The sequence below is a fragment of the Corvus moneduloides genome, chromosome 6, assembly GCF_009650955.1.
Source record: "Corvus moneduloides isolate bCorMon1 chromosome 6, bCorMon1.pri, whole genome shotgun sequence".
NCBI classification, from domain to species: domain Eukaryota; kingdom Metazoa; phylum Chordata; class Aves; order Passeriformes; family Corvidae; genus Corvus; species Corvus moneduloides.
In genome coordinates this window covers 29,705,924-29,850,102 of record NC_045481.1, presented here as the reverse complement: position 1 = coordinate 29,850,102, position 144,179 = coordinate 29,705,924, and the positions used below count along the sequence as shown (strand labels likewise).

The 144,179-nt window shown below is 37.8% G+C and overlaps 2 protein-coding genes and 2 long non-coding RNA genes across 11 annotated transcripts; 2 read left to right on the top strand and 2 right to left on the bottom strand.

Moving 5' to 3' along the window:
• Positions 1-25,943: 25,943 nt before the first annotated feature.
• On the bottom strand, positions 25,944-120,833 carry STXBP6 (syntaxin binding protein 6). Of its 4 annotated transcripts, XM_032112412.1 has the most exons (8): positions 120,696-120,833; positions 119,551-119,690; positions 118,056-118,154; positions 85,046-85,231; positions 42,602-42,732; positions 40,667-40,832; positions 30,229-30,386; positions 25,944-29,052 (listed from the first exon to the last, which is right to left on the bottom strand). In XM_032112412.1, the coding sequence occupies exons 4-8, from the start codon at positions 85,197-85,199 to the stop codon at positions 29,029-29,031; spliced, it is 633 nt and encodes a 210-aa protein (XP_031968303.1). In that variant the 5' UTR covers positions 85,200-85,231; positions 118,056-118,154; positions 119,551-119,690; positions 120,696-120,833; the 3' UTR covers positions 25,944-29,028. The 4 variants fall into 4 exon arrangements, with proteins under 4 accessions (XP_031968303.1, XP_031968302.1, XP_031968301.1 ...); XM_032112411.1 differs by lacking the exon at positions 118,056-118,154; XM_032112410.1 differs by lacking the exons at positions 118,056-118,154; positions 119,551-119,690.
• Positions 120,834-128,623: 7,790 nt separating this feature from the next.
• LOC116445871 lies at positions 128,624-135,186 on the top strand. The gene is made up of 2 exons (XR_004240918.1): positions 128,624-129,085; positions 132,224-135,186. It is a non-coding gene; the product is annotated as an uncharacterized LOC116445871 (long non-coding RNA).
• On the top strand, positions 130,015-136,093 carry LOC116445870. 4 transcript variants are annotated; one of them, XM_032112968.1, is made up of 2 exons: positions 130,015-132,271; positions 135,602-136,093. In XM_032112968.1, the coding sequence occupies exon 1, from the start codon at positions 130,755-130,757 to the stop codon at positions 131,835-131,837; it is 1,083 nt and encodes a 360-aa protein (XP_031968859.1). In that variant the 5' UTR covers positions 130,015-130,754; the 3' UTR covers positions 131,838-132,271; positions 135,602-136,093. The 4 variants fall into 4 exon arrangements, with proteins under 4 accessions (XP_031968859.1, XP_031968858.1, XP_031968856.1 ...); XM_032112967.1 differs by having other exon boundaries at positions 135,106-136,093; XM_032112965.1 differs by having other exon boundaries at positions 130,015-132,777; positions 135,106-136,093.
• On the bottom strand, positions 133,547-140,000 carry LOC116445872. Of its 2 annotated transcripts, XR_004240919.1 has the most exons (4): positions 139,928-140,000; positions 138,432-138,528; positions 137,137-137,164; positions 133,548-133,629 (listed from the first exon to the last, which is right to left on the bottom strand). It is a non-coding gene; the product is annotated as an uncharacterized LOC116445872 (long non-coding RNA). The 2 variants fall into 2 exon arrangements; XR_004240920.1 differs by lacking the exon at positions 137,137-137,164 and having other exon boundaries at positions 133,547-133,629.
• Between the last annotated feature and the right edge of the window lie 4,179 nt (positions 140,001-144,179).

The window sequence follows — 144,179 nt, the reverse complement described above, 5'->3', positions numbered from 1 at the left end:
GCAAAAGGAACAAATCACCAGTGCTCTACATTAGCAAACCTTCAAAGGAACCAATATTAAGGAAGTGTAGAACATTGACATGCTGGGGGGGAAAAGACAAACAATTAAATTATGTACTGTCACTGATTTGCTTTTAAAGTATCTTTCCCAGGATTCACTGAATGTGGAATCCTGACAAAACATAATCATGCTCTTACTGTTGTGCAAGCCATTCATTATTTTGTACCCTTCAGTTCAAATATTCCCTTAGCAAAAGAATATTGTGCCCAGACTTTTGGCAGAGAGAAGGGCAATGAGGAGGGGGAAGGAAAAGCAAAGTTTCAATTTCTTCTGCTGTGTCTTAGGTGTTTGGGTCTCTAATCTCTTTTTCAAAAACAGAGTGTAGGCAGTTCAGCCACAAGACATCTTCAGCAACTTTTGTGCACTAGTGGAACATTAATTTGAAAATATGTTTGCAAACATATTTGGAGATATGTTCTTCAGCAAGAAAATCATTGAAATTGCAATCTTCTTTTCCATACAATCCTTTCCAGAGGATAAATTCTTCACACTGATAAATATGGCAGATGCACTCACTCAAGTGAATATTGTTCATTTGATATCATAGTATCCTGCAAAATAGAAAGAATAAACCATCCAGCAAATAGATATGCTTAAAATGAGAATCATCTTGCATTCTTAGGTATCATGAAGCTGAAAAACTATTCTCTTAAATTTCCTACTCTATTCCCTGAGCCTGGGAAATTTCTAAACTGGGCTGAAAAACCATTTAAGTTACCTGAAAGGAATCAGTCTCTGAATGCTTACAAATATAAATCAGCCAACAGTTGAAACATAAGCTAAGGTATTTTAAATGAAACTTTATATTTTCATTTCTATGTGCTTCTAATTAATTGCATGCTGTTCATTTGAAAACATTTTCAAACTTGATACAGTGAATTTTTTTTAATGGATATTCCTTTGCTCAATAGGTAATTAGAACCCTTACTCTAATCACATTATCTACTATACAGTACAAAACTGTCGTGTTCACATCACACTTCCAGTATAGAAACCTCTTGGTAGTCTCCAAGTACTGTGAGTAATTTGAATTTTTCAGTGCTTCATTTCTTTGTCTTCAAAGAAACCACTTTGAATTCAGTCTTAGGTTTATTTCTGGTGTCTGAGACTGTAAATGTTTCTGACAAATCTGAAAACATGAACACTGCTAAGTTTTCAAGATCTGTCCTCAAGCTGAGAGAAAACCCAATCAAGACCCACATCTAAGCTTTTCTTCCATTTCAGTAATTTGTGTTAAACCTGGATGCAAATTTAGCGCTCTTTATCTTAGCTTCACCTACCCCAATTTCTAATAGAGACAAAACCATAATATCCTATCCTTTGCTTACTGTGCAAAAATATTCCATACAAAATGTAACCTTTCAGGTATTTGTAGTAAAACCTTGACACAGCTGTAAATATAACTAAATGTCAGTCAGATAGATGGCATGGAAATAAAAGCTTGAACATATATTTCTAAAGTATTGATTCTTATTCTTGCCAGTGGAATTTTCTTCTTTTTGCACACATACATTATAAATACCTATTATTACATAACTAAAACATCTCACTTTTAATCTTTTAAAAATACATTGAAATATCTATAATTTTGATTGGGTAAGTATTATTTGAAACTGGTTTAAATTCAACTTTTTTAATTGCAGGACTAAAAATCTTTTGACATTAAATATTTCAGAAATACTTTCATACTCCTACTGTCCATCTCCTAGGTTCCACTTACAGTCCTCCTCCTCACAGCTATCTGTATTGATAGCCCCAAGGCATGAGGCCAGTGGAACTCTGAAAATGTTGAAGAGTGTGTGAGTGGCGGGCCCTCAGAGAGGATGACCCTGGGAGTGGTTCAGGTGGTTGAAGCACAGTGCTAATAACACCAAGGTTCTGGGTTCAATGGCTGTATTGGGCCATTCACTAAAGAGCTGGACTTGATGATCCCTTCCAAATCAGAATATTCTGTGATCTGAGTCTTGGTGCCCAGGCATGTGCTGGGCTCATCCCAGCAGCCCAGCTGGGAGGTCAGCATAGCCCTGCAGACCTGCTCTATCTCATGAGGGTTCCTGATGCAGTTGCCCTGAAACTCCCCATGGGGTGTCTGTGCTTTTTGGATAAGGAGATGGCTGCTGAGTCAGTTGTAGCTCAGCCAGTGCATTTGTACTGGCTGAAACAGATTGTCTCTCTGGGTAGCCAAAGCAGCTCTTCAGTCTTGGATCTGACTTCACAGTCGTGATTCTTTGTTGCCTCACCTGGTTCCTAGAAGAAAACTGTCCACAGACTCAGCCTTCATTTCTTTGGGGTTTGTCAGTCATGTCTCAATGACTGCTCTCATCTGAGATTTCTGGTAAATCACCCTTTGATTTTATTTGGGCTTAGTGCAAAGACTTCATAGAGCATCTAATAATCATATATATATATATATATATGTATTATTATATATTACATATTATGTATAATATATACTACAATGTACATATATATTTCATGGATATACACACAAAAATCTTATTTCCTGTTGCAAAATATCATCTTTTTACATGTAAATTGATTTTTTCCTGCTTAAGATTATTACTTTGAGACAATTTTCTTTAGTTTATGACTTTACTCAATTTATCCCATGTTCCAAACATTTTCAACTTAATCGGTTCTGCACATACATCCTCATTAGATTCTTTTTCTAAAGTAGACAATATTCTATTTCCTGCAAGAAGCTATTCAGGAAAACAGCAAAAATATTCCAATTTTGTTTTTACAACCTGTCTTCTACAAAAAGCAAAATGACCCTGGTTAATACTGGTACATCCAAAATTGGTATTTCACTTCCTCTGCACGGATTGCCTTGCCCTGTGAAAAATGGGAAAACAACAGCAAAAGAGATGCAGAATATTCCCTATTTCTTTCCCCCAACTGAGAAGTTCCTGGCAAACATGACTAGAGTTAGGGATGGGGCAGTGCTGATAGGAAAGTTCTGGAAAGTTCACTTACAGTCAGCCTTCATCCAATTGCAAGGAAATACAATATTGCTGGCTGTTTGCATTGTAAGGCTGCCAGTGTCTGTATGTGCAGAACTGGCAAACAGAGGACGCCTCACTCACAGGCAGTTTGCAAACACAGGCTTTAACAAAAAACCTTCCTCAGTCTGTGCAACCACCTCAGCAATCATGTCCTGGATGACCAGCAGTCCATGAAAACGGCAAGACGCACGGATTTCTCAGTAAGGTTGCCACACAGCAATGGAAGTCTCTCTGCTCTGGACATCTTTCTATAAGAGACTATGTGGGGGGTTTTTTTGCAACTTCTTCTCATACAATCTCATTGATGCAAAATCTGCACTTTTAGAAGAGCGACCTTCACTTTGCAACTGGTGGAGCTGGTAGGGATGGCTCTTTTGACGTTATTTTTTGGTTTTTTTAAAATTATTTCTATTTTTAAGGTGCTTAGTGTTATTTTCTCACGTTTCCCCATCAATGATATTTTGAAATCCTGCCCCATTGTTCATTTTCTTTTTATTTGGTATTTCGTGGCTGTATTTATTTAATGCTGGGTTACAGAGAACTGAGCAACTCCAATAGTTTCTCCCACAATCTCTTGTATTTATTCAGTTCACAGCTCTCTAGGTGAAACTGAAAAACAAGTTTCTATGAGACTAAAGACAGCCAATTGTGACAATGAAAAATAAAAATCAGATGTTTTATTGAAGCTCATCTTGTTATAACCAATATATAAAAGATTAGTGCAGTTTATAAGCATTATTACTCATTTCCACAAATATGTATTACTGTGTTTTACAAAGACAATTGAGTTACCAAGAAAGATTTTGCAGTGTGTCAATTTCCAAAGAATTCCATCCAGCTCATAGAATATATTCTGTTATCCACATTGCCCTGCACAGGGGAGAGGAATAATTGCTTTTCTGACTTTGTTTCTTAACCATGTGAATAGCATAGGATGCATTTAGGTTAAAAAGCACTTTGGTGATGTCCATGAAATGTCCATGTAAAACTGAGTCCTACAGTTAAAAAGGTCCAGTAAATTACCTGGTGATTATTGCTGTCTGCACACCCTTCTCCTGAGACCAGGAAAACTTTTCAGTGTGGAAACCAGGTGGGATTTATCAGGTGAGATTCCCAGACACTGGAATGGGCCTGAACAAAAAGACACACATTTATTTGTCATCATATATTCATAATCAGGTACAATTCCTGTGCTAATGTATGAGCATAGACAAATACTTTGTCACTGGAACACGTATGACAGAGCACAATAATTTGTTCTTAAAAAAAACCCAAAAAAAACCAAAAAAAAATCAGGTGAATGAGAGATGATGAAATGGATGGAAATTGCATATATCCCATGATTTCATCTGGAAATGCATTGAATGAAGAAAAAATTGTGGCTAAGGAAGAAGACCATAATTCATATATGTTTGGTTTGCCTTTTTATTATATACATATTTTATTTTTATTGTTAGTTTTATATTTTAAAAGATGCAGTCGTGCTTTCAGAAAAAAAATTAAATCTTCTGAATGTTCTATTGTAGAAAACAAAAGGGAAAACTGGGCAGAGGATGGCTCATGAATTTCAAAAATAGCTTATGAATTTGCAAATGTGCCTGCTTAGCGCAGATAGCAGGAACACCTCCTCAGACATCATGCTCTATAATGCACTTCGACATGGTTACTTGAGAGGTAGTAAATGAACTGCAGTCCTTGTCCCCTATGTTTAATCAAAAGGGAACAGTCACAACCGTGCCAGGCTTCATTCACAAAAAAAAAAGCATGGAGGAAACTAATGCAGGGGTATCAAGTCTCTAAAAGGATGCCATGAACCTTTCTAGGACAGCAGCATAGCAAATCATCCAAAGGCTGGAAAGCAATTTAAGAAAATAGAAAGCATCTATCGTTTGCACCAGCTGGGCTGTGGTGTGGTGACACAAGAAAATTTTCAATCTGAACAGCTATTAGCAGGATGTCAAAACAGACTTTATTTCAGAATCTTCAGGGCTTATGACTGTATTTTATAATAAAAAGTACAGCTAGAAGTTGACTCATTCTCCATACAGAGATTAATAGCCTTATTCAGCCAGCCTTTTGCTTTACTTGTTCTATTTGGATTAAGTATTAAAATACAGAGCTTCTGAACTATAGCTCCAAAACAGAATAGAAAAATCTCAGATGTGTCTCCACCAGCTTCAGTGGGAGGCAATATCTGCCTTTCCTTTTAAAATACTGGAATGTTAAGGTCACCACCATTTTTTTTTTTTTCTTTCTTTCTTTTTTTTTTTCCCCCTGAGCTCTAGTTTCTTTTAAAAACCATATTTCTTTCTTTTTAAAATAGGTTGACCAGACTGCAAACCAAGAAATTCAATGTTTTCAGAATAGCAAAACCAAAACATATGAAAGTAAATTTAAAAAGAATTAGATTTTTTTCTGAATATTCTTTCATGTAACTGGCCACTGTGAGAACATCTAAAAGCAAAATTAATTCTAAAACCAAAATGCAAATGATAAATAACATTTTTAATACTTATTGTCACAGACCTTATTGTCACAGACTGAGTCTTAGCTGGTCTCCTAACAGATAACACAATAACAGTATAGAATAGTATAGATGTTAGTCTGTATACAAGAATGCTTTGTTAGGTGCTGCATACCGATCCATGTGAATGTCATGAGAGTTGTACATGTATGCAAGTGTTTTTCAGAGTTCAGCTGTGCTGTCCAGGTCCAACACCACCAATTTCCTTTACAGAATCTAATAAAAGTCTATTTTTTTGGAAAAAGAATTGTCACCAATTATTGAAATAATGTTACTGGTTTCAAAATATTTGATACATCTCTTGAAGTTCCAGTTGCTGGAGACCTGTGATTATGAAAGGCTTTTGTCCTTCCTTGAGAAACATGCCTTTCATAACATCCATGGTTGAAGAAAAGCTTGTATACGTGACTTGATTGTATAGTGGCAGCTCAACACTAGACTGAAAAAAATAATCACAGAATGGTTTGAGTTGGAAGGGCCCTTAAAGATCATCTGGTTCCAACCCCTGTGTCTTGGGTAGCAACACCTTGCATTAGACAGGTTACTCAGAGTGCCATCCAGCCAGCCTGGTCTTGAGCATTTCCAGGGATGGGGAATCAACAATCTCTCTGGGCAATGTTTGCCAGAACTTCACTACCCTTAGAAAAAATAATTTCTTCCTGATCCCTAAAACCTACCCTGCTTCAGCTTAAGGCCAACTCCCCTTGTCCTGTCACTACATGCCCTTGTGAAAAGTCCCTCTCCAGCCTTCTTGTAGCCCCCTTTAGGTACTGGAAGGCTGCTATAAGGTCTCCCTAGATCCTTCTCTTCTGCAGGTTGTACAGCCCCAGCTCTCTCAGCTTGTCATCATAGGAAGAGGTGATCCAGCCTTGTGATCAACTTGGTGGCCCCTCTCTGGACTTGTTCCAAGAGGTCAATGTATTTCTTGTGTTAGAGGCTCCAGAGCTGGATGCAGCACTCCAGGTGGGATATCACAAGAGTGGAGTCGAGGGGCAGAATCCCCTCCCTCACTCTGCAGGCCACGCTGCTTTGGATGCAGCTCAGGATGCAGTTGGCTCTGTGGGCTGGGAGCACACGTTGCCAAATCTTGAGATTTTCATCCAAAACCACCCCCAAAGGAAAAAGAATCAACTAAATTATTTTTTTCGCTACTGAACTTTGCCAGAAACCACATATTACTGCAAGAAGCATTTCCTTGCAGACCTGTGGTATTTTATGCTTTTAATAATGCACATTTTCTATTTGGCATTTAGTTGCATGTAAGGAAGCAACAAAGCAGCAATTTTTGATTTTGTTTTTAGCGTGATGTTTAGGCTGTCAGTCCCTGCTTTGTATGTGATCGATCATCCAAACACTTCTGAACAGTGAATGATGAGTTTGGCTACAATATCTCTGTGGTGTTTAACCCTGAATATAGTCCAAGTCCTTCACATATAATATTGATTTTCAGAGTACTTACTAGGGTACATTATTTCTCACTTTATTGGTAGACTAAAAAACCCCTACATTTTTACTTTTAGGTTCATGAATTGGAAAACTTATGGGAGCCCAGTTTTTGAGCAGCATAACATTTTCTAACACCCACTGTGGCTGAAGCACATCTGTACCAGTGTATACTTTGAAAAGTGCACCTTGAGGCATTAGAAAGAAATGCATTGGAAGAAATAGGGACACAATTGCACTCACATCAGATGAAATAATAGGGACAGAAAGCCAGTCCCCAAAGAAATCATTACCTGCCTGAGCCCTGCAGTCATCTTCTCTCATTCTTCAGCCACTATATCTAAAAGGGCAAAAAGATGGATGAAAATTCCACAGAGTTATGTCTGCAGTGCTATTGTGCCTGGAACTAAGCCAGAGATCTGTGGAGAAAAGTTGGTGACATGACTGCAAATAGTGAATCATAAACCTAAGAAAGTTAGTTACAAGTTGCTAGTACAAAAACAGACTGGTTTTTTGAACTATATCTTAAAGGGATGTATCTCTTTCATTTCTGTCAGAATTTGCTTCTTGGTCTATACTATATAAATTGCAATTTTATATAAGGAACTGTAGACTTCTCTTCTGCTTCTGCAAAGTCAGCTAGGAGGACAAAGTTGTTAATTAAGATATCTTAAGCCAAATTCTCCCCTCATGTACATTAGTGCAAACACATCACTCACCAAAGATAACACAGAAGTGGTTTTAATAATGAAAAAAGTTAATTAAAATGTGTGGGCTTAGTCCTATAAATCCAAAGGTGATTTATGCCTTCAGATTTGAATTACCACCTTCACCCAAAAAAGCAGGATCTGCTTTATGAATGCAGCAGGTTACCACTGACAAGTAAAGATCCAGAATCCCTGAACTCAATATTATGTGATAAAATCACCCACCATCAGCCACAGAACTGTATCAGATAGAAGTGCAACCCCTTAAGCATATTTCTGAAAATAGCTTTAAAGTGTTATCCTGTTAAATTCAAACACCACTGGTAGAAAGCACAATTTTTTTACTCTTGCTTCTTTGATACATTCTAACAGAAAGAGGAAAAGTAGATTTCAGCAGAAGTACTCACTGTTCCAATCACTTGCACAACAGTAGGAGTCATTTTAATGGACGTGATTTAAAGCAGACCTTTACCAAGCACAACCTTCTATTTAAAACTGAAAAATACAATGAAGTAATTCTTATGTTAAAATATAGCTAAGAAAAATGCATAAAACAAGAGAACAGAGTTCTAATGTTTAAACTTAAGAATAATTCTTTAATGCACTATCTTGTCAGGCAATTAATCTTGTTTCACTCAGAAAGTGAAAAGAAACCAATCACAGCCACTAATTTGCTCATTTCTGAACACTTGTTTTTGTAAAATAAACCTGGTAGCAATTGAATTTAATCTTTCAGCATTCACTAACTCCCCTTACTCTCATTCACAGGAGTTAAAGATATGGTGCATTGGATTACAGGTCAAAACCGTGTTTCATTGCAGGGTTAACCTGTTTTAAACAGATATATAGCTAGAGGTATATATTTCATCATCAACTAGTTCTAAAACTTGATATTAAACAATGTAGGAAATAAATGCACAAGATGTAGATTGATGGCTGTAGGACTTAGTTAAAATAATCAACAAACAATTACTCATTAAAAATTATATTTGTGATTTAAGCCATCTGAGGCATATTAAAAAAACCAAAGAAATAATGCTAGTATTGTTTGGAATTTTGTCTATTTTCTTTAATTTTGAATTAACAAAATTTAAATTTTTGTCTATTTACTTTAAAAAGGGACTAAGGCTCATCATACACTATCAGATGTTCAGAAAGAACTTAGTTTCTTTGGCTAAAGAGCAGATACATAAGAAGCAACAGCAGTGGAAGTTTTTCCTACCTGTCATGTACCTTAGCTCCTGAAGGCCTGTCGATGTTATCAGGATCTTCACCTTATCTGTTAGCTGAGATAATATCCCATATTTACAGGATAAAACATGGCTGGGAGTGGGATGTCCTGAGATGTTCCTTACCATCACTGGCGTCTGAAAAAATTAACATCAGAAAACCTTATAGATCATAATCTCTAGCTCACTCCTTTCGACCCACTAGGCAACATCAGACACAGACATGCACAAATTGCATGTGGAACATCTAATTCAAACATGAGTTCTAAAACCATGTCATGTATTCATCTGCATATAGGGTAAGGTAGAGTTATTTAAGATAAATGTATAAGCTTCACTCATATCTTTCTCAATCCGAAATACTAATTTATTAAAATGTTCTACATGTAGCGAACAAAAAAGCAGTTTAGCAATTCCTTTCTGAGAATTTTTACATTTTTTTACATTCAGAAATAGCTTTACAGAAATTTTTACATTCATGGTCACTATTATGTGTGAACAAGATAAGGAAAGTAGAGAAAAAGAACATACTGATGCTGCTAGGCATGGAGTCACACCCAAGTTTTGTACTGTTAACAACTTAGCTGTTCAGTTACACTCACAAAGATCTTAACAAGTCAGTTTTGATTAAAGGCAACTGTGACTTCAGACTCTGCTTACAATGTTCAGTGACACAGTCCAAGACTATTCAGAAGTGTGACAAACCAATCAATTTTACTTTTTTTCCCTCATCCTTGGTCTTCATGCTTTTCATTCCTCCTAATTTCCAAGAAGCCTTAGAGAGAGAGATGTATTTCAGAGTAACTTCAATAGATTTTTCTACTGTGCCATGTACTGAGCTGACACTTTATAGCAGTCCTCAAGGAAAGGTCACTTACAATCTAATTTAATTCATGATGTAATGAGTACATTTGGGGAGCCAGTACAAGGATAATGATGATCTGAAATCCTGTTTGATTGAGTCTATTTAAGTGAACAGTTAATAGAAAAGAGATCAGAAGTCATGGAACCATTAATGATATAGGTGAAAAGGATTTTGAGGTTATCTGCCCCGAGAGAAAATAAATCATAGCTCCATCATTTCTGGTTTTCAGAACTCTTAGTAATGCCCATTCAACTGTATTTGCACCATTAAGAAATATTTTCTACCGTCTAACTTAATTCTGCTTTCCTGCAATTGCAATACCATTGCTTCTAAAGTTATTGTAAAACACTTTATTCCTTTGTTCTTCATATTATCTTTGTATATATTTGAAAGTCATCATGTATTCTCTGATTTTCTTTGCTACACTAAATGACTTGAATGCATTCAGACTTTCCTCATTGCTTACATTTTACAGATCATTTTTTTTTGCCCTGCAGTTCGAGGCTGCACTTTGCTCATGCCAGACCTCTCTTTGTGGAAGAGAGAACAAGTGCACAAGCAATATTGAAAATTTTTACTTTTACATAACATAAGTAGCAAAAGGTTTTGTGACTTTGCAAACAATAAGTTGTTTGGGGTATTTTTGCCTGGAAAACTAAAGAATTGAAAGAAAACCCAAACCATAAGAAATTTACAGTTTGTTTTGTAGTGAAAGAGAAATGATGAAGAGGTAAGTGCTGAGGATTGAAGGAGGTCAAAATTGTATTAAGCAAAAGAGATGGAAATAAGGATAATGGCAGCATACTCTAGCACTTATAGTTTGAATGTTGCATACACTTGGGTGAAAGGAACTGTTCCAGAAAAACGAAATTATTGCCAGAAAAAGGAAACTGCTCGGGTAAGATATCAGAAAAAATAACAAGCAAAACAGGTAAAAAAATTGCCAACTGAACTACTTTGAGAGAAAATTGCATCTATTTGAACAAATTTGTTACTTTGTGCAGAAAAAACCCAAAATTGTTAAAATATAAGTAATACCCCAGATGGTTTTTATTTCATATTTCTTGTCATGGTGAGGCTTTAGCTATGGTGCTTGCTAGCCATATAGTCTTCTGCTGGTCAAATACGTAGCAGCTTTTTAAAACACAAATCTCACCTTTGCTTTGTTAAAAAACGTTTATGGCAAGCTCCTTAAAAAATGTTTGATGAAGACAACATGGCTGTTTGCATGAGTGTTAGAAAGGCATTATTTTGAAGAATTTATGTGCTTACCAGATCTTGAGCAAAATTCCCTATTCAGTGTCCCAGGTCCTTCCATATGATTGCAATAAAACTGCAAAAGCTGGACAGCTTCACCAGCTTTTTGTTTTTTGGGCTAACCAGACAACCTGAGTGCACATGAAGGCTTCTTTGGATAAAGACAACAGTTATTGCAGCAATATTCCTGCCTCCTCTTGTACATTTACCAAGCTGCTGTGCTTACAATTTGCTGATGGAGGAATAATCTTTCCCAGCTGTACAGCACCAGCCAGTAATTGGCATCTAATAATAGACCAAACCACAGAGGTTTCTTGCTGCTCAGCCTTGCTTTATCAGGCAACAGCAGAAAGGTAGCCACTTGATAAATCATAGAATAGTTTAGGCTGGAAAAGACCTGTAAGATCATCAAATCCAACCCAGCACCATCATGTTCATCACTAAACCATGTCCCCAAGTGCCACATCCACATACCTTTCAAACACTTCCTGGAAATGTGATTCCACTGCTTCTCTGGGCAGCCTTTTCCAATTTCTGATCGCTCTTGTCAGTGAAATATTTTTTCTAATATCCTGTTTGAACCGTCCCAAGTGTAATTTGAGTCCATTTCCTCTTGTCCTGTCACTTGTTACCTGGAAGAAGAGACCAACCCCCACCAGGCTACACCCTCCTAGGCAGTTGTAGAGAGCGATAAGGTCCCCCCAAGCCTCTTTTTCTCCAGATTAAACAACCCCAGCTCTCTCAGCCACTCCTCATCAGACTTGTACTCCCAACCCTTCAGCAGCTCGGTTTTCTGCCCTTTGTTGTTCCCTTTTCTGGACACGCTCCAGCACCAAAATGTCCTTCTTGTAAATATGTGTTCAAAGTGCTGCAAAAGGAGTAAGAATTTTTAAAAAAATTATGCAGGCCATAAGGGTATGGTTGTCTAGACTTTAACATAGTGTTGGAGTTTTTTCAGTCACAGTATGATGGTGATGATGATGTCAGGGAATAAAATCTCTGCAACTTCTTTAAGCAGCATTTTTCAGTTTGCAACTTGGTTACTTTACTCAGATGTGGTTTCGACAGCATGTAAGAACTTAGGTTCATTTCTAAAAAAGTCAATTAAACAATGCAAAGGTTTATATGCAAAGATTTTCAATTCCAGTATAACACACATTTCTTGGTATTCAGAAGGCTGAAATTCAAAGATCTCGAAACATCAGGCATGTATCAGCTAATGCAGCATATACTTCAAGACATCAAAGAAGTAAGGAGAAAACTTCTAATTTCCCACATCATTACCTTACATTGTTCCAGTCATCTCTTCCCACCTGTAATAACATCCTCCAAGCCCATCATTTGAGTCTACTTGATGTAGATACCTATCTGAGGATTTCTACATCGCACTTGTAGAGACCAGTGCCAAAGCTACCCAGTATTTACTAATCATATGCAGTAAAAGGACTGTTAGGGTCAAGTGCAGTTTTTTCCTGCATCACCAAGAGCTCTCTAATGACTTCTTCTAGCTTTGAAATAAAGCCATACATTATCAAAGAGGAGAAGAACCAGAGTAAAGAAAACTTTCTTATATGCCGTAGATCTTTCTTTCTCCCGTGACTAGTGTAGTGATCTAGTGCAGAAAAATTATCTGAATTTATCTGTCTCTATATGGACAACACAGAACTGGAAAACACCCAGATAAACTCTTCCTTCCCTTAAAGCAAGCAGGAGAGCTATAGCTGAGGATGAGAGCTAAGCCAGTTTTGGCCCAGAAACAGAATGTTTTGCTGAATAACAGACACTGCTCTCTTGGAAAGGACAGGGGAAAAATTACAGTGAGTGTTACTCTTGTCATCATAACACCATTTATCTTGTAACACTGAAGGCAACAACAAATAGTACTGATATGAAAACAACAGCATCTTATATTGCCACTTAAATGGATTCATGTGAACAGCATGCTAAGGTTTATGTATAACAAGAGGAGCCAGCATAACCTAGGATACACTAAACCAATATCCAGGGGTTTTTTTCCAATGTCCTATCTTTTGCTCTCAATGAGGACTCAACAATCAGAGAATCAGAGTCTGAACTTTTTTTTTCTATTGTTTGCTATGCTAGCACTTGCAGGAAGTCAAACATCATTACCATGCTTCTCTCTTTGTCAAAATGATAAAACAATCTCTGAACTTCCAAAGTCAAATTAGAAATTCTGATCACACCAGTCTTAACATTTTGAAGTCTTGAGATGTCCAGGGTACAATCACACCATATTATAAGCAGGAAAATAGCTCAAAGACTCTGGTAAATTCTTTTTTTCATCCTTCTCCATGAATCCTGAATTACTGCAATAGTAGCAAGTCTAGCAAAACATACAATAAATGGATAGAAATTGTACTAAATTTGTTCTGGTCTGGTTTTGACAGGAGCAGAGTTTTTTGCCTTTTTTTTCCCCTTTCTTCCTTCTCCTATCTTATATCTCTACTCTTTATGGAATGCCATATTCATGGGTTATATCCCAACTTACAGAGTCAGAAGAGAACATATCACCATGTCCAGGAAAGTCCTCCTTTTGGTTCTTCCATAGAGCGTCAGCTGTCCAACCACTATCAGTCTGCACTACCTTATGACGTCCATAGCACAACACTGATACCGTGATGCATTTGAAGGACAGCACAGACAGTCCTCTTCAAGGCTTTCCTGCAAAGTCCAACATACAGACTGAAGACACTTCCAAAATATTTTAAGGAGGCAGGTAACTAAACCACCTACAATCACCCCCTATTGCTCTTTATCAATGACAACATTTTAATGGCACCTAAGGGTTGGAAGAAAATTGGCAAATTAAACCACTCTATGTACCTGTCCATTTTCTTTTGTGAAATATTCAGATGTCATTGAATACTCAAGAAATGCTACACTTGCCTAGTGTGCTTTTTAGTTGCATTTTTCATGTTCTGCCCGTTATATGTAAAATTTAATCTCTCTTTTTTGTTCCAATTTTTTAACCTTTTTCACTCCCACATACAATCTTATCATCAATAGTTTTCAGCACAAGGTTAAGATTTGTTATTTTGCACACTCTTCCAAGAGTCAATACCAACTCTATTCTCCCTTTTACCAATTTATTTAAGTCAACTGCCTTGTTTATCAGACAATTTGTAATACTGTCAAATCAAGTTCATTGTAACTTTCCTGGTCCTTTGCACTTGTCCTGGGACAGAGCTTATTTTCCTCTTAGCAGCTGGTACAATGCTGTGTTTTGGATTTAGTATGCGAATAATGTTGATAACGCACTGATGTTTTAGTTGTTGTTAAGGAATGCTTACCCTGCCCAAGTCAAGGAATTTTCAGTTTCCCATGCTCAGCCAGTGAGGAGCTGCACAAGAAGGTGTGAGGGAACATGGCCAGCACAGCTGACCCAAACTGGCCAACGGGATATTCCATACCATAAAACGCTATGCCCAGCATATAAACTGGGCAAGTTACCTGAAAGGGGGCTGATTGCAGCTTGGCAAAAGGTTTGGCATCAGCCAGTGGTGAGGAACTGTACTGAGCATCACTTGCCTTAGGTTTTGCCTCCTCCTCTCCCTCCCTATTGTTGTTGTTGCTATCATCATCCTATTATTATTAATATAATAATAATTCTTCTTAAACTGTTCTTATCTCAACCCAAGAGTTTTATTTTCTTTTCCCTCTTGATTCTCCTCCCCATCCCACCAACTGTGGCAGGAAAGGGGAAATGAGCAAGTAGCTGCGTGTATTTAGCTGCCAGCTGGGTTTAAACCGTAATTGCATTGTATTTCTATATAATTTCTAGGAACAGAATGACTAAAAGAGAATGAAAAATTCAAAGTTTCACAATTAAGGTTAGTTTTTTTGGGGTTTTTTTTTTTGGGCGGGAAGTGAGGTTGTTTGGGTTGGGGTTTTTTTGTTTGTTTTTGTTGTTCAGGGTTTTTTTGGTTTTTCTTTTTGTCCAGGCATAACTAACACCCTTTTGTGTACCTTTGTTTAGTGTGTATCTATAGAAACATTCATAAATGCCATATATATATATATTTCTAAAGCTAGAGAAAATACCACTACAAAGACTTGGGTAATTAAAGAACACACTTCACACAGCAGCTTGGATTGGCTTCTTGGTTGAAGGTCAGAGCTATCATCTCCTTAAACTTCATTCTGCACATCCTGATCAATCTGTCCTAACTCCTGTATGTGCCCTTCAGCGCTGAACAGAAGCTGAATTTAACAGAGAGCAGGTAATCAATAGCAGTTATGTACTATAACAAGGTGAGAAGACACATTATTTGTGAAGGATGTTTAGGGAATAAGAGTGAATTATCTCCAACACAGCCTGACCAGCTATCTCAGTTTAAAGAGCAATTAATAAAACATCGTCTTTCAGAAACACATCCGAAATAGGAAATTAAATTCTGATGAAGAAATTCCCCTGGTTTTTTTTTTACTTTATTTTTTTATTGGTAATGCATTAACTGTATACTAACATTTCCTATATTGTATGTAAAGAGTAAGACAATTTATCCAAAAGCATTTAAGGATTTTAAAGCTTTTTTCAATTAAAATTAATATCACTATAAAAGGCAAAAAAAAATTATTTAAACGATGAGTACATTAATAACATAGCCGACTGTTAAAGACTTAATATCATATAGACAAATGCCTACTGTTTCAGAAATAATTTTCTTAGACAATCTTCAAATTTTTGAGAGTTTCCTCATCAGGTGACCATATCACTGATCTTACGGAGATACAAATGAAAACCTGGGATACAGGATACACAACTCTGCAGGAAAATAGAGGATTTTTATGTGAAAAATGAGTCACATTGTAGTCATATTACAAATTAGACAAATTACAGATATAATGTATTGGAGTATGGTTTTGATGTTGCATGTGCATATGTAATAGAAATTCTACACACTCATTCTGTGCATTTGTGAATTGTTTTCCTTTCCATACAAAGCCATGAAGAAGCACTAGCTGGGTGCAAATGAGACTTGTACAAGTTTGCAGTCAATTCCAAACTCCAGGGACAGTCCTTGAGAGATAAACGTTTACATAAAAAACTGAAGTAGTTTTCATTGAAAAAAGTGAATAGACAACCAGGGAGATAAGGATAAAAACCTATTCTAAAACAAAAAAAACTCTAAACCTCCAAAGAGAGGCTCTCCTTCATGCCAGTGTTGTAGCATTGTTTTGTTTGCAGATCAATAAAGATGTAATTTATTGGACACTGAAATTAACTGCTGTGCCTGCAGAGACTAATGATCATGACACGCTGATCCAGTACATGTATTGCCATGTCCAACTCTATTGAGACCCAAAGCTATGTTGACCAAGACATTTAATTTTTAATTTCTCTGATTTTACTTTGACATTTGAATTCTAACTTTACCAACAATTACTGTTAAGAAAGTAGATTTCTTCATGTCTCCTCCTCAGATGCTCCAGAAAGCCCGCCAAGCCCAGCAAACCTCTTTTTATCTCTTACACCAATTACACTTTGGTAACCCCTCACTTTTCAAATCTTAATCCTAGACCAGAAAGACATACCTTTTTTTATTATTATTGTTCTTTCTTGTGTTCCTTGCCTATGCTTCACAAGCCATTCTATGGGTATCTCAGAAGTAATCTATTTCTTGGGTCCTACTTCCTGTAATTCACACTCTGAGACATAAACAATATTAACTTTTCAACCTCTTCAAAGAAGTTCTAAATAACACAATTTATCCCATTGGGCAGGGGAACCTCAATTTCTCTGCCAACACTGAAGAAAAATGTGCTGTGCCACTTACCCCATTTGCTCTTTTCCTTGGGCATCTGAAAAGGGCTTCAAAATACTTGGCTCAGTGCCATCCTGTGTGTCCAGGTTCTGTTCTTTCAAAGGGGAAACAAAGAGAAAGAAAAAGAGGAGAAGGAATGCTTGTTACCTAACTCAAGGATTATATCCAAACTAATGTTCCACTCCAAAATCTGTAATCTCAAATCCAGAGGTGTCCAAGGGCATCCTTGATCACAAGTCAATTTTAACTATCAGGCTAAGAACACCTACAGCAATAATAAATTTTACTATGGAATCTCTACTGTATTTGAAATTTACAATATTTAAGAGGCCAAATTAATAAATTGAAAGTTATTTTCTATATCACTGAATGAACTTGCAACATTACATAAAAGACCATCACAAAGTTCCATGTTAGCAAAATAGTCCTTCAAGGCAGACCTAGTGTTAAATGCACCACTTATTTATGTCTTAATTACTAAGACATGCTCAGAAGATTGACAAAATATGCTTATACACAGAGAAGAGCAGCAGCAAAACCAACCAAGTAAGCACACACTGCAGTAAGTGAAAACATTTCTGAGAATTTCTCTCAAGATGAGTGTGACTGCTGAACACGAGTGCCTACAGGCACAAGCAGCAAGGAGATTAAGATGCTCTTTTTCAAAGGGAGTTTGAAAAAAATCTGAAAATGTGTAAGGTTTGTTGCAAAGAAACTTGCATTAATTCGACACACATACGCCTCATGGTATATATTGTTACATAATGAAAAATACTGGGATGATAATACCATAAAAAGGAGAGGATTTTAACTTAATGCAAGTCAAAATGTAGTAAAGAACAGATACAACTTCTTGCAAAGTTTTTCCCTTTCCTTGACACTTCATCAGGAAACCATTTTCTTCAGCAACTCCTCTCACATGAAAGAATTGTATTCTATCATGCAGTTGGCTCAAATAACTCTCAACCTCTAATAAATTGTAAACTTCTAGAACATCCCTCCCACACCCTCAGAAGTTTGAGTATTGTTGCCCATCCTTTCAATACCAGCAATAAAAAATTATTTTTTTTTTCTACAGAACAGTTCATGTTCATTAAAAGTCACTATGGCAGTATGCACTATGTTTTCAGGTCAATGTCATTCCTCAAAACATTTCTGAGAGGGTCTTGAAAAACCCACAGAAATACTGGGATTACAAATAGAGTTAACTGCAGCAAAAGTGGCTAAATGCTTATTTGCATTAAACTTCTGGCACTAATGCCTTGAATATACATAACTCAGGAAATTTATCTGCACTTACAGAGAACAGATACACTGTATTAAGGGGAAATTCAGAAAATGGAGAAAAAGAATGACAATGCAAGCTACTTTAATTGCAACAACTAAAATGACAAGCGTTAAATTAGGACTACGTGACTCCTGCCATTCTGTGTCGAGCAAGCTCAGCTTACTAGTCACACTATAAAACCCAATCATGTTGATTCTCTTAGACCTGTATTTGTGAAATAAACCATGCTTGCTTAAAGCATGCTTAAAGCACAAAGGCTTGATGTATGGAGTATGTACATTAAAGTATTTTAAGCAAGTTTGCATTAATGGTTAAGCCTGAACCCAGTTAATTGTCAAATTGCAACTGATGAACTCATTACATCCTGGTATCTGAATTGCTTCTGATAATGCGCCTATAAAATTTTTCTAGTGATCATCTAGAGCTGATAGGATAAAAACTATTGGACTTGCATATTCTTACTAGAAGATATTCTTTTTCATTTGAATATAATAACATTTCTATAATGAGTAGTTATTCCTGGGTATGTCTGGCAAATAAGTATTTTCATATACCAATGTGATTTTGTTAACTTGATCCATTGAATGTGTTGTTAATACTGGACTCTATGCATGTTCTAGTCTTCATAAAAAGACATTGTGTATTTGTACGTTTTCTTTGTTTTAGACATATCATATGAAATCTTTGAAAATTTTCCTGGGCAGCATGCTGTTTTCTGTACATCCCATTCAGAAGTGCCTTAATTTATTTTGCTGCAACTCATAAAAATCTGAGAGCTGAAGCTGGGGCACAGAAACTGCCTAGAGAGTCTATGTTTATACAAACAACCCTTACCTATCATTGCCTCCTAGAAAGGCCCTGCCCTGTGCTCTCTAGGGATTCCAGCCAACCCTTCTCTTCAATTAAAAAAAATAAAAGACCTTATTACTACCATTCCCAAAGCATTTCCATCATTGTTTTACATTGATTTAGCAAGAAAAATCCTGAAGCTATTTTATTTGGAGAGATTTCTAGATTCCCCTGACACAAGTAGCTGTATTTGCAGTCTAACTTGGGGAATCACTGACTGGCAAAATTCTATTCTGTTGATTTATAATCCTTGGAATGTCAAGGATATGACAGATTTTAATACAACTTCCAGTAAGAGAGGAATTAATATTTACCAATATAAAGAATTTTATTAGAATTTGATAACATTATATCGGTTTGACAAGTCATTGCAGTTCATAGCACGAGCTGTCAGCCACTAAATCCACTATGATGTATTTCAGAGAGAAACCGTGCTGTGTAATAACAAAACTGGGAAACAGACTTTGTGTTATTTTAGTAGTAATATTTTAAAAAAATCTCAGAACTGAAAAATTCCAGATGTGAAGACAGCAGATACTAGAAGATTTCATTTAACCCCACTACAGGACCAGGAATCTTTGTAGAGTTGGTGAAATATTAATCTGTCAACACTGCAAAGATCTTTCATGTGGAAAGCATGACCAAGTAACAACTTCTTGTATTTTCTGACCAGTTAGAAGGAAAATTAGGATATCTGTTTGCTTTTCATTTGGGTTAAACTAAGCTCTATTACATTAGCATTTGATTAGGAATGGAAAAGTTGCTTACAGTTTACAGCATTACACTTGAAAATGGTTGAGTTAAAGCCATTATGAGCATATCTAAAAATGAAATTACTTATGATGGTAATTAGAGACAGCTAAACTGGTGTTAAAAAACAAAGTCTCTCTATTTCTTTGTTCACAACTTCTCTTAAATTCTATAAGATCATGCATTCTACATGAATGCCTTGATTATTCCTTTCATGACAGACACAAATCACACACTTTTCACATCCTGAAATGCTGAGTTCTGTTGCCCATTTAGGTTCAAGGTGGCCCAGTCTATCCGCATTTCTTTAGCATGACTGGTGTTTCTGTGCGTCCAGTGTTCACCACATGACTCTCCTATGGTCACATCCATGGGTAGTGGTAAGTCTTGCTTTTATGAGTATTCTCATCCTATTTATACCATGTTGTTCTTTTTTAATATACCCTTCAACTGAGAATCACAATGCTCCATTATTAATTTCCAAATGAAGGGACAGAAAATACTGTGAAGAGTATTTTAATTTCATTCTGCTGAGGTGAGAAAACTGCTCAAGTTTTTGCAGTATGAATTCCTATGGAAAATACCATTGTAGAATATGAGTATTTCTGATGCTTTATTAGAATTTATCTTCTTTTCCTTGAATTACTTTTTCCATGCTTTTAGGAGAGAGGGGGTTTGTGTGTTTCAAAAGGGGAGCTTTTTTTTTTTTTAATGGAAGCTGTCACTGACTAAGCACTGTGTGTCTATGACACAGAGATCCTTTTGTCCTTAGACTAAATCAGAGAATGTCAGAGAACTGTTTGAGCACAAGGCAATAGACATGTTTTCCTCACAGTTGCTGAAGCCTATGACAAAAGGCATACATACACAGCATTCCCCGAAATCCCTTAAACTGGGTTCTTTCATTGATACAAAGGCATTCAGCCTGAAAGCTGACTGTTTGCTCTTGCAGTGCAAAATCCAAATAGACCAGCAATAAGATTTTATTGCTGCTTTTGCCCAGCTTTCCTTTGGTGCCTCTCTTTCTCCAGAGATGTTTTGCAACAACAGATTGATCTTTGCAGACAGCATATACTGCATGTCATGAAAGATACTATATTGCTAGAGCACAAAGGAAAAAGTGTCTGTGAGCATGCGGGTTTTGGCTGGGGGAGAGCTGATTTCCTTGACAATTGTTAGTATAGGGCTGTGTTTTGGATTTGTGCTGAACTCAGGGTTGATAATATAGAGATGATTTTGTTATTGCTGAGCAGAGCTTACACAGAGCCAAGGCCTTTTCTGCTTCTCGTACTGCCAGGCTGGTGAGGAGGCTGAGGGTGCATGGGAGGTTGGGAGGAGGCACAGCAGAGCCAGGTGACCCCAGCTGACCAAGCGTGTCACACTCAGCATATAAAGCCAGGAGAAGGAGCAGGAGGCAGGGACATTCGGACTGAGAGTGTATTAATTCCTTGCCTGCGGTCGTGGCTTTTGCTTCATCTATTTAACTGTCTCCATCTCAACCCACTGTTTTCTAACTTTTATCCTTCAGATTCTCTCCCAGTCTTGCTGGAGGAGGATTGAGTGGCTGCATGGTGCTTGGTTACGAAGAGGGGTTAAACCAAGACCGAGAGAAGTGTACTTTTGTATCTGATTCTTTTAACAAATCAAGAAACTAGAAGTATTTTCATTATAATCCTGAAATTTTCCATTAGGAATGAAGAAATTGGGGTTTATATTCTCCAATCTCAATGGTATCCTGGTTCATTAATTTACTGTAAATTACTTCCTTCCACGGCTTATTTTATACCTATAAGAAAGAAATTTGATATTTCTCCTTGAATTTTTGTAGAGTGAAACCCCCTACACGTTAGATGAATAACTTGTATTATTTATTACAGTTCATCACAGACTTTGGAGAAAAGCCTTTAGCAAAAATAAGGAAGAAACACCTCAGCTGGTGATCCAGCACTATGAATTTCTGACTGAAATCTTATCCTAAATCTTTTCAGACATGCTGAAACACCTTCACTACAAATTTGCCCTTGTGATGTGAAGTATCCTCATTTCATGCGCAGTACATGCTACATCTTCATCTACAAACAGCAACAATTTACAGTTAATAAATAATGCAAGGAGATCAAATCCCAAAGAGCAAACACTAAAGATTGTACTTCATGTTGGCCTTAAAAATCCTGGTAGTTCAGCTACCCCTTACAATGAGATACTTTCAAGCGAGCAATATGACAAAAACATGACACTGAATATTGAAGACCATATAAAAGTGGGAACTAGGAAGGACAGTTGGGGTATTAAAGGATGCCATAAATAACCTTGCACGTGTACTGCGCCAGACAGAGACAAGAGGAACAGAATCTATGAAGCCTACCCAGTCAATGAATATAAACACATAACCTCTTCCTTCCCACTTCTTTTTCCTCTTTCAGTGCCATTGCAGAGATTGTCATATAGAACAGATATTCTTTCTTAAAAAGGAAAAAAAAAAAAAGGATTTTAATCTCACACCTTCTAAGCTGAGGTGATTAGCAAATAGCTAACCATTAATGATGCTTTTGACAAGAATGGATGCCAAAAGTTATGAAACCTTGCCTGGCAGATAAATGGTACCTTTCTCAGCCATCTGTCTTACAAATGATCCTATATATACAGCTATTATTTCAGTCAGACACTGGCAGCTCTGCAATTGTTCATGGCCTCAGTGAAGAATAATACCTGTCATGCAGTTTCATTGCTCTGACTTTTAACAGAACTGTTTTCAGCTTGTCTCAAATGCTGCACAACTGCACATGGGGAAGCACCAGAAAAGAACAGGTAAGATAAAGACCAAGGGCACTGTCATTACTCTCTATGTAGGTTTAAAACCCCTCAGGACTGTCCTGAAGAAATTTTGCTGGAAGGTGCCCCTAAAATTGCAAATGGTTCTCTACCCATTTGTGAGAAAACACTGCTGGTTTTGGCTGGGATCATTTTCTTTGTAGTAGCAAGTAAGGGTCTGTGTTTTGAATCTGTGCTGGAAACAGTGCTGATAATTGAGGGATGTTTTAGTTATTGCTGGGCAGGCCTTGCACACTGTCAAGGCTTTTTCTGCTTCTTGTACCACCCTCAAAGGGGTTGAGGTTAAACAAAAACTGGGAGGGGACACAAGCAGGACACCTGATCCCAGCTGACCAGAGGGATAATCCTACACTGTACAGAACTGTGCTCAGCATATAAAGCTGGGGGAAGAAGGAAGTGGAGAAGACACACCCTGGGAGTAATGGCAGTGTCTTCCCAAGTAATGGGTGTGTGTCCCCTCTTCCCTGGGACTCTCTCAGAAGTTACCTCATCACCTCCTCTGACTTGCTTACCTGGTGATGCAGAAGTCTCCAATCTGTCCCTCATCTTGCACACCCTCTCCTCAGGTTTAGGCACTGTTGATTGGCAGCATGAACAGTGCTTACACTTCCTTATTCCTAAAAAGCAATAGCGAGATGCCTTTGACTAGTTTCTTACAAACCTCAAATGAATGCAGCAATCTATTGTTAAATCTAACAGCTTGCTCTTTTATGTTTCCTTATTCTGTGTTTCCTCACAGAAACAAATAAATGTTTCCAAATGCTATTTTTCATAAAACCAGAAAAGTTTTGAAAGGATTCTCATTAAAATCTTAATACTTCTGACAAGTAAAGGCATTTTCTGCAGAAGTCCTAGTTCTAGGAGCATGCCAAAGCAAAGAAAGCTTTCCTGTGTCTATTGTCTATTCTTTCTGAAATAGGAAAAACTCCAACTGGTTTGGCTGCAAACCAGCACGATGATTACTGTCAGTTGCACATGTTGAAGATTTTCTTTTCAGTATAGTATGAAACACTATCAATGTTTTCTCATTTATTTTTACATTTGCTGTTTTGTCCAGAAAATAACACTTAACACAGATAAAAACTGTTTCCCCCTCTTTAGCAGCAACAGAATTTCAACACAATAAAGGCTTCAAGTCCTCTGCATAAGTTATCACCCTTTTAGCTACCAGAAACCTCTGAAACTGCTTAAAATATCAATTAGTATTTTATTAGATATCTATTCTCTACACTTCTAAAGCCACCTGACTTGCCTCGTTAACAAGGTTACTTTTATACCCTGGATACTTGGCCAGAACACTGAAGATCTAACATAACACTACGTCTCCACGAAACAGATCTTTACACTGTTTATTTTTCTTCAGTCACTGTAAAAGTAAATAGTGAAGTACTTTTTGAGCCTGTAATCCCATGTCAACCCCTGTCAAAGCTAGCCACCATCACTAAAAAATGTTGCCACAATTCAGACTGCATGAGGGGACAGCAGACAAAAAGACAGTAACAGCTCAAATAGAAAAAGTATTAATGAAACAGACATCAAATACCATGCAGTGCTTCCAGATGATGCAAAGAACAGGCTGTAATGACGTGCTTATGAAGTGGAAGTTGGTGCTTTGGAGTTATTAGGGAAGTTACTGTTTATGTAAATTCATGTCATTACCCCAGTGGTAGCTGACCACTTCCATGGGGAACTAATTTTGAAATAAGTGAAAGCCATTTTTAATCTGAGACATTGCAATCCTGTGAGTACTGGATAGCACTCCTGCTCACTACCTGTGATGCCATGAAGATTTTTTGCCTCTTCTTTTATACCCATTACACCTTTTTTACAACTTCTGTATTCTTAGTGCTTTTTGCCTACATTCTTGGACTTGTTTGTTCAGCTAGGTGACTAAACATTTTAGAAGCTTCGTAGTTAGGGATCAGTGTGCCCCTGACCCCAGGGTCCTCTCCAGAACACATTCTGTAAACTAAGATAGAACCATCCAGGGGAAGGTTCCTTGGGGAGGGGGTCTCACTCGAGCCTCTCATTGGGGAATCTTTGATAGGTATGCTAATTAGCAAAACCTATAACGTTAGACCAGATCTTTTTGGGGTGTGCATTTTTGTGGGGTGCATTTTGATGCATATGACCTGGACGCGTGCACCTAAGGATCCTAAATAAATACCAAGGTAAAATCCCTTTTCCCCTTCTAACCGCGTATGACTCTTGTTAAGACCAGGAAAAGGCATCACCTGAAGTAGTGTGTATCTGTATGTTCATAGATGCCACGACTTGCAGCTGCAGTTTGATTTTCTCAGTCAAATATTATCCCTTCAGGAACATAATAATGTATCTTTTACTTTAAAAACCTAACATACGGAATCAGCAAACATTCATGCTTGAGCTTCTTCCATGACTGAGAGATGACAAACAAAACCCTATCATCTTTTCTTTAATTTATACACAGCAACAAATTGATGTTTTATGAAAATCATAGTATCAATTTAAAAAATGACATGGTGAAATTGATCTAAAAGAATGTTCAAAAATTAACTAAACATTCTGTCTTTCTACCTTATAGGACAAACGTACAACAACAATAGAAAAGAACTGACAAATAGTTATATTCAATCTACAACAAAACGCTGTCCAGATCAAAGTAGCTTCTGATCCACCAGAGATCTATTTCTCTTAAGAGGTTCATCAAGGTTGGGCATTGGGGACGTATGGTATTCAACATCTATGGATAACATGCATTCTAGCAAACTTACCTAGTAACTACAGTAATCAAACAGTTGGCAGTATTTGCCAACAAGACATTTTTGAGATTACAATCGTAGGGATCATATTTAAGCCTAAAAAGAGAGATGGCAGCAAAGTCAATTCGTATTGGATATGGTTCTTGTGCAAGTAGACCTCCTTTGAATCTAAGGGATTGCTTCTCTGTGTGTAGAAGAACTCTATAGTGTTATTCTTACAGGGTAATTAAAATTGCTTGTGCTTTGATAAAAAAAAAAAAATCAATAAAATTAGATATCCAAAAGAAAACATTAACAACTTGAGAATAAGCATTTCGTAGCAACTGTAAGTGAATTATCAGAATTCTTTTTAACCTACACAGCCTTTAGGTAGGGTGCTAACTTTAAGATACGATAATTATACTCTGTAATCTGCTTGGACAGGCAATGCTTTAACCTAGTTTCCACTATTTTTAATTACTAGAAAAAAAATTTATCACTATAGCAGAAAATAATTTTTATTCAATTTTGCTAGAATTCTATATAATTTTGCTTAGAGTGAAATATAAAAACCTAACTCAAAAATAATTGATGTTTTGAATAGAGAACTCAAATAATCCAAAGACAGTTTCCATCACAGTTAAAGTATTTAATGACAAAAATCAGGGTTTCCAGTAGTTAGTCAAGAGAGCAGGTCCCACCTTTTTTTTTTTTCTCCCCAGAATGGCACAAAATAATTTCTACATCTTTGAGAACTTCCAAGGAATTGGTTACAATAGATATTAGCAAGTATTACACTTCCGGCAAATCATAGCAAAACCTACCCACCTTTAAGATCAATTTTAAGAGCACACATTTTTGTTAATATTTCACATAATGCACAACTTTTGCTAGACACAAAAGTAGCCTTTTAAGACAAGAGTTTGCAGTACAGCAGTCAAGTCTAACAATACATTATTTTTATTCTGTTCAGAACTTTAAAAAGATAAAGAAACTATTAATATTGTTACAATTTACAAATACATTCTTTCATATGGAACATTAACCTGAATCATAGTATATGTTATGTACATGACTATCTAATAATACTAGGTTTGTATACACACTACAAGCTAAGTTCCAGAAGGAAACCGCAATGCTCTAAGATTTACCTTTGGATAAACATTTATACACCTTGATTTTTTATCTAAAAACTACCAAACCTTGTAGTTTAATGAACAGCAAGAACAAAGTAAACAGACAAACCACTTTTCCTTCATTCAGAAGACTAGGTTAATTAAAGTTCCCATAGTAAATGGCTTTTGATGGCTGAATTAAGTCCAGAGTTATGATAAAAAACAATACACTTAACTGGAAGATATAAAACAACCCAAAATGCTGAAAAACTCAAGTGAGACTAAAGCAATGTTTTAGTACAGTTCAACTCACAAGAGGTCTGGAACTTAGCAGTGCAATTGTGATCTTGTCCTATCCAGCTGATATTTATGAAAACACTTGAAAATCTATGCCTTTTAATCTGAATTTAGACAACTAATTCTTTTCAGGTTTATCTGACCTGGGTTTTAGACATTTCTTCCAATTATTTGCAAGCTTAGAGGCCTGGCTAGATGGCAGCAGTTCAGAATCTACTTCTTTCTCTTGAGAGAAAGACTTGTGAGGTTAGCAGCAGAAAATATGACAAGAAGATAGCTATGTGGTCAAAAATGTACTCCCTGACTGATTTATAATCCATCTTTTAAAAAAAAAAAATATATATATATATATATATATAGCCTAACATTTTGTATCTAGCAGAAGTTTAATTTCTAGTCAGGCACTGTTTTCCCGGTTAATTGCAGAAATACCCATAGTCACACTACAATAGCATTCAGACAATTCCAGGGCAAGCATTACTTACACATAGCTCAACGGAGTGTTCAGAACTTGTGTTGTTAATGAACCTGTTCTGATTTATAACAGAAGTGGCCAAATTCCATTTCAGTAGGTGCTTGATTTGGTAACTGTTGGAGCTGGTGCTAAATAGATCTAAATGATCACATGGTACTACACAAATGACCCATTCTCTCAACTCCCAATGTGAAATTAAATAAAAAGCTTCATACAAAACTATTTAAATTACAGGAAAAAAAAACCCAAAACAAAACAGATGTAAAGTTTGAATACAATCAGCTAATGAGACACTGTCCTTAGTTCAAATGAGAATACTTTCCTAAAGGCAAGCATCTTTTTACAAAATGGCTATTTCCATGAGGTTTTCCATTATTTCAGCTTGCAGTAAGTGAAATATTCTCAATTACTACAGTAGCTTTTATCGCTCTTACAAGCACTGCTCTGAGAATTTTAGACTGTTGTGTCATTAATAATGCAAAAATCATATTCTACAATGAATACAGTACATTCACATAATGCCAGCTTTTCTCTGGTAAGATGAGGGCAAAAATGAAGAGCAGGCATTTTCAGAAGATGAAGGCTGTACCTTCTGCAAGGATTGCTTTTCAAGCTTCCTGGTTTGAAAAAAAGAAAAAAGCAACATCTTTTTCTCCTTTTTTTATTCCTTTTCATTCTCAAAGCATGTTAGACCATCTTAAAAATGTTAAGAAAACAGCTGTGAAGGAAAAAGGTAACCTACTCATTTTGTAAGAGAAATACAGTGTGTATATTGCATATAGTGAGTATAGATGAAGTAGTCACCCTTCCAGTGATAACATATTGAAAGCTGAGACTCAAACTAGAAGTTGATTCTAGTGTACCAAGGCATGCTTTTTGAAAGCCTCTATATTAAAAATTAGACATAACTTGCTAACACAAAAGTCATTAAAATCAGAAAAATTTCTGAAGTATTTCAAAAATCTCTTACTGTAGAATTTATGAAAAACAGATGTCTTGAAAATAGTGCACTCTCATCTTCCCAGACCTTAGCATTCTCATTTTCATGGGCCTTTAGCCACACAAAAAAATCACAGGTAAAAATAAACGTTATTTTATAAGTTGTAGATTGTGTTTGAGGCACAGCTACGTGCGTATAGATGTAAAAATTACTTTTTTCCTCAATTTTGAAACCTCAAGCATACATTCTTTGTGTTTCAGTATACTATTCAAATAATCAGTCTGAAAGTGAAAATAGGAACGTGTAAAATGCTGATATGAATGAAATTCAGATATGCACTTCTGAATGCTGGTGCACATGCAACCCTTCCTACATTAGTTAGAAGAAACAATTTTTTCTGTTTCCTAGGACAAAGCAGTTTGTCCTCCACTATAGCTACAACCTCAAATGTTTAATTCTAACATCCATTCACATTCTGCTGATGCTACATTAAATGATGAAAATTGTACCCCTTCTTTGGATTTTATTTCCACACACATGTCCACAATCAGTTCAACAATTTTTTTTTGTACAACCATGGAGGAATATTACTATTTTAATCCTGATCAGCTTGTCATTTGGTCCTTTTTCAGTGTTTGCTTTCACTCCTGTAACAACTGAAATACAGGTAGAAAGTACTGCAGGACTGTGCAGCAATATCAAAAAAGAGGAACAAAAGTAAGTCAGAAAGGTAGAAACGCAACACTTTTTCCTGCACAGAAACTGAAAGAATGCATCTCCACTGAACAGGAAGGAAAAAGCACACAGAAGACTGGATCTCCTGTAAAAGTTGCTGATTGTAGTCTTTTCAGCTTCTCTTGAGAAGATTGCAACTTTGGGCAGTATCTCAGCATTTGTGCTTCATGGCAAGCTGAAAAAGAGAGAAAAAAATTAATTAAAGAGATGTCACCTATAACAACAGCTGTATCAACCTGATGTGGCTAGTCCAGATAAGAAGAGTTTAAGATTAATTCTCTGAAAGATGCCTGAAATCCATTAACTTCTTTGCATACAGATACACAGCCATTCCCTTTCCTGGGACATACAGACAAAGCCTCCCTTTGCCATGCCGAGGAGGCAGGATTTATCTGCTTTCACAGCTCTGTTTCCCAATGTTCCATTATTTTGCTATCCGTGAGGAACACTAGAGCAAGACACCAGAAACAAAAACATGCTTAAAAGAATAGTAATTTTGACCCAATGATTTTGATTGTTAACTACAATCAGAAATTCTAGACAAGTAATTTAAAACACCTATTCAGGAGCTCTGCCACTAAATAATGATGAAAAATAAAGGACTGATTGCATTTCAACCTCTGTGATTACTGATTATTTCCAATTCAAATAATTCAAAAATGGACTTAACTGGGAATGAGAGGGAGAAGAAAGAGATGAAGTGAGTTAAAACCTGTATAAAATGTGTAGACAAACTGACATTGCAAACCACGCAGAGAGCTTAGGGTTAGGTTCCATATAATCAAAAATTGCTTTCTGAAGATAATAGCATGCTAACAAAGATGAGATGAGTGAACCCTCTGGGAAATTACCTTGAAAACAGAACTGGTAGGGGCAGTTAAAATTCACTCATTTGCTACTGGTGAAATGATAACCAATAAATGACTCAAAAACTAAACTGACATAAACCTTTGATACTCAAGGACTTGGTTACAAATATGCTTTTTTAAAAAATTAATATTTGTATGGATATAATAGAAATGCATTTCAGCATGAAAGAACTTAAACCAACACCTTTCTTTCCTCAAACAGCAATTTTTTTTTTAAAATCTATCTTTGGTAGGCAACTCTGAGAAGTTTTTACTATTCAGAATTTATCATTTGAAGATCCTGTGCAGTCACCGACAAATGGAAGGGATTTTTTAGAGGCAAAGAAGGTGAAGAAGGTGTCACAAGCAGGATTTGATACATACCCTGAGCTAAGTTCAAGACTTTATACAGCTAAGTATAGACACATGCTTTCATTCAACAAACTCTGAACAGCCAAATATGTGACCATAACCTACTGAGTCTTACCCTGCTGAAATCTTACCTTATGTGCAGTTTCTGCAAACTGCTGAGCACTGTTTTTCAGCTCCTCTGTCTTCTCTTCTGCACGACCTAGCCTTTCACCACGCTCATTCAAGGCCTGACTTGCCTTCTGTACTGCGCTTGTCACACTGTCTGCTGCTGAATGGAGTATGCTGTTTCCTGCAACACCAAAAGAAGCCATTAGAGCACTCAAGTATATATATGTTTTGTATTAAATATAATTAATTTAATTTATAATGCTCTAGAGCTGATGTGCTATCTGGACTGGCTTCACTTCACTACAGCCTCGCTTCAGGTGGTTGTAGAGAAATATGAGATCGTCCTGAGCCTCCTCGAGACTAAACAAACCCAGCTCCCTCAGCTGTTCCTTGTAAGACAAGTTCTCTAGACCTCTCATGAGCCTTGTTGTCCTTCACTGGACACTCTCCAGTACTTCAGTAGCCTTTTTAAAGTGAGGGGCCCAAAACTGAACACAGTACTCAAGGTGTGGCCTCACCAATGCTGAGTCCAGAGGGATGGTCACTTCCCTAGTCCTGCTGGCCACACTACTTCTGATACAGGCCAAGATGCCATTGGCCTTCTTGGCCACCTGGGCCCACTGCTGGCTCACAACTAAGCCCACTGTTGACCAGCACCCCCAAGCCCCTTTCTGCTGGACAGCCACTCTTGCCCCAGCTAGTAGCGCTGCCTGGGATTGCTGAGACCCAAGTGCAGCACCTGGCACTTTGCCTTGCTGAACCTCGTGCTGTTGTCCTGATGGAGTCTGTCCAGATCCCTCTGCAGAGCCTTCCTTCCCTCGAGACATCAACACCCCCACCCATCTCAGTATCATCTGCAAATCTACTGAGGGTGGCCCCAGTCCCTATATCTAGAGAATCAGTTTAACAGTATCAACCCCAAAACTGAGCCCTGGGGAACACTGCTAGCGATGGGTCACCAACTGGATTTTAGTTCCATTCACCACAACTCTCTGGGCCTGGACATCCAGCCAGATTTTTATCCATCAAAGAGTCCATCCAAGCTGCAAGCAGGCAGCTGATCTAGGAGGATGGTGTGGGAGATGGTGTCAAGCACTTTACTGAAGTCTAGATAAACAACATCCACAGCCTTCCCCTCATATACTGAGCAAGTAATTTTGTCATAGAAGGACATCAGGGGAGTCAAGCAGTACCTTCCTTTCGTAAATCCATGTTGGTTGGACTTGATCCCTGGGTTATCCTGGCTGTCCTTTTTTCCACAGCATTAAAACCAAATACATAATACTTTAAAATGAATTATTCTCGTAAAGGTATGAAACAAATTCAACACAGCTGAAGTAAGCACTACAGCAAATCTGCTGTTAAAGTCTGCTGTTCTTAGAGACATACAAAGACAAGTGAAAACAGACACAAAGACACTGCTTTCATCATTAATCTGAGAAGTGTACTTCAGAAATATTCTCAGGGTAAAAAATCAAACCCAAACAACTTGAAGGGCTATTTTGCTACTAGTTTTTTGTAGTTTAGCCCCTGCCAGCAACCAAGCATCACACAGCTGCTTGCTCACTCTTCCACCAGTAGGACTTGGGAGAGAATTGGAAAGGTAAAAATTAGAAAATTGATGGGATAAGATACAGATAGTTTAGCAGGGAAAGCAAAAGCTATGCACTAAAGTAAAGTAAAACAAGGAATTAATTCACTGCTTCCCATGGGCAGGCAGGGGTTCAGCCATCCCCAGGAGAGCAGGCACCCATCACACAGTAACAGCTCAGCATGAAGATGCATGTTATTACTCCAAACTTCCTCCCCTTCCTCCTTCTTCCTCCCACTTTATGTATTAAGCATGACGCCATTCGGCCTGGAATACCCCTGTGGTCAGTTGTCCAAGCTGTGTCTCCTCCTCCCAGCCTCCCATGCACCCCCAGCTCCCTCGCCAGCATGGTCGTACGAAAAGTAGAAAAGGCTTGGTTCTGTGCAAGCCCAGCTCAGCAATAACGAAAACATCTCCATATTATCAACCCTGTGTTCAGCACAAGTCTAAAACATTGCCCCATACCAGCCACTGTGAAAAAAATTAACACAGCTGAAACTAGCACACAGTTTCATTAGAAAAAAGAACAAATGATCCTTTCAGACCCAGTTTTTAAATAATAATCCTTTCCTTAGAAAGGCCAAACAAACAATGAATAGTGAAACTAAAGGTTACTCTGAGTAGCCTGTGGAGCACAATACAAGCTGCATATGCAGGAATTCCTGAGATAAAGAAAACTGCCTTACAATTTTATTAAACTAAAACACAACTAGTGTTAAACTATGAAGGTGAGGAGAGACTTAAGAACCTACACACAGTGACTCACAGATGATGAGTCAAGATGAGAAATAACAATAAAAGAGCACCCTGGCCTCCTGTATATCAATATTGTTATATTTTTCACATCAGGAGTTAATAAAAAAAGGATGTATAGGATGTGGGACTGTTACAGGTTTGGGGATTTTTTCTATTGTTGCATTTAGAAAAGGAATATAGCAGCTGGCATTACTGTTGAAGAGATTAATACCTAACAATACCGTGAGCTGGAATTTTGCAGAGACAGAAATTATCTCTTCAAGTGGTCTCCCTTCAGATGCTGAGGTGTTTGATTGTAAAGCCAAACAACTTTATATACTGCACACATTCTTACTTTAAAATTTTTCAGTCAACTGCTATTTTGTTCATAATTTTTTTAAGGAGATTATTATTTTGGCTTCTGTTCAGGCAGCTTTTCCAATAAACACACGTACTGAGCAACACTACACTGGAAATAGTTTTCCTTTTTTGGTGGTGTGACTTAATGGCTTTAGCCTCTTGTACAGTGTTTGTTTTCTAGGATTGAGTTTTAAAAGCTCCCGAAACTGAATTAAATCTGTTGTTTACAAGATCACAAAGCCTCTGCTGAATTCAAGGGAAGCAGGCTACATGGACAACCTTATAAAACTAAGCACCTTCTGGAGTCTTAAAATGTGCTGGGGAGCAGAATTTAACATTGCTGACCTTCTGCCACATCAACCAACATGCCCTGAAGATGAACCACAGGATTTTTCTAAATAAAGGTATTTCTTGCAGATGACGTGTCAATACTATTGATTGAGCTTCTGCTTAAGTAGTGTTAATTATTATTGAGAAACATAATGCATTAACCTGCTACAATGGAGGCGTGGAACACAGTGTATCTGTCAACAGATTCCTATTTCTTCATCAGGTAAGTGACTTTTGAAAGTTCTGTGTTTGCTATTTAAGCAGCATATTAAAAATCATCAACTTCTGTTGCCACATAAACTAAAAATAAAGTTATGGCTCACAAGTAAGAATGAAGACTGAGTAAGAACTGGTCAAGGTCAGGATGAAATCAGTCAAGAGCAATGGTTGGAAAACATCAAAGGGAAAATGCAGCAGCTGACCTGAGAGTGACTGGCTGTGCCAGCCCTGTCCTCAGGGTAATCCAGGAGCTATACATTTTAGCACCATCCAAAACACCTAAGACTGGTATGACTATGTTTATGCCTGAACAGTTTTCTCTATTAATTATGCACATTACTCTCAGCTGTTTCAATCAACTACTGTCAATAAAAATCAACTTAAATGTCGTTCTTATAGACAGAATTTTACAAAAACCCCATCTCTTCTTCCACCATCCAGACTGTACTGAATCACTGAGAACAACGCTTTAGAATGAAGAAAGCGACCACAGGAAGCCCAAGAGGAAATTACAAGTTTTGCTAATCTGAAAGTTTCTCCCAGTCTGTCAAGGTTCGGGTGACTCCCACATATTAACTATACTGACCAATCAAAATCATGTATTTTGCTGGAAGAAAGAATTATGCCACAAAAAAAATAAGAGCTGTTCATTACTGCAACACAGCACTGAAGACATGAATGCAAATCTCTTCCACTGCTAAAATTGTCATGAAGCTGCTCACAATAAGGAACAACTTAGTCTGGAATGATTCCCAAGAAACACCACAATAATTATGAAAGATTAAGTGAAATCTAGGCATTTAACTCAGGAAGCTAAGGTATTTCAAAATCAATGTATTTAGACTGATGAAGTTTCAACCCATGGTGGCACTTCCCACATCGATAAGTTGCCTCTCCCTGCTGAGCACATTTGTTTTGTTAAAATCATCATTACCAGAGAGTTACATTTCCTAGACTAACACTATAGCTGATTATAAAGGTCCACAGGACAAACACATTCCTCCCCTCCTTCTTCATCCCTGTCACCTCCCAGCCAACTGTTAAACATTCTTTCAGGTATACTGGTGCTGTGCTGACAACCTTGGTTAAGAGCTCTTTTGAATAAAAGAGTAAAGAGCTACTAAAAAGACCCAAACAGAAAAAAAAATTTCTGACCTCTCTTAAACAGCCATGTGAAAAGCCTTATTAAACAGCTCGAGATAATAAGTAGAAGAATACAGAAGCAGTACTTCGGTGATTGTAATCCTATAAGATAATACACTCTTACAGCTTAATGGATTCCTGTATCACATGAGTGGAATGTTCTCTAGATAATTTCAATATTTAAATTATCATCCAGAAAGGATGTCTAAGCAATCTGAAAGACAGAACATTCATAAAAAGTAGAATCTTCACTGGATTTACAGTTCTGAAAACTTGGATCTGAACTTAAATCTGAACATCAACTTCTCAATTTATCAACCTTCATCTTACTTACCAACAACTTTCTATAGGAAAGCACAGCAAGTACCAGCTACCAGCAGCAAGCATTTGAAACATGTTGCAAACTTTTTATCAATATCATCATTAGTTTATGAGTCGAGGCAGTTGTATTTCATCTTAACTGTAGAGCTGGAGGATGTGATCTCTAGTGTTCATTCCCTGTAAAGCAACTGGGAGCCAGGCTAGCTTTCCTTGGCGTAGGTAGGATTTTCATAGATAAGGGCTTTTTTATTTTCTTGATCTGGTCTTAGTGCTAATAAATGTTCCAATTAAAAAAAAAAAAAAAAGGGGGTGTTATTTTTAGTTTTCCTAGCCAACCACATTCACACACTTTGGATTCTGCTAGGGTTCAGCATCACCACAGAGTTTGATGTCTCCACCTTCCTACATCAATACAGTATTAAAGTTTGAAGTTTAGTCAAAGTACTGAAATTAGAAATTAACTTTCCCTTTTACAGATTTCGTTTGTCCGTCACCCAGGACTGCTTTTTTTCCTTCTTTAAAAGAAACAGAAAAGCAATTCTGTTTTACATCTCCAGTAGTTCTGAAGAATATACAGAACAAGCATTAAGAGCTGAATGGACAGGTCACAAATGTTGTTCAGATAAACTTATATTCTCCCATTAATGTTCTTATATGCTGGCATTGATGCCAGGACAGGATGTTACTGTATAATGTGTATTGGTTATAAATTAAGGAAATACCTAACTAGGATCAATTTCATATTAACACAACCTTTACCTGCTTTCCAAACTGAACAATGTATTTAAACTTGAAAACTTTAAATTCTAATATGCGTATAAGCTTAATGCTAAGTTAGTATTAATATTTTAAATAATAATTCGTATTTATAATTAATGACAGCCAAACCAACCAGAAACTTTCAGTATCAGTAACTATAACAAAGCACAGAACTCCAATCTGGCTGGGTAAACATTAAAACCTAACAACTTGATACAGAAAAAAAAAAACAAACCCAAATCCCATTTCTATGGCAAAGAGCAATATTCTGCATCTTGAAGATAACACCTCATTTAGACCTTCAATCTTCAGAAAGGCAAATATATTGGTTGATGCTTTCTACATTACCTTGCCTCAGAGTTATACAGAGCAAAAAAAGGAATCAACCTTTATAATGATAAATGTCCCGTCTCAATTTATGTATCCTTACAGATTTTGCAAGAACATAATGTACTTTTTTTTTTTTTTTTTACAAGATTCCCCTTTTAGAAAGTTAATTTAGAGCTCTGATTATATGCCAAATTTCTACGGAAAAAGATCTCAACTATTCTTATCCATTCTAATCTCAACACATGGCTTTTATGCTTAAGATCACTAAAATACATCCAGTTAAATAAAATTGCAAAGCAGAACTAATCTTGACATGAATATGCAGGGCATAAAAGAAAGTACCTGAAATGGTCTTTGGCAGCAGAAAATTAGTTTCTAATATTTTAACCTCTAGAATGACCATAACGGAGTATTTGGTATACGTTGGCAAGAAATACCTAAATAAACTAAATAAACTAAAAATTTGTTGTTTCTGTATGGGAAGATGGCTAAATCCGATTGGTCATTTCAAACCAGCAAAACACCACCAAAATAACATCTATTGCAGATTAAAGAAATAAAAAATTAAGTTTTTGTGGATTTTTTAAGGGGGTTTTTTTGGGTCAAATTCATTTTCATCAGAATTAATTTACGAGTGAACGTCTGCAAGAATAGTATGTTCAAATACACACTTTTTTCAATGTCTATCAGGTAAAAACTGAAACAAACAACTGCCAGGTGTTTGACAGGAGGGAGGGCAACGATTGTCTTTTTTCCCATGCTAACTCACAGAATCATAAAATGGCCTGGGTTGAAAGGGACGTTAAAGATGATCTGGTTTCAAACCCCACCATGGACAGGGATGCTACCCACTAGATCAGGATGCTCAGGGTACTTCCTAACACAAGTTTTATTTCATCTCCTTTAGTCAGTAATTAATCTTGCTCAGTATGGTAAACACCACTATGTGCTTAGCAGGTCTCCAGTGTGCTAAGCCAAGATGAGTAATATTGTATGGAAAAATTACTCATTACCATTCTCGCACTGGCATTTTATTCTTGGAGGAAAAAAGAATGACTCATTAATAACTGCTGCGAGGTGTCCTACAGAAAAGGTTACAAGGGTAAAGAAGTCATCATTTTGGGTTTCCAAGAATATTTTGATTAATTCAGCAGAACAACTGTTAAATACCAATGCATATAGATAGGACAAAGCTTAAAACCAAATGCATTTCTAATATGCATCTAAAGGTGGCAGCAAATGTTTGTTCTTTATTGTAAGCCCAGAATTAATCTTTGAAGAGCTTCATATGCTGTATCTCAAGGTTCTATCCAGAAATGAGAGTCAACTGCATCCTCAATGTCAGTTTAATGTTATATCAAGAATCAAGCTGTTCTAATGAATACAACCTCTAAGGGACAAAATTTCTGCACACCAGCCATCTCCAACTTTGCTTTTCATATTACTGATGTAAAAGCAAAACATGGCCACCAAATAACAACGTAACACAAAGATACTCCAAATCAAGACACATCCCAATATCAGAATCTGTATGTTATAAAGGTACATAAGGGGAAAATATTTCCTACCTCAGTCAATAAAAGCCCTCTAGCCCTTTCTTCTCCACCATAACATCCAGAATGCACGTAAACTATGGAGAGGGCTCACCTAAATTCTAAACAAAAGACAATCTTGAAATACTTAATATAAGACACTAGTAGGAGGAATCTTGTTACAGCGTGCCTAAACTTGAATTTGTTCTTTTGTTCCCAGAATTAGCACCCACACCTTCAGTCAGTTCTCATTATTGCTGTAAGTACTGATGCCATTAATCAAGTCAGAGAAAACAGTCTAGCCTATTCAACTCTGCAGACTATACTAACATGACACTCAAATGAAAATAAGGCAAAAAATGATTCTGCAGAAGAAGAGTCAGTGGCAGGGCTCTGGTCTAAAGGGGCAAGTGTGTGTGTGTGTCTGTGTGTGTGTGTGAGAGAGAAAGGAGGTACAAGGAGGAAGGCCATGAAGAGGGTCTGGAGTTCCACAAGAACACCTTTATTTACTTAAAGCTAAGCTCCTAAGCACTTCCTGCAGAAACAGGAGCAGCATGACTTTCACTCTCTTCACTCTTATCCTTTAGGAAGGAATAAGGTTCAATAACGTAGGTAGGCTTGTAAACAAGCCCTTCGAGTTCCTTCATCTTCAGTTCCACTTGGGAAAAAGTGTTCTTTGGTGGCAATTTATTTTTGAAAATATGTATTAGCTACAAGATATACATTACACATATATTATAATTATCTGTATAATGACTTTAAAAAGCATGTGTGTGTATGCATATACATATTCTAATAATTTCTTTTTTAAAAAATTTTGTAGAGTATTAGAAGTTAAACTGGCTAACCATCCAAAAGAAAAAGTATTACTTTTCACAGAAAGTTCACAAGAATATCACTCAAAATGTTATCCCCTTGGTTGAGGGGATGAAATGACAAGCCTCATCTGAAATCTGACCACACCAAGATTTAAGTATTATTTGAATATACTGCTTTGACTAGTGAGCAAAATACACCAACAAAACAGTAACAACAAAAAAATCCAAGTTGTAAATGCTCAACTGGATACAATAAATTTCAAGCTATATTTTCAGGTGTATGTCCTTTGGTTTGCTTAGCTACATTTGGACCTTAGTTTCTCTAGTCAGGATGAATTTGAGATTAACAACACATTTCACTCTGTCTTCCAGAAAATACCTCTTGGTACTTCAGGTTTTGGACATAATGGGTTTTGATACACACAGCTGGCTCAGTGAGGCTGACACACAGCAAGTCACTGAAATTCAAGCTATTACTTGGTTTACAGTTCTTACAGTTTCTGTCAAATTCAAACCTACCAACAGGGAGTGTATCACCCAGTGTGAGGAAGAAGTTGATAGTTGAAGAACAGCAGAAGCACTGTATCCATGAGGAGGTTTATTAGTCCCTATATGGTGTCTATATGTGGCACCGTGTGTGTACACACACAGACCAGATTTGTGCCCAGTCAGAATGACATGCAAGGAATATGGAAATGGTCACCATCTGCTATCAGAGATTACTGAATACTCCCACTTTATCCAGGAAGTTGTCAAAGGGAGAATGTGGGTATGCTTCATGGGACATGGTAGGGTCTAGTGTGTGTTGAAAAAGTACAAGTTAAGCATATGTTTATGAACCTCAGCGTCAATTTTTTTTCCACTGTGATGACACTTGTTTAGGATAAAGTTAATAACTGGGTCAGTTGAATCAGGAACTCAATTTTGGACAGGTCAAGCATAGGAGAATAATTCAAGTTCAAAGGCGGTATGTGTGGCAGTTTATAAATAACAACTTATTTGCAGGAAGGATGGAAACGAGAAACATTAGCAGGCTGATAACCAACATGAGACTTTGCATATGAAATAGAAAAATTGTAGAGTATATCTTCACCCATTAGTGCAGCTCCCTCCCCACCACCACACCAAAAAGAAAACAAAGGAAATCCTATTAATGTGGAAAAGGAGAAATGAGAGAAGACACTTACAAGAAATTTTGCACATTTTTTCTTAGTTTGAGAAGACACTAAAAGAAAACTAGTAATTGACAAAGTTATCTGTGTCTGTTAGTTTCAGTAGCTAAAATGAAAGCACCAAACTGGAGATGGCTTCTCCCTTCACGTTTATTTTTGGTGTTTTAGAGGAAAGGAACAAAATAACAGTGAGAAAAAAAGAACACGTAAAGGTCTCTGCACAAAATAATACGTCTGATAATAACATACAGGAATATACTCTAGATGTACGAGAGATGAATTTCCACAAGAAAAAAAGAGTAAGGCTCCCTATACTTATAAGCTATTCCTACTGGGAAAAAAAGAAAACCCAACTAAATGGAATCTCAAGTCAGCTTGCACTTCTCTTTTATTGTTTGTGAGCTCATTGAGAAAAACAAATTTTTATTCCCACTGAACACGAGAGATGTAAAAGTTTTAAGTGTTCTGGTTTAGAGCACACAAAGAAAGAGCCTATTTTGAGAAATTTCAAACTAAAGGAGTAACTAGGAATAACTAAACAATTTTATTTCCCTAAAGAATACTTTGTGAAATATGTGAAAATCCTCCCAAAATAGGTTTTGTTACTCAGGAAGTAGATGGTCAACACTGATTATTTCACATATTGACCACACTTTTTTTACCTAACCATATATTTTTAAATCTAATCCTGGAAATTCACCTTAAGATACATGACTTATGAAAGTGTCATGGTTTAAGTTCAGCTGAAAATCAGGCACCATGCAGCCACTTGCTTCCACTTGTGAGGAAACAGGGATGCAGAAGAGGCTTTTAGCTGATGTTTCAGGCCACCCAGAAACACTTTAGGATGAACAAAAGCAGAGGGGCAAATCAAAATCAGGGTTGCTTAAAAAGAGGGAGGAGAACAACTTCTCACAAGGTGGAAAGGGCATGTAACCTTTGGAACTGAAAACCAGCAATGAAAAGGTAACAGAAGAGTGTGAAGTGGTGCTTGATGGAGAAATGCTGAAGCATAGTTTACAGCAAAGTTAGCAAGTTCAGACCCATGATTTCAAGATGCCATTAGGCTGCAAGCTTATCTGAACACAGAATAAATCACATGCAAATCATTTCATGCCCAACTACAAAGTATTAAGCTTTGATTTGCTTACCTCCCATAATTTTAGCTTGGCAGTTGATAAATTCTGGCTTCTTGTCTGTAAGGTATCGCTGACAAGTGTGATGTAGAACCTGAAAGAATGTGCATTTTTCTGAAGCTGTGTTTGCTACCCATTGGTCAAACGCGTTTTCAAATAGTAAATCAAATTCTGGGGAATCCTAGAAGAAAAAAAACCACACTTCTATTATTCCAGTTTTAGAAATTATTTGGAGAGATATTTTTTAAAATGCACTGTGCTGCAAAATACAGAAAGGTCATGCAACTCATAACCATCCTGGAATTACTGCATATTTTTGGATGAAAAAGTCCAAACAGGCAGGAAGTTTTTTTCTTACTGTTATTTTTAATGAGGAATAGTCAGCTATGACAAAAACATCTGAAAACAAAATTCAGATCAAAACATTAAAGGTCAAATTCTCAAACCCTTGCTATCTACAGATATATAGTTACTTGTGTATTCTATATTATGCAAGCATTTACGCCTCTCAACACAAAACCTATGGTCACACTATATTATAGAAGATGTGGCTCTGCTATCCATGCTCAACCAAATAAATAAGCTAAGCAAATAACAAGTCCTAGTTATTGTAATTAATGCATTTTCATAAAGTGTTGCAAAGGACTCAGGAGAGCATGAACAAATGACCACTCCCACAATGAACTGAAGTGCAGGTATACCAGCATCAGCTGCCAAAATAAAAGGATTTTATGCAAGAAGTAGTGCTATATATTTAGTAATATTTGCTAAACATTGTTTTGCAATCTAATCTAGTAAATGTTCTTTTCCAACTGATGACACTTGGAATTCACAGGGAGATGAGTTTGAAAGAAACATTTCTAAGCTTAAGAGCTTGGTAGGACTTTCAATCTGTTACGTACATAGCTGCATGGCAGATGCTATAAAAGGGCCTAAAACTCATATCCCTTATCTGTTTGTCATTTCCCTTGTTTTTATAGTTCCTTCCAGAGAAAATATAACTCCACTCCTTGCATTTCATAGGGCAGTGGTCAAGGGCTTCTTTTTTGTACCATGACTTTAGGTAGTAACTGGCCTTGATGCTAGGTACTTAGGTACTAACCAAGACTTGAGTAGTAACACAATTTGATGCACCATAGTTAAGATGCTTAGGTGGCTGATCAGAGCACAACTTTGAAGAAACCAAGGGAGTTAGTCACAAAAGTATTTTGCTATAAAAAGAACACTAAATCACTTTGTAAGCACATAATATGAGCCACATTTTAAACTTCTAATTATGTTGTTTTACTACCGGAGAATTGTATTCATAAGCCTATTACATATTAGTACAACTTTGTCTTGAGATAGCTCAAGGTGGGCTGTATAGTCCAAATTAAAGGAATAATTCCACAACTGTTTAATATAGGGTTGATTTGTTTTATTTTATTTTTGGTAGTTTTTAGTTTAAATCGCTGTTCACTTGCCATTTGCAGCTAAAGGACACTACCACACTTTGTAGCATAAGGTAAGAAATGCCGAAATATCTGAGGAGAGGACTGTCCTAGAAAAAATGCAGGATTCCCAAGATTTCAAAAACTTGAACCTCAGTAACCCCTTCTATTCGTACTTCTACCTATTGCTCTATCTCACACCACAGGTGCATGCCAAAGTAGACCACAAGAGGCCTACAGCTGAAGCAAACAAGGCTCTTACTTTGCTCTCCACAAAGAAAAGAGAAAGAAAAGTATGGAAAGACAAGAAGAAAAAACCCCATATGACTGAGTTTTAGCCTGCTCCCCTGTTTCCCATCAAAATTTACTTCGCATATTCCACTGAGTTATTTATTTTTTGAGAATCTGCACTTAAACTTGTATCTTATATTTCCAGATGGCTTTTGAATAAAGAATGCCTGGTTCACCAATCAGTTAAGTAAGAGCTCAGTTTTCACTTTCTAGAACTGTTCAAACTCACCCGATTAGGGTCTATACCATTGACCTGGCGAAGCTGCTCGAGCATCCACTGCGTTCTCCTGACAAATGACGTAGAGCCTTCAAACTGCTTCACCTTCGTTATAGATGCTTGAGCTGGTTTCTTGTTCGTCACTGAACATATAAAAAAATATAACTGAAATGGGCTTTGTGATTCAGAAACATGCTGTTTACTTCACTTATCAGTAGCTGTTTTGCTGGTGTATTTTCTACAATGTCCCACGAAGCAAATACATGTCACTAATTCTGACAGTAGAATGCATTCTCTTCCCAGTATAACACACTGAAAAGCATATTCCTTATTGTCAGAATGGTGGTATGATGCCAAACAAGCTGTCTACTATTTAAAATTGGATATATTTTAGCCATCATCAACTTAAGTTACCAACATCCTGTAAAAAAAAAACCCAAAATAACAACAAAGGTCTTTCCACTTCATTCTTACAATCACAGAATCACAGAATGGTCTGCATTGGAAGGGACCTTAAAGAACATGCAGTTCCAATCTCCCTGCCATGGTCAGGGACACCTGTCACTAGACCAGGCTGCTCAGAGCTCCATCCAGTCTGTCCTAAACACCTCCAGTGACAGGGCATCCACCACCTCTCTGGGCAACTTGTTCCAGCGCCTACCACCCTCCCAATAAAGACTTTTTTTTACAAATATCTAACTTAAACCCAGTCTCTTTCAGTGTGAAGCCATTTCCCCTTGTCCTGTCACTACATACTCTTGTAAAAAGTCCCTCTCCAGATTTCTTGTAGGCTTCTCAGATATTGGAAGGCTGCAATTAGGTCATCCCAAAGTGTTCTCTTCTTCAGGCTGAACAAACCCAATTCTCTCAGACTTTCCTCATAGGAGAGGTGCACCATCAATTACCTTACTGTTCTCTTTCCCCCATGCTAATTTGCTTAAGTTCCTCATATTCAGCACTGAGTATTAGTAATTTCTTTCTCATCCTCTCAATTTAGGAAACAGAGAAGGAAAACAACCCCAACAACACAAACATGTAAGTATATGTACCTTATTAAAAAATCCTGTTACTTTCGACTGAATTTCATGTTACTGACTGAAAAAAACAAGACATTTTTTCCGGTCTCTTCATAACATGGCACATGTAGATCATGCTTGTATAACACTACCAACATTTGTGACATTTGATTCCCAGTCAAGAGACACAGGTATATGCACTTACTACACTGTAAATCCATCAAGTCAGACAAACAGACTGTGAAAAACAGAGGTATAAGAATTAAGGAACTAAAGTTTGCTTAACACGTCCCTTTCCAAATATTAGGTACCACAAATAACAACCATTAATAAGAATGATATTACTTATTACAAACAAAATGTATGTTTAAAAACACAAATAAAGAAGACTGCTCTTATTTTGGAAAATAATAAAAAAGGCAATATAAATGCTCAAATTAGTGTATCATTAAGTCAGAGTCAGGTTTTCAAAGAGTACTTAATAAGGCTAACTTTTCAACAGCAGGAAAATTGACTTGCTGCATTAGATGTTTTCCCTAAAAAAAATTTCTTCTAATCAGTATAACTCCATGAAAGTTCTACAAGCAGCTTTAGGCACTTTCTGTAGTCAAACATGCATTTTGTTTACATGTTACTTATCTGTTGCTGTATGTTAATTCACTCCCAAACACATTTCCACTTTCTGTGAAGAAATAATTTGTATAATCATTGTATTGCATAATCTACTAAAGCTGGTGTGTCATCTATTTTTTTTCTACTTAAACGCTTTCCAAAAATAATGTCATCCATACGGTCCGCCAAATAAGAGTATTATTGGAAAAGTCGCTTTTCTCTGCTTTTAGATGCTGGCAGTTAAAGAAAGCTTCTAAAATAATCAAGACTTAAACAGCAAGACTGCTTATTTTTGTGCATCCCATTCGCCCAAACAACCAGGAAAAGTAAGAGACTTCCCACTCTGAAAATGTACATGCTGCATGCACTTCTATAACAAGGGACACAGTTAAACAGTAAGTAAATACTGATGTAATACCTTATCATTCCATGAAGTTAAAAAGTTAATATTGATTCTTAGGATCAAAATTTTAAAATGCACAGATCAGCATCTTGATGTTAAATGTACTTAGGAACAGATTAGCAAAGGCAGATTAACATGAAAAGCTCTTTTCAACATCTCAGATTTAAACGTTTTCAGTTCTGTGTGTGTTTGTGAAAGTCCAAACACCTTTATCAGAACTGAACTTGATGAACAGAAAATTCATTTCCAAGGAAATTTTAGTAGGTTAAAAAAAAAAAAAAAAAAACAAACCAACCAAACCAAACAAAAAGCCCCCTAGCATTCCACAAGGCAGATAATTGATTTTAAGAAGTTACCTTGAAATAGAAAGCATAGCTGGACTCAGTATATTGATCAGACTATTGACAAGAATGTAGTAAACAGATTGCCAGAAATCTCCTCACTGACAGTGGAAGCACTGAGAGCCAAACTGATGCATGGTGCAGTACATGACTTAGAATCTTACATCAAATAGTACATAGCACAGAAGACCAATGCTGTATCAGAAAGGTAGCAGCAAAATTAGACCAGAATGACTACTGAAATGCAAAGACTGATATTACTAAGAAGGGAGATTAGTATTAAAGATTCATTGCTTGCTCAATGGCCCATGCATCCAAACGTAACAATCCTAAAAAAGCAAGGGTGTTAGGAAACTTATCCATACCTGCAGCGTATATGCAGGTTCTGTTTCTACAGCAAGTCTACACAGCACTGACTGGGAAACAAACTCAAAAGCTGTACAGACATATGTGCCTATCTTCTCTAAATTTACTTTGCATGTATTCATGTCTTTTTTGTCAACTCCAATGATCACTTTGAAATACTTTACAGCATTCTACTAGACCAACTTTCATATATATTCTACAAAGCAGTACTAATTGAAGGCTATTTAACAGTGGCACAACTTTTATGGCCTGCAGATTATTCTCTTTCCACGCAAAATGGGCAATGATCTACTGCTAAATCAGCCATGTATTAAAAAGAAAAAACTGTGCATACTATATGTAGGTCACATATATAATTAACACTAGCAGCACTACAAAACAAAGGGTTCGACACTAGGAAGCACCAGACAGAATGATTGTGTGATCAAACACTTGTTTTCCCCCTCAGAATCTCATGGATAACCAGTTACGAAATTTATAGCCTTAAACTTTAATACAGCAAACTTCTCATTGTTCTGAAGGCATCTACATGACATGCATTCTAGTGCTCTTGAAAACAGGGGTCATTGCATCTTTCAAGGTGAGAATACCAAATTTTACAGATGATAGTTAACACTAAATATCTAATCTCAGCATCTCCAGAAATTGGTTCATTTGACATATCCAAAATCTGCTTCTCCAAACTTCTCTACACAGCACTTTTAACAATCTGTGAACAGCAGCTTTATCTTCAGTTGAAGCCATTAGTGCTCTGCACTGCAGTGAAAGTGTCACATTACATTTCCAAACTTCAACACCTCCCAAAAATGCCTGTTAGTGATGAACTACAAAAGCACCTTGATTAGGTGATTGTTTCTGTATCATCCACCACACAGTAACTCTGGGAGAGGCCAAGAGGGCTACTCTTCTATGGAGGAACTTAAAAGGATCTTGGGTATGTCAGTCACCTTAGGCAGAAATTCAGCCTTAAGCTAAATGATGCAATCCTCTTGGGAAAATGGCAGTTCCTCCTTTACATCTCACACTCATGATTATTGTGCAAACAGATCTAGTTGCATTTCACCTTTTGTGTCTTAGTATTTTAGGAAACAGCTTGCATTTCTATAGCATTCAAAAACCCAGCTACCCTTGAACCCACCAAACATGCTTTAAAACCATCACTTAGTCCATGACAGCTTGACAGTAATATGGCAGTCACTGTAACTCTGAGAAACCCTTTGGCAGTCAGGAAAACCATCCTCACTAGCTGCTCATTATGCTGCTTGAAAAACTAGAGCACTTCACCAGCCACTGAGTGGGGGTTACCTTGCCAACATGTAAAAAGTATTTTCTAAAAAATGAAAAAATGTGGAAGCAACCTAGACACATTCCCTCTCTGACAAATCATTTAGGTATTTTTGCTAAGATCTTACACAATCATTATCTACCTTAATAGAAGGCAATTATTTAAGTTATGCTTCAACTTTAAGTGGTTTTTTTGTTTGCTTTGCCTTTTTTTTAAATTGTAACACTATGCCTTCCAAACAAGAAGCTGTAGCAGCGTGGACAAAATACATTTATTTGGAACCCATCAATAAATGGTTGGTTCATATGGCATTTCTGTGTGTCACAGATGGAAATAAGATTTCTTCTTTTTAAGCAACATACAGTTATCAGTGAAGTAAGAAAATGTGTGAGAAATCAGCTACAGCAATTTATGATGGAAGACATTGAGAGGTTTGGTTTTGTCACTTTTTTGGACTTGTCCGTTTCTTTCTATGTGGTTTTAGTTTGTTTTTAACACTAGATTAACATACAACCAAAAGTTGATGAGTCAGAAACAGCACTAGTTCTTCTGGCATGGAAGACATTTTAACCATTTTGCAAAATAAATAAAAATAGGTTGCAGTATTAAGTTTCACAGATGTATTTAACGCCGGAGAAGCATGCATTTAAGTGAAATACTCACTTCAAAATCAGATCAAAGAATACAAGGCAGAAATAGATCAGAACTAGCTTTAGAGAATATGTGACGGAGTCAGAAAAGTCATTGTTCTCATCAGTTGGAACACATGGAAACAGAAGTATTTGAATTCCAGACCTCATTTAGAATCCAGCCCCACAAGCATGTCCAGCAGCTTAAGCAGCAAATCAATACAGCTCCTCGTACACAGAAAGCTGTATTTAAAGTTATAAACTGTCATGGAGTTACAGATCATCTCATCTGCTGCCTAGAATGTATTTTCTTTATTTTTTTTTCTCCTCTAAAGTAACTTTACTTGAATGAAAAACCTAAGCTGAAAACCAATCCCTTAAATACCTACCACACAATACTTTGCCTTGAGAAACAGTCTGAAAGCTCTAAACCAATCCACTATGAACTTTTATTTATTTTTCTTTAAGTTTGGATCTATAAATTTAATAACTCAAACTCTAGGTAAATAGGCATCTCATGACAAATGGCTTAAATACATTACAAAATTTCTAGTCATTTTGTCATGTATTTCTAGTGCACTGAAGGGAGAAATTTAAAAGCATAAAATTTTGAAGCAGGCAGTGGCTGCTGCAACTCTTCACAATGTAACAAGGATTTGCTTTATCTGGGCACTGTACAGATTGATAAATTAAACAGCCTTAACTTATATTGCTGTTGTGTCACCAGCTCTTGAAAAACCAAACGAACAAAAAAAATTGAGATAATCAAAAACTCACTTTCGTGAAACTGTTTCATTTGTGAAAGTGAGGCTGAGACTTGCTCCTGAGTAGGCCTGTGAAGTCCTCTGAAGGCATTGGCTATCTGTGAAGTTCAATCCAAAAATATTTATCAATTAAATGTTATACCATGATCTAGCTGTATATCAAATGCTGTACAGTGGATACTCATCCACCAGTTCACAAGGAAACAATTATGCACAGTTCTTCAAACTGGCTCTTAATAACTAGGGGTGGAAAAATCCTTAGAATGCACTCAAGACAGCCTTTCAAAAAAACATCTCTGATGAAGAAAACGTTGAACTCAATACCATGCAGTGTGATGTGATTTCATGGTCACTGAATCTAGAATTTAATCATTCCTATCTTTTAGAATCATTCCTATCTTCATGGTAGCAGAACTCCTAAAGTTCTCATAAAGCAGAACTCTTCAGACTGAGACCAAGTCTTAAAAGTTGCCAGGAGTTCCCTAAACAGCTTTTGATTCAGACAGAATAAAGAGAGCAAAATGAAAAGCAGGAGTACATTTTAAGTAAAAATATTATTTAATAGCTAATACAGATTTTACTAGGAAATAGATAAAATTATGTATTAGAATTTGTGTCAGAAATGTTTCTTCTTCCCAAGCCAGTTCTTAAGGAAAAGGAGTAGGTTATGAACAGATTGTGGCAGAGATACTCCTCTATACATTCCAGTTCTTGAGAGCTACATATTGAAACGCTGTCTTTTCCCTCTAAAATTCTGTTTGTTCAATTACACCTAATTCTTATTCTGCAAGTCCCTTCATTCCTAGCTGCCAAGGAAACAACTATTTCTTAAACTTGCAAATAGCTCATTGACTAAATTTCTGACAGTCACATACACAATCCTGGTATGATATGGCTACCAGTTAGGCTGATCTTAGAGTACAATCATAGAATGGTTTGGGTTGGAAGGGACCTCAAAAATCATCTAGTTCCATGATGATTGGCATGGGCACGGACACCTAAGGATCTGCAGTTTCTGATCATGGAAAAAATAGTGACTTTTTTTATCTTTGTCCAGTTGCTACTAAATTCTGCAATTGGACTTTTTGATTCAGAGGACAAAGCACAAGTAATTTGTGGAAATGCCCCAGAAGTTTGAGAAATAAATATTTCTTGGATTTTCTTTCAAATGTCAAAGTACAAAGGCCCAAAGAAAAGACAACATTAAGATATCTATGAGGACTGACCCCCATTTGCTATTCTCACCTATGTAACTCCAAAACAAAAGGCAAGAAAAGATGATCTCTATTCCTCCAACATGAGCAGCTCTTCTTTCTGTCACTATAACAACCTTACAATTGTTTTCCCCCCATTTCAAAATCTTACCCACCCTGTTTTCTTCCCAAAGCAAGGAAACGAGGACTAGGCAGGGGAAAGGACACTAAATCATATCCCCTTAATGCTTATGATAGTAGAAGTTTGTATTACTCTGTTCTGCAAGGCTCCAAGGTAGTTCAAACTACTACTGTTCAGGGGACATGCTCCCACAAGCTAACTTCCAGAACTTTCTGACAATCAGACAAATGAAGCTGAGAATTAATATGGAGCAAACAGGTGCATTCTGACTTACTTAGGTATTGAGCAATAAGGACAAGATACATGAAACTGTCTTAGTATACCATGTGAATTTTAGGAAAACTATTTGCAGTCGGCTTCAGGTGACGGTTGTGAGCTTTGCTACCTGTCAATTCCAGCTTTGAGTTTGAGCACCAAAACTTGTAGTGTTTAATGTTTTCTCAGAACAGTTTCAATGAATACTGATTTAATGTGCAGTCTGAATTAATTCTAGAACTTTGAGCCTTCCCACTGTGATTGCCCAACTATTACCTTCTGCACATCTGCCACAGTTCTTAGACCCCAACTATCTATAATACAAAGAGGTGCTCTGAGAAGACTGTGGTAAAAAGAACTCAGACTTACGTTGCCACTTCCAGGATTAATTTTTTTTTAGGTACAGAGCAAAGAAAGGATATGTTTGCAGCAAAAGACAGGTAGCCTCACTGAAAATAAACAAAAGCAGCTAAAACTGGGGCAAGTTTAAATTCCCGCTTGCTGGTCAAGGCTTGCCAGGTGTCAAAATGTTCAGAAGTTGAGGCTTGACTTCACAGAATGGCATCTCCTATTTTTGCCCATATTTCCTCTTCCTTCATTTGACAGTGCTGCTTTCTCACCATCTGGGATCTAAGGAATTGAAAGCAGGGACAAGCAGCACAGTCCCACCTTCTCCACTTGCCAAATAGGACATGAGGATGTAAGTGGCCCTAAATACATAGCAGTATAACCAAACATTGATTCCTTCTGTTTCTTTATGCACAGCATAATGTTTTGACATAAAATTGGAAAAAAGAGAAGCTTTCAGATACAAGAGGCAAACTACTCCTAAGTTTAAACACATACCAGTTTTCCCACAGCCCTTCCCAATAGTTCAGAAAACAATATGTATCATCTGTCCACTTAAATCAGCTCTACTGCATCACTGCCTGTAGCAAGTTGCCAGACTCATGCTTCAGGATAAAAATGTATGAAATACATCTACCCAATTAACACATATTCATACATTCTTCGAAATGTAGCTTTATGTAAGTAACAAATTTTCTTTCTACATGCAAGTTACCTTTATCTGTTGAATAGTAAAAGAAAAATCAAGCATTAAAAAAATCAGTTAACCTGGTATTTCAGGTTAAGATATGTGCTGTATCTTCCCAAGAAAAGGGACTAGACAAAAGAGTTTTCAGGTGCCTTTACATTTAAAAAACCAAAAAAATTGCTTTGAGTTGCAACGAAAAAAACTTTTTTTTTCATGTGTATGACACCATAAATTGTTGTGAGAATTGAAGACAGCCTGTATGAATTGTTGAGAGCTTGTATGCTTTCTAAACGTACTACTGACTGCATTAATAACAAACTGCTGCTTACAGGCAGAGTGCCTTGCCTTTTGTTTTTTCACCTAGTGATACTCACTTTTCACAGAACCAAGTAAATACTTGGCCTTAAAAGCAGATTTTATGACTATTCAAACACCTGGACCCCCCCATCATCCATACACATTACAGAAGACTCATCTTTCATTTCCATCAACATTTTAAAGCTAGAAATATAGAAAATTTTCAGTTTTAAATTAATAGCTTGCTTAAATTATTCTTCAAATACTACAGCAATATAGTTTAAGTTACTGATGTCAAGGCAACTGCTTTTCATAGTAGCAGTTATAAAGACAGATGTAGGTAACAGTGGCAAGAATGGCAGACTTCATTTTGTTGCCAGAGAGAAAGCTTCTGCTTAACTGCAAATATCTGGAATCTTATTAAACACATTTTCACTTCCAGAATGATGACTGAACTTCCAGGTTTTGTTTGAATTGCCTTTTACTACTTTATATTGCAAAGCAGCCAACTTTCAAACTTTTCCCACCTCCTTTTTCCTGCACACAGCCAGCTGCATTTGAGGACTCCAGATATTTCTAGTCAAAACCAGCAGATTTACTGTGTGTATGTTTTTAGTTAAAACCTAGCTGAGAGGACAGGATGCTGCTCAGGCAGATCTACCAAAGCAGGGTTACTGTAGGGAAAGATAATAGGTATTCCAGCCAGGTCCCAGGGAAGAAGGATGAATTTCCCACAACCCAGACACCAGAATCTTCATCAGGGCCCTCTTAATTAGTGTAGAGCTCCTGCTGATCCTGACCTGGAGCGTTTTACATTAGCCTTTCACCCTGTCCTGGCATGATAGAGCCTCGTCTCTTAACTGGAGAGTATTTGGCGATTGAGAACTTCAGTTCACTCTATTTGTCTGGATCTATACCTTCAATCTTCTTTGCTCTATTTTCCTTCAAAGGAAGGCAGCATCCTACACAGACTTTGCTGAACGGGATACTTTAAAATCACCTTGTAAGCATTTATGCACACTGCAGAAAATCTCACTTCAATTTAGCTGAGAAATCAAGGCTCAAGATACAGACCACAGTGAATATCTGTGTGGGTTGTATTTTTATCACATTCTGGTCATTTCAGCACCTGCAACTGTGGGGAACCAATTAAAATCAATACTACAAAAATACTTGTGAACTTAAGTAGAATTTGGCATAATTCCCGTATAAGTTAACAGATGTGCATCCGCAGCAGAGAGTACACTAGGAATTACCTCACCAGCCTGAAAACAATGTTTGAACTTCACAGCAAGTGTCCTGAGAGGCAGGAAGAGGCTCTGGAAAATTAAAGGCTGAATTTGTTACTCAGTAACTCATACAAAGAGCATGGTATATAACGAATAGTGCTCCATTTCTAAGCTTGCTTAGATAACTTGACAGGCTTCAGGTTCTGAAACAAATTGGCCAATGACTTTTAAGATCCTACATTCTAGGAGAATCCTGTTGTAACAGGGTAGAGGGTTTACTGGAGCTTTTAAAGTTACTTAGAAAACTGTGTTTTCTTGATTTTGCACTGGATCAATGACCTAAAACACAGCAGATGAGACTGCTACTAAAGAAAATACTTTCCATGCAGCAGATGCAAGAAAGGACTATTAACAGCCATTCAAGACAAAATCCCCAGTTTTTGCTATACAGTGGCCTAAGTCAGAACAGCAGTGGACAAATTATTCCATACACTTACAACTCAAACTCTCAGAATTCTAGAGAACCCTGCACATACACATGTGGTATGATAACATCTATATCTCAATATAAGCAAGTAAAAAAGTCTGGTAGACTTTTACCACCTAAGGCTATGAAGAAATTAAAACACACACATCCCCAAACCAATAAACTCCCCAGAAACGTAACAGCGGGGAGGTACAAGGGCTGACTACAGGACGGGTCAAGAAGGAAGGAAAATTTTAGCGAAAGCCAGTTATGTAAATCCCATCCATTCAACAACAAAAACCAGTACCTCAGCCTATGAAATACTCTACCCACAGTTTACAACCCACAATACATTTACTCAGGCTAAGCCACATGCCCATCTTTTCTTGCATCTTATTGCTGCAAGTGTAATAATTACCATGAAGGGACATTTTTACATGATGATGGTTTTTGCTGTCTGAATTATTTTTTATAAATAAACAACCACAATAAAATACAGCTACAACACCTGCATTTCAGGTTGCACTTAGCCTAAGATATAAAAGTAGAAAAAAAAAATCTCTAAAGTATGTATATTCTCTTTTTTTTTTTTTTAAACTTGAATTAAGTACATTAAAATAAGACCAGCAGTACTATTGCTATTAGATCTGGGAGAAAGCTCATGTTATATGTCTCACACAAAAGCAGTGTTTTACAGATCAGCAGGTCTCATCTCTATCACAGGTATCCAGTAGTAGTCCAGAGAGTAATTTTTTTTGTATTTCATACAAAGCAGTTAAGGAATGAAAAACCTCCTTGAACAGTAATTTTAAAAGCTATTCCACTAAAGAAAGGTCCGTCAAGCAACATTTTGTGGTGAAAGAGAATTGTGCACTGCTAAGTCTCACTTTGATATGCAATTAGAGGACAGCTGAAGGACTTTCCTAACAGCTTACATATCCCAGAACACAGACTGTATAACTAGCACAAGTTTAAGGTGAAGGTCACCTCTCTAAATTGGAACTTCATGCCCACACACACTTTTTCAAAACTTTACACAAAAGGCTGACTTTCCAAAGTCACATAGAAAAGTGATTTATGATGAGGTACTTAAATAATAAAGTATTTTGACAATGTACATTCTCAGACTGTTCAACTGAACAAAAGATTAATATCTAAAATCATAGATACAAGACGTCACAATAAACTTAATTAAGTGGAAATATCCAGTAGGTTGTCAGAAAAGCCAAAAACTACTGTGGCAAATGCATTGCTGTCTGCAGCTTTCTTCCATGAAATCTCAGCAAGTCAATTACAACACATATTTTTTTAATTGTCTGTATTAGTGCTTCCCCAGAACTAATTGTAAGAAACAATATCAGAAAAACTGTTTGCAGTTCTTTCTCAACAATTTTACTGACTTCAAAGATTTTCAGCAGGTTAATTAAATTTACTAGATTTAAGACTAAACATTTCAAGTGCATGCCACCAGCTTTTTTTCAGTTTAAATTATTTTTCATTGGAAGGAGGCCTATTGATTTGTGAATAGAAATGTATAGTTCCTTATTTTACAGGATTACTTATTGCTGTTTTATAGGCGTATTTCTTACAGGAATATACTCCACGTAGTCCTTTTAGACACCAGATTTTTTGCCCAGTCATGTGGAAGGGCATGCCATCCTCTGTATTCTCAAATGAAATTTGGCTTCGGATTTAATCTATCAGCTGTGAAGCTACGAATCACAGAATTGTCAGGGTTGGAAGGAACCTCTGGAGATCATTCAGTCCAACTTCCCTGCCAAGGCAGGATTACCTAGAGCAGGTGACACAAGAACTTGTGCAGGTGGTTTTTGAATGTTTCCAGAGAAGAAGACTCCACAACCTCCCTGGGTAGCCTGTTCCAATGCTCTGCCACTCTCAGTGAAAAGAAGTTCTTCCTCATGCTGAGGTGGAACTTCCTGTTTTTGTTTCTGACCATTGCTCCTTGTCCTGTCACTGGGCACCACTGAAAGGAGTCTGGCATTATCCTCTTGGGATTTGAAATATTTATATATGTTAATGAGATCCCCTCTCAGTTGTATCTTCTCTAGACTAAATAGGCCAAGCTCTTGCAAGTCTCTCCTCACAGGAGATGCTCCAGACCCCAAATCATCCTTGTAGCCATCATTGGACCTTCTCCAGCAGCTCCTTGTCTTTCTTGTACTGAGAAGGCCAGAACTGGACACAGCACTCCAGATGTGGCTTCACTAGGGCTGAGTACAGGAGCAGGATCACCTTCCTCAATCTGTGGGCCGCACTTGTCCTGATGCACCCCAGGATATCACTGGCTCTCCTGGCAGCAAGGACACACTCCTGGCTCATGGTCAACTTGGAGACAACTGTTTCCAAAGAAAAGCAGAACATGGAAAATAGCCCACTGGCTGAAGTACAAAGACCACCTAAAAAGATTTTTAAGAAGCCTCTTGTATTTTTGTTATTTTACATACTACTGTCCCCATGCTGCTTCCCTTTGTACAAAATTAAAAAAAAAAAGAAATCCCCAAAACCTAAAAAAAAACCCAAAATAACCAACCAAAAAAAAACCTAAGCAAACAACAGCCCACAATCCTTTTCTCCTTTTTAGCTTGGCTTGTAATGAAAGTAGTTTTCAGATTAACAGACACTTGCTAAAGCCTTCCAAACACTGTCATCCTACCAAAATAGATACAGTGAAGGGAAGGAAAACTAACAGACCCAATGGCATGGGTTCTTTCACTACAAGAAAGACTTTTTGACACATTAAGTCAAACATTAAGAAGCCAGATCTAAAGGTACAGCTGAAATGTGATATGAAGCCACAGGAGAAAATAAAATTCAGTTTGGAAACATACTAATGTTTTATTTTGGGTTCCAGGTCAAAACTGAAGGGTTATTTAAGAAGTATGTGTAGACTGAATTAATTTTGTCCATCCTCTATAAATGCCAACAATAGAAGCTACTACTACAAATGTACACTCAATTTCACTCTACCAAGTACCAATTATCAAGTCACAAAGCTCCCAATGAACATAAGATTAAAAAAAAAAAACCAAACTGTTTAAAATATTTGTACCTCCAAACCGAAATATCTCATTGATACATAAGGTAAGTAGAAATCCAAAGAACCAATTAAAAAAAATGAAGTCAGAACTTAAGAAAGTTATTTTTATACTACACATTAGTGGTGACCATTCAATGCACAATAAATAGGAAGCACTCAGTAGTATAACATCCAAGTGCTATAGCATACACCAAAGAATTTTGGTATTGGCTACTAGATTGTACTTATATGTCACTTTTTCTGAAAGATTAAAACCAGTGACCCTCCTCCAGTAAGATGCAATTCCATAAGTCTTTCTCCTCCTTCACAGGGCAAGAAATAAGCCACTATTTTCAACATTTCCAATATATAGACTAAAATGCAAGACCTCGGCTTATTTAGAGATTGACAGATGGAACTAGGAGATAGTTAGTGAAGTGTACATCTCAAAAGCTGTGTAAGAAGACATCTACGTTCTGTGAACTGAGTTGGCCTTTTGAAGGGTTATTAATCCTCCCTACAGGGCCAACTGATCTGACAAGTCAGGTCCTCTTAGTTAAGGTCTATGAACAGGAAATGCATACTAACACCTGGTTTGAAACAGATCAGCAGATTAGAGTTTGGGTACTATCTCATCTAAGCTTGGTCTGCTGTGGCACACTTCGTGAAAAACTGAAAAATAAAAATATTCTTTCTGTGAAAAGTATAAAATGCACCAAAATTGTTACACATCTACCCCATATATCTGCTTTTCAAAACCAAGCAAAAAACCCCAATCTGAAACAAAAAAACTGCCATGAAGCCAGAAATAAACTCATGTCTGTTAAAAGCACTACTGCTTGTTTCTTTTTTTTCTTGTTTTGAAGTACCTGAACAATAGAATTTTATCTGCCCAAGTAGATAGGTATGAATTATTTGGCTAAAAGTGTGTGTTTTGCCTGACTGTATTGGACCAATTTCCTACCAGAAAACAGCCAGTGAAAGTATAAATGAGTTGACAGTACACAAAGGATAAGGTAAAAGCAACTCACACTGAGGGAAAAATACATTTTTTTAAAGCAATATCCACAGTGTTCCTGGACACAGTACACTAATAACAGCCTTTGAGAGGGGAAAAACCAATTATTATCTTTTGCAGATTTTGTGTATTAGTAATACATTTATATTTATAGCCAAATTAAAAACAGGTGGAAGGAAAAAAGAGTTGTTCCCCAGATCCAGATTTCTCCTACATTCAAAAGGTTAAGACTAAAGATATTCTGAAGCAGATAAATGCAACAGTTTGAAGGCTGCAAATGGAGAAAAAAATGCCCAAAGAACAGGCATGAAACATACAGAGAGTTTGGATCAGAGAGATCTAAAATCTCAAATATTTAAAGCAGTTTCACTATCTAGGACACTCAACAGCTTGAACTTGAGGCACCAGATGTGCCCCCTTAGCTTCCAGCCATGCTGTGAATGTTGGTACAAGAGCTATAATGGATGGAGCTGCTGGCTGTCTTGGTGGGTGATTCTACAGAGAACATTAGTACCACTGCAATCAAATTTTTAAAAAACTCTTGCTTTTTAAAAATCGGGAGAGGAAAAATACAATGTTACAGTAGTGCAAAAAAGCCCTAAACCATGTTGGTATCTGGAGGACAGAGAATTCTCCAAACTAGGATAAATACGGTAGGATCACTTTACAGAGGGGAGGGGTAAAAAAAAAGAAAAAGGCACTAAGAACAGACTGGGTATGAAGAAATGCTGAAAAATCCCCAACAATCTGAATATAGAGAGAACTGATACTACAAGCAGAACTATAACACCTTGAAGGTTTGCTCCTACTATTGTCACTATGTATTCATTGCAAAATGCAATGAGAGGGGTGTATTTTAAAGTGGATGAACTGGTTATTACATCTCCCTGTACTTTACTCTTCTAACTGATTTTCAGCTTTCCTGTAGTAGGAACTGAGGTGCAGACCAGCATACGATAAGGCAAATTTGGTACCTGGCAAGACTGTTACAATGTGAAAAAACCCACAAAAATATCGGCAGGTTTCCTAAAACTATGTACTTGAATTTATGAACTTTAAACACAAGCAGATCTAAAGACGTGCACAACCTGAGAAATGAAATCTGACAGTGCAGCTTTTCTGTCTCATGGCATCTTATCTCATGACTGACTTTTTTCAGTCCTTTGCGGTGCACTGAAGGTAACAGGGTGGATAACATATACCACACTATATGTTTTACAAGAAACTCTGGAAACACACTTGATATGGAAAATGCATTTGATTTCTTCCCACCAGACCTAGAAGGTTCAAACAAGACCAGATGAAAATAATTATTCTGATTTGTTTAAAACGTAAGACCCTAAACGAGGCTACTTCTTGTATTTACTGTAATCTGTTGAGAAGGCTCAGGACACTTGCCGCCTAAATCATGAGAAAACAGGTAATTTGTGTTCACTTTCATATATCTGTTGCCACACCTAAACTAAAGCAGAACACATCAAGTCCACCCACTCTACAGCAGAATACAGAAACGTGCCAAATAAAGCCACATCCATCCAATAGTTCAAGAATGAACATGTAACAGCCACCACTCAAAAAGCAAAATAAGATTCAAATACCAACTTTAATAAGTAAGACTTGACTGCGGGATTTCCTCATGAGGGAGATTCCTCTGGAAAGTTAAAATCAAATTCAATTTCTCTCACAGCATAATATTGTTCCAATCTTCCCATACTACACTGCTAAATTTTGGAAAAGATAACCAACTAATTTATGACTGAACAGAGATACTTTTGTCAACACTCAGCAGGAGCAAGTATAAAACCAAGCTAGTTTTTTCTTGATAGAACTTTTCATCTCTCACTAAACGTCTTGCGTTTGCCAGCATCCTAGTTCTTATGTATTGTACTTGTCATTCAAAGCAAACTCAATTCAGGACTAACAGATAGATCCAAACTCAATCTTCAGGGGAAAAAATGTCCGCTGGTATACATGACAGCCTCAGAAAGCACCCAGCATGTTGACAGAGATTCAATCTGAATCTAATATTCTGCTTTTTCTGCAGAAAAGTTGTTGCTGCTTGTACCAATTCCATCACGAAACTTTAAAGAAGCTCTTGTACACAGCACTCAGATTACCAAGATTTCCTGATTTCATGACAGACTGAGATTACTTTGCCAAAACACGCTAGAGTTCCTTCACTGTTGCCTGCTCATTTATACAAGTCAGAATCACAGAAATGAATCTGACCTCTCAAGGTCACTGAGTCAAACCCCTGCTCAAAGTGGAGCAAACATCATCATTCAGTGAGGTTGCTTAATTGCAAAAGATAGTAAAACCAAATGCAGAACTTCACTTTCCCATGGTGATTTTTTCCTTTCCTCTCTCTTCCCCTTCTCCTTCTCTTCTCTCTAACTAATTGGGGTTTCCCCAACTGTAACACTTGTCACTTTTGCCTTCTAGTTTTCTACTGTACACATCTAAGAAGAATGTAGTTCTACCTTCTACAGCCATGAAAAATTTAGGAAATAGAAGGCTGCAAATAGATCCCTCTCCTCGGCCTTGTCTTCTCTTTTGATCTTTTCTAAACAAAACTCACTTCTTCAGAGTCTCTCCCTGTCATTAAGCTACACCTTCCTAAATAACTTAATTGACTGATGCTGGACTCTCAAGTTTAACACTATGCACCTTAAACTAGGAGACTGAAAGTGGGTTTCCAGATGCAGTCGCGCATGCCCAGCTGAGGGGAATAATCACTCCTGCTGATCTGCAGGTTATGCCTCAGCTAATGAAGCTCAACATGCAGATCATCTTCGCTGCTGCAATAGTGGGCCACTGACCCCTGTCCAGCCTGTTTTTCCCATGAGGCTGCTCCAGACTTGACCAGGCAGCCCTCCACCCCAAGCAGTGGATTATCAGGCCAGGTGCAGATTTTCACACTTGTTTTGGCCCAACATCAGGAAGTCCCTTCCTGTTGCCCCATTACCCCATTTCCACATCTAGAGTCAGCTTATTAAAAGTCCTACCTCCAATTCTGTATCATCTGCAAACCTCAGGGAAGCATAGCACATTCTGTTAGCCTAGTAATGGAAAAGGACATGAACTAGGACTGGCTCCAGCATGAGCTTCCACACCCACCATGCCACCAGCAGCTATCCAGTTAGACACTGAACCACTGAGGAGACGCAGAATCACTTCTTTGAACCCCGTGGTCCTCTCAGCTCTTCCCCTCACCTCGTAGTCCACCTCTCCTATCCAAATTACCCTATCTGCCTACAAGGACAGTGAAAGCCATGCTGCTACACTGCTCCATGACTCTATTCCCATGTGAGTGAGTGATATTAGATTTACTTGGGTATTCATAAATTCCTTTACAAGCATTAATTTACTGCTGTAATGTAGAACAGTGAGCTATAGATATTCTGTCTTTTGGTGTCAGTTTTACATAATACATAATTTTTACCCTCACCAATATTTTACTTATGGCATAATTATTGACAGCTCAGGGTCTTAAACACTTAGACCAATTCTGTAATGCCAAACATAGTGTCTATGGGCCTAGCACTGAGCAGATTTGCAAATTAAATTTTATTTGTAATTTTCAATTTAAGTCACTTTTACATAAGCTTATAGTGAGATCTTGAATGGACTCTAAAAATACACAGAAATTACATACTTACTACTCAGAAATAATTCTGTTATTCCACTTAACTGCCCTCTTGGTGTCAGCATTTACTTCCAATCAAATTCTATATTCTTAACATTTATGTCAGTCATTTTTACTGTGCAGACCACTCTGTAAAAACTGCAAGCACTTTAAAGAAGGGGAATAAAGTAAAAGAAAAAACCCATGGTATTTCTATCAGATTATACATTTTTTTCTCTTGCCTCTATTCAAAATTAAACTCATACCAAGAAAAAGAAGAATCTCCAAACACCAGGACTAACAACTGGATTTTCAACACATACAAAACAATTGTATGAAATTTATTTTTCTTGTGTGGAATTTATTACTATGCAACTTACATGCATTTTTGTATTTCCAGTTACCTTTGTGAACAGGGGATTTTTTGTCAGTTGGTTATGACGTCTTGGGAGTTTTTTTCTTATTCTTTGCTTTACATACCCCTAATACAGAAAATTCCCATCCTGAAATAAAAGCTCCTCTGTCCCATCTGATGTTTTAGTAGAGCATTTGCTTGATTTTTCTGTCCTCTAATACACAGTACTAATATAATCTATTATTCTAAGCCTCATTGCTTGTAAATTTGCTGTTAATAGCTTCTTCCCATTCCACAGTTACAGCCAAGAATCACCATGAGTGTTGGCTTATCTGCTGCCTAGTCCATGAAGGCTGTCCTGAAATTAACCTGTTAGTCATCCATACATATTCCTTGGTAAAACCAGACAAATGGTGCAGCAAAGAATAAAATTGGTTATCTTTACTGTAAATTGTTTAAATGTATCAGTGTGTTTTTCAAGGGCTTGGAACTACATTAAAATTTGACATTTAAGACATGAACTGAATGGCTTGAACTTGAGCTACAGTAGTGGCAATAATACCTCCATAGGTTTTTCAGCTTCCTTAAGCCTTTACCCTTTGTGAAATAAAATTCTTTCAAAGCTTGCCAAAAGTCTTGAACATATTAAACCTTTACAGTAGTAGCTACTTAGACCAGCAGCTAGTCATGTTCTCCTCAAAAGACAATAACCGGCCTTTTCAAAATAAAAAAGTCCAATGTAAAATTATTTTATAAAATTTTTAATGAAAATACAGTTGCATTACTTAAATGATTAATAGCTGCAGACAAAAAAAGGGGACTGTGTCCTGAGTGATACCTTTGCAAAGCAAATCAGTATCACTGCAATACATGCACTCATATTCAGCTTTGGCAAATCAGAAAGTAAATTCTGAACACTGATCAGAAGTTACATCTAAGCACTTCCCCTAAGATATTCCATGAACTATTTCTGCTTATCCTACATGAATTAAGAATATATTTTAGAAGATGCTTAGAGATTTTACCACAGCCTAAGTCTCTTTGTTGTCAATCTCTATACTAGAGAAAATTTGCATGTGTACAAATGTATAAAGTTAATTATTGTCCAAGATTTTTCTATTCTTCCAATAGTCTGAAAATAGCATTTCCAATGAAACCATCATAAAGTAAACTGACACTACTTTCTTCACCTCCTATTACTAATACTATGTATTTTCATTGCAGATTAGGAACAATTTCCTGGTATATCAATTAATTATACAGTTTTTAAGTCGATGTAAGAAAAAAGTTTACTGCCCAACATCCTTTGAAATTATATTTGCTATGTGATCAATGAACTAAGAACTAAAGTCATAAAATTCAGAATGTAACTTACATGCACTGACTTTTGAGCTTAAAAGCATTAAGAAAGAAAGTGGTACACTTACAGATCAATGGCAGACTTAGCTACTTTTTTAACTTAACATTCAAAACTCGTATGATGAGAGCTGACCAACAAAAAAAGGGTCAACCTTCCTGAAGAAAATAACCTTCCTTTAAAGTTGCAGGTTTTGTCAATTAGGTTAAGCTTCAACAGCTTTGTCCACTGATTTACATTACAAAACTGACCCCTCAAAAGTATTCATTTTAGTGAATAATGCTTTTATAGTTCCACAGAAAAAATACTATAGTGTTGACTCAGATTTAAAAAATACTGTGAAATTGTAAGTTTCTGGGCTATCACTATCAATATATTAAAAGCCAAACTAACTTAACAAAAGATACCCTATTTTACTGAGAACTTTATCTACCAAAGAGAGAAGACATGAAGTCCCTCTCCACATATTATGCAGTCTGTCCAGCTGGTCAACAGGCCATCAAGAGGTGTAAGTCCCAGTCCAATTCTAATTTACACACGTGGCCTTTATATCCACTCATCAACTGATGCAATCAATACCAATCCTTTTATGACTGTCTATACCGAGGACTTAAGATCGGATGTTTTACAGATTTAAGAAACAAAAGAACAACAAAGTTCAGCCAAAGCAAGAAGAGAAGTAACTTCAGTGTCATTAGCAGTTCCAGTTGGTGTTGTTTAAGATTTATTTAGAATCCTCAAATTCAAAAAAGAAATGTCCTGGAGAACAGTAAGGATATAAATGTAAGCATTACAAGCAATCTATTTCCAGTTTTTAATGCCTAAATGCCACTTGAAGAGTTGAACCAGGACTTACTTCAGAGAACAGTGACTTCACGGGAAAGCCAAAGAACGGCTATTTCTAGTAAGCAGGTTTTAGACTGTTCTCCTCTGCCCCTTACCTCAACCATCTCTATTTAGATGGGTTTGATTTTTTTTTCATTTTTAGCCACGATGCACATTTTTGAAGTTATGCCAAAAATTAGGCAAAATACGTATCTTATTTTCTTGAAACACATAATTTTCTATATTCTAAGTATAACATCCTTTTATGTTCTTTCTGAATATAGAGAATTTAACACTTAATTATCTGTGCTTCCTTTGCCCCCTGCTCCTCTCGGCTTGGTTAAAGAACTTACTAAAGACTTCATAGACACAGTAAGAGCCTTCTTTTCTCAGTGCAACTGTATTAAGACCACTCTGATCTACATAAGGAAAAAAAAACCCCTTTAATATTCTTGTATAATACCTTTTTCTCATGCAAAGACAATTTTACAGACTCAAGAGTGACTATTTTAGCTTGGAAGCTAGCTATACTGCTGAATCTTTTATGAACAAGACATTATTGGAACCACAGCAACAAATCCATATAACTCCCCTTAAAAAAGTCCAAGCTTAGAAGCAAAACCAGAAATACTAAACCAAATAAATGAATCAGAAGGTTTGTAAAGACTGTGCTATCATCAATTTTAAAAGGAATCACTGACCATTTCAACAAAATATATTATCCAATACTAAAAAGGGAAGAAATATAAAATGGGGAGAAGATTAAATAATTGTTATCTGACAAAGATGGACTCAATGTGGCTAAAGGAAAATGCTGAGCAGTGAAAAGAACACTGTAAAAGTCTAAAGCATACTGGTATAAGCAAGTGAAAGTCTCATTTCAAATCAAAGGTTATTTACTTTACTGGGCTCAAATCTATGCAGTTTCAGGAAGTGGGGCTGGGAGATCCAGGATTGCAGCCCATCTATCACTGTTTCTCAATGCTTAGAGCTGCACATTTTTATTACACACCAGTACTGTCTGCACAGTTCAGACCTGTAACACTTCCCTTTCCTATCAGAGCACTGCAACCACAGTATGACAATCTTCTTAAGTGTCAAGATAAAATGAGAGCAGACAAGGACCTTTGTCACAATCTGTTTTCTCCTAGTGGTTCTCTTCTGTGCCATTTCCCAGCCAGCCAGGCCCAGACATCAAGAGAGAACTGGATCAGAGCTTCATGTCTCTGCCCAATGTTTCAGGAGAAAACAGCTCCAGGCCACTGTCTTACACACATGGCCTAAGGATAATACTTTTGTTTGTATAAATTGAGGACAATTTCATCCACGCAGTGTCAAACTGTGTCCTGCTTCAGTAATAAATAACTGTTTTGATTTGTTCAGCCTGGAAAAACTCACTACATTGCATCAAGACCTGTTTTATTATTAAGATTTACATTTTGTGGTTGGCTCTTTCAATGCTAGGAATCCATTTTTTGTACATATAAGCTCTAAACAAGGAATCACTTTAACGTTTTGTTTCTTCCAGATAAGCACATATCATAAGGAGACAGAGGTAATTCAAAGCAAGCCAAATGTGGTGCCTTTATAGCTGGCTTCCCTGTCCTCTACCCACCAAGAAAATACAGTGCACTTCCAGACCTTTTCCTCCTAGAAAATTCAGACATAGTATTTACTGAATTCTTTTGAAACTAAAAAAATAAAACAGAATTGTTGCTGAAGAATTTCTATTAGAGAGGGGAAAAAGCGCTCACCATCTTTCCAGAGGAGCAAAAAATTAAGAATTAAAAAAAAATTTAAAAATACCACTAATTAGTCCTTGCAAAGACAAACGTATTCAACAAACCTTTATTTTGCTTTCTTTTTCATACTAGAACCTTACTGAATAAATAAATTTCAGATGGAGTTATAAGCTGGAAACAGAATAGAAATGTAAAAAGTGCTTAAAAAAAAATACAAAAATCCGTGTAGTTAAAAAAAACCACACAGGATTTGCCTCATGCTATAAAGACTTGCTTTCACAGCTTTGAAAAATTTACAATAAGAGCATATTTTCAACAGCTATCCTAATTTGTGCAGGTCTGACCGTGTCTCCCAGTGAAGGTTGGAAAATCAGTTGGGTATTTCCAAATCCCAAGACTGTAGCAATAAAGCTATCACATCATATAATTTGCACTGGAGTGAAATTTAAGAGAAATTTCCTAGAAACACAAGTTTTAAAAAATTACCAGCTTACTTACCTAAGTAGAGATTAATAGTAGCAGTTAGACAAAACACCTTAAAAAGGAGGAGATGGGAGAAGGGGAAAAAAACCCCCCACAGGCCACCCTACAGGCTACTTTTCCTAATGAGAAACCTTACATTGTTTCACAAATATTAATTTCCACTACCTTTTCCATCTGGTAGTTATTCCCAGTTAGTGACCCGTTGCAAATACAGCTGTTTCAGCTTATGCTCACTCAGAACAGCATTCTGCTGCGAGGTAGATGCTCTTCTAAAACCAAAGTTATTGTTCTTCACCCCAAAATACATAAATAAAAGATCAAGAATAGGATCCCTCACTTTAAGGGGTTTAATTCCCCATTCCATCTTTTCACATGATTGTTTGAGAACTCAAAAGAGTTAATTAAAATTATGTATTAAAACCATTATGGCATTCCTATTTGCGTTCTCCCTTACCTGGCACTTTTTCTGTCACTGGCTTTTCCAGAAGCAACAACTTCTCTTTCAAAATTTAAGTCTCTGTTCATGAAACAGTAAATGGGACATCAGAATACCTGAAAACCACTGGGACACAGTAATTAGTACCTATCATTTGATTTGCCTAACTACTGCAAGAGCTGCTCGTAACACTTGCTGCAAAATCTCCCGTGGCATCAGCAAGAGATGCTCACTGAACCCTGTCCTCCCTTGAGAAAACTGAAATGGTTTGCTCTTGCATGAACTAAAATCTTAAATCCACAAGATTACCTATGAACCTAAAAAAGGTTTTGTCTGTTAGAGACAGCTATGTACAAGCAGCACATTGCTGCATCAGCTGGTTTAACAGTTCTCTTAAGCGAACACATCTGCAACCCAGTTCTTGGTTTCCACAGACTGACTCTATCACAGCTATAAAGAATATGCTATTTGATACTAAAAGGAATGAGCACTACCCTAGAAAATTTAGATGCTATAGGGACAGGTATTCAAGTACTTAATAATTTGGCACCGCTAGAAGTGCAGGGGTGTGTCCCTATTAGCATGTCAGGACAGAAAATGATGGTAATGAGGCCTTCAAAAAACTCTTTAGAAGTCAATTTAGCCTTGTCAGAGATTTACTGAATATGGTATAATTGCAAAGACTGCCAACACAAGAAGTTGAATGTGATCCAGAATATAGCTATAGAAACTACAACATCAGGGAAAGAAAGCAAAGGCATTTGGACTAAAAGGATACAAGGACTAAAATTACAGGGGAAGGGAGCAGAGCAGCCTTATCCCATTTGAAGGTTTTTGTCTTAATGTCTTGCTCTCCCTAGTCAAACTCAGCAGCATGGTGCACAAGAAATACAGTAATGATGAAGACTTTTTTAAAAGAAGCATCTCAATAACTTACAATGCTCAAGGATTACTGGACAATACCATAGGAATAGTAGTATCTCTAGGTTTTAATTACAGTTTAAAGGGATGTCTGCTTCAGTTGTATTTTATATGCCAAGTTAGGCTGAAACATTCCCTGATTAACAGGTATTGAATATGACTAGAAAAAGTATAAGAGCATAATTAGAATCAGATTACTTTAGAGCAAATAGTTAAACCACATCAATTTATCTTAAGGAGAGCTGAAATGCATCATCATCCAAGTGATGTTTCACAGCTACAACACCCCCACATGCCAAGCATTTAAGAAAGGATCTAAAAAAGGGGCAGAAATATTTCCACCCTTCTGTGCTGGTCAAATTATCCAGACATAAGAGTTATTCATTTCATTTTAAAAAGACCTTGCAGAAAGGTCACTCCCACCCATGGGAACACATACACATTAGCATCATACTTCCATGAAAAAGGGTGCTATCTGATGCAATACTTCTGCTTTAGAAAGAAGCAGTTCTTTACTTACATCCCACCATAAGATACTCACAAGGATTAGAATGTAAGAAAGAAAAGAATTCCGTATGTTCTCCCCTACTCACCTGATTCTGCCAATCAGAATCAACATTTCCCCTTAGAAAGATAAGGATATATTATATATCTATTTTTGCAATACCTAAAATATTATGCTATTTAATTAATAGCAATGAATATAAAAATGAAGATTTGAGACCATCAACAATGTTGATATTTAGCAAGTCTTCGATCACTGGCAAATAAAGCACAATAGTTTGAGGAAATAAATCATGTATTTCACATAAATCAAGTAAAAATAAATGCCTTATGTCAAATATCCTCTTTACAATGGGCTAGCCATCTCCGAGGCTTAGGTGACTGAGCCAGAACTTATTTGGGTTGTGAGCTGTTAATTCTGTTGCTGAGAACGCTGTGCTGCTTGTGAACATATCCTTCATGTAATGGGCTGTCATGTCACTCAGCTTCCTCTGAATGTATATTATAGTGTATGTAACTGATTCATCAAAGGGAGCCTATGGAAATTACTATTCCAGTATTGGGGGGAAGCACATTTGAAGTAAGCAGTAAGGTAACACCACTAGTTGCTGCTTAGGAAAGCCCTTGCATAGTACATTAGCCCTGTGAATTTCACTTTGTTCCTGTTTTTATAATTAACACACAATATTTTTATTTTACTTCTAATAAATGCATAATTTGTTTATGAAGACCATTTGGTTTCAATAAATTCAAATACAGCTTTGGACAAATGCATGGAATAATTCTGTTCAGGATTTGTACCAGCACCAAACAAGAAGTGACAGTGCACAGGCAGCAGAGGTCATGGTCAGAAGTTTGGTACCTCTATGGCATAAATCAGGTACTGCTGTCAGGTGCCTCCTCCCATTGCCTTGGCTTTCACTCTGTCCCATGCCATGGCTTTCAGTCACAGGCAGAACCAGACTGCAGAGTGAGCAGGATGAAAAAGAACACAGGAAAAGAAAAGTATTTTTCAGTTGAATCAGTTCCTGACCTGGGTCAGTGATATGACTGCACAAACTGCAGCGCCATTGGAGAGGGAGAGAATGGCAACTCCCTAAAGAGCCACCAAAATAATAAAAGTAAAGACTTATGCTGAAGGACTTGCTTTGCAGACTCCGTTCAGACCTGTATTTCTTGTTTTTACTTTGTGTGGTTTTTGTTTCTGTTTTGTTCTGTTTATTTTTTCATTCTGACACATCTCCCAGTACATTGTTGAGCTAATTTCTTGTCTTTCATGACTTGGACTGTGTCAGTCCCCCACTAGGCTGGATAAGAGTTGACTAAGTATCAGTTAAACATCAATTTGGTGGATAGGCTTTCTTTTAATCTAATGTTATGTACGTTCTGGTTCAAGCTGTGGTCTACCTGTGGATTTAACACTTGTTTAAACTATTTCAAGACAGAAAAAGTAAAAACAATGAACACTAAGCAGCTTGAGTGAGAAGCAATGAAGTTGTGAAAAGTTAGACCACAGTAGTTCACTTTCATGAAGAAAACAGACCATACTGACTAATTTCAAAGTTTCTTGACCTGTGTTTCCGATTATACTTCAATACTATATATGACTTGAACTCTATATTCTGACATTTAATTAATTTAAATATTTTACCATATGAGTTTATCTGAAATTATGGCATCTTCATATATAAGATTAAAAGAAGGAGGTCTACATCTTTCAGCAAATAGTTAAATATGAAGCTATCACCAAGCAACTAAATTAGTTCATTTTTATAAATGCAGTTGCAGAATATCCGTTCTTGCCTTAGGACCCTACCCACTTTCCAATTCACCAAACAGTGTAGCACAATGTGATGCCATTAAAATAAATAGCATGTGAATTTTGTTCATGTTTTACATCTAACCTATCTTTTCCTGCTAGATTAGCCAAAAACTTCTCTCCTTAACAAAACCAAGGACAATAGAGCACTAAGTACACTTTCCCATGGCAACACTGCCAATTAGAATTTGGTTGTAACTGTTACAAAAAATGACAGAATGAAATAGATAATTAAAACCTTACAACCACCAGTACAATAAGCGCCATTGGATATATTACTAAACTCACCCAATGTACCTATATTAATGCTGTGGGAAGTTCCCTGGATTATTGCTAGATATTGCTGTTCAGAAAGGAATGGGAACACATGGCTTTATGAAGCTGCTTAAGATACTGTATTGCACTATGCCTGAAGAGGATCCACCAGATGCATTTAATTACAAATCAGGGTAAGAAGATAAAGCACTCTAATCTGGAAAATCAAATTCAAACACAAATACATTCACACTTAGTTCACAGAATTTTAGAATGGTTTGGATTGTAAGAGACCATAAAGATCATCTAGTTCCATCTCCTTCTGCTACGGGGAGGCTAGACCAGCTACCCCAAAAGTCCCATCCAACCTGGTCTTGAACACTTCCACGGATGGGGCATCCACAACTTCTCTGGATACCCAAATCCTAACACACAATATATGAGTATACTTTTAACAAATTCTACTTAAGTATCAGTGATCTACTGCAGATCAATTATTTTAACATTATCAAACAAAGCTATTATTTCAGGATTTTCTTCATAAACCAAGTCAGTTTCCAGAAAGCCAAAAATAAAACAAATCTAAGAAACAGACCTGCCCTATGTTCAGGTTTCCTCAGGTATATCCTTTTCTTTTTCCACCTGGAAGTCTTTCCTAAACATAAGATTAAGACTTTTAACATTTGCAGGTTTCTCCACACAATTTGCTGCAGTGGTGAGACAAGGAATTTGAGCAACATACCAGGATCCTGAGAAACACCTATGTGTGCTCTTTCATACGTATTTGTCTAGAAATTCCATGTATAAACACAGGAATTCTGTTTAAGAATGCCTGGAGTCCTCCTCAGTACTACAAAAATCTCACCCAAGTACTACTTCACTGAGAAAGATAAAGAGGTATCAGAGTTGCATGTACTTCTCTCAATGAAGCAAGTAAACATGGATTCAAAAGCCTATGGCCTGGAATAACACTAGTTGTTCAAGTACCTGCAGTAGAAACATACTGATACTTGGCTGAGTTATTCTCCATCCCTGCTTGTAGCTGTTCAAGAAAAATCAACCATCTCAACATCTACTTAAAGTTCCTGCAATTCCTTAGCCTTCCACATCCAAAGTTCAGACCAATTTCTGTGTTGAACAAGTCTCAGAAGGGATTGTATCTTGAGAAATTATAAAATGTACAGTATTATAGGCAGTATTTTACAAGAGGGTAGCTCTTCTATTTATAAGATTTTCCATGAACTAGCAAGAAATCCTAATACCCTAAGTATAAAGATAATTATATTTTTGTATTTTTTAACAGATTATTTTCAAATCGGAATCTTACAGTGTATGGACTATCATTACTCTCAGACTAATATCTGTTTCAGGGCTTTCCTTTGCCAATATAGTATATTAATCAGTTAGCTTTAACAGGAATCACAGACTTCACTAATTCATTCTTTCATCCTATGAAAGTCAGCCTTAAATTTAATTTTAGAAACTACACAGCAAATTGATAGTGGATTCTTGGTGTATTAATGATTATGAACTTTAGAACTGAGCACAGAATAAAGCACAAGACTATACAAATTGCATTTGTATGTCCCAGACTGCAATAGATTTCTCTTGCCATTGTTATTAAACCTATTTTTATTTATCCTTCTGTAATGAATACATAATGAAAAGGATTCAATAACATAAGCAGCAGCTGCATCTTGAAAGGTTACACAAATGCTACCCACAGAGATCCTATAGAATATGAAATACAAACAAGACACAGCCAAGAGCGATTATCATATGAATGACCCCATAGAATTAAAAAAAAAAACAACACAGCAATGCATAACCAGAACTATTAAATTTTATTACTGCAGTATGACAGTGCTAATCCATAGACTGAGGTTTTACAGACTACACAAGTGTAATCAACTGTACATCAAGCATTTACTGGTACAACCCAAAAGATGGGGAAGACAACAAAGTCATTTTGGAACATTCTCTGCACTTCAGAGCACCAAAAGAATCCCAAAGGTGTACATATGAAAAAGGCACATGACATCACTCCACATTTCCTTTCAAAGTATGCCCAATTTTTTAGAGATGCTCATAAGAAACATCTTTTCCCACTCAAATATTATGACCCCTTCCAGATTCTAAGCCTTACCAACACAGGGTTTGCACCTATTAATAAACATCAGCTTAGTACATCAACCTCCTTTTACATGCCTCAGTCTGCTCGTTCAATTCATTACTGTCAACACCACAGAGAATGCAAGCTCATTTATCACTGCTACTACGTCTACTGTTCAGTCTTTTCATATTATATTATACTGCTAAAGAAAATCCCACAGATCCTCATGGCATATGAAATATTCAGAAATAGTATCTTGACGCCTCGCCTAATCACATTTTGGATGTCCTGCAGCCATCATAATTTCCAGTGAATGATTTTCTTTGTGGCACAAATTAATTTATGCTGGTTAGTCCATTAATCCAGATTCCATTTCAGTACAGTAACTATGACTACCAATAGCTAAAATACCAAATCTATGAACATGTGCCCCAGAGGTTCTGAGCCTCACTCACTTGAGGCTGATGATACTACACTTCAAAAGATGTGGCCAGGGAGCAGGTGAGAGCAGAGGAGTTACACAGCTGCACCCTTATGATGGACGCTGCACATTGTACTGAGCACACCTTGCATAGTATGGCATCAGCTGTCCCTGAAACTTCCAGTCATCCGTACCTCATAGAGATCCTGCTTCTGTTTGCTTTAAAAAATGAAACTAAGCACTAGTCAACATTTAGGTGATAAGGTAGCACCATACCTTGTGGAAAGGCAATCCTTCAATCAGCTACATTATGATTTGAGGGTTCTTGTAACGTATCTTTTGGCACTCACTATTCCAGTAAAACTAAATTCTCTACAAATTGCAGCCACATCAGTGTCAAAGAATGAACCTGAAAAGTTAGACAAGAATTCTTAGTTTTATACTAGAAACATCAGAAGTGGGCAGTCTACTCCTTTTCTTTACAGTACTAATTACCCCCTATGCAAGCTTATAGTCATTTAGCAACTTGGTGATAACTGCCTTTGTTTCAAGAATATTGATAACTACATTACGAAACTACTCATTCAGTAAAAATAACATCTTACAAAAAAAGGACGTCAGTCAAGTTATTCCTATTCTAGGAAATTCTATGTGTACTCTGACTCAGACTGCTTTGACAGATAAAGCATATAGTCACGAAATAGCTTGACAAAGTTGCATGTGCATCTATTAAGTTTTCAGAATTTTTTGAATATCAATTTTATCCAATTCTTGAGATATTTGTAATATGCTCAAAACGAAACAAACCCCATGCTTTAAAAAAACATTTCTATAGTTAGGAAAACAATTTTAGTATCAGCCCTCAAATTGATGCATTCTGTTATAATTTAAACTAAATTGCCTGAAGTCACCATATTACTAAATTTTTATCTGTACTCCTTTGCAAGAAGTGTGGTGAGAAAACTTATAACAAATAGAGGAACTGGGTCTAAAGCTATTTTTAAAACATATGAAGGTGTATGTGTTGAGATCAATTTGTATTCCTCTCTCCCGTGTTTACTTAAGGCTCAACACATGGACAATGTAATAGACTATTTGTTATATGTATATGTGACAGTATTTGTGGAGGACAAAAAAAAAGCTGAAGAGGCTGTAAATTCTCTTTTCATTGAGATTTATAGGCAAAAGAGAATGAAGCATGAACAACAGAAAAGCCAAAAAGCTTTCCTAGAGGGGAGGAGTAATACACTTTAACAGGTGGAAAGGAAGCCAGAGCACAACGAGCTATCACAGGAATTTACAGCTGAATCCCAAGCACTTAAAAGAATGCAACACAGTTGTTTCCAGTGCTCCATCCCTACAAATGTGTCCTAATGAACACTCATTAACAGACAAAAATACAGCTCTACAAGGCTGCTCTAGTAATCATTATTTCTTTGCTATTCTGTGAGCTTCTTACTCTTTGAAAAGAGTTTTAAAACCAAGCTCCATGGCCAAAAAAAATCCACACCATTTTTTCAGAACAGTTTCTCTGCCCTTCTGTTATGTGCAGAAGCTTCCTGCACAGAGCTGACAAGCAACTGCTAGAACTGCTTTAATCAAATATTATACAAATCAACTGAATACCTTTTGATCTCCTAATAGACAACCACTAATAAAGCATAGAGTTCACAAAACCCAACAGAAGAAACATGAAACATCCAACTGAAGTCTAGACAAAGTGTTCAGGGAAAGTAAGAAATAGTAATTATGCACTCCAAGTGATTCCTCCTGAACCTGGAATACAGCCAAGTGATAGGATATCAAATTTTCACAGAAATGGCATAGCCAAAGCCTGGGTTTACAGCTGCAGCAGGATTCTACAAACAAAAGGAAAAACAAAGAAAAACAAAAATATGGTCCAAAAGAGCAGATGAGGTATTGAAAATTAAGAGTTCGACTGCAAGTTGGAAAAGCCAGAAAGCGGATTCCTTAAACAGAGCAAGAAGATAAAAGGAGTTGGAATAATTACATGAGGTTAACAGACAATCAGCAACATTACTAGTGTGTGTTAGGAATGGAAGAAGTTGGCATAAGCAAAGGAGGATTAGTGTTATATTTGTTTCAAAAAAGGATTGATTCCTGCACAGAGGTGGGCAGCTGGAAACTGAGTTAAGCATAAACAGCGCCAAGTGGACAGTGCCTTGTTACTAGTGAATATTCACATTCAGGAAGGAAGTGCGCAAAATTAAAACAAGAGTTAACTTGAAGTGAGGCAGCTATGTTTAGTGACTGAAACTTCTCCAAAAGGCAGTAGCCATGGCTAAATAATACAATTCATTAACAATAAAGGAAAAGGGATATTTTAAAAGCAGAAGTAACAAACAGAAACCTTGCCAAAGTGAAACTTCCACAGATCAGAAGACTAAAAGAAGTTGTCCAAAACTGATTTATTTTAGAATAGGAGCTACTCACAGAAAGAGGGAATTTCAAACACTTTTCCCATCTTCTAAAGGCAGTACAGATATGCAAAAAGGGGAAAGACATCCTGAAACCAAATTGATTGCCCTAAATTATGCTGGTGCTCTTAAAGAGATAAAAAAGTAAATGGAAAAAAATAAATAATGTTTGAACAGGTCCACATTAAGCAGACATGAGAACCATATTAAATCCTTTAAAGAAGTGACAAAGATTGAGCTGAAACAGTAAGAAACCATGGGTTATGGATAAACAGTTACAACAGAAAAAGCAGAGGTGTAGAAAGTCACAGATACATGTAATTCTTACAAGATTTTCTACACATCACTAAATTTTGAGTCCAAAGCAGTAGGTCACCTCTGGTCGTTCATGTCTTTGAGACTGCGCTACCTACCTAAATGAATGATTAAAACTATTCTTGAAAACATTTCTACGTGTTTAGTCTGCTGCTCTGGATAATTCCAGCAGATTGTCTGAACAACACCAGCGCCTCACTACACACAATTTTATTTTTAACAAGTAAAGGGTGGACCAGAATATTAAGGCTCCTTTCAACCTGGGCTGTTCTGCCATTCTCTGATTAGTGTAACGTAAGTACTGGACAATGATTAAACAAGGAAACATTTTTATCATATTTAAAAGGCAATTAGAGCCTTTAATGAAAAGGTGTTTCTCATCACCTGGATCACAAACCCCCACAACCGTTACGGGCTTTAGTCCTCACAGTATCTCAGTACAGACTGAAAGCCCTAACTTGCAAAATGGCAACATCATGCTCCAATATATCATTAGGGGCAAGAGAAGTATGTGGTTCAACCAGCCGGTGCAGCTGCACATGTTGATTCTTTCCGTTCTGCTCTTCCCCTCCTGACCCTTTCTCCCTGGCCAGAACAAAAGGTATTTGACCTAAGCACAAAAATATTTTATTAGGCTACATCCAATTCTAGCTAGAACACAAACAAACTTCACCTTTGGTTAAAAATGATCTGAACACAGATCACAGAACACATCCCTGGAGGTGTTAAAAAATGACTGGACATGGTACTTAGTGCTACAATTCACCTGACAAGGTGATGATTGGTTCAGGTTGGACTCAATGATCTCAGAGATCTTTTCCAACCTAAATGATTATGTGATTCAATACTTCCAAAGTACAACACATCCAAAGGGAAACTTGCTTACTGGATTTTTTATCTCTGGGCGGTCAGGGGAAAACAGGAGACAACAGGATTTAAAAAAAAAAAAAAAATTAGGAGTCCAGATGAATAAAATATGAATGGCTTTATCAGTCAATACATACAGTGGTTCCTATGCCACTGTAAAAACCCTCCCTCTTTCCAGTTCCTAACAAATTTCAAAGCATCTCCTCAACCAATTTTATGTTCCCCATTGTTAAAGACAATTTTTGTTCTTTTGTTTTCCAACTACATTTCATTTCAGATTGAACACTGGGCAAAAAAGCAGCATTCCCTCAAATGGTACAGCTGAAGGATTGTTTGTATATTTGTATGGCAAGCTTATGTGTGCTAAACCTAAGAAAACTATTCTTAAAAGAAACCATGATAGGTGAGTACAAAAATAAAGCAGAACAGAAATTATTCCAGAACTTTTAAAAGAGTTCTCTGCCTAAATGTTATTTTCATTTGAAGCAAATTCACCAAATTTCAGCTGCCTAAAATCTTGCCAGATAGTATTTTAGAAAACTTTAGATATTCTCAGACATTTAAACAGCCGAGTTTTCTTTAGCAATCTGTCATTAGTGCAAGTGAATAAATATACTGACTGGAGGTTGAAAGCTTTTGTTTATTTCAGCTCATAATTCTTTTCTCACTCAGAAAAAGCATTCTTTGTGTAAATGCTTTAAATATGTGTTGTAAACATTTCTCTTGCTAGAAGTAAGAGAATATTCTTTTAACAGTTGTTTTCTTCCAAGTCACTGATCCAGTCACAGAAAACTGCTCTTGCCATTACTACTGTGTTGCACAGAGTGACACAAGGCACAGATTTAAGAAAACTAACACACCAGGGGCTGGTATCATATTATCCACGAAAAGCATTTACTAGTTATTTCATCCAGCAAGACGTTTATGTTGCAGCTTCCCTTCCAGCTGAGCCTGTCCTCTGAAGATAGGTCTAAGTAGACAATTTGAAAGGAGAACTAAATGTCTAAAGTAATTTTTCAATAACTGTTTAGAATTAGGGACTAAAAATGCCTGACAAGTATGTTCCACAATGTTATAAAGTTGTCTCAGAGCCAGCCCCTAAAAACTTCACCCAAATGAAGTTTTCTTTAAAACAGTAATGTTAGAGAATCTGTATGGTTTTAACTTTGTCATTCCGTGAGGCTACTGAGTTACTGTGTGCTGCTGAGCTCTAATGAACAGAAAAGCAGCTGACAGGGTGTGCCAGACTTTCTCTATGAAGTTGTTCCAGCTAAACAGTTACTAGAGATTGTTTTAACTTGGACAAACGGGTAGGCTCCTCCCTGATACAGGGACAACAAAACTTTGCATAGTTTATATTCTCTCAGCCTCCCCACCCTTCATATGTTGTTTTTTCCTTCTTGTTAGGACATGCATAATCAGAGTACAAAACCAAGTTACTAAAAGTCTAAATGTAAGTAGGCTGGAGGAAAAACAATGCCTGCTGTAAATGCAGAGCACTTGTTCACAACAGCACATACACATGCATACATGAGAACATGAGCTTGTTTTTATTGCAACAGTCTGAAATATTCAGATATTATACCAGTGAGGGAAGATTGGACAGACTTAGTTCATTAATTAATTCCCACCCTACTGTGTTTTACAGGTGAGTCTTGCTACTTGACTGGTATCTTGAGCACCTGTGGCAGCAGTTTACATAAACTGGGGGATAGAGGCAAAACACACCAGTAAATCAACTATCAGTTCTGATCTGTTCTTTTTCTATTTAACTTGCTTTAAAAGGATTATTTACAGATTAAAGTCCCAAACAGAAAATATTTAGACATCAGAATTGCATTATTCATCTTTTTCTTTGTCAAGGAAACAATAAAACCTACCTAATGATAGAGAAGCTTGATGTAGTATTCTAATCAGCTTAGCAGTTCCTTTGTTAAGTCCTTCTTATGGGCTGCTCTGCACTGAAAATTATTTGATAGTACAGTATTTAAAGGCCAGATGTATAGTGAAAACTTACAGGATTTGACTCATACAGCTTGGAATACTATAAAAGGATAAGATTTTAATCTGATGTTTATCTACTAAAAGAGTCTGTAATACAGTAAGCACTGGTCAGGGAGAAATAGAACTTCTGGTTTTGTTCCCAAGATGATATTACTTGTAAGAGCAAAACTATACAGCAATCAACAGAAACGCTTTCTGAAATGCAATGTCAAGGGAACATTCCAGATGTTTTCTGCCCAGTATGATGCAAGTTCAACAATACATAATGCAGTGAGGCAGGGTATTATGCATACTACACTCCGGCACCATGAAAACTAAGAAAACTGTTCAGAATGAGTCCTATTGCAAGCAAAACACAGCGGTTTTAACTGTTATGGTACCATAAGAATAGTTTCTGCCAAAGCTAGCAATTAGGGGGTACTCACACAGGTCTCATGTGCATGGTTGCTGTACTCCAACTTGAAGGGAAAGCTACCATGGAAATTTGTTAAGTAGAGCCTTACTTATAGCTCTGCATTTTTATCACATACAAGATAGCAACAAGCCCTGCCAAAAGCCTCACTTGGAAAAAGAATGAACTAACTGTTTTCCAAAGACATCACGATATTCAAACATTTTAACCTGGCATTAAACTTGATGCAAGCATCTGCCATGTTCTGGGCAAAACATGGCACTGAAATACATCATCACCACTGAAGTAAGGTGCTGCCAGCTCCTGAGGAATACAAACCTACCCAGCACAAGTAATTACAATAAATGGATGAAGCTCTACAGAGCCCCCATTCTCTTCTGAACACAGAGGGGAGTGAGGGGGTCTGCAACATAACTTGATATTGTCACTGGAAATAACTTTGCTAGCAACAAATGCAAGCACCACACTAAAACATACTCAGTGGTAAAGAAAATAGAGTAACCTGCCACATACACAGTCCCAAGAAGGCATTATCTCATTCAGAAGTAGAACAGATAAGCACTGCAATGATAAATTTTTTTTTTTTAAATTAGTGGAGCAAAGAAAGAAAGTGGAATGAAACACATTCTACCATCTAGACATTGAAAAGTTTCAAGGCAAAAACCATTCCAGAGGAGGAAAGCCATTTTTTCAAAATTGCACCATGGCCAGAAGAAACAAGGATTCAAATGTCTTCTATGAACTCCAATTATCAACTAAGTTTTATACAAACAGTGCACTGTACACATCCAGAAAATTGTTTCCCAGCTTTTTGAATTGAAAAATTCAAAAAAATACAGTTGGAAAAAATGTTAAAGCAGACAGGAAATAGCATATGAAGGCTGACAACACCTCTGTATATTTACTTACTGGTAGTAAAAACAATTACTGTATAAAGACTAAATAAAAATTAAAGAATTTAGTATGGTTACACTTTACACAGGTATATACCAACACACTTACACCTAAGCATATCAAAAGATACCTAGCAGTAAAATGAAGAAAAAAAAGAGTTGTAGCTTATTCATCAGAAAATATATAATTGATTATTTTCCCTCTGTGCTGAAGACACTCTGAAAAAAATTAACCTATGTAATATTGCATTAAAAAGAAACAAACTGTCTATATCTCTACAAGTAAAGTGAAGTGATTTCTCAGGGCATCTTGCTATCCTAAAGGCAAAACCAGTCACCTTAAAAGCCATTCCTGGCACGCTTCCACAGATTCTTCCCAAACAGCAAACTATATCACTTTTCAGAGCTAGCTGTAGCAATGACTCACTATTTTACCAGTAAAAAAAAAAAAAAAGCTCTCCTCATAGCATCTTCATCACTGTACTTTATTTTTTACAACTATAATACTAGTTGTAATGGTTTCATATGAATAAAGGTCAACTGAAGTTGTTACTGTTTCTCATGGCCAGAGATTCTAGTGCACACATTTGCACCAGCCCAGCTGCATGAGCAATGATAAAACATTTCACTGAGCACTTACAAGGCAGTCAGAGGCATCACTCCATGGGACTCCAGGAATAAACACAGAGAAGTTGCCATGAGACTGGAATCTAATGACATGTATGTGGAAACCACAGAATGTTACATCAGTTTAACTCCACCCACACTAGCAAACTGTACAACTTTGACTTAGTCAACATGAAAGCAAACTTTGCACAGTATCTGTGTAGGTTTTATCCCTGGGTAACTTGAAGCAAAAGCAGCCAATGACTCTGCACAAGAAAGTTTTAGAGGATCAGTAGCCAACTGAAGAAAGTATCCAACATGTCTGTACTTTGACACTAAAAGAGCTAACAAGGAATAGTACATTTATCTTCTGTGGTTTCTGCATTGTAAAGTCCTCTCCACTGAATTCTGGAGTTTCTCCACTGGCAATCAGGAAGTTTTATCAGGTATTTTCAGATAAAACGCTAAAGTGTTAGGCAGAGAATTAGTGATGGCAGCAGCCACACTTTTTATACCAATGGTTAACATTCAAGGAACTCATCCAGAACAGGAATGCTTGACATCTAACTCCTCTGAGGGACAGAACATGAATCTTTAAGCCAACATCTGCAACAAGCAGCCATTGCTAAACATCCTAGTCTATGCCCAGATGTTCAGCCATGGTCCAGTCCGTGTCCATGGGGCTGGGCAAAGCACCACAACTGGCCTGCAGCTGTCTGCAAACAGCAGTCCAGCTCAGAGCTTGAAGAAGACTGGACCACCATTTTGCTGGTGTGTTCTTCTGGGCTGACCAAATCTCTTATGTCAGTCATGACCTATGTTGTATAAATAATCAAATATTCAATAGAGTCTGACATCTGAGTGGGTCAGATTGAAAGTGAGTATGATGAACACTGAAGTAACATTCTCACTCCTTAATACAACATTTAAACAGAGGGAAATTACCACCACCACCCTCTATCCCCAGACCACAAAACACTCAGTAATACATCAGTACAGCCTTTGGGCAGACAAATAGAGCATTCTCCTGGAAAGTCAGTGGAAAATGACATTTACTTGGTTTCTCATGTCCTGAAAAGGAAACATGAGAATTCTCTGCACTATAAGCTCCTGAAAATGGGATGTTTTCTTCAGTAAGAAAACTCTGAAAAAATCCTGGGAGATTGTCACTTCAGTAAAACTCAAATGGAAAATAAGAACACATTAGGAGAAAACGGAACTCTTTTGATAACAAGTTCCTTCTCACTACTTCCCAATTTTCAGTTCAGCCACCATGCTGAAAACTCAATTGCACTTATCCTGCCCTTGAACTCCCCATGAAATTATGGCAGCCACATCAAGTGACCTCAAAAGGAGCAAGAGATTTAGGTCAATCCTGGGTTACATTCTATTCCACGAGCAGCCAGTATGGGAGGAACAACAGATTTGTAATTGGAAAAACAATTCCATGACACCATGGCCTTACAGCCGAAATATCAAAGTACAAAAGCTCCCATTGCAAGTGTAACTGAGCATGGCGGTTAGGTATCAGCTGTAAGCGTACAAATGAGGATATCCACAGAACTATTTAAGTTCATAAACCAAGTCTCAGTCTCTCTGTATACTTAGAAACAGAAGAAAAAAAACCCAAAAGCCAGCAGCCTATTGTGGTAAATGCAAAAATCTTTTTAAATTATTGACTGCCTATCTTTTGAACAAGTCTGTCATATGGTCAATAAAGTCAACTTTTAAAGAAGGGAAAAAGCCCAATAGGCTCTCCCCCTGCATGTGCATCTTATTTTTGTGTATTATTTCTTATGATTTCTTTGCATTTCCTTTTGGCTTTTCTAGCACCATTCTTGATGGATTGTACTTCTGCATGAAAGCCGTTCAAATAAAGCCCTGAACTGACAGTGTTAATTTAATTTGGAGATGGCAAAGAAAGAACACTATTAAAAGTCATAACCACAGGGGTAAAATGTTTCCCTCTTGGTTTTAAAGAAATTAGGCTTTATACTCTAATCCCAAGGTTTTCAGCAGAAGGACTAGAAACATTGGTGCAACTAAGCTGAGTGCTACTACACAAAAGAATTCAGGTTCAAAAGGAACCATATGGTTCATTCAGTTCACCACCACTGCAATAGATATTTAATCCTGAAAGGTCAGCGCAACATCCATACACACAAACTGGAACATTTCCAATGCATAATGACATTAAAAGTCTTTTTAAATAATAGAAGTTATTTAAAAAATGTAATGATAGTGTCAAAGAAATAACACACATAGAACTCCGCACAACCAAGAAGCCAATGACCTATATTTCTGAAGTGACCTTTTAAGTATTTTATACTTAATTCAGAATTCTAAAAAAGGCTAAGAACTATTTTAAACAATTATGTTTCAATTATATAAGACAATGGTGACAAAATTAAAACTTAGATCTGATCCAATAACTATCACTAGGTCTGCTAGTGTGGAGGAGGTGATAAATATCCACTTTCAGCTTTGAATTTCTTGTCTTTTCTCTGTGTTAAATCCTCTTATACATTACAAAATAATCCCAGTTTTCATTTTCTCTGTTCTGCCTACAGCCACCCCACCTCTGTGTTTCCCATCTGTCTACTCATTTCTTGTTGTTCTTCAACTGAGTAACTCCTTAAAGATATGTCTTGGCTCTGTTTGCCAGTTTAACTTGGCTAGCTCCAACACTACGCTAGAAAGCTGCAGGTAACCCAGCTGCTTGATTTCCACCAGGCTGTCACGCAGTCTCACTACAGCTTTCTTAACTTAATCTGTCTCCAGTTTCAGATTACAGGCTTTAGATATACCTCTTTGGAGCATTAATGTTCATTTCTAACCAACTCAGTATTCAATATTGTAAAGTTAAAAAACCCAGTACATACTTGAAATACCAATATTAAGGAAGAATCTCCCTTACTCTCCTATCTTGCACTGCTCAGTATTTTTTTCTTTTAATGGTTCACTATCCCATCTCTGAGACCTGAGAGCATTCTCCCTGCTCAGCATCGCTATCCATGCTTTCAGAAACTCAAATAAACAACAACTATGATAGGATGTATTTTCAACACCAAACTTCAATTCAACACTGAAAGGAAAACATTTAACTCTGGTTATAACAATTTGTGTATTTTCTCAGTTACAAACTGAGCAGTAAATAGAAGTAGCTGTCACAGTGGCTGATGCTTCATTTTCTGTACCATATCTTGGTTGAAACTGCAACTAGACAAGATATTTTATATTCTCAAATATTTATATCCCTTAAGGATATAAAGAGTCAGTTTCTGTTCTTTCAACTGACAAATTCTGTTCTAAAGAGTAAATGATCAAATTCCTTTCAGCAAAGGCCAAACTGAATTAGTCCAAGAAATCTATGAAGAGAGAGATATTCCAGTCACTTTGTTTACCTAATACATAGCAAACCTGGCAAAAATGGGACAAGAGTCAAAGGCTGGTAAAGGCATTTCCATGGGAGAGGTTGCAACACTCAGCATTAAAGCATGTGTTGGTCAAAATGTAAACACAAATCCAGAGCTAGCCACCACTCTGTCTGCTTCACTGTACATAATTACATCAAAAAAGGAAGGTAATCAAGTGTATTCTGTTATCCCAAGATACAGTCTGTCTTGGACAGTTTGGAGCACAGCTAAATTGCCATGCCCACATTAACTTAGCCTTACTAAACAAAAACTTCTTCTGTAACAACTTCTTGCTGCAACTAAAACCATTACTGCTTCACAGCCATCAGGAATAGGCAAAAATTACAGTTTATCCTTGTCACAATTTCTTTTAAACACAGTGGCAGAAACAGTTGCTCCCCAATGCTCGGTTTTGTGCCTTTGATGATTCCTGAATAAATAACTAATTGCACTTGACCCTGCTGAATTGCACAATCTTCCTGATCAGACTATTTGGAATGTGACATCAGAGCCAGGCAGTCCTCTCCCTGCTCACTTTGTTGCCTACTGAAATTACCAAATATACTTTGCTTTTGTAACATAAAATAAATGTATATGAAAAAACCTGGTCTCAGATCTGTTCAAAACCCCACAAACAGCAAGCCACCTGTGAGGGTTCTCGCAATACCAATATGTAGTGTCTGCCACAAAGTAATTTTATTTAGATCCTGAATGCCTTTCCTTATCATAACTGACAAACTCTGCTCAAGTCAGGACACCTGATATTTCTTCCTTACTCATAATATGCTATCCTGTGGCAGAAAAACAATAAATGCATTCAAGACCACTCACTGTCTTAAAATCCATGTTGACTGATACATATAAATATAGGATGGGGGAGCTGAAGAAAGGCTAAGTTTTCCAGAATAGAAATTAAAAAAAAACAAAAAACAAAAAACAAAACAAAAAAAAAAACACCTACAGAAAATTGTAAGCATAGATCACATCTCTAACCTTTAATCATGAACATGGGTATCAAATACCTGTGTATTCCAAAACTTACTGCACAGATTTAGAACATGATTGCTCTTTACAAGGAGACTTAGAAAAACAATTGGACTGACATTTGAAAAATATGACTGCCAAAGGAAGAAGAGCTTAGCTTTGTTTAAAAACATTAGTGATGTGAACATTTCTTTAAGAGATGGGAGGCCTAGGTTAGTTTCATCTATACCTTGGGAAGACTGAAACCTACAATTCTTACATCCAAACAGAGTATCCCAATCACAAGTCTAGGGAACAGCCTAGGTGAATCAATTTTTAAATCCTTCCTTGAAGCTCTGTATGTGGGCAGAATGGCTGAGGTCACTTGGTTTACTCAGCCTGAGAGGAGACTGAGGGGAGACCTCATTGTGGTCTACAGCTTCCTCAAGAGGGGAAGCAGAGGGTCACGCACTGATCTCTTTGCTCTCATGACCACTGATAGGACCTGAAGGAGCAGCTTGAAACTGTTAGGAAAGGCTTAGGCTGAGTATCAGGAAAAGGTTCTTTATTCAGATGGTGTTCAAACCCCTGAACAGGCACCCAAGGGAACTGGTCACAGCACCAAGCCTAGCGGAGTTCACAAAGTGTTTGGAAATGCTTTCAGACACATGGTGCCATTTTTGGGGTTACCAAAATGCAGGGTCAGGAGCTGGCCTCGATGATCCCTGTGGGTCACTTCCAACTCAGGATATTCTATGATCCTATAATGACAAGCAGCTGTAAATGAAAAGTCTTCTGTTTTGTCTCACTGACCTCAGTATCCGTGTGCATATCCTCTGCAGCTTGTACTTTAACATAAGCATTTGTACATATGTATGCAAGTAACATCTAGTAACATTCAGTAAATGTCCATTTTCAGGGTGGATGTGTGATGCCTTAGAACAGTAATAGAGTCACTGAGTTTTACCTCCTATGCTTTGAAAGTTTTAACATTATTTTTAAAAAAACCCCACAATTCGAAAGAGTCCATATAACACTCTCATTTAGTCCAAAAATAATTGCACTTTTCTGAGATTCACAGAACACTTCTTCTGGCCACTCTTTGTACTTCCAGCATGATGTACACACTCAAAGGGAGCAACTGATACACCTAAAAACCTAAGTGACTAAATCTCCCTAAAATACCAAAGGTATTCACACACACTCAGTTGGCAGACATTGAAACATGGCATAAAAACATGGCATTGTATATCATTTTAATGTCCTGAAAAGTTCATCCTTCTAAGAAATATCTTAATCTGACTAAGGAAAGACTGTTACCAACTATTCTATTTGTTCATACTCTGCAGCTGTGATGTGAGAGAACACCTAGGGGTTTTTTAAACAATGAAACCACCTGTTCAATTTATTATACTATATAAATATAAATAGCCTAGAGCACGTGGTTCCTCAAGACAAAAGGTATAAGTGCTATAATTCTCTGATTACATTATGAAGATTGGAATCACCCAGCTCCTTATGCTACAGACACCAGCTAATCAGTTAATCAAAGATAAGCCTAAACAAATAACTGGATGTCAAAAGTCATTAATCTTACCTGACAGGCAGATGTATGTTAAATATTCACCCTGACCCCCAGTAGCTAGAAAAGGAATCTTTTTTTTTGTTCTTCTTTTCACTTGAACAGCTCCCAGCATCCTTTCATCATGTGGGGCAAAAATCTCTTTGCTGATTGCAGATTTGGCATTCATTGTAGATCAAAGGTATAGCAGACTGCTGCTCCCTAAAAATAAAATCATAAATACAAAACAATATTAGAAACTCTTAAGTTATATCAAAGTCATTAAAAACTCTGACCTTCAAAGAAAGTTTTTAATGCCTCAAAAAATTTAGAAAATAATTTCATATTCTTAGAGGCAGAATTTTCCAAGTATTTAAGTGTCTTCACTGAAGTTGTTCTCCACACTTCTTAAATTTGCTTATACTAGCTTAACTTATTTTGGGCAGAAGCCATTCATGCTAGCACTTCAGTATGTCACAAAATCTTCTCAGATAAACAACCTGTTTAACTTCATGCAGCATAAAAGCTTCATTAATTCCCCCTCTGATAAGTGAGGGAAGCTCAGATCTGTGCCCCACATTCACAGGGAAAGCAGTGCAAGGGCATTGGGAAGGAGCACTGTGGTTGTGCTGGCACACAAAAAGTCCCGTTCACAGAAGATAGAGAAAGCTTCAGACTTGGTGAAATTGTTCCTTCAGGAGCACTGCTCTTGGTGACAGTACTTGATTGCACAGCTCTTGCACCTCTTGCAGCTTTAGCACCTCATCCCCTCAACTCCTCTGGAATTACTAACGGGGCAACTGCAAAGGAAACAGTGACAGAGACACCATCGGGGTCAACGCAGACAAAACCACACCTCTACTTTTGTGCTAAGTAATTTTGACCCAGGTCAGTTCCTCAGTGTGTTTCGTAATGAAACAGCACAGTTGACTTAGGAGAGACATTTGTCTCAGGAGAGTCATACGCATTTGTAGAGGAAAAAATCCTTGTAGAGAACAGGGAGGGAGGAGGGAAGCTGCTTAATCATGGGTGTCCCACAAAACAAAACTCAACACAGCTTACAGAAGAGGCTAACTAAAGGAGGGAGAACTCAGAGGGGACATTAACAAGTTCTTTGTGTAACCTATAACTCTGGTTAGTTCTGAAGTCTTATAATATACGTACACAGGCCCCCATTCATGGAAACTGCTGAATGACACCTTTAATTGTTCATACATAATGACACTCCAATACACATAGATTAATTTACTCATTTCTGCATTACTAAGACTTGAAAGCTGACAAAAGTTTAACATCCTTAGCTTTCTTGGTATGAAGAAGATTATACTCAGGCCTGAACTATCTGATAATTCTGCCTGCGGGATCATTTGATATTTACCACAATTTAAAAGAAATGTAAATAAATTACAGATAAATTATATTATCATGGATCCAAGAGAGTCATGGATCCATTATTTTTTGTGTGCATACTACCAGCAAAGTAAGTGTCTTAACACTTTCAGAATCAATGTTTTGTTGTCACTATTTATGATATTGGCTTTGTCATTTTATATACATCTACCAGAAGCTGTAGGCAGACAGGCAAAGTAGATACCAAATGCTGTGACTGGAACCTCCAACTGAAGCGTGCACTCCTGGCTGCAGAGATTGTGATCCTTCTGTTCCCAGTACTTGGTTGAAAACAGCTTCAGATGCCATATTCACGCAATAATCTAACACAGTGTGTACTTAACACAGCTGCCAAATGTGATGTGAAAACTGACACTAACACAAACCACAGAAGCCTATTTATTTAAAGAAAATAACTAATAGTGCCTGTGTACAAACAGACTTCTGAGATTGAGATGTCAATATAGTTTAGATGAAGTTGTTTTTCGTAAGTCAAAAAATCAGCAGCTGAATTCAAATAAGCAACCTTCTCCCTATGTACTAGTAGATGCATGCAAAAGACCTTTGCTTAAGGTAAAGCCTTCCAATGCTCCTCGTTTTCACAACTGGAGATAATACAATCTTTGCCAGTTTTACTTAAAAAAAAAAAAAAAAAAAAAAAAAAAAAAAAAAAAAAGACTTCCTCAAGGAACATGAATAAGTCTCATTTTTTCCCATTCTCCAACAAAACCCCTCTCCTCGTACAAGAAAACAAAACCCAAAGCACTGCCTGTACATGGACAACTTCATGTTGTATATGCTTATTTCTTTGCAAAATAATGTTTTTCTCTTGGCGCACATTCCAGGACAAATTTAAATCATCAGCAGTTTCCACTCATGGCCCATATGAACTCATGCATTGGAACATGAACTTTTTCCTCCCATTTGTACTCAAATACAAAATAAAATGCCTTAAAGAAACTTTAGTGGAGGATCTCTGAGCACTCTGAGACAGTGCATTACTGCTTGTAACGTTAACGCTTCAGAGGTAAGGGAGATTTAAAGGTTTCAGTAAACCTAGGAGTCCAGAAAGAGAGACCACATTTCCTACCTCACATGCTTTGTTCCATATATTTACTTCCACTCAAATTATTATAATGATGCTTTTGGCTGAACAAAGACCCCATTTTCCTTCTGCAATTTTTCACTCCTATCATAGCACTATGGAACAGGATGTCAGCATTTACACTGTGTCCCCAGCATGCAACAGAAACACAGAGAGGGCAGATTCCTGTGTGGATTTGAAAAAGTGTCTGCAATGCGCTGCTCATTTGCATCTTCTCACATCTTTCTCTACTACAGTTCTTCTCCATTATATTTCTATCTCTAAAAACTTCCTCTATGAACAGCTGACTATTCCTGTAGGAGCATGTGAAGGGACAGCAATTAAAGGCAATTCCTTAAAAAGAAGATTAAATAAAACCAAGATAATTAAGCTGAATCCTTAATGGATCCCACGTGTTCAGTACAAAAAAAACTGGACTGTTTTCTGGTCAGCCAGAATCTCAGACTCTTTTCAGGCACACAGCCAGCAAATGGCTACTTTATCTTTACACCCACATGTTTCATAGGACTCTATGCAAATAAGTGGAAAAGAGGAGATTTACAGTATCTTTGTTGAGGGTATAGGTATGCAGAAAGAACTGGGAAAACTAATCCTCAGCATATAGTAGAATTCAAATAGGAGTAAATTAGAAAGGAGAAATGAAATACAAAGCAAGAGATGGAAGAGGACGTAATGGTTTCCAAAAAAAGGAAAAAATGTTCAGTATGCCAAACCGTGCTGTTTTCAAGGATCTTTAGTTTAATCACAAACAGGGATGGGCTCACAGGACAGGCTAACCACTGAAATGCTGCCTGCAGTGTGAAATCATCTGAGCAACCCACTATTCTTGGAATAGTAACACTAGCAAGCACTCAAATCTGCTTTTAATAAAGCCACTATCCTGAAAGAGGACATCTACTTTAGGAAATAATTTCAAGATGCTGTTGCCAAAAGAACAGCTTTTGCTATTGTGCTAGTTGCCTGGTATTTACTCGCCGGAAGTGTTTAAACTACTTGGAATATTACAGGTCATCAAAATCCTGTATTTGCTGTCATCTCAAACAAATAGCTAGTACAACTCTGGAAAAAGAAAAAAATTATTTTAAACCCGAGGCAACTAACTTATAAATCTTTAAGGAACAAATATTAGAACATACAAGTTCCAAAAGTTGGTTTACAATACATTTAAGTGTTACTTTATCCTAAAGGAATAACACCAAGTTTAATTAGCTCTGCAAACAAGGATCAAATCAGTAGACCAACCTTATTCTAAAGCAGTCGAGGTAAAATCTTTAAAATGCTTGAACATAAAAAAAAATAAATCAGATCTTCTGTCATCCTTCTATTTTCAAATCTAACTTTGCTTGACAGATATTTATTTAGATTAGGACAACAGCAGCAGCCAGAAAGATTCTATTACTTCCTACTAACAGGGGTTTACGACTTTTAGAAGTGTTTACTGGAAAGAAACTCAATCATTCTCCAGAGTTATTTGCAGGCTGTCACATTTCCAATTTATTTTTCCAAATAACCTCTCAGCTATGACTGGGTCATTTGAACAATGTATTAATTCCAAAATGCGAGAATTATGAAACTGTAACTGTATTTGTAGCAGTTCAAACTAGAAACAAGAAATGTGTTTTCACTTACATATGTAATTACAAAATAAACTGCCCAATCAAGTTCAACTGGACATAAGCAGGCTTCAGAGAGCAGCAGCTCCTAAATGCAAAACTTGAATATTTCACGCTATGAAGTGACTTTTTTCCTGTCTTTTACGTGAAGCTTTATATTGTAGCCCACCTAATCCAAAAATAACACATGGCAAAATTTACTGTAAATTAGAAATACAAGCCTTATTAACTTTCTTTTTAATCAAGCCATTGTTTGGTTATGGGAATTTAGCAGCATTGTTTACTGAAACCTTGAAGTAGCCTTGTTTGAATCACTGAATCTCTCAAAAACTCCTAGAATAAGCAAAAGAAACAGGAAAGACCATACTGGCTACCATACTGTGCAGCCTGAGAACAAGTGATGTTTCTTGTCAAGGAAAAACAAATAGGAGAGGAGAAATGCACAGTACTAGGATCTTACAGTCAGACAGAACCAGTAAATACCTCAATGCTTGACAGGCAGGCAGCCTGAGGCCCTCAGCAATTCCTATAACCTTTCATTACAAGGGAAGGTGATCTGAATTCTGTGCAAGTTGTATGGACCTACAGATCTAAAAAGACAAAGAGCTCTGAATGGAATATGTATTTATAAAGAGGCAATAAAAAAAAAGGGATGCAAAAAAAGGAAGGTACCTTTGAGTGTATTTTGTCTCTAACACAATCCTTAAAAAAAAAAAAAAAATAAAGTTCACCTACAAGTTTTGCACACCTTCCTCCAACATCCTGCAAAAAACCCCAACAGCTACTTACAAAGACAGATTATCAGGGACATCAATGAAATCCCACCAATGGGTAAATGAGAACCAGTCCTACTCTCATGTGGAAGACAGAGCAGCTGCTTTCATTTTCGTACTTTGCTCTGCTATGTGAAATACATACATAGAGCATCATGGTAAGTAATACCTGTACTTCCTCAAGCCAGGTGTAGCAAAAGGAGAAGATGCAGTATTATTTGGTTGAATCTGTGCCCCTAAACTGTCTCCAAACAGTACAGAAAATTAAGTAGGAGGTGGCACAAGAAGGCACCAGAGACATATTGAGGGATGAGTTACTGTGTATTCCAGGTCATAAAGCTTTTACTTGTTCTGAAAAGAAAACAGCAGTTCCAGATCTAGAAGCTAATGTCCTAGTAAACAGTACCATGGATCCCAGCCCACAAAAAGGATGTAATACTGAAGTGAACCTAGAATACTGCAATCTGGGAAAATCCAACTCAAATATGAGACACAACATTTCTGTTCTGCGATTCTGTGTGTGAATGGCTGCAGACTGTTAGTAGATTACTTCAAACAGGTGTGCGAGAAAACAATTACGTATTCAAGAACTGCAGCAAATTAAAACTAATTTCTGCTTATGTTTTCATATCATTCTGGATGAAGACTATATTCATAAGAAATTAATAAAGTAATAATGCAAGAATCAGTGGACACTAATTCTTTCAGCATTTTCTTAACTGCCAAAAGCAGCAGTGTTCCCTAAATACGCCTTCCCCTGGAACCAGTGTGAAAAGTTGGAGGTGTTTTTGGGAGTTGCCCCAGGGAGGAAAAGGCATCTCTGTAGGGGTGGTACAGCCCTCTCCAGGTCTTTCTGAGTGAAGAGCAACAGCTGGAGACCCACTCAGGTTCTCCTTGTGAGAGTCCCACAATCTGAAAGTCATTATTATTTTGAGAATGTAAGAATTTGAAAATAAAGATAGACAACACCACATTAAGCAGCATCACCCAGTCAGCAAAAAAGCCAGTCAAGAACTTCTCAGGAAGACTCCTTTTGAAACAGAAACATTTTGAATCTCACAGAAATTCACCAAGAAATTTAGGAACTGTCAGATGTTAACTAAGCCACAGAGAGACCAGATATGCATTTGTAGAAATTTGCCCTCAGGACACTGGGACATTCATAGCAGTAAAAACTACTACTTTTGCATAACATGGCAAATCAGCCTAAAGAGGATAGCTTAATTCTTATGACCTTTCAGAAGTGTTTAGATCTTAAGACCAGTTATTATACCCAACCTTAGACCTTCATTTGCAGGAGGGACTGTTAACAGTTTTTTCTGCCATTCCTCAGAGATTTCTTCCTCCAAACAACACCTCAACTCTCTATACTTTTTCTCATTAGCCTACATCTTTTCTGAAATGCAATCCTCAAGTCCGGACTCACAGCTTTATTTATGGCACCAGATTCAACTGAAAGAACTACTTGGCTGGTCTCGGAACAGGCTCCCCAAGTAAGGGGTCACTGCACCAAGCCTGTCAGAGTTCAAGGAGCATCTGCACAATGCTCTTAATCACATGGTTTAGTTATAGGTAGTCCTGTGAGGAGCAAGGAGTTGAACTTAGTGACCCCTATGGGCCCCTTCCAACTCAAGATATTCTATAGACACCTATAAGGAGTGAATACTCCTTATACAGCTACTGCCACACATAGTCAGCAAAAGGTAAGAGCTTCAATTCAACATCTACCATGTTCTTCAATCTTTTTGTGGGGAAGAAAAAAAAACCAACCACATTTGACATCTGAATAACTAATTATTCCAACTCCACAGGGAATTTTTGTACTAACTGCTTTAAGGCTATTTCTTCTACTGTACAATAGTTTTACATTCCAATTCTGTCTTTTACCACTAGCAGTTCTCTAGATTGACACCCACCAAAAGTCAGGAGGTACATTCGGTGTGTCATCACTTTGGACAGTTAAAATTGTTTGAGACCTAACACAGCCTCCTTTCACTCCTGCAGTTAGAACTAGAAAGATACCAACTCCTTAGAATACACTTCTGAATCATTTCTGTGTTCCTACATCTTATGCTACTTTCTTATGTGAACTTAATTTCCTTAGTTAACCCATGACAAATATCACGAGACAGCATCAGAGGCACCATTAAAGCAGTTCCAACTTATTCATATGGCCTAATACTTTATCACAAACCCAAATCAACTGGTTTGAAGTTGCATTTGAGCTATTGCTGCTTGTTCCATAGTTTGTCCATATTTTGGCATAGAAAAATCATGAAAAAAAATGTGATTAAAGGATACTGGTGAGAAGGAGCAGCCATGTGCCTCAAGGAAAGGGCAACTAGTTTGAAGGGCTGTAGTTTAGAACACACACAGTTTCTTTCAGCAGTTTGTGATATTTAACTCATGACCACCTTGAGCAATAGTACTGGCAGAAATTAGTGATTTCTTTTTGTGCCTCTCTTCCTTATGACACCATAAATGCTTCTGCAGTAGTGCAGTGAACTAGACAAGAATTAATCCAGTTTTAAGCTATCTCAAAGAAAAAATAGTGATTAGTTTTGGTTTTACTCAGATCAGGCTCCCTGATATAGTGCACTCTACTGTGTGTCAGCTGTATGAAGTGCAGATGGTAAGATTAGGGCTCCCATGGGCCCCCAGCAGCGATAGTTTACAAGGATGAAATTGCACTTCAAAGACAGAATCCAAAATGTCATATGTACTTTCATCAGATATTGAAATCACTGACTGAGGACATGGCATGGAGCCAATCTAGACAAAACTTTTCAAAATCAAAACTTGCTACAAAGAACCAAACTTACTAAAAAGTGCTAAAACAGGAGCTCATATGGGACTTCTCCTTGATAAGAACAAATGGGACTCAAGATAGTATAAAATTTCTTGGTATTCTGACTCCATTAGTTGTTGGCTTAAACAGAGGGATAGCAATAAGGCAGGTTAAAAGTCGGGGTCTGTTACATTGCTATCAGAACTTGTCTATAGGAATATACAAAACATGATGCAATGCTATTACTGCAGTATAGCTCATATAACTACAACACACTAACATCACCAACTCTGTCAAGACATCTCACAGGAACAAGATTCTGACTTATTAAGTACTGAGAGTTGAAAAAACACATTTAATGGGTTCATAATTTAGTGTACAAGTTGCCAGAGAGACACGTTATTCCTAGAGTACCAGCTGAAGGTGTTTTAAAGAAAGAAAAAAATAAAACCCCACAAAACTGTTTGAGCTAACAGCTGGCACATAGTGCCCTTGCCACTTGCTTTCTCCAACTAGTGTACTTCAGTATGCTCTGAAATAAGGTTTTACAAATCCTCCCAGTTCCATTTCCATTTTTCCTCTCATAATTGATATTTGTACAAATTGCAAATTTCTGCACATTACAGTCATCCATTAAATTAAAAATCCCAAAAGAGAAGGAGGGAACAAAGTCAGGTCTCTCAGGCTAAATATTTTCAGTTTCCTGAACTGCAACCTTTAACACCCACATCAGGAAAAAAAAAAGTTCCCTTATATTACTTTAATGCTGGGGAAAAGTACAAATGCACAGTAAGAACTTGGGAGAAGACAATAAAACATAACATCAAGGTATTAAAGCATTTTATTTCATCCATTTAAGGTGAATCAACATTCCCTGGTAAGTATAAATAGCTTTTTTTTTTCCATCACTCCAAATGCCTAAGAAGAGTAACTTACTAGCAAAATGCATCATGCCTTTAAGAATGAAATATATGCAGTTCTGGGGATATTAAAATCTCTGTAAGAGCAGACACACCTCTATGAACTACTATATGAATGTTTTTCTTGAGGGAAAACAAGCACTATGTAAAAGTAGTAAACCATCTGTTGGCGGTGTTCTGATGCTTTGCAGCAGTTAAACAAGTACAGTTTTGGGGTTTTTTTGGCAAATAACACAAGCTGAACACATTTCTGACATGCTGCATACTTCTTTCCAGGAATCCTCCAGCAATTACAAGCACCACTCACTTCAAAATGGGTGAGTTCAACAAAGCTTGCAAAACAACAGAGTGTTCTGGAAGCTTAAGAAATTACAAAAATAAAATGGTCTGATCCAGTGTTTTGTTCAAGGGATGTTATCATCTCAGAAATTATCAAAAATGTCATCCACAGCTTCTAGACCCCACTATGTTTGATTACTTAGCTCTGCCCTCCCAACAGAATCCAGTTTAAAAAAACCCAACTGCAAACAGACCTGGAATGTTTGAAATTTATGGGATTTTGTGGGGGGGGTTTGGGTGTGTTTTGTTTTTTGGGGGTTTTTGGTTTTGGTTGGTTGGGATTTTTTAATGACTGACTTGTTCAGTCTCACAGAAAGCTGAGAAAACCTAGAAAGGAAACTATTGGCTTTTCTCCTTTCCTCTCAAGTCCTCCTTACTTACTTCCATAGCAATCTGCAATCACTGATCAGTGGCAGAATTATCCTACTTTAATAGCTAGAAAGTTTCCATCAAATACAGAGATGGTAAGGAGAAATTTTTTCAAGTGATAGCCTGTTGGGAACAAGACAGTCTTCTTCCAAAATAAAAATAAAAAAATAAATAAAATACCACTTTCCCTTCTGCACTCCTTTCAGGGAGCAAGTAGTAACTTCCTGAGGATGGGAAAGATTTCATCAGGTTTATGGATCCAGACAAACCATTAAGTTTTAGATTAATATCTCTTACAGATCAGTGTGATAATAATTGGTGTATGGGATACCTGTAAAACACATAGTGACATTTTGCAGTTCTACATTAAATTCTGAGAACAACAGTTTAACAGAACAATGAAAGATGAAAGAGTTACGGTAACCTAAATAGCCCAAGCAAACAAAAAACATCCTTCTCTAGTTCTATTGTGTTTTTACATTTTGCCAGAAAAGAGAGAGTGGAATACCTTTATTTGACGTGAAAACATTAGCAGAATTGTGTATATTTTGCATGCCTGAAACTAAGACAATCCAATATGAGGGCATGAGAAGGTGGACCAAGGAGTAACACCTACATTTGTGTAAGAAATATCCTGTCCAGGGAGATGGGACACGACAGGACAATACAACACAAAACCCCTGTACCATTCACTTCATATGTTTAGGAGTGATTCCATGCTTACTGCACACAGAAATTAGACTTACAGTCATTAGGCATCTACCCATTTCACATGTCAAACTAAGAGGGCTGTTTAAAAAAACCCAAACCAAACAACAAACAAAAACCACAACAAAACATACAATGTACATCTTCCTTTAAACAAATCCCAGAAGAAACCAGCTCAATCAATGTGTCAGATACCCTTCCAACTTTAACGTCAACTGCAACTTTACAATGAATAATTTACACTGTCTCTAAACAGTAGGCATAGCTATGGACCCTGAAATAACATCATCTCTCAATATATCTTCACAGGCTTATGAAAAGATAATTTTAGCACCAAATGAACACTTGATTGATAAATACACATTTTTAAATTGAGTGGCATTTTCAATTTTCCCCTATCAAATTCGTAAGTATAGTAACTGACAATGTCCACAGCAACAAATACTCTGCAACAATTCTGTGCCAAAATGAACTTCATACATCCCACATCATATTTTACATGGCCACACCCCTAGATAAAATGGCATCCAACCAAAAGAACAAGAACATATCCCATACAGAATTATGATTTTTATTCCACAAATACTTTCTGTACCAACAACAGGAAGAAATATTGCATCTTTACTAAGACTTGTGAATACAAGGTAAGGGAAAACAACCGACAGCCACATAGCCCTGGTTGTGGTGTGCAGCCTAGAAAACAAATTCATGTAGATACAGATGTGTTTATCTCAAACGTATCATTCTTTTTCTAGTATAAACAGCCTTATGAAAATCCTCCACTTGTGCAAAACCTAACCACTACTATGTAGTAGTAGCAACTTGTGCAATTGCTCAAGGACAATTCCTACCTCCACTTACAGGCAGGAATACTGTTTCACAGAGAAATAAATCTAGTCCTGTCCTCAACCAAAAAGAAGCTTTTCAGTAGCAGCTTATGTCAGTTAAACTGTGGGATGTTACCAAATGAAGGGGTCAACGTCCTTCATCTCCCAGTATATCCTGATTCATTAGAACACTCATCCTATACTAAAATTTGCAGCTGCACACTAGTATCAACACAGTGAGACTGTGGGAGGAATACGTACTACTTTTGGCAGTAATCTACAATTCACTGTGTTAGTTCATTCTTGAAACGTTACCCTCATCCCTGCACATTCCTTTAGAAACAAGCCCTAAAGAAATTGTTCATGCTTCAAAAGTCTTAGGATAAGCTTTCTTCCTCAATTTCTATGCATCTGTCTCTAAGACATATTAATGAATATAAAAGAAACTTTGAAAATTAAAACTCCCATAGAAAATCACACCCTAAAGAGGCAATAAGGCTGTGCGAGGCCCTGTTACTAATAAATGGAGTACAGGACCCCACCGCCTAATGAGATTGTCAGATAGAGAATATCGAAGTGGGAATATATGCAAGAGATGTGGAGACAGGGCCACTGACTGCCACTGTAACAAAGTATTTCAGAAACATGGGATCCAGCAGCTGAGGTACAAATATTAGATTCTTTTAAGGGACTGAAACTGGATCAGTTTCCATACAAATCAAATTTATAGAATTTCATGAAGTGTCAGGAAGGAAAGCTCAAGTGCAAAGTGATTGTGCTAACATGACTGCGTACATTTCTGCCAACAAAATCACTGATTGTTCTCACCTGAAGAACTACAGCACCAAATCTAGAGAATACAGATAAAATACCCTTGCTGGACAGTATTTAAAAACCTACTACAGCTCCTACAAAAGTTAGAAGGAATTAACTGAAGCACTGAGTCACTTCAATTTCTTCTTGTAAATAAATTATAACTCAGCTAGATAAATAAACTAATATTTCATAAATAAAATCTCAGAAAAGGCAAGTGCACAAGAGAACACCTTCACTTTCAATGACTATTTTCCATCTCCTAGTGCTATAACATTGCTTTTCAAGTAATTTACATTTAAAATCTGATTTTCTTTGAAACATTTTTGGACTACTTTTAGTGAGTCAACTCAAAGTTTTTCCCTCAATGATGGTATTTATCCATACACAAATTTAGGCCAAAACTTAATTGGCAACAACATACCATTCCTCACCACTCCTGACATTCTTCATTCCCTCTCATCACATTCAGATTGTTAACTTTTACTAATATAGAAAGTTTTGTCCAAGTCCCTTCAATCCTTTTCGTGGGGAATAAAAGGAAACTGCTCTCCTTGAAGAGAGGTCCTAGTATCAAAAAGGCATACAAGTAGGTGGCCATGCGCAAGTGTAAGAGGGTAAGTTTTACTAACTTTGCAATATTTTTTTTGCTTTCTGGAAAGCACAGTGAAAACCCTTAAGTCTTCTGGTGATCTCACTGCGCTGAGACCAGCACAGTTCCCAAACCCATGACTCATTCCAATCCCAGCAAAAAAACTGCTGGAGAGACATATGTTTTGTTTATGAATTAATTCCTTCAGTACGTCCTGCTCATAATAAAAAATAATCAGGCTTTACTTTGTATGCAAAAGATAAAGCATGACAGTCATATTCCTGCATTACTCTTTTCTAAATACTATTTTGTAAATGGTAGTAGGTGTTGGTGACACTTGAATAACTTATTTAGGAAAAAGATCTCTGCCTTGCCAGTAAAGATTGAATTTCCTGGTTATGAACAGTAAAAATGTGTAACTTCTAAATATTCAGGTTTCTGGCTTTAAAGTTTGCACACGGCTCACTGTTTTCTAACATTCATCCTATCCAGTTGCTTCTGTAACACTACTCTAAGGTGTATCTAATTTGCATCCAGTGAAGAAAATCTGGCACTTCAAACATTAATGGAAGCTAAGTACCCATACCTTAGTGAAATCCATGGAACTGGAAGCCAACTCCAAATTCACTGTCAAACTCCTCACTTCAAATTATTTTATTTATGCTCGAATATGTTACATTTCTTGAATTTAAGGGGATCTCTGGTCTTTATTCAATAACCTACATTCTATTCAATACTGCAGAAGAGTGACCTTTCTCACAGCTTTCATACTAAATGAAAGAAGAGACATGCATCCATGCAGCTGAAATTTTAATAGTCTGGAAAAATCATACTGACCAACAACTGTATGCCTTTACTCATCTGAGTAAAGATGTAGCCCAAACTGGGGCTAACAACTCTTGAGAAACAGATGTAACTTGAGCTTGAGTTCCCTAGTTAACTGTGTGCTTATTTTGATACAAAAACCACCTTTTTTTATATGAAAAATAATAAATAAAAAGCTATAATCACCACCTCCCAACAATCCTTGATTTTCTAGGTTTGCATCAAAGCAATCAACATACAGCTGTTTAATTCAGGCCTATTAAGGGCATTGTCAGCTATCTGACAAAGATACAAAAGTACAGAATGTAACAGCTAGAGTGCACTTACATCAAACCAAGTTCAATACACCACACAGCCATCAGCTGGTAACTGCTGGGTTCAGAGAAGTGATTCTGTCCCAGTCCCACTGCATTCTGCCCAATCAGTTTGAGATCAATCTCGTTTCAGAGCTATGAGAAATAATATTAGAATGACCTGACCTTCTACCTTAAATAACAAATCAGCAAGCAAACCTCTCCCAAATGGAACAAGTGGTTGATTATGGCATATCACAGCAAATACTTTCACAAAACCATTTGCTTTTACATAGTGCTCATAGTAGGATTAATATATGGCACTACTAATTTTCTTCCTTTATGTACAGCCAACCCCAAAAACCAGGTCTCATTATGCCACAAAGCAAAAACAATAGGGAAAAAGTCTCAGACTTTTTGTTGTTGCTGTAAGCCATATGATCTCTGGCACATGAATTAGATGAATGAAGTTCTTCATATACTAATTCCTGTTTAGCACAAAGGAGAAAGGAAAGACAAAGATGGAGAATGGAATAGTGGAAGTAATCTGCTTTTCTCAGACAAGTTTCAAATGTAGGCTACAATTCAGCAAGAAGACATCTGCAAACAAGTGATGACAAGCTGTTATTTCCATAATGCTTGATCTGACCAAAAAGGAAAATTGTATGTTACAAGTATCAGCAACAATATACAACTAGAAATATTAAAATTGTACACCATATCATTGTTATGGAAGAGAAGTTTACAATAAGCATGTTCAAGAAATAGCTAGTCAAATTTTTTGAAAGTTACATTTTATGGTGTTATAAAAGGTTGCCAACACGTACATGATCTTTCTGTGCTAGAAAATATCCTCAGCCCTGTCTTCTGCATACCTGACAACCACCTCATATAGACATTTTAAACTCTTCTATTAGGCATTTTAATTTTACAGCTAAAATCTTGTGTAGGTTTTGTCAGGACCCTGACAGCCTCACTGGCCCTGTGCAGACCCCCTGGAGCTCCCCCACCCTGCCCAGAATCCCATGTCACCCCTGGAGCTGTCAGCCCGCAATGCCCCAGCAGGGCCCATCTCCAGCTCCCCCCAGGCGGCCACGGGCCCCATCAAGCCAGTCCCGCCTGTGGGCCCACATCCCAGCCTGGCCTCAGGCCACCCCTACAGCCCTGCCTGACCACAGTTCCCCTCAGCAGGCCTGATCCAGCCCCCCCACCTGCTGGTGGGCTGATACTCCAGCCTGGGCTTGACCTCATCCCCACAGAGGTGTCCATGCCCCTGGTGGGCCAGGGCCCAATGGCCCAGACCCCAGGGAGCCCTCACCACTCCTGGTGCCACAAACACAGGGAGCCTCCAGCTCACAGGGCACCTGGGCAGGTTTAACCAATGTGAGAAACAAAAGATCAACTTAAAACCACCAGCAGCTGTTTGCACAAGGAACACCAGCAATAGCTTGAGTAAACGCACTAAGCAGCAAACAGGATCCAAAGCCTGTGCTTACTAAAGCTTTCTGCTATCTCACAGTTATTCCAAGTCTCATTAGGACAGGGTAAGGGAAAACAAAGGAATCAAGCAAACAAAACTGATTTTTACTCGTTTTCAGGAGGCTTTAAGTAATGGACAGCAGATCACGAAAGAGACTACTGCAGAAGGTACTGGCAAAGGACAGGCAAAGTGCTGAGAGCAGAGAACTACAAGGAAGAAAACTCAGAACACCACCTAATCATTGCTTGCACACAGTAATTCGGCAGCAGTAGCCAGCTGGAGCTATTTATTCTTCAAATAAAAGGTAATTATGCAAGAGACTGCCCAGCTCAGCAGTGGGAAAGAAGACAACATACATCTGAAAAGCTATACCACTGAATCAAAACCTTTGTGCTTATTTGTGGTTAGCAAGGGCAGCAAGGACTTCAGAACCGCAGATGGAGATCTTCAGAGGGAGGGCTGCAAAACTTCTGCAGAATGACAGCAGCAGCCTGACTTGACGATGACCTAGAAAGGCTGTAGCACCTCGCTTAGTCACCACACCTCCTGTAGGCAAGCATCAATGCACAGAGCCACAGTGACTAATGATGTTCTTCGAAGCACTCACCAGCATCGTGAGAACATACTTAGTCCTGCTGACAAACTCTGAGCTGAGATTTGGCAGAAAAGAAAAATGATACAAGCAATTCTAGTCTAATAAGAGCACATAAAAAATTGCTCCCAAATTTGGTAGGAGGCAAAGGAGCTGCCAAGCTTTGCCAGTTCGTCCACTCTAAGTCAAGATAACAAGGTAACCACTTCAGCAATAGTACGATAATTAGAGAGCCAAACACATCATAGAGGTGTCAATAAAAATTCCTCCTTATTTGAATACAACAGATCATGCATAGAAGTAAGTGCTCAGACTATAACTCATCAATGTTTATCAACATCCTGGGGGTATAATCCCAATTCTAGTAAGATGATAAATAGAGCAGGCCAAAAAGGAGAATTATCCACAAAATAGGCTTGCTCACAGTTAAGAATAGTTCTGTTTCATATGGGCCACCAATACACAGTCATCTGAATTTCAGGGAGACACCAGTCTGTAAACTTGAAATTAAAACAGAAAATAAATCCTTGAACCTCTAAGCATGTCTGAACAGAAAGAAAAAAAAATTCAAATAGTTAGCATTGCTATTGAGTATGTGTAACAGTGGAATTAACATTTAAAATCAGATTTTTGAGCAATTTGTGCAGTGGTTCAGAAAAAGTTAAAGCAGTTTCACAGATACTAGAATATGTAATCATCAATAAGACACTAGCTACAAGCCTCAAGACTTTAACTCTACCTTTCAAAATGCTGGCTATATAAAAAATAAGACTGCAACTTCTCCCCAAACAGTTTCGAGAAATTTTGAGGTAGTATTTCAAAATAAACCTTGCTGAATTTCAAAGGTTTCATTATTTCCCACAGGTTTTCTCCCCTTTTGGTGAATATATAAAACGACAAGCATAACTGCCCATTGTAAACAAGGACTCTTATACCCACTTACAGATAAAACAGATTCTTTTCAGCCTTCTCTGTTGTACAATGAGGCAACATTTTGAGATTTAAAGCAGAAAATATCAATAAAACCTAAATAAACTGGTACCAATGACAGACAACATTTCAGTTAAGACTTACTCATAGTAGAACACCAAAGACAATGGATCAATTTCTTTTTGGTGACAGGAGAATGAGGAAGTTTCTGTTCAGAAAGAAGTTCAATTCATACTGAAACTCCGAAAATAGATTTTGAAAGCATTTTAAAAGATCCAGTCCCTACTGGGGGTAGCTCAAACATACATTATTTACAACTGATATTTCTCTGAGCAGTTAACACCAACTCAAGGTAACCTTCTTCTAAAGGTATTTTTTTACCCCAGGACATGAAATCAGGAAATGTCATTGCAACATCTGTCTAAACCAAAAGAAACCCACTTTATGCCTACAAGATATAAATAAACAAATAAATAAATAAATAGAGGGAACAAGCAATTGCTTGGCTTGTTTTAATATCCTTTAGTCTAACTTACTACTAATGTCATTTATATGATTTATACCTCACTGGCATCTGCATAATACTTCAAACTCACAAACACTGTCGAAGTGCATAAATGCATTAAAAAGTAATAATGAAACTAGTAATCTGACATTTCAAAATCAGAAACTATTGTCCCTGTCTTTATGTATAAAATTAGTTTGAACAGCATTAGAAAAAAATGCAGATCTAAATCTTCTAAATTCAAATTTAAAACTGAAAAAAGTAAGAGCTTTCTATTTAGCACTTGATAATCCTGTCAGTTAGCATTTGACAGATCAAAACGCTAAATATCTGTCCATCCAAAGGACGAGCACTTATTTGTACATTTTGGTTGCAGAATATACAGCTCATATTTGACTGATGGACATGTCCTGTTTGCGCCATGCTTAATTACATTGCTCCACCAAGCATTCCTCTCTTACTTGAGCATTCCATTTTACACACCAGGCTCATGCCTGTGCTTGTGACACATCAGCATGAGGCAACTACAGGGCTAATGCACAGGATAAAGGTATGCAACAGACTCATAAGTCACACGGATCCATGCTGGGATAGCTCAGCACTTTTGCAGCAAACCACAGAGAGTACAATGGGCATAGGATAAATGGTGATCCTGACAAGTGTTTTCAGATGGACTCCTTGCCAGCTGCTGAAGACACCCCACAGACCCATTAAAAGCACTGCAAGAGGATTGATACCATCTATAAGGAATTGGGAAAATTCACATCTCTTTAAAAGTGGATTTGAAAACTGCCACTTACACAGTTGTCATTTTCACTCAGCTAAAAATCCACAATGACAGCCATTGAGCATTCCCAAAGGAGAAAGAAACCAGAAACATAGAGCATATTCATAAAAAGAGGTTACATGAGGCAATAAATGAAACCAGTCAAGTCTTCAGTGACAGCTGAAATCAAATGAAAAACCTAAGATTCCAACTCCTATTGAATTTCCCTTATGGTTATTAATTTTTTCAAACACAAATTACAAGTCTTTAGGCAAAAAGTTAAATTGCTTGCTTTGTATTCAGCAAGTTCCAGACAGAAACAGACAGTTTTCCTTCTTTTCCAAAATTAGGCTTAGACTGAACAGATTTTCTGGGATGATGAAACATGCTCACTAAGCACTGCCGAAAGAGAGATACCATGTAACTTCCTTTCAGTTTCTTGTGAATTATTGCATGTGTGAATTCGTTACCTTGAAGAACAGCAAATGATATTAATTACAAGGCATCCTTAAATAGTACAAAAAAGCAAGGTGCCAGTTACATCCTTCTAGCACAATCACACAAAACAAAGAGGTCATCAATGAGCTGAGAGCACAGCTCTTCCTTCAAGCCAAAGCAGCAAAAGATACTTTCAACTTCACTGACTAACAGTTACATTTTCGGTGATCTAATAATACAAAATACTCCAAAATACAAAATAAAAAAAACAATTGAATGGTCAATCCCAATGTAATGAGTGATAATTCTGTGCCAAGTACATAAACAGATGCAAACTGAAAGTATACTGAATAAAACACTGGATTTGAAAACTCACATTCATAAATTGCATCCTGCTGTCCCACGTAAGCTTCCCTCTTCCCATTCTAGTTCTGAGACAGCACTCCACATATTATTACAGAGGGGTTAATGTGGGTTTATCTCCAGTATACCCACTCTATTAAACCAACAAGAAAAAAAAAGGAAAAAAGAAAGACGCAAACCGACATGCAGAAGTCAGATTTCCAAACCATTCTCACCTGAGCACAGTGATAGTATCCACAGAGGAAGTCTCCCTTTCTCGTCCTGCTCTATCTCAAAATGGCCTTTCTTTGATTGCCTTCATAAACTTGTTTTGCTAAATTGGAAACATCTACAAACACTGCTGTGCCCACTGGCAGGCAAAAGGAACTTCCTCAGTCACTCAATCTTGAACATGGAAAATAATGCAGAAATGGGGATCCAGAAGAGCATCAATTTCTGTTCCGGAAAATGATGTGCAGTATCTGCACTACCAGTGAAGTCTAGGATTTAGAACAGCTCATAGAAATAACAAGCATTAAGCAGCCATCACTGGCATTATGCAAGCTTCAGTTCACATCAATGTTCTTTTAAAACTCAAACCACTAAACAGGATTGATGCCTACTGACTTGCAGATTAAAAGAAACTGCTTGCAATGAAGCATTTGGTTACCTTAAGGGATTGCATTTTTAGGGAACCATTTTCTGGCAGTCTCACTGTTGCACACATTAACAGAAGATCTCAGAAATCATCTTCTAAGACAGGAACTGCCACCTCCATCTCAGAAAGGAAAACAAAATCATCCCAACTAAATTTATCAATAAAGTCATAATTCTAGTGTCTGGCAGGAACTGTCTGTCTCTTACTGCAATGTTTCCTTTCATTATGCAGTTTGCCTCTATGCTAAATCAGTCCCAATATCCTTTAAAATTATTATGATAATCCAGGCACACAATTAAAATACTTTTTCATCAGAGTACTACATTCTGTTCAAGACCTCTACTTCAGCTCCATCAAGCTGTAACTTCTGTGCTTACTGTTTTGATATACTTTTGAGGAGTGCCTTGAGCAATTCAAATCTGCAAATTTCATACCACAACCTGAATACACAGAAGTGATAATGAACTTAGCTGGTTACAGGAGATGAAATCATTAACCAAATTCCCAATTTATGGATCTTCAGTATGTATTTTGGGGGGGGGGGGGGGGGGGCCGGAATGGGCAGCACTGTGCAGGTGATACAGAAGAAAAGGAGTTAGGAGCAAAGTGGTGGATCTGAATGCTATATACATAAACTTAGTTTCAGTAAGTGCTTACACTACTTTGTGCCTGATCTTTGAGCCTGTGTCCTCTAGTTCACATATACTGGTAGACTACATTTTGGAGTATTTCAGTTTTGTTTGAAGAACAATGTTTTGATGAGAGAGAGATCTAGAACAGTTTTACAGCTTTAACAAAATGCCCTCATTGTTATTACTCAACAACACACTTTCAGCAAGAATAGTAATTACCCCATTTTTCTTACCTTTATTTAAGGAGAGGGGGAAACCTACAATACTGCAATCACACATGACTGAAGCTGGTGGTACAATCCCAATGTAATTTCAAAATGTGAATGGAGAGGTGTTGGGGAAAGGAATAAAAACATTTACAACTTGCTTCAAGTTACCCAAGTTTCGTGAACAAATATGTAGTTCTACATATTTCAGGGCTTTTAAATCAACACTGAACAGTTTACTTGAAATTAACAATTCTGGCTACTTCTGCTGTAATTGACAATTAAAGAAGATGAATTTCGTCTTCCTTTCAAGCCCATGTAATCTTTGTTCATTTGCCATTTATCAACACCCCAAAATATTAAGGGTAGTCTTCAGGCCTATACCCAGGCTATACTATTGCTGGGACAGAAAACTACAGGACTTTTTCATACAATGTTTTTCAAACCCAGTCAGCATGCCCTCTGAAGCTCTCACAAGAAAGTTGCCTCATTCTCTCCTCCCTTGTGCTGCAAAGACGATGGTTCACACACAGAGAGAAAGAACTAGGTCCTTCAAACATCACCAAGTTTTGTCTGCCTTCTGTTAGGAGAACTCACCCTTCTCAGGACCTTATCTCACAGTAGTCAGGAGGCTAGTACAGCTGTATTCACACTGAGGAGATGTGTTTTCAGTGTACCAGCACATTTGGTGACTTTTAAGTTTACTCTAAGACCTGTGAGGTTTCCTAAAATAATGTACAAATGTTTGCTGAGCATTCAGATGTACACAGTATTCCTTCTAGCTTTTGCAAATACGTTAACTGCTTTGAGGTATCTAACACCCAGTAAGCCCAAGGTGTAAACACCTGAGGAGGGCATAAATGGAAAACCCAAATTGCTACTCACCTTATTGCCTGCTCTTCTACAATCAAAGCAGATAGCCTTGTTAAATATACTATGTAAATTAGATTCAAGATCAAATGCAAATGTTTGCTGTCCTTTATTTGTCTTTCCTGCTGTACAACAGAACTGTTTACCACTCTGATGCCTTTTCACAACTGTAATAAGAACAATTCAGATCTAGTATTTCCTTGTACTCTGTCTTCACCAGAAACACAATTCCCTTCTCTATTCACTTCTGAAAGGAAACAAAAATGGCTTTACTCAGGGGGTGTAAGCCCTGTTACAATACAGAGGGAAGGCTAGAGAAGTGTGAGAATGTACACTGAAGTCAGAAGGAAAATATTTTTAAGCAAATTTGCATCAACTAGGATCTTGTTCTAGAATTGTTAAAATCTTATCCAGATTATTGTTATTAATACACTTCTGTGATCAGTACTCTCTACTGCAATGTGCATGGCATTCTACACCTTGTTAAATATCAAGGTTTTGTACATTTCTGCTAGTAGCTTAACACTTTTCTTTGAAATCTCCTTTCAATACTAAGCTTTCACACTAATCATGCTGTAACCTGAGTAGGCAACCTGCTGCAACTACAGTCTTTTCAACCACTCATACCTGTGTGAAATTTGGTGAAGGGACGTAACAGAAGATAAAAGAAAGGCAATCCAAGTACATAACACCAGGTCAATGAGCAAGAAACTTAAGAAAGAAGAAAGAAGATAACACAAAAAGGAAGGGAAGCCCTATTAATTTTTATATGAAGACAAGTGTGCAACAGTAACAGGACAGACCTAAAAGGAAGAAGAAATGCCTTCCTCCAAGAGGAAGAAAATCAGTAAGTGTCACACACTCAGTAGAGACCCAGAATCCTGTGAGGTACACAAGTCTCTTTAAAGTTAGTGACGGTCTGTGCTCATTATGTTCAATGACTGGAGAAATCCTGGAGAGAGATCTTCAGGACAGGTAGGTAAAGCCTCACAGATAATTACTTATATTTAACAGCTCTTTCAGTAGCTCTCCCATTATGCAAGGATTCAGCCATGCATTTTATCATAGATGTTATCACTAATGAAATACATTAAACACAGTATAAACAAAAGACAAAAGCAAAGAAATCCAAACAAAAAAATTCCCATACCCCACAGAGATAAGGCAGACCCGTTCAATTTTGCACACATTCATTTTGCAAACAACATTTTTCATCCTTACCCAGTAAGTATCAGCTATCATGTTACCATCACAACCCCTTCTGACAGTTTAATATGGTAAGTTTTAGTCTCTATCAAAACAAAACAACCCACCCAGAAACTCAAAGGTCTGAATTCAAGCCCTGGAAGACACAAGAAATACTAAAAAGTTGTTTGGGTTTTTTTAATAGCAAGTTTACATACAATGCAGACATACAGTGTGCATTTGAGGGGTGATGCTGAGTCAAAACAAACTAACAGCCTATATTCAGCCTGACAAGTCCAGTGAGGCCATCAATGAAACACAGTACATACAGATCGGCAGGAAGGTTTCAAAAAAAGAGACCCACTAAACGCTATCCTAATTAGGGTCTTAGTGCACTCTAAATGGAATCTACATATGCTTTCTTCTGGTCATTTATTGCGAAGGTGGCTGAACCTAGTCTTCCACAAGTTCATATGCTTTCAAGATTTCAATAGAACACTTTTTAAGAAGCGGGATATTATCAGGGTTGCAGTAATCAAAATTTTTTATTATTCCTGTCTACATATTAGAGAGTTTTCAAAGATGAAAAGAGGAGTCAACTACATTTCTAAAGTTAATATCCCAAAATACTTGTGGGCAGGGAATTATGTGGGAAAAGGAGGGAAGGGGAAGTTTGGGGTTTTGGTTTTTTTCTACAAAAAAGGATTTGCATTACTCCATTTGCTGAAAAAAGAAAGAAGCATTTCATTTACAAAGTATACATATGTTATGGACTACAGGATCTATTAGTATTTGAGAACCTTCTGTCTCTCCAAGAAAAATTCATACAGAAAGGTTTGCAAGCACAGGCAACTCTGTAAAAATCAGCATCTATAATAAAGGAGTCATGAATGTAGGCACACAGCACATGGTACAAATACTGTTCTTACAACTTCTTAAAAGGCTTTCATCTAGTTTTTACAAGGATACTAATTTGTCAAAAGCTATATCATTATAAGAGCTGCTTCTAAATCCTCATGACAGATAAAGATTCTGAAATTAACAAAGAGAGAGTTAAGTGCATTCTATTCTTTTAGCTACTGTGCCTACTGATGTTCCATTCTTTCTTCAAAGAGCAATCTTTTGTATGGCCATCTGCACAGCAAGTAAAGAAAGCAAGAGATCTTTTCCCAAATAAAGATATCACAAAACTGTGGGTATAACCCTAATAGCCAGATGCATACTTGGGATTCTTTGCAACTCATTAGTTTTAGTTGCTTGCTCAGCTTGACAATTCTAGCATCATTTATACTTGAGAGACTATTTTATTACTGTAGGAAAGAACAATTTCATAGGAACCCCAAGAGAACTGCAAGATTTCCATCTGGAATCAAGCAAGGATCTACTGCTAATAAACCTTCCAAAAATCTTCCAATAAAAGCTTTTTGCCTCAGATGTCCATTCAGTCCAAAGACCAAAACAAAAAAAACCAAAATACTGTGGTTATGCAGAGATGCAAACTCACCTCTTAAAAAGCAAAGATCTCAGGTATACATAAACACGTGATTAACTTACAAATTATGTATACTTAAGATAATCTTTAACCAACAATTTTAAAGAAACACAATGGAAAATTCAAAGTATAATAGAGATATTACCAGTACTTAAAGTGCTCAGACATTTTAGAACAATGAAAAATGCCAACCAGAAGCAGAAGCAGCCCTTCACTGTTCTGTACCTTGTTACACAGATAATGCTACAGTGAAATCAATTGCTCCATTCAATGAAAGATTAAAAGATAACAGACGCATTTCTCTTGACTTTGAATGTACATTGCTCAAATTTTAAGCTTAATTGAATACAGAATACACTGCACATAATAAAGATATCTATTAGACTTGCCAGCACCATGCTGAGGCAAACAACCATTCAAATTCACCACTTCAAATTTGACTTTTTCTTTTCAGTGACCCTTTAGCACTGGCAGAGCATTGGCTTATTTTGTTCCACTACAGAATAAGAAGAAATCATTTAGTTACCTATCTAACAAAACTACAGGTCCTTCCTTATTCTATCTATACTTCTTCCAGTTTTTCATTTTAAGATGTTCAGAAACAAGTTATCCAGCTCTGCTAATTTAAAAGCATTTATTGCTAACAGCTATTATTTACTCAATGTGTGTGGAATATTTCACATCCTGTCACAGAGTGTAATAACATATCTGGAAAGATCCAGAACACACCACAGTGGCATTTATAGAACCCTTGCCTTTCATCCCTTATCATCAATAAATTTGTTGTTTCATTTAAAGTATGCAACTCTCACAAGAAAAATAAAGGAACATTGTGAAAGGGGGGTAGAATTGAAAGTAGAGGGAAATGGAAGCTACAAAGTAAGTCACAGAAGCACAGAACTATTGAATGGCTTGGGTTGGAAGGGACATCAAAGACTATGCGGTTCCAGCACACATTGGTGGGTCATGTCCAGCCTCTCACCCAGCAGCACCCCCAAGTCCTTCTGGGCAGGCTCTCCATCTGTTCATCCCCAGCCTGTGCTGATACCTGGGGTTTTCCCAACCCAGGTGCAGCACCAGCACTTGGTTTTACTGAAACTCCTGAGATTCCCATGGGCCCGCTCCTCAAGCTTGTCCAGGTCCCTCTGGATGGCATCCTGTCCTTCAGGTGTGGCAACCACACCACTCAGCTGGGTGTCATCTGCAAACTTGCTGAGGGTGCACTCAATCCCTCAGTCTGTGCCATTGATGAAGATAGTAAATAACACAGGTCCCAAAACAGATCCCTGAGGGACACCACTTGTCACTGATGTCCCTCAGGACTCTGAGCCATTGACTACTACCCTTTGGATGCGACCATCCAATCAATTTTTTATCCATTTAACAGTCCACTCATCAAGTCCTTCTCTCTCCAATTTAAAGAGAAGGATGTTGGGGAGGACCACACCAAAGGTCCAGATAAAGGACATCTGTAGCCTCCCTTGTCCACTGATAGAGTCACTCCAACATAGAACGCCACTTGATCAGGTGGGACTTCCCCTGGGTGAAGCTGTGCTGGCTGTCTCTAGTCACCTTCCTGTCCTCCATGTGCCTTAGCACGGCTACTAGGAGAAGGTCTGTTCCATGACCTTCCCAGGCACAGAGCTGAGGCTACAAGTTGGTAGCTTTCAGGATCCTCCTTCCTATCCTTTGTTTCCCCTTTTCCAGTCATCTGGGTCACATCTTTCTCTCCCCAAAAGTTACCTTGTTTCTAAGATAAGCTAGAAAAGTACAATTATTTAAATGAGTAAATAAGAACATGAAGAAAGAAAGGTGAGAACTCACCTATCGGTAGAGGAAATCAATCTCTAGTCAAAATTTTTTGATCAAGGATGCCAAAGTTAGTATTTAAGCTGATGCATGACAGCGACACATACACCTACTTAGTCCCTTAAGAAGTCCCAGGGGACTGCTAAATGAGGTTTGAAAGAGAATGGCCTCATGATTAAAATCCCATACAAGGGATGCTAAAATAAGAAATAGTGAGAAATGAGGAAGAAACAGACAAAATTATAAAGGCAGAAAACAAAGACTGAGATTAGACACAGCTGAGACAGTGTAATGGGAATCCTTGTCCAAGGAAGACAGCTGAACCAGTGCTACTGGTTCATTAATCAGATGAATACCTCCCACAGCTCCCACACCTCAGAAGGCAACTCATTGCACCTCTCCATGTTTCAATGGTACTGAACTCTCACTTCCTTGTCAGACATGTTTCTAGGGGCACTGCTGCACTTTCTGAGAGTCCTATAATATCTCTTTTCTAATTTTCAGAAAATTTTATTCAGAATAACTTACTACAATACAGTAGTATTTTAATAGTAATTGTATTACAGTTGTAATACAAATCATATCAGTTTGGATTCCATTTTTCTGATCCCTACTATCCCCTCCTCAGGATAGCTCACTCAGTGAAATAAAAAGGATTTTTCTCTTACTGCAAGCTAAATTAGATATTTACCCCTCTATCAGAAAAGCAAGGTTCCCTTTTAAAGTCATAACAGACATCAACTGTCAATCCCACCTCATACCACCCTTTTGAAAAGGGAGGAACGGGAAATGTTTAAATGAAAAGGCAAAAATAAATTTGAGCATTCATGTCAAAGCTGGGAACATCCTGAAGTTCAGATAAGCCTGTGCTGAAAGAATGTGAAATAAATCCACATAGTGGGGGGAACATACAGAAAAATAACCTGGGATTTAGTGCTTTGTCATCAGCAGGAAGTGAGAAAATGCTTGTGTAACTCTGGCCACCAAACCAGCTCCCTGCAAAACACCCAGACACTACACCTTCACAAAGGGTGGCTTTTATTGCTCCACCTGTGAAAATTTATTTCCTTCTGTGCAGAGACGTGCACAGACTATGTGCAGGGTACATGCACAAACTATGTCAGACACAGAGGAAGGCACAACAGATGCACAATGAAAGAGACAGAAGAACAGTCCATATATATCATTTCCTGTTTCTAGAGTAAAACCTAAATAACAGGTTTGTTATAAACTGGAAAGGGAAGATGCTTGTGTTACACATTGGGCAACATCCTCCATGGGATAAATTCACGAACTTTAATACTGAGGAGACTTCCAATGCACACTGAGTCGATTACAAGTTTCTTACTGAATTGCTTAAAAGATAAAGCATGATACACTGGTAATCTATAAAAACAGAACTAGAAAGATGTATTGTTATCACCACAATTTTACCACAGATATCACCTTTAACAGCTCATTTAAGATCATTTCCTTCTGCAGCAAATGAGGGCCCACGACACGCAGCTCATGAATGTATGGCAGAGGTCAGCATCTGCCTAGCACTTGTGGGACCACCAGGCCAGTGTTACAGGGTTGCACAACTGCATTCTTCAGCTTGATCACAGCTCAGGGAGAGCTGTAAGGAAGCCTCACTTAGCACCCAAAGCAGTACCTGGGTTACTGGCAAAGACAATCCATTCCTGCACTTTTCACTGTAACCAAGGGGAATACAAAAAAAAAACAAAAATAAAACTGCACATTTAGCTTTTGAATGAGTAACAAGACTACTTTCACACAAAAAAGTGAGCCAGTATTTTAAGGTTAAGATTTGAAGATACCAACTATTATTGTTTGAAACAAGTAACTAATCACGAGCTATGTCAGCATCTTGACTATACCCTGCTTCACAAGCTTCCATAGGGGACAAATATGAAATGAACAAGTGTCTGATACTACTGGAGAATTCCCAGTTTTCTTTACCCAAACATCCAGAAAACCAAGTCAGCTCCCTAATAAGCTAGTGGAGAGGAATAGAAAGCAGAATTGCAAAGATGTTCTTCTCGCCCCCCTAGCAGGAATGCAGAAGCACTGTTACTGCATTCCAAGGACAGCAGGATCAAGACTTGCCTCAGCCCAGACCTGCCCACTTTCACAAGTAAGCAGTCATTTCTACAAGAAAAAATGAGAAGATTTATACAGAAGTAACTTGGAGTAGAACTGGACCCACAGACATCTGGAACCATCATAAGCCCTTACACTCCCACTCCAAAACATTACTGTCTCTTTCACAGGAATAACCACCACCAAAAAAAAAAAGGAAAAAAAAAAGGCAGTTTAATGCAGTGTTGTTTTACATGACATGACTAAATCCAGTATATTTCTTAGCTGACAGAGATTATCTTTGAAGTTTTCTTTTTAGGAGGTTAAAATGCATAATGATATAATGATTACCCTAAAAAAAAAAAAAAAAAAATTAGAAGTTAATGAAGTCTAATATATTTTAATTGCATACTTCTTGTCCCCTAAAATGAAATATTGTCTAGCAACAAAACAGAATCTGAAACTAGTCTTTTATGCAATTTTTATGAGGATGTGAAGGTGCCCTATACATGGCTCCTATCTACTAAATTCCTTAATCAAGGTATAAGCACAATGGTTTCTTAATCCTTTAAAGGCTGTCACATTAGCCTTTGGTCAGATAAGGGCTCTGAGTTAAAATATCATATTGGGCACAAAGAATGTACTTTTAAGACATTAAATGTCATATTTTAGATTCCATCAAATCATTTAAGTAAGTTAGAGGTCCTAACTTCCTCCTGAGAGATTTCACAGATAATCAACTATCTTACCTTCACAAACCTTTCTCAAGAGACACCCCCATGCAACTGATTTCCTGGGCTGGAGACAAGAACCATCCACAATTCAGTATGACCTTGGCAAACTGGGGCATGCAGGGACAGTGGTGTGTCAAGATGTGTAAATGGGGCGTAACCCAACAGACACAGCTACCTTCAGCTAACACAGTAGTCACAAAATTGTATTGCCTTACTCCTAACTCACATAAAAGCTATTTCTGTTCGTGCTTTTTAATACTGCTTACTGAAGTAATGTCATTATTATTTTGTGAAACACTACAATGCTGTGATTCATGCCCCCAGGGCTTTCAACTCCCTCCACTGACTAGATGGGAAGTGTGGCCACCTCAGGTCAGGAGATAATCAGGTGCCTAAGTAGACAGCATTAACTCACAAGTCAGTGCAGAACTGACATGAAGGACTCTAGCTTTAAGCCCAGACTGAATCACAAAAACAATCTCTGTCTAAGTGCAGGTTAATTAACAAATTTGCAAGGTACAACTGATCACTATGACAAATCCTTAATCTTATATTTGGGTATATAAAAGATAGACTATATACTATAGCCATGTCTTGGCATCTAAGAAACACATTACCTAGTCCTATAGTTACATATTAAAGGAGCATCTGAAGCCTTACTAAATACACAGGAGACAAAAAAGTAAGGCAACTCCACAGGATAAAGCATGCCTACATGCTCTATTCAAGTCCCAGTGAAGTCAGCTACAGCCTTCAGTTTCCACAGGAGTTAGTTAAATTAAATCAGAATCTTCAAAACACACACTTCCATCATGAATTCCTGTATGTGTATTTCAGGCCCTGGTAAATTGAAAGTGATCCAAGTATCCTAACTTAAAGCAACTTCAGTCTGATGTTATAGTCAAACTGGTCTGCCACACAGAAAAAAAAATTTAAAACATGTAAATATTCAGTCTTGGTTACATTTTTCAAATACAGATCATACATTACCAGTGATGTGGGAGGCAGTCAGCACTTCAAATGCTGTTGAATCATTCTTTGCTCCTCTGACAGTCACTTCTGAACAGCTGCAAATGCACACTGGCTACAGTAAAACTGATGTTTTAAAAAAACAATTGACACATTAATTTTCTTAAGCTGGGAGTTTTATTAAAATCAGCCAAGAATAGTATTTCCTCAAAGAATATATTGAAAGTGTGTTTATACTGAAATTGTAATTTTGTATTGATGAAGACAAAAATTAATAGCTTGGGCACAATATAAGATGATGCTGAAAAGGTCCCCATTTAAGACTCAAAAAAACATAAGTTAGGAAAATTTCAGTTCCAGTAACCAAGAACTCCATTCCATCTGTGAATGTGCCTCTGGCTTCACTCAGCTGTCTGCTTACAAAACAAAGTCTTCTTTGTTTGATATCCCCTCATACTAGCGAACCTCTTTATTTACAAGCTGCAATTTCCTTTCTACATCTCCCAAAACAAATCATAGAACATCCTGAGTTGTAACGGACCCTCAAAGATCATGAAGTCAAACTCCTGGCCTTGCACAGACAACCCCAAGAATCACACCATGTGCCTGAGAGCACTGTCCACAAAAAAGCTAAGCTTAACACAGCTTTCCTCCTAAAGAGAACGATATAATAAAACTGTAAAAAGGAACTTCCAGAGGTCCCATCTAAACTCAGCTGTTCTACAATTCTGTCATCTTCTGGGGGTTTTTGTATTTTAAAGTCAGACTGGTTCCTTCAGGCAATCCCTTCAGCATAGATCTAGATTTCAAAATGACAAAACTAAGTTGTGAATTTGGAGTTTCAACACCTACCTTTAAATCTGTCCTTAAGAGACTAAGGGAAGCTGAATACAAGTTTTTTTGTTGGCCCTTTCCTATGGAAAGACACCAGAGACTTTTTTGTCTCCCTGAATCTTGTAACTTTCATCCAATGAAAAAAGTGGCACAGGCCCAGGTACAGAGCCCACCTGCAGTGGATGCCTACCAGCAAGGAACTGATGGTCACTAGAAAGCCAGAAAGAAGCCCCTTTGCATTGTCAGACATGAGCAGAGGACATCTTTGAGCATCCATCCTTTCTCCACTTCATGCTACCTGACAGCCTAAGGCCCCAAGACAAGAGTCCTACAGAATAACAAATGTTTGCTGCTAGAGGGTAGAGTTGATTGTTAACCCACACTGAACAAATTGCCACTTTGAAATACTATTTGCCATGTTTAAGTCACAAAAGTGCTAACAGACTAGCCACTAACCTCTGGGCATATCAGAACACTTGGACACGTTATAACATTGTCAGGAACCTGCCATAAAAGCTCAAGGAAATAAATGAACTAACAGGAACTCATTCTAACTGCGTAATTCCAATCTGTCAATAACTGATCATATTCTTTCCTTCTTTCTTTCCATATATGATTAGCAATGTTGAACTGAGCATTGTGTCCCTTTAAATGACTACAGAAAGTTGATATGCTCAGATAATGGCCCATAAAGGCAAACAATTCAAAAGGAAGCTCGTGAACATCCTAGAATTTCTGTTCATTACCAAGAGGGAGTTTCCAAGTGTATACTGCATATGGCCAGTTGTTTGTTCTTCCCCTCCTTCTAAATACACTAGCAAGTGAAAAGGTAGAAAAAAAATTAGATTAGTTTTCAATTTTGTACCACAACAATCCTGAAAAAAACCTTTAAGTAAAGTTAAGGAATTACTGGTTTGGTTCTCTAAGCAAGTATTTCCAAGATGCGGAAGAGTGTTTTCTAAAACAGCCTGTATGCGTAGCACAGAATGGCTTGTGAAAAGGAGACCCAAAACCAAAATGTATAAATAACCAACTTGTTGGCCAGCACAATTAGCAAGAAGAAATTGCAAGTATTTTTTGCAGATGATTTGCAGGCAAGCACCAAATTTTACAAAAGTTACATTTCCAGTTTTATCTTACGGTGATGCTTAAAGAAAGAGGAATTGTTTCCACAGCAGCAGAATCTTAATAATTTAACCATGGCTCAGTTTAACTCAAGTAGGAGTATGTTAACTTCCTATATTGAAATCTAATCCAAACCAAGTTTATTATTTATTACTGTTATAGGTTTAATTGTACTGTTTTATGCACAGACAAGAAAAACTCAACCTCTCCCTAAACCTGTTTTGCAAACTGTCTCCATCCTAAGTGTTTCATACAGATGTAAGTAATCTTGGGGCTTCCCCTATTATTAACAGATCTGGCTGTAATTACACAATGTGTTTTACACTACTTGAAAACTTCACGTATTTAAAAAACATATGGAATCTCTAGAAAGAGATAATGAAGTGAAAGTGTCTGAAGTTTAAAACCACACAAGATAGTAAAGGCAGAAGAAAAAACAAAAATAAGATTCCTGGAGCTGGCACTGTTCTCATGTCTATAGCAAGATTAGAACCAAGTTTAAAGGGCAAGAAAAAACAAGTTCAGCTTTTAGTGCTGGACTTTAATCCGCATCAGTTTATGACAGTAAAACTTTTAATAACTTGTGTTCATAGCCACTGTTAAGAATTCTGCACTACTGAGCAACCCTAAACTCTCACAACGCTCCTGTTTTATTAAGGAAATCAAAATGCTATAGAACAGAAATGTCTGGATTATTTTCCCTTGGGGCTGCTGACAGTAGATTACCACTGTTATTTACGCATGAAAGCCTGAAGCTGACAACATTAAACACACACATATATAAACCTAGGTCTTCCAAGCATCAGAAATCCAAAACAAGTGCTATCTTGTAAAGAACACAGCCCACCCTTCCAGGAACATTACAGTCCAAACTGCTCCCAGACCTGCAGCACTTCAGCACAGCAGGAATCCTTTCCCAAAACTATCTGCCAAGAAAAATTATGAAAGGAAAAGTAGGAATATGTAATATATCAAGCAGACTCACAGTCATGCAATCCCATTTACAAAGGGATTTATGACAAAGAAGCCCCACAGCACTGTCTGTGTCAAAAACCTCAGGTGCAGAGGATGTCTGCCTAAGCTTAAGATGGAGAAAAAGGCAGCTTAACTTTCAACTATGAGCTCTAGGGCACCACAATGAACAACACATGCCAAAAGTCAACCGGGCCTCCAACAAACGTATACTTGAAAAAGAAAAGGGACTACTGGAAAAAGGTTTTTCAGGATGGAAGACAATACTGGCAGTTTTGAAAGAGTTTGAATACAATGATTTTCTTAAACGGTCTGATCTCTTTTTGGCTCTCAGTAACCCAGTGAATACATTTCACGACTTTATTTCTGCTATATATAGCCTCAGAAATGCATTTGCTTTTGAGAAATCATCATTCATTTCTCTGATAGCAGATTACTCAGAGAAGAAAAAAAAAAAGGTACTAAGAGGCAATGTCCTTCCTCCCACTCCCCTAAAACCAGAGTTCCTCCCTGCACACCACAGCCTAAGTGTTCTGTGACAACATAATTTATGCAGGAAAACCAATAGTCCCTTCTCTTGTTAACATATTTCTTGTTTTGAATTATTATTACTATTTTCTTCTCCTTTTCTCCAAGCTTAAGAAATGTGTTGGGGATAAATTAAAGATCTGTATAACCAAGGAATGCTACAGAACAAGAACAATGCTACAATGCTTATTAGCACTGCTAAAATACTACATACATCCCAGTTTGCATGTCCCAACTCAAAACAACAAGAAATAGGCAAACCAAAAGCCTAAATTTAAACATGCTTCTATACAGTTAAACCAGCACAAACTGCTGCAGTCATATGCAAAAGTGTATTAATGAATTCACTGGCATGTCTGGCTACAATATAGATTAATGCCAAGGCTTTTTAGTTTATGCATTTTTCAAATCTCCAACATCACTAGAGAGCACCAATCAAGGACTAGGCAAATTAAGGGTTCACTTGAAGGAGTTGATTTGTCTCTGCACATGTTAGCTACAGAATTCCTGCTTGGTTAAAAACAGAAGACAAGTTTGTCTTACCATCATGTTTTCCAAACAGACACTTCCAAACCCGTGATTAAAACACTTCTCTACAACCTTGGCAATGTTAGCTTACTAGCTGGACACTGGAAATAGACACTAAGTTACAAGGAAAGAAGAAAGAAAGAACAAATGCACTGTTATTTAGACAGCATGCCTCTCCCCAAAGGAAACTAACAGCTACTATTTTACAGAGTTGGCATTTTATAGAATTTTACTCATAATAAAACAGAAGACATCTTACCACATATAGCCTTATAAGCTGCATTTTTTTAAAGGTATTTTTAAGTTTCCTAAAATGTATGCTTTAATCTAGTAACAACACTACAAACACAAGGAGTATCTATTGATGAATTCATCTTACTTAAGAAGTGAACTTCTAGTATAAGCAACTGTAAGTAGTGTAAAGAAAGAATATTCAACTAGGAGGAAAAAAACCCCTTCATACTGAGGACTTTATAAATAGCTTATTTTTATATTATCTTCACTGTCTAAAAATTCCACATGCACACGAGTGAGGTGATCTGAACATAAATCTGGAAGAAAAAAACCCCGGTAAAATACTTCTCTTTTACCCTTCTATAGGTCACAATACCATCATCACACATCCCTGACTCTGTATGTTCCTATCTAGACCAAGTCTAGAGAGACAGTCAGAAACTTGAAGATAAATGAAACAAAGATGAGAAAACAACATGTGAAAGTTAACAGAAATCTGTCACTACAGCAAACACTCTTACTCAGGGGTAGGATACCCCTTACTTTCCATTGCACAATTCTTCACAGCCTTTTTTTTCCACCTGGAAATTCCTTCACCTGAGGAAGCTATCACAAAATGGTGATTGGGCTAACTTCCAAAATGGTTCTTTTACTCTACACTCAAAATGTTACAGTACTTTTTATTTTCATTGCTTTATTTTAGTGCATTTTTAAAGGCACCATCCCACTTTTAAGGCATATTCCTAAAGAAAATCAAGAGTATTAGAAGGGAAATTAGTGTGGCGCAGCTACACTGTAACTGCATTCCCTCAAGCAGAAAGGCCTTAAACCTTTCACTGAAAGTGACTTTTTCCAAGTATTTATCAAGCAGACTAACATCAACCCCATGGGGGAACATCCTTCCTAGGGGCAAGAAGCTGTAAATTCATATTCAAAAAGCGTGGGGGAAAAAAAAATAATGCCCAACTCCCCATTATGATTACGTGCCCACAAACTAGCACAAGTATTTCTCCTGTGTTCATTACATTTGGAGTTCTTAGGGTCTCATTAAAATAATTTACTACAATTACAGAAAAAATCAGGAGTGAAGTGTGCTTGGAAACTATAGATGTGAAAAAGAAACCTCTCAGTTGCCAACTCAATGCATCACCAGCAAGATACAATTTCCCTGCCCTCTGCTTACTCCTCACTTATAAGGGACGGCAGGTCACAGACCTCCTACAGTTAATCACTGCAGCACTGACAAGATGTCATAATCGAAAGAGAATCAAGATACCTTATTGTCATCTTCCAGTATTTCAGGATGGAAAAGGTCCTGTCTGCCTCAGTAACGTTAAGCAGAGTTGCCAGATGATCCCCATCACATGAGCAACAACTCTTAAAACTCTTAAGAGAGGTGTCATGGGTCTGTGGAGCCTGTTCAAGCAATGAAAAGCAGTAACACTAGCTCTGACTCACAAAAGGAAAACAGCCAAGTTAAAGACATCCTAAAAGACAGTTTATTTTTAGAGAAAGATAGAGGGATTTGCAAAGTGATGTAATTCCTTAAACATAAGCTCCTCTGTTTGACAGAGGGCAAAATATGATGAAAAAAGAATAACACATTTCTCTAAATAATGTTAAATATTTTCTTGAACTTCAGATTTCATCAGCATCAGCACAAGACAAGTGGATAATGACGACAGCTATTGTAGATTTTACTTTTCCATTAGCAAAGCTGGCTCAAACAGAAGGCGAGGAGGGTGGTGGTGGCCGTTTCACTGGACTGTCAAGGTTACTCCTGAAACATCCTGTTGGAAGGGGACCAGTAGATCTGCTTAACGTTTACTGGCCGGTTCTGTGCTGCTCTTCACCACCCGCAGAACCTCCCAAGGATGATCTACAGGGACCGACCACCGCTGGGCTGCACCAGCGACTCCTGGCAGCGCAGACTTCGGGGCCGGTGTCAGAGCAAAGCCTCCTGTGCCGGGGGGTGGCCGCACGGCCAGGGCCGGGACCCCCCGCTCGCACAGCCTCCGACGGCGAGGGCTGAAGGGCTGCGCTGCCGGACGCACCGCCCGCCTCGCCCCAGCCGCGCCGCAGACGGCGCTCGGCGGAGCTCCGCGGCTCCGGCAGCGGCCGCCCCCGCCCGCGGGAACAGCCGCCTCCCCCCGGGGCGCAGACCCGGCTGCCTCGGCCCGGCACCCCCGGAGCGCCCAGGCGCTCCCGGCGCCGTGCCGGGGCGGAGGACGCCACGGCAGAGTTAATCGCTAACTCGCTGCCCCGCTCCCTCGGAGAGCTCCGCCCGCGGACTGCCGGGGCAGCCGGCAGCCCCAACGGGGCGGACGCGGCGCACCACCAGGGAGCCGATGGGCACATCGCCCCCGCCCGTCCCACGGCCACCGCGACCCGCAGCGCGGCGTCTGCCGCCCCCACACCCACCTTTCCGCAGGCTCGGTTTGAGTCCTCTCGCTCCCCTCCTCGCCGCAGCGCCGCGTGCGGTACGCGGAGACCCGCGCGGAGCGGAGCACGGTGCGCTCTCCCGCCCTGCCGTGCCGTGCCCCGCGGCGGCGGCCGCGCTGCCAGAGCCGAGGCGGGAGGGCGGCCCCACGTGCGCCGGCTGCGCCAATCGGGGCCTCCCGCGGGCCGCCCACCGCCCCCGCCGCCACCGTCCCGGGCCGCCCGTGAACCGGCGGCACGGAGCGGCGGGGCGGGCGGGATGCTGGGGAGAAGCGGTGGCAGCGCGGGCAGGAAGCTGGCTTGGGACGCAGGAGGAAATAAACGCGTTGGAACGGAGTTTGGGATCGCTGAAGGGAGGGAAGAAGGGAACCCCAAACGCTGCTGCTCGGGGGGCTGCGTGCCGCTTCCGCGCCCGCGGGGCCGCCGTGGAGCCGGGCTGGCGGCAGCGCCGCTCCGCGAGAGCGCTCCGCAGGAGAGGCGTGCGCCCGCCGCGGCCGGGAGCCTCCCGCGGGCCGGGTTCCGCCGCGGCCGGAGTCCCGCCGGAGCCGCTGGGGAGGGCGGAGGCGCCCGGCGCCTGGATTAAGAGTTTAGACGGGCAAAGATCCAAAATTAACGTATAAAGCGCCCTTTTAGCTCTCTGACGAGTTTTGCGGCGCACGTTCACACCTTGTCACAGAAAGCCCGCGGGGCGGGAGTCGGGTTTGGCTCTTCCCAGCGGCCCGCGGGTAACGCAGAGCCAAAGCACGGAGCGCGCCCGGGATCGGTCAGGTGTGCGATGGCTGCTCAGGCCCCCAGCGAGGTTCCTGAAAGGCATTGTCTCCTGCTAAAGCTTCAGGCTTCACACAAATAACAGAGGGCTGTTACTCGACACTCGGAGGATAAGGCTGGAAACAAATTATGCTATTGTACTTTCTACACTGGGTGTCAGTAAGATGTCCAGATCCTGCGCCACAGTGCTGTGTGTTCACTGTAGCAATGCTGGGAATGTAATGCTTGGAAACAATAAGCCGGTTAGTTAGAAAATAAACATAACATAGAAAAATATTTTTGTACTTTCGTTTACAATATTTAATTTATAACACTGAGTTTTTGTATGATTGTCAACGTGAATTGTAGTTGGTACAATTTCCATTAGTTAATAGAAATGTAAGTTGATTGTTTGCTCAGGGGGTGTGTATTTTGATCCTGTCATTTAATTTAATGGTAGTTGATGTTACATTGTGGCATTGTTCACTACAGCCTCAGTTTTCAGACCATTATACTCAGTTGTATTGCTGTTCCTTTAGATCTCTTCTAGAAATGGTGTGAAATCCATTCAATGACTCACATTAATTTCAATAAATTTTGCATGGATATCATGGAAATAAGCCAATCTACTTTTGTTGTAGGCAACAGCCTCCTACAAATACCTTCCCATCTTATATATAGAAAGTTCAACCCCCAGTGGTCCCTATATATTAAAACCAATTTTTCAAAATATAGATTGCTTTTTTTCTGTGAGTATGATTGCCATTAGAGTTCAGTGTCTCCAGCATCTGTGGACTTGAGGCCAGATACACAGTCATGAACAGAAAACAGGGAGAACAGGCCACAGTTAGGAAAGGCAAAGTTGGAAACAAGGTTATTTTCTTCTTTTTCTGATGAATCTGAGCATTGAGATCTTCAAAGTGTTCATCATAACCTTTTTTAGAAAGATAAACTTCGGAACATCCAGATATGTGATCCATTTTTATCTACTATCTAAATACTAAGTCATTTAAAATGTTATTTTCTAATTTTTCTGCAGCTATACAGACTAGTAACACTGAAGTTACGATGGTTATTTAATTGCCTGGTTACAGAAACCAAGAAGAGAAAAGCTGAATATGCATTCACGAACACTAATAATGACACTTTTCAGCCCTTCTGTCACCCCTTTTTCCTTCTCTTTTTAGTGTATTTTGGTGAGCTTTGGGTTTTGGGATTTTTTTTGTTTGGTTGGGTTTTTTTGGTTTTGGTTTTTTCCTGCTTTGTTTTTTGGGGTTTCTTTTCCTCTCGTAGGTTCTTGCAGGCAATATGTTTTTGATAAGAGTAGAAATTGAAGTCTAGCTTTATTTTTGCAGCTACTCAAACTTTTCAAATTTGTTTCCTTTTTGCTTTCATTGTCTTTTGAACTGATAGTATTTAATTTGGGTTACTGGATTGTTGCTGCTAGAAATGCTAAATTGTATTGATGGTCTTGAGTTTATATTTAAGCGTATAGCCTGTCATTTCCAGTGACATGTACTGTTCTTGTAAAACGTCTTCTTCAATGTCCTTGGGCTTGTCAGGCTGAGTGGCATGCTTGTGCTCAGCCATTGTTCTCCTCCTACGGCTGGATAAATTTATTAGTTAGACAGATACAGCACACAAAAACTGTCCAGCAGATTTCAGCCTTCATGCCAAACAGGTCTAGGAAAGCAAGTGGGTTTACACATGGAAGTAGCTGTAAATAACACCAAAAAAAGTGTCAGCCAACCATGTAAAATTATTTGAGTGCCTAAGGGGTCCAGTTAGATGAATAAATTTGAAAGGTTAATGCCCACTGCAGTATGCCAGACTTCTTCACAGAGCTTACCATCTTCATAGTAGAACAGGACGTGCTTCTATCTCTCCTACCCCAATTCATAGTCTATTATCTCAGTACAAACAAACCTTACCTCTAACCTAAACATTCCTTGCAGCAATCTCTGGCCAGGAGGCAGATCTTAAACTGAGGAAGTGATAGTGTTTTGAATAATTTTAAGTAATTGTACCAAAGCACATCTTTGAGAGCCATAGTGTTTGTAGGAGTGAGATCTGAGAAACAAACTCTGAGCTTTCCAGTATGTCCTGTAGTCCTGTGGGATCAGGAGAGAGGTCCAGATTCAGAAAGGTTCACTTTTCATCAATTCCACCAGAATAGAGATAAAATACATATATCGGTGGTTATCTGGGTGTAAGATTCATCTGAGTATTCAAAAGCAAAACTTAGCCTTTGGTCCAAGAACACGAGGCTATTGAAATGGTTTGTGTGCAAGATACTTAAAATTACATTTAGATAATAAACTGCTTCTGAGAAATATGACCTCAGAATTAAGACTAAAGAAATGTTTTGTAGGCCTGGAGAGCAGAAGACTGACTCTTACAGTTATGCAGTTGGAGCACCAGAATGTCACTGATAAGCAGCTTGATAAGGGACTAAAAAGCAGGATATCTACACTTTCTCACAGCACTAACAATGCAGGACACCTGAAGTCTTATATAGAAAATAATTTTTAAACATATTATTTAAAGATATGTAGCATAAACTGAATGTGCAAGGCTGCTAATGACAAGTGCTGGCATTCATGCTTAGTGCATAGCTGAAGTCATTAAGCAATTTAAGTGCTTTACAGTTGCAAGACAGAGAAAATGAATTGTAAGAAAGTGTGTGATACAATTTACTGATGAACTATATAGAGAGCAGAGCTGTGTCCTGGACTTTGGGATTTCTCAAGCTCCAGTGCTATGAGAGCTAGAACTGTGTTCTGAGTTGCCTGCATATGCTGCCCCCCTAGCTAATTGTTCTAGCCCTCAGGTCATAAAACCCCTCATGGCAAATCCACCAAGTCTGTGGCTAAAAGTAAAGAGAGTCAGGGACTGGGTGAGTGGCAGGAGCAGTCTCTAGAGCAGCCAGTGTTCCTGGTGCCTAGCAGGAAAGCAGCCAGTCTTGAAGAATCAAGAGGTGGGCTCTGTGGAGAGCTGATGGCAGGGGGAGTAAAACCTTATGCAGCATAGGTAAAAGCAGAAACTACTTATCTGGGACAAATGTATGTATACTGCAGAATTACAGCACATCCCTAATGTGTCATCTGAAGGACCACAACTGGTTTTGCTTCAGAATGAAATAAGTTGTATTGTTTTTTCTAATGATGAAAGAATGCATTCATATGAACAAAAGTAAGTGGACAGATTTGCTTCTGTATTTTTGTAAAAGGTACAAATAAAATTTTAACATAAAAGGATACTTCCCATGATCTTTGCTGAGTCATATTTTCTTGTAGAAGTCCTCATTATTAGCAAGTGTTGCTTAACAAAAAGAAATTTAGGACAACCTGATCCATAGAATTAATACAATTTACTACTGTTTGCAGAAAAAGCAGTATGTACCAATGCACTGCAAAATTGATGTTTATACTAGTAGATACAGACCTTTTGGTGATAGTAAGGTCATTTGACAAATTGCTTTTAGCTCTTTCTTACCCATGGAGGGAGCATTCAGGAATTCTGCATTTCTTTCAGCAGCAGAATGTATTGGCAGGTAGCAAAGGAGGCATTCCCTCTCTCTTATCTTCGAGACTGTTCATTTCCACATAATAAAAACATCTCCACCTTCAAATACCTTCCTGAAAGTATTCCTTCTATGCAGTTGAAAGAACAGCCAAAAGGATTGAGCATAGGAAGCAAGACAGGCTGAGCAAAAAACCACGTCAGGATATGGGATGTTCCACAGCAGGATCTATGGGACATGTAAAGGAAAGCAGTTTCATTGTGGACCTCTCATGGCACCATAAAACAAGAGCAGGAAGTTTCAGTACTCCAATATGTCAATAAAAGAGCAGTATGTGGAGGATGCTGTTCTACATTCAAAAGATGGTTTTATCCTTCTTTAAGACAGAAAAAATGAGACAAGAAAAAAAAAAATTCACCATTTTTGTGTTCACTCTTTCTTCACTGATATCTTCTGATGTTTATTCAGTTCCTGTTTACACTAAAAGCAATATCTCTAACTGCAAACTCAGATCTCCTCTAAGCCTACCAATTGAAAATTAAAATGTTTAGTTAAGTATGAGTGCTGTCCAAAATAAATAGCCCTTAATTCAAATCTAATTAAGATAACGTCAAGCTATACAGAGACATAGATAGATATGTGTGTATCTAAATGTGGAAAATCCAAATCCCTAATTACTGGGATACATTAAAACTGTCCTAGTTCCTGCAATGAAGGTACTGGGTCTTGTTTGTCAGAACATGCACAGACCAGTTTAAAAATACCTATGTGAAAATGAGATGAATAATTATCTTCATTGACCAGTGATATGTCAGAAAACTTCCAGGCACAGCAAGGCAGAAGAGGGTGAAGCGGCACAAGTGAACCTCAGATATCCTGGAAATGTTTGTGATATTTTCCTAAATTTCTTTTAGAAGATGCACTTTTCTGAAAAGACACACAGTGTGTTAGGCAGCAGTGGGAGCTTTTAAGGGGTTTGATTAGTCCATGCTTATACGACTGGAAAGACCCTGTCATTTTATCAGATCTGGTTGGCTTAGTCACTAATTACAGGTTTCTTTTGACCAGTAGATAAAATCTGTGCATAATGTTTATGATTATCAGGGGAGTGAAATCACATGTTGCCTGGCCTAGCACAGTATATGACCTGACCACAGAAATTCTAGTGTGATTTGTAATATGGTATGGGGAATGCAACATAAAATTATATATCATTTGCACAGCATGCCTTACTATTTATCATCACTTAATGGTTAGTATCATAGCCATGTGAACAGTGCTGTTAAATATGGGTCTGAGTATGACATCCAAGGAGTTTAGGAAGGTTAGAAATACACTTTCATGACAGTTAATTTAAATTTTTTTTCATTTTACTATTTGCTTTGGAGTCAAGAGTACTTAGAAAGTTTACAGCAATTATTTGAAAAAACACCCTTCATGATAAAGGGGAGAAAAAGCAAACAGCACTGCATAATTTACAGTGATGCCTGTACAAAGCACTCATGTAATGTTTTTTTGGCTCCCTAGTATTCTTTCCTAAATCATGTCCCAGACTTGATAATACAAATGAAAGAAACAAGTTTATTTTTCTATTCAACTTGCAGCTGTGAATAGTAAAAAAGAGAAAAATCTGTTTTCTTTGGGAAAGTTTTGTTCTTCCTGAAAACCATTAAGCTTAATTTTTATTATTTCAGTGATTATGGACTCTAATTTTGTTTAATGTGTAAACCATTATGTATTAACCAAGGGAGAGGTTGCTTGGGGGAGCAGTGGAGTAACCATCACTAGAATGGGCAAATCTCTCTTTTAAGTGAGCCCCGCTTTGAGTTTGGGCAAAATTACCTCCAAAAGTCTCAAGCTAATAAAATTTTCCTGTCATCACATGACTGAGTTAGATTCAAGTGTCCACCTGAAGAACTGGGAGTAGGATCTGTCTGAGGCCAGCACAGACATTCAAAAAATTGAGAAGGTTTTGTCCTGAGGGAGCACTGGGGGAGACATGAGGAGATGAACCTGGACTGTGGTAAATTCTGCAAAGCTATCCTCTATCATCATGGTAGTCAGCTGTCTGGTGAGACTGAGAAAGTTTCTTATATTTCTTGTAACCTCCCACATAAAATTCTTCAAGGAACTTTTCAAACTGTGTATTGCTGAATCTTCAAAGTAGGAGTAAGGAGTAAGAAAAATTGCAAGGACTTGCTTACTTGTAAAAAATACAATGAAACCTCTGCTTATAAAAACTCATCATAAGCAGAACACAATGATAAGGCATGCTTTTGAATTACACACTGAACTATAAAAATTTTCATGCACCAACATTGCTGCTTATTTTTTTTTTTAATAAGAATCATCAAATTAAAGCATAAAAAAATCAGCAAATCCATATCTGCAGAGAAGCTGATTCAGCATCGGTCACTGGAAGAACATAAATCTTTGAGAAGCTTTGAGATCTTGCCAGGTCTTCTTCTCTGGAACTCAGATTTGTTGTTCTAATGAGTTTGTTTACTGCAACCAGTCTGAAAAAGACACAAGAAGGCAGATACATAAACTTGTTCCAGAAATAACTGTGCACCACTGCTCCTTGAATTGTGTTGACAATTTTTTTCATACAGATTTATAACATTAAAATAGATTTCCTGTGGGGCTTTAGCTTTGTTTTTCTACAACTGACCATCTGCCTGCCTTTGGTGAGGACATATCAATTTGAAAATAGTTTCAAAGTTCTCTGTATCATAGACTTACATATGTGAAGTAGTGTTAAATTCAGGGCTAGATTCTGCTCGTGGTAAAATCAGCCACAGGCTCTGTTAAGGCATTTAACAATAAAAGATGATCAGTGTTTGCTAATGCCAGAGGTTATACTGAAATTACATTAGACATAATTTGTATGGACAGTGTTATATATTAAATCCACCAAATTGGCCTGTGCGTGTTAAGTGCCCTGATTTTGCATGATAAGATGTTAAATGTCCTAGTTTTGTATTTTGCATATTAAGTGCTTTAATTGCCAAATTAGCCTTTACATACTTAAAATGCCCATCAAACTAGTTAAAGATATAAAGTCAATTCTCAGAACCATGTAATCACACAGTTCTTAGTTAAAAATCCCTGTTGATAAAATATTCCCAAGTTGGATCCCTTCCTTGAGCCTCAAACTTCCAAATGTCTTGTTTCCTGCACATACCCAAGTTATCCAGGTTAATTAGTATGTTTTAAAAAGATTCTTAAAGTGTTCATGGTTCAGTTTTAAAAGTTCCTTAAAATGACTGTTGATTGTTCTGTTTTAAAAGTTCCTTGAAGTGTTTGTGGTGCAGTTCAATGCTTTTGTTAGTTGTCCTTAAGCTGTACAAGCTCCTAAGCCCAGCTCCAGGAGCAGGCTGTCCGACTGTCGAGGGCTATTTTTAGTCTCTGTCCGTTAACCTGCAGCTCAGCTCCACGGCAACATGACTGTCAATGAGCACATTTTCCCGCCTTCCAGGCTCCCCGGGCAAGAAGCTATCCCATTGGCTGGATCCAATGACTTCACTTCAAGGCTCCACCAATCGCACCAGACCACGGGGGCTGGATTGTGGGCGGGCTGGGGCGGAGCATGGACATGATAAAAGGCTGGAGCGGAGCTGTGGGGGGGCATTTGCCTCGGGTTAGTTGTGGGTGGAGCCCCGTGCTGGTGAGTGAGGCCCCTGTCTCCCAGAGAGACCATTTTAATTCTCTAACTTTGGACCAGCCAAAGTTAACCCAGCATTGCAGGCTTCCTGTACTGGCGCCTTGTGCCAGTTAGGCCTAAACGTCCCTAATTGCTCCGGATCCAGGTTTTAGGATTTTATTTGTGGATTTTCCTGGACTGGATTATTTTAACTTTATTTTTTTTTTTAATTATTCTTCTAATAAAACAGATGTTAATTTTTAATTAACATCAAGAGTGGTCTCATTCTTGACAACTCTTTTGGGGTCTTGTCCAGGAGGCCATATTTTTGCCCTAAAATCCAGGAATTTTGGTGAATTTTCGAATTTTTAATTTTTTTTTTCTATTTTCCTTCCTTGGATTTACTGGACAACCTTGGACCACTGCAGCTGAGAGGAAACACCCCACTACAGGAACCTGGTGAGGCCTAAACCCTTCCTAAGGGCTATTTAGTTAGGGAATTGCTCTTTTTAAAGGGTTTAAAGTTTTAGAGGGACTCTCAGTATTAGGCCCTTTTGTGTGTGAGTGAATGTGGGGTTGGCCATCCCCTGTGTGAGTGAGGAAGCGAGTGACAGGGTCATCTCTTTGGTGCACACCACAAGGAATCACTCCTTAAGGGATACAGGAGGACGATTGAGGGTGGTGGGGTGGCACTTTTAGGGGAAGTTACCTCTTTAGGAGTGCACATGACTCCAATATGTTTTACAGTTCCATATCCCTAGTCCTTCTCGGGTCTAGAACTGAGAAGGACACCCCACTCTAATCTCTTTTTCTCTCATGTCCTTTCGGTGGGCAGGGCCACCATTTTAAATTCTTTTTTTGGTGGGCAGGGCCACCATTTTAAATTTCTTTTTTTGGTGGGCAGGGCCACCATTTCAAGTTTCCTTCTTTTTGGTGGGCAGGGCCACCATTTTAAGTTCCCTTGAGCAGAGAGGCTGCCACTACTGACATTACTGCCAGATTCAAATTATTTAAATAGTTATTTTATAAACCTTTAGTACTTAAACAGATTTAAAGATTTAATTAGTCACATGTGTGATTGTATTTTAGTTGGACTGTTGTATAGCATATTAGCCAGTTCTTTTATTTGTGGCTTTTGACCAAATTATTTTGTGGTTTTTCACAGTAATTCTTGTTATCTGTCTTAATCCAAAGGTACTGCTGTGGTATTCATTGTCTTTATCCTAATCGTAATAATTTTTTTATTGTAAATTATAGATATTTATAATTTTGAATTTTCCCACGGGTCTGCCATATTATCTTATCTTTGTATTAGAATTAGTTATTCTATTGACAAGTTCATTTTCTTTACCATTAGAGTCTATATTATAAAATACTATTTAATTTTTACTTTTCCCACGGACCTACCACTTTCTTAATTTTGCGGTGGGTTGTTATTTCTAATTACTAAAAAGTTTGGATTTGTTGTTTTTTACATTACACAGATTGTTTTTTATCATATTAGTTTTGGTTGATTTAATTAAGGGGGGGGGGGGAAGGCGTTTTTTTGCACCAGCTATTTGTTTGTCCTAAACTAAGAGAATGGGGCAGTCAAATAGCAACCCTTCTAAGAAATACAAAATTTTTCCTGACAGCCCACTAGGGCAGATGTTAATTGAATGGGAGACAAATAATTTAACTAAAGAAAAAGATCAATATCAAATGATTCAGTACTGTGTATTTAAATGGCCAAAACGTAAGATCAGGCATGATGGCCTTAAATGGCCAAAACATGGGTCCTCAGAAGCATGGCTCTGCAGGGCGCTTTATTCTTGTGTGCACTACAGAGCCTCAAAAGATTCTAATGAATTAGAGTATGCAAAAATTTGGTTAAGATATTGGGAAAAACCAGAAACAGAACAAACTAAACCAAACCAAATTCAAGAAGAATCAAACAAGGTGCTACCAATTTTAGAAAAACCAAACGAGAAACCTGAAAAAGAAATTAAATCAAGCAAAATTGGATCCCTTATACCACCTGCCTCCAGCAACTCCTCCAAGGGAGAGAGTCCAAATTGAATGTAAAAGAGTTTTTCCTCCACTGAACCAATCAGCTGAAGGGGATTCTGAAAGTGAAAGTGAAAATGAAATGGAGATAAACCGGGAAGTGTCTGTTACCTCTAACTCTCAAAAGAAGATAATTGAACGTGAAGTTCTTTCTAGCCAGAAAGGCCCAGCCTTCTGCACTAGAAAGAAGTCCATTAAAGCACCGGAATGTCCCACCTGCCCTAGCGCACCCCAAGATTCCCAAATTTTATTCCTCAGAGAGGTACCTATGGGAGGTGCTCGGGGAGGAATTGGTTACGTCATTGTACCTCTGGCATCGTCAGAAGTACGAGAGTTTAAAAAGGAAATGAAAAATTTGTTAACTGACCCGGTGGGTCTTGCAGAACAGTTTGACCAATTCCTCGGCCCTAACATTTATACTTGGAGGGAAATGCAATGTATCCTCCAAGCTCTGTTCACTGTTGAGGAACGGAAAATGATTAGAGCCGCAGGAGTAAACATATGGGACAGAGAAAACAATACAAACCAAGGTCCAATTGGTGAACACAAATTACCCATAACTGATCCTAATTGGAACCGAAATTCAGAAGAGGGAAGGAGGCACATGACCGATTACCGGAATTTAATTGTTAAAGGAATCAAAGAGGCTGTTCCCCGTGTTAACAACGTGAAAAAGGCTTTTTGCGGGGAACAGGAAAAAGATGAGTCCCCTACCGCTTGGATGACTCGGTTGAGGAATAACATTCAATTATATTCTGAAATTGATTTAGAAAGTGAAGGTGGAAAAACTATGTTAAAAGTCCACTTCGTTTTGCACTCCTGGCCTGACATTAGAAGAAAATTAGAAAAATTGGAGAAGTGGCCAGAGAGAGGACTGGATGAGTTGTTGGAGGAAGCACAAAAAGTATATGTGAGGAGAGATGAGAAAAGAATGAAAACCAAAGCCAAAGTTACGTTATCTATGGGAAACAACCCTTTCTTTAACGCTTCTCTCCAAAAGAAAACCTCTAAGGGATCCCCACACCAATCTACTTCTGAGACCTCAGGACCCAGAAAAATCATATGCACATACTGCAATAAAGAGGGCCATGGCCATTGGCGTTGTTTTAAAAGACTAAGAGATCAAGAGGCTTTCCAAATGGAGGGCCAGGTATTGAATAACTGAAGATGTCAGGGGCTCTACCACCTGGGGAAACAGAAATATCTACAAGAGCCCTTGATAAAATTAAAAGTTGGTCCCCAGGAACAGACAATGAGTTTTTAGTAGACACGGGCGCCGAAAGGACCTGTGTCACTGGATAACCCAAAGGATGTGCAGTATCCACAAGCGCTTTAAACTCCTGTGGAACCAAAGGAGAAACCTTGGAGGTTCTCCTAATAAAGGATGTGACAATTATTAGTTATGGATGCACCCATACAGGTGATATTCTGTATTTACCTCAAGCAGGTACCAACCTATTAGGCTGGGACTTCCAAGTACCACTTAAAATTGGAATGGTGTACCTCAAGGAGGTCAAATGAAAACTAAACTGTTTGTTTTATCTTTGACAGACGAAAAAGAAATCAATCCAATAGTTTGGGCAAGGCCTAAAAACAGAGGTAAAATGAATATCACACTGCTTACCGTGCAACTGCTTCGTGACACCAAGCCAATCCGAGTACCACAGTACCCACTGTCTAAATACAAAAGACAGGGACTAAAACCTGTCATTGTGGACCTCATAGAGGATGGGATCCTCGAGACCTGCAAGTCGCCCTACAACACCCCAGTTTTGGCTGTCCAGAAACCAGATAAGACCTGCGTGAGATCAATAAGAGTTCAAACCAGGTATCCTTTGGTACAAAACCCTTGCACCCTTCCAGGCTGAGTACCGCCAGAGCATACCTGGTTCTCTGTTACTGATCTCAAGGATGCATTCTGGTTATGTTCTCTAGATTGTCATTACAGAGATATTTTCGCTTTTACATGGGAGGATCCGGACACTGGAAGGAGGCAGCAGCTGCGCTGGACTCGATTTCCTCAAGGTTACACTGAGGCACCAACACTCTTTGGTCAAGCGCTAGAGGACCTGTTAAGCTCCTTCTCTCCACCTACAGGGACACAGGTAACACAATATGTGGACGACCTGCTACTCTCCGGAGAACAGGAATCCACAGTCAGATTGGGCACTACTCAATTATTAAATTTTCTGGGAAAGAATGGCTTGAGAGTTTCAAAACAGAAATTACAGTTTGTTCAACAGGAGGTGAGATATTTAGGACATGTACTTGGCCGAGGCACTAGAAAGCTGTGTGCTGAAAGAATTGAAGGGATCCTAAATGTATCACTTCCAACTACAAAAAAGGAAGTCAGACAATTATTAGGCTTATTTGGGTATAGCAGACTGTGGATCAACCAGTATACCCAGTCTGCTAAATTCTAATATGAAAAATTAACCAAGGGCAAACCTATCAATTGGACAGAATCAGACAATGAAAAACTCCAAAATCTTAAAGATAAATTGATAAAAGCACCAGTCTTAAGCCTACCTTCCCTCAGAAAGCCATTTGACCTGTTTGTCAATGTGGAGAAAGGAATCGCCTATGGCGTCTTGACCCAAGGCTGGGGTGGAGTCAGAAAGCCAGTTGCTTTCCTCTTGAAGTTGTTAGACCCAGTGTCAAGAGGATGGCCAGTCTGCATCCAGTCTATTGCTGCAGCAGCCACCCTGGTTTCGGAGAGCCAAAAACTCACTTTCAGGGGTAAGTTGACTGTTGATATGCCACATTCGATAAGGACTATCTTGAATCAGAGAGCTTCCGAGTGGCTAACAGATCCAAGGATGGCGAAATATGTAACTATATTAATGCACACTGATTACCTGAGCTTGGTTACTTGCTCAATCCAGAATCCAGCTCATTTTCTTTACGGAACCCCCTCTGAAAATGTTCTTGAACACAGTTGCATTGATATAGTTGACCTACAAGCAAAAATTTGGGAAGATCTAGTGGACTGCCCCCTTGATCAAGGAGAAGTCCTTTTTATTGATGGGTCATCCAGAGTTGTAGATGGGAAATGATGCTCTGGCTAATCTGTTGTAGATGGCTTCAAAGAAAGTTTTAGAAAAAGGGAAGTTACCATCTACTTGGTCAGCTCAGGTGTGCGAATTATACGCCCTCGAAAAAGCCCTCCGCAGACTAGCCAGAAGCATCAGAACCATCTACATGACTTGAGGTATAACTATGGGGTAGTCCACACATTTGGCAAAATTTGGACAGAGCAAGGGTTCCTCAACACCAAAGGAAAAGACATCCTCCATAAAGAGCTAATTTTAAGGATTTTGGAAGCACTTAAACAACCTCAGGTGGTTTCAGTAGTACACATCCCAGGACATCAAACAGGGAACACTAGAGAAGCAAGGGGAAATACTTTTGCAGACATCGCAGCGAAAGAAGTGGCTGTAGAAACAACAGAAGAGGTAATGGAGGTGAAAACACTTCCCAGTGACATCAACAGCACTTTAATAAAAGACACTTTACCCACGCTGATTTTTAATGATCGAGAAAAACACAATTTTAATTGGAGGTAAAGAAGATTCCCAGGGCCAGTGGCATCTGCCAGATGGCCGACAAATATTAAATAAAAATCTGGCTGGAGAAATCCTATGGAATATTCATCAAAATCACCACTGGGGTTCAAAAGCTCTAGCAGATCACTTTCTTAGAACTTTTGGATATATTGGAGTTTACGAATTGGCTAATCAAATTACAAGGAGCTGCATAATTTGTCAAAAGATAAATAGAAAAGTTACGAAAAAGATTACAAGTGGGGGAATTGAATTGGCCACTAGACCTTTTCAAATTGATTTTACTGAAATGCCCCCCCCGTCCAAAGGTGGAAATACTTATTAGTGATTGTTGATCACCGTACTCACTGGGTTGAAGCCATACCAACCATAAACGCTACTGCTCAAACAGTGAGCAAGGTGATCTTGAACAAATTATCCCTCGTTATGGGATAGTCCACCGAATTGATTCGGACTGAGGTACACACTTTACCTCCCAAATTCTACCAACAATTGGTGCAGCAATTAGGCATTAATTGGAGACTGCATGCTCTGTGGCATCCACAAAGTTCTGGGAGAGCGGAATGAATGAATCAAACCCTCAAAAACACTTCAACGAAATTAATGATTGAGACAAAGTGGTTGTGGATAAAGTGTCTCCCACTTGCTCTCGTACAGATCCGAACTCAACCTAGGTCTGACTTAAACTGTTCCTCCTACGAAATGTTGCACGGGTTACCGTACTTAGCCACCCAATACAACCTAGGTCTGACTTAAACTGTTCCTCTCATGAAATGTTGCACGGGTTACCATACTTAGCCACCCAATATGAAGCTGATGTGAAGGAGTGTGGAAATGTAAATGTTCAACAATATGTGCAATTGATTGCAGGAAATTTAAAGTAGCTGAGAGAGAAGGGACTTATACCACAGACACTACCACTGGACTTTAATTTACATCACATCAACCCAAGAGACTGGGTATTGATAAAATCGTGGAAAGAAAAGTCACTGACACCAGCTTGGGAAGGTCCTTTCCAAGTCCAGCTAACTACTGAGACAGCTGTGCATACTTTGGAAAGTGGACACACATCCAGTGTGTCAAAGGACCGGTAACACTACCAACTGAAGAAGAGTCACTAGAGTAAAGCTCCAATAGAACTGTTGATCTCACTTCTTATATTAACTCCCAGTTTCCCTTTTAAGACATCCAAATCAATTACTACCTTTTCCCCAGTTATAAAGTGTTAAGAGTGTTGTTCCAAATATTGTTGTTGTTCTAAAGTTGTTATATCATAAAAATTGTTTCCTCAATTTCCACATTAGAGTGCTCCAGTTGGAGGTAGTATTCATCCCTAATAACAGCTTAATCTGACTCTAAATTTCAGGGCAAAACCATTCAAATTCATAACAAGGCCAACTCCAAAAATGAAGAGATTCTTGATGTCTGATTATCTGAAGAGTCCATCTAAAGGGATAAAACCCAGAAGAAGGACCAGAGGAGCAGGGATGGTACCACCCAGAGACAGAAAGACCTGGGGGGATAACAACTCTCCTCAAGGTAATGTTGTCAAACAAGAACAAATGCACCCTGTTCTATACTGTAACCCTCTGGATCCTGTGGTTTCCCTTCGCCCAGGTTGACATCAGATGTAACAAATGTTCCAAAACAATATATCAGACAGAAGGAAACTCATACCAAATTAAACACTTTTTCTGTGCACATACTTGTGTGAACCCAGCTTGTTACAACTTAACTACACTAAGTACCTGCATGGAAAAAGGACATAAATACTGGATTGGAAGAAATCTTGGCAATTCGGTTCATAAACAAAAGGGAGAATGCCCCTCCCAAGAAGATTGGCTCTGTTTTAACTTTAACTATATAACAAAAACAGAAGATTTGATCAAAAGAAAACCTTATGATGTGGACCTGATTCAAGAAATAGTAATCAATGAGAAAGAGAAACAAAAAGCAGAAAATCCTTTAGTGTCAGGTAAAAATTTGTTCATTGATCTGGCTGAGAGAATAAGTCAACAATTGAACCTTACAAATTGCTGGGTGTGTGGAGGAACTTTGGAGTTGGAAAGTTGGCCTTGGCAGGGAGTCAGTATTGGACCCCCTGATTTAATCCGACTAAATGACCTCTCTCCTACCACCCGACATGATAATGGAACATGGCAACTAAAGAACACTGTTATTGGAGAGGAATGCATATGGAGAAAAGGGAACAGGTTTACAAAAGAAGTTGGAGAAACAATTTGTAAAAGGTATTTAGTAATTGATGGGTAAAGGCACTGGTGGATACCTCAAGAACCAGAAGTTTTCTGGTCAACAGAGAAAATTAAAAACAAAAATTGTATTTTAAATCCAACAGAACAATTCTATCAATGCTGGGACCATGGAAATCCTTACTCAGTCTTGCCACAGATCTCTAAATATTGGACTTCTGCTTCTAGCATCCAACCTCACTTTTGGGAAGCACCTGAAGATCTGTACTGGATCTGCAGTAACAAAGCCTATTCCAAACTACCACCTCGCTGGCGAGGAAGCTGTACCCTCGGAGCTATCCAACATAATTTTTTCCTTTTACCAGAGGATGTTGGAAACCATCTAGGAATTGCACTTTATGATGAACTGACTAGAGCTAAAAGACAAAAAGGTTTTAATTGTCATTGGGTTTTCCCTTCTTGGTTTAATTTTTCTTCACTGTTTAATTCCTTGTTTTATTTGTTTAGTAACTGTTGTTGTTCAAAGTATGCCCCTTACACAGGATCTCCAAGGACAACGACTTCCTTCAGCCTCCACCCAAAAGATTGTGCATGTCAACCAGCCGAAGAAAACTAGAAAGAAGCAAAAGCTAGCCCAGCAGATGTGGGACCATTTTAAGGAACTCAATGCCATTCCTGAAGAGTTACCCACCTTCACTTAAATGCAAAGACCAAAGAGCCTGTGCAAAAGAGAAAAAGGGGGGACTTGTTATATATGAAATCTACCAAATTGGCCTTTGTTTGTTAAGTGCCCTGATTTTGCATGATAAGGTGTTAAATGTCCTAGTTTTGTATTTTGCATATTCAGTGTTTTAATTGCCAAATTAGCCTTTACATACTTAAAATGCCCATCAAACTAGTTAAAGATACAAAGTCAATTCTCAGAACCATGTAATCACACAGTTCTTAATTAAAAATCCCTGTTGATAAAATATTCCCAAGTTGATCCCTTCCTTGAGCCTCAAACTTCCAAATGTCTTGTTTCCTGCACATACCCAAGTTATCCAAGTTAATTAGTATGTTTTTTAAAAAGATTCTTAAAGTGTTTATGGTTCAGTTTTAAAAGTTCCTTAAAATGACTGTTGATTGTTCTGTTTTAAAAGTTCCTTGAAGTGTTTGTGGTGCAGTTCAATGCTTTTGTTAGTTGTCCTTAAGCTGTACAAGTTCCTAAGCCCAGCTCCAGGAGCAGACTTTCCAAGAGCTCTGGGGGGGGCATTTGCCTCAGGTTAGCTGTGGGTGAAGCCCAGTGCTGGTGAGTGAGGCCCCTGTCTCCCAGAGAGACCATTTTAATTCTCTAACTTTGGACCAGCCAAAGTTAACCCAGCATTGCAGGCTTCCTGTACTGAGGCCTTGTGCCGGTTAGGCCTAAACGTCCCTAATTGCTCCGGACCCAGGTTTTAGGATTTTATTTGTGGATTTTCCTGGACTGGATTATTTCAACTTTTAATTTTTTAATTATTCTTTTAATAAAACAGATGTTAATTTTTAATTAACATCAAGAGTGGTCTCTTTCTTGACAGACAGGTTGCTTAGATAGGGATTTATGACAGTAGGAGAATGTCAGGGTTTTTTAGAATAGTAAGGATTACTATGTAGAAATCCACATACAATCTAAAAACGGTAAGATAACATTGCCCAATTATTGACAGTAAATTAAATCTTGTCTTCAGAGGCAGAAAGAGTCAAATCAGAGGTCTTAAAAAGACCTTAAAAGAAAGGTCTTAAATAAGTTACTAAATTTTTTTTTGATGTTTAAATGTGTATCTATTTCCTACATATGCAAATGTTTCTGTGGAGATACTGCTTAAGATGGTCACGTTTCTGAAATAATCACAGGTCTCAAAGATTTAATACAAGTGCCCTGAGACTTTCTGCAACAGAGGTGAAACAGCCATTTGCAGTAAGGTGTAAGCAGTGCAAAGCATGCATGTACTCTCCGTGTCCCACCAACACTGGGAGGGCAACGGGGTTCATAATCCTTGCTTCAGAGTGAAGAGCCTTGGAGCTCAGTCAGCTTCAGCACTGTATACATCTCCAACTTTCACTGCATAGAAAAAAGGAAAGTAGCAAGCATGCATTCTTAATAACTTTTGAGTTTCATTTTGTCTTTTAAGATAATCAATTTTTAGCCTGTACATAGCGTAGTACTTAACCTCTTTAACCATTTAAAAAAATCAGGTGAAATGGCTTTGTGTACTCTGGCAATGAATTAACTGCCCAATGGATAGTTTTGCACTCATAATTAGCTGATTAATGGCACCATTTCCTCAGGGGACAAATAAAACCATGTTTGTCAAAATAGGCAGCTGTGTGCATGTGTGCAGACACACACGTATACATACACATAAAGGTAAAGCAATAGATGTTCAGTTTGTTTATTTCTTTCAAAGACGGAATCTGATCAATACTGTGGTTTTGACCCTAAATCACTTACCAAATAGTACAATTGATAGCACCATCAGGTTTCTTTAGATACTAAAAATGCTGATTCAATAGCTGTAGCCAATATACAGAGACATAATCAATTTGGGGAGGGAGAAGTTACTGTATTGGCAATACTGCATTTGAAGGATTTGAGCACATGTAATGGGTAGGTACTTCAGAAATTTATAGTCCTGAGGATTTAAAAAAAAAAAAAACTTTTCCGTAGTATTAGAAAATCAGTTTCATTGCATGCCTATATATGGCCAGTAATGTTAACTTCCCAAGAAGGATTATAAACTCTCCAAGTACTTGAAATTTGCTCTTCTGGATACTCAGATAATTTTAAAGTGTGGTTTATTCTGAAAAGCTTTCATTCTCTGTATAATAGTAACAATAATCAGACTAACTTCTTTTATGTCATTATTGATGTTCATTGTAAACATTTCTTAGCATAAGTTTGGAAGGACCTCTTGACACTTTAAACTTTGTCTTGATTAGGCTTAATGTTTAACATTTCTAAAACTGACCTTTTTTTTTTAAAATGGATTTTAAATTGTTTCTCTTCCCTAACTTTCACTTTCTGCAAACTAAGAGAAGAAAAGAAATAGTGAAGTATTCTCTGTCTATAAAAGAAAGAGATAACTTAATATGGAAACAACCAACCTCTTAAATAAATTCAGTTCTCAAAGCACATTGACTAATGTTATCAGAAATGTTTCCCCTGAAGTATTTACACTAGTGATATACAAAATATTAGAATTGTCTTTTGTTTGTTAACAAATTCTGTTGTTAATTAGCAGAAATAATGATGAATACAGTTAATGGATAAAATCTAGAATTTGTTTCCTACAAAACAATCCCTCCCACCTCCCCAAACACCAAGATCTAGTAGCATATCTCTTAACTTGTAGCTAACACTTCATGTCGTTATGTATTCTGCTTTTGGGTCATGCTATAGTACAGGATAATTGAGAAAAGAAAATCTGTGTAGAAAATAAGAACGATTGAGAAAAACTTACTGTACATAGAATTCATTTCTTTTCCATTGCTAGGCCATTTTGTTGTCATCTGACATAGTGTCACCATGTGTTTTGTTTCACTACCATGCTATTTTTAACCAGCGTATCTCTGGCAAACAGGATAAATTCTCTCTTTTATGGGCACTTGAGTGTCTAAATAAGCGGCTCTAAAATCAGCTTTCTTTGCCACCATCCTGTCTAAGTGAAAAAAGTGTTGGATATTTGTTGTATTTGTTTGCTTTTGTACCCAAAGGTAAATTTTTTTTTTTTTTTTAAGGTGAAAGAAAAAGAAATTAAATATCCATGTTGTGCAACTTCTGCCTCCTGAGGCTTGATTCCTTTTAAAGGAAAGTGAAGAAAGTAGTCAGGCCAAAAATTCCTAAAATGAAAAGGACAGTTGAGGAAGAGAAAATCATGAAATGATACACTCTTGTTAACATTCAGGCACTGTTTTTTAACGTTGGTGTTCTGTGAATGAGAATGTTACTGCAATGTTACAAGCTGACTTGTGTTTTTCCATTGAATATCAATGTTGATAATCAGGATGTGCTGGCCTTACTTTGAAATGTGCACTTTGACTTTGCTGTGTTCTTATAGCTGCCTAATTTCAATGGAGTTACTTCTTGTTTCATCTTGCAATCTCAAACTTTTTTTTTTAATCCATTTTCCTTTCATAAAAGCAAATACTTTGTGTACCAGTAGAAAACTATTTCTACAACTGGTTTCAGTTGTGGTTTTTCATATCTATATATGGGATTTTAAAACCCCCAACACTCTTCTACTACAAAAGACATTTTTTCTTTTGAGCTGCAATCTTTTATTTGGATGTGTTTAATATTCTTCTGTGCAACAGTGCAGTACAAGTACTTAAAATGGTAAAGCCTTCTCCCTAAGATAACAGAGTATACTGCGGCAATACGTGAAATGATGTGCCGATAACTACACTGTGTCCTGTAAGAGGTTAAGGCAGTTTAAATGAAATAAATTGAAAACTTCATGGATTTTTCTATAGTTTTCAGAACACATTTGGCTTCAAAATACTGATCTGTGATTTTGTTCTCAGGTGTTAATACTGAGAACTCTGAGTCAGGGAGCTTTAGAAGCGTTTAACGTAACAAAAAACCCCTAAATTAAACTAGGGAGAAACTTTTGGGAGAGAAAGGATTCAGTTAGTACCTAGGGCCGTACATTCATGTTCATTTAAAAGGAATCCCTATGCCCTCAGATCACTAAGTAGTGCAGATTTGAATAGGAGTGGGTATGAGTGCAGAAAAACTCATACTCTGACATTTACATCTGCACACTGTGGGCATGTGGAAGCCGTCGCAGATTGCCTGGTGTTTTTCCTCTGCTTATCTGCATGGCGCATTGAGGAGGCTTTTGGCAGCTGGCTCCTAGGCTCTCCTGTTTCTTAGCTCAGCCCTGCAAAAATAGCCCCTGATAAAGAAACACATCACTATCAGGACACCATTACCTTTCCGCCAAGTAATTTTCACTGTACTCTTTAGAAGCCTTTCTGGTCTGCAACCTGAGAGCAGCTGGGCTTTGGGAAAGGAGCTGTGCAGCCACGGAGCAGCTCCCAGCTCTCGACAAACTGCCTGCGGAGTGGTAGGCAGGGAACAGAGCTGGCAGTGCAGCTGATGCATCTGACTGCCAGATGTCTCTCATAAACATCCAGACGCCAACACCAAGTAGTGTCTGGAGCCTGGGGACAGTACTGACTGAGCGCTGTAATGTGGCCATCAGTGAAGGGACAGCTTCCAGATGAAAGAGGTGATGCCCATGCACATAAATCTCTGCTGAGTTCTCCCTTCAGCAGATGAGGTAGACAGCTGACATTTCTGGCAATCAAAAAGCCTACTGTTGACTATCATCTGACAAAGTAATTCAGGAGGTGGCATTCACCAGTTCAAAAGCTCTTGCCCATCATCTTTGTGAGTGACGGATGTAGAAGGGATCATCTCTGTGCTTTCTCACCCCAGTTGTATCTGGGTTACGTACATGATGCTGCCTGTCATGTCTGTTCTTTTTAATTCTCAGTTCTTCACCAATCAGCACCCAGAAGAAGAGGAATCACTCAAAACCTAACGATTTACTCAGACTGTAACTGGTCTAACCCAGATGTTCTGTGTTTTTCATAGATCTCCCAAGCTCTCATGAAGGAATTCTTTTGAAGAGCTAGTTATCCTGACAGTCCAAAGCAAAGCAACATTAAAATCAGTCAATATTTGGCTTTTTATTTTCAAGATGTTAGTTGAGTCAGTAAATTTTTCTATGACTCTATAATAAAAGTTTTATTTAATATTTATTCAGATTTCATTATGAGTAAAGAGATTTTCAATACATAAGGATTGGTTTAAAAAATCCAAGATGTCCTACAGCTCTGAGACTGTAATTAGATTTTTCAAAAAATGCAACTGATAACTAACTGTTGAAAATTCAAAGCAAACTGAACAAAGAGTCTGTGTTGAATTGACCTATTAGCTATTAAGTATTTGAACAAGTATGTTCCCTTAAGTTAAAATTATTGAAACCTTTTACATAAATGGTACAGATAATGATGTCAGTGCTTTTGGATAATCACTAGAAGAAATAAGAAAAAAACCAAAACCAACTTACTGAGTTTTATGTAATTTTTATTTACAGAACTTTACAAACAGGATATAGCAACAAAACACCATATATGTATTTCCTTAAAAATATAGTGTCACCTTGTAGTGTGCACAAAATATTTAAAATAGACAGAGTGAAGAGTGGGAAGATTTCAAGGTAGGTAGTTATTTTTAGGTGAAAACCCCACAGAAGAAACACATAGTTTTGAAAAACACTGAAAACTACTCCCAAAAATATATTTTTAGCAATATCATTTCAAGGGGAAACAATTTAAAATCCAAACAAAGAAGTCATGTTTTTAACAGTTGGGAATTGAGATTTTGTGTTAGAACAAGTTGTCTAGGAATAAAAATTGTATATATACAATATTATTATGTAGTGGGATTTTTAATTAAAAAAATATCAAAATCATATTTAAAATTATGCTTCTGCTTCTTAAGATGCCACATTGCCAGCATTTGTTTCTCATACGAGGGATAATTAATTCCATTAGAACTTAATTTTGCTGACTGGGCTGAAAAAAAAACACTTCCTGACATTTCATCATATATGAAAACTCTTTCTCAAATATTTAAAATATGGTTTGGTTAATGTGCATACAAGAGTATTAAACCTGTGTTTTGCTTTTTTTCAGAAATACAGAAATCTGCAAATAAGATGCAATTGCCTTAAAAACACAGGGTCTGTAATAAAGAATGTACACTCTCCTGATCAAATGGAGGATGGGACAGGAACTCAGAGTGGGAAACAAATCTAACAATAGAATCTTTTACACGATACTGAAATCACAAAACAGATAATGAAGAGCACTTTGAATCAGAAGTGTATTTTTAAAACATCTTCATAGACTATTGTGTCTGACACAAAAGTAATTTCATTACGTGGTCATACTTTGAAAATGTTTCTTGTGTTGCCTTAGATGATGATAGGGGACTATGGGGGTTTATTTTTATTTCCAGAAGGAAGTTTAGATGCTGGTCTTTCAAGTAGCTGAACTCCACAGCAGAGATTCAGGTTTCTGAAGGAGAGAGCATAGCTATGCTAGGTATTCCATTAGGTCAGTAGGAAAGGCTGAGAAATGTGAGCATAGGGAAAGAGGAAAAGAAGTGCCTTCATTTTCTATTCTTGGTCTACGAAAATCTGCTAATGCGTTGTCCTAGTGAGAATGGGTAGTGAGCTCTTCACAAGCTCCTTGCTCTCTTGCCATTGTGGAAATTAGCATGGACGTCTGACATCAGTGTCCAAGCGTCTGTACTTGAAACAGAGGTGCTTTTAGCGCTTCAGTTTCTTAGGCCAACTGAGTCATCACATGTATGACTTACTACTTGGGAATGTTTCAGTTGTTACGCATTTTTTCATACTTCTGTCCATGTGAATTCTCTCTCCGTATTCTTTCAGAATATCCCCACACACTGTGCTGCTTTTGGAGAAAAATATGGGTGAATTCTTTCCTTGAGGAATTGCTGCCAAATTCGGAGTTGTGTCTTGGCCGGTCTGAAAGTGGGAAAGAGAGAAGAGAGATTTTGAGAAAAACATGAAAAGGCTTGTGGGATTGACAAGAGGACAGAGAAACAACAGCAAGTTCTCTAGAACATGTTCTGGCACCAGCCTAGGCAACGTCTTCATCAAACATTAGAGT

Bases quoted from the DNA above. Each gene is read 5' to 3' on its own strand.
- STXBP6 (XM_032112412.1), bottom strand. From the start codon at position 85,199: ATGAATGCCAAATCTGCAATCAGCAAAGAGATTTTTGCCCCACATGAT. The intron at 42,733-85,045 runs GTAAGATTAATG...TTATATGTTCAG, and splicing joins AACATACATCTGCCTGTCAG to TGACGAACAAGAAACCAGCT. The intron at 29,053-30,228 runs GTAAGATTTCAG...TCTCTTTTTCAG, and splicing joins TTGCAGAAACTGCACATAAG to CTTGCCATGAAGCACAAATG.
- LOC116445870 (XM_032112968.1), top strand. From the start codon at position 130,755: ATGGAGATAAACCGGGAAGTGTCTGTTACCTCTAACTCTCAAAAGAAG.